Source organism: Anarhichas minor, unplaced genomic scaffold (assembly GCF_050575085.1).
Source record: "Anarhichas minor isolate MPS153535 unplaced genomic scaffold, ASM5057508v1 ptg000058l, whole genome shotgun sequence".
Taxonomy (NCBI): Eukaryota; Metazoa; Chordata; class Actinopteri; order Perciformes; family Anarhichadidae; genus Anarhichas; species Anarhichas minor.
Window position 1 is genome coordinate 14208974 of NW_027466504.1, and position 141106 is coordinate 14350079.

Below are 141106 nucleotides of genomic sequence, written 5' to 3' on the forward strand. Positions count from 1 at the left end.
TTTAATCCTAATTCTGTGCAAAAGCTAAATAGATGTGGCAGTAATCTCATTGTTATGCGCCAAAACATTATTATGAATCTACTTACTGCTCATTTGAAATTATACAATAATTTGTGTTTTATCCAACTGAGGATAAAATAAAGTAGAGCTGAAACAATTAGTCGATTGACAGAATATTAATCTATAGCTATTTAATAGTCTAATGAAGTAATTATTGTACTCGTAAAGTGTACTAGTGCCAGCTTCTCAAATGTGAGGAATTTCTGTTTCTAAGTATGTTTTCAGACTATTTTTGAGATCTCATAAAATAAATAATTAATGGATAAATTGCAACAATAATCGGTAGATTTATCATAATGATAATAATCTTCAGTTGAAGCCCAAAAGATATAGTCACAAATGGTGGTGCTAGTTAGAAAGATTACATACTGCAGAACCATCTTGCATTTAGCATTGTCCATTTTCTTCACCACTGTGTTCTTTCACAGAAAAGAAGTAAAAAACAGACCAAAAAGCCAACACCGGGCAGAGATGAAGAGCGCTTGTACTTGCTCTCACTGCCTGGCCGTGACAATGAGGTGAAGTACCTCTTTGCACATCAGTGCCACAAATAAAAACGTCACCTGTCCCCACCAACTACAAACCCCATGTGAGCGTGCTGCTTGTAATGACACCAACGCAACTTATTGTCAGGTTTACAAAGTGTGCAAGCTTCTGCACCGCACAGCAAAACAAAGCTAGACAGAGACACATTTGACCCACAGTAAAGTGGGCCTGTTAACCATTTTCTGTAACTTTCCATGAACAAAGTCAGCTGATTTTCTTTGTTTTTTCACAATTTACCCAGGTAAAGATTACAAACATGGCATTCTATTAAGATGATTTGAAAAACCACAATTTCTTTAAGCCATCCAACAGGAAAGCAATGATTTCTGAAGATTAAGAACAAGTATTCTCTTTTTGATGTTTAATGAATGAACTATAGCACCAAAGCAGTTGTTTTAGCTTGAGTGACACAAACGGGGAGAAACCATTTTGACAAGAAGAACATGAGGAAACCTCAGACTTTTCAGCTGTCAATCACAGCCAAACACCAAGGATCTATATCTAACTTTCAACACACAACAGCATTTAGAATGCTACGCGGTCCTGCAGCCAAGACTCGACAGCTCAATATCTGGCCTTAGTGCGGCTTGTCAATGCAACACCAAACTCAAGACAGAGAGAGATGGGGGGCTGGTGTGGGGAAGGCTTTTTTAATTATCTGTGGTTGGGTCGGACTGTGCATCATCATTAGAGAGACTAAATAGCAGTGGTCACTGACTCAGGTAGTGGTAAACGGCACAATTAACAAGCTGAGGAGGGAGAACTGTATTCAATTTGAAAGCCTTCTCTCCTAATCCATCTCCAGTGATCAGCAGTGCTGCTGAGCTACGCCCTTTTACATTCAATTACATTAATCAGGTTATTACCCAGCAAAAAGTCAACATTTTAATCAAGAACTGGCAAAGTAGGGCAGGACATTATATCTTGACAGGGCTAAGTGACAGTCAGAAGAGTGGAGTGATGATATTCTACTGAAGATCATCTTTTACTCATGGAAAATGGCACAGCATGGATAGGTTTGTAAGTTCCGGATGCAAATATGTTGTTATTAATCGGATTTTAGCATTAAGCAGAAAGTATCTGACGTCATGTTTACATCTGTACAAGTCTAAATTAATCCCATCTTTTAGTTGCCACTTTTTGAATGTGTATACAACGCATATGAAGAATTTGGAACTTCAAAAAAAAAAAATGTGTTAACGCCTCTCGCCTGCAAATCCTCTGGATATAATCGTTGCAGGGTGTTGTTAACACAGCAGGTGTGTAGGAAATGTAAAAACACAGCTGCAGGATTCACATCCCAATAACTATCTCGATCGTCTCAAAATCCTTTGACGTGCTCTTTGCGGAAACTGTGGAACCACACAAGCCATTATTCATGTACGGATGGAAACAATGTAGAGCAATCCACCGCGGTCAGGTAGGGGATTATTTCATTCACTGCAGAAAAAAAGCCAATTTATATGAATATGTGCTTACTTCACAACCAGTTCAGGTTGACCTTGCTGACTGATTGCTGACTGCACACACAAAGTGAATCTAATTTAGTAGAACCTCTGGCTAAGCAGTAGTTTCTCGGCCATTTTTCCCCTCTAACAGGGAAGAAATCAATTCTCGGGAATCTATGACATTCAGGAGATGCTTGTCTTGTTTTTATTTTACTTATTTCCACACTTCTTTTTTGCATTTTGGCTTGTTAAGAGTTGACGGCTGACCCGGGAATTGGGTTCTGATTAATGGAGAGAAATTCTTGTTGTCCGCCCCATAATGAGAGAAGACAGAGGTGAGAACAGCTCAATAGGAGAGATAACCACTCTTTGATCCAAAAAACAGTCATGCGGAACCTATACTTGCTGCATCGTCAGAACGTGTACTGTTAAAGCTGCACACTTTTAAATCTCTCCTCATAACTTTGAAAGGGACAAATATGCTTTGAAATCATTTGTTTTACAAAATTATGATGTAAAACTAAACCAATTTGAGTTGAAGTCTGTCCTTTGTTAATAATATCCTTTGCAAATGATAGCAAACTGTCTGCCCTTTGAGCGCATTGTTTCCAGATCACAGCCTGCAGACTTTTGCAATATAATAATTGACTTCTTGCACTCAGTTACACGCAAACAGTTGCCCAGCGATACAGCATCTTCACACATATTCAAAATATTAAACTGTCCAAGTGCCATTTTTGAATCCCCACTAACAAGACCCATCTCAACTTAAGATGTCTTGTTAAATTGAGACCTTGTTCCCCAGTGGACTTAAATGTAAAACATATCTCTACCCTTGACAAGCAATGTTAATCCATTTAGTGTAACGAACTAACATGTCCCTAATTAAAATATGCCTTTTAATGATACATACTGACATCCTGGAAAACACTGTCACGCTTCCCTCCTTTAATACAGGAATATGCTAATTGCGTCAGTAACACTGGTGTTCAAATCCCAAGGCTTCCGCCACATCCTGAGGGAGTTTGTGGGTTTTGAAACCTTTCCGTTAAAAAAAAGAAAGAAAACAGGGCCCCTTTAACTGATTCTTGAAGACTGTTTTGGCCAGCAGAAAATGTTAGGGAGCTTCATGGTCTGACACTGTTGAATTCCATTCATTTACAGACATTCAATTTATCATTTAGGAGCCTTACTCTACACCCCTTCAGTCCAGCACTTCACCTATAGGTGCTGCAGGGCAGATAGAGAGCATCAAGCTTCCACCTCATCCCATGGCAGCTCATTTAAAACAAATCAGGCTGATTGCTGAGTTGCTGCGCTCACAAGGCCCAGGTGATAAAGCAATTAAAGCCCTCTAATTCTTTGGTTCGGAAGGGTCCAGTAGGTAATTAATTATATATAATGAAATCCTTTTGTTACCTCTTGGTTTTCTCCACATTTGATTTTTTGTTTCCTGATGTGTGAGGCTGTTGGTGTGATGGGCAGTCAGGGACAGGTTCGTGTGGGGGGAGTCTGCAGCCCTCTGTGGTCGTCACCCTGGATGAGAGAGAGGCTTTAGTAAATAGGCTCTCTCTGGACAGATGAGGTCCATTAGGAGGTTAATTTAAAAATGAATAGAGGACATAGAGAGAAAAGGAGATGGAGACCGAGAAAGGGGCAGAGCACAGACCTCACAGGTCATGGTGAAAACAAAATATAGCATCTAATATTTTGTTCTCTGTTTAGCAGTCCTGCTAACCACGCTCCACGCCAAAGCTTCAGAGGAACCATTATCAGATTCTCACAAATGACCAAAATTAAAACAAGGAAGCCCGCTCCAGACCAAGCTGCGCAACTGAATCCTATCACTTCCCATCCATGAGGCTATTTCTTAAACATTGAGGCATTGTTCAGATGCATGGAGTGCAGCCCCTGCCTCCCAATTTCCATTTCTTTCCCCCCTGCAGAAAGGCTGAATCTGATCCGGACCCATTGGTGTGTGGATAATGAAGGGGTTACCAGGAGCTGGGAGAGGCCCAGTAATTCCCCGCACCGGGGGAGTGTGTTTTTGGGTGGGGTTTGGATGAGTACCCCTGCTCCGTGATGCATGCACTCATGTGAGCTTGTGACAGCCTTTACCCAAATCCAAGGCCAGACATAGACACTGCATGTATTATATAGAGATACAGTACAAAACCCGGCTTCAAACATTTTATTGCTACAGAATTGCTTTTTTTCCACACAAATGGAGCTTACGCTGTATACATTAGTGTTAGTATTACTTTTGATCTTCTGTACAAAATAGAAAGGATTCTACTAGAAAATGAGTGCACGGACTTCAGTTACAGAGCATGATGAATGTGTTTCTACTAATACCAATGTCGACATTAAATTCAAGTTAAAGAGATGTAAATAAAATCTCAATCCCCTATACGTCGTGCTGAGCTCATCAACTTCTCTTTTCAGTAGAGGTGGGAGTAACCCAGCTCCATCTAAGGTCACAAAAATTAGCATATCATCTTGGCAAAAAGGGTTAGCCAATGTGTGGGCGTCTCCCTAAGGGGGGTCACCTTAAACATCAGTGATAAGGCACTAAGAGACCCCAACGTACTCCAGGGTTAAGTATCTCCACTTCATTATGATAAAGGTGTGAACAACTACCCATCCTACCAACGCTGTCAATAGACATTGAGTCCTGGCTCTATCCAGCCTGACTCGCCCTCTCTCAGGGCCCGGCACGAGCCTCCATCCATCATCTGAATACTACGGGCCTGAATCATTGCCGATCATTATAGTAACAGTGAGAGCCCTGATGATTGGCTGCGATTGTTAGATCACAGGGATCCGAGGGGTGATCCATCACGCTGGGTGGCACGCTAACACCTCTGTGTGATGGGGTTCACCTCTGGGGTCAGGGCCAGGTCAGCCAGAAGAGAGCCCCTCCACAGAGAATAGCTCCAACATTCCCAGTTACTTACCAAAGGCTCCCGAAGTGCAAGGGGAAATCATCTGATTAGACTTAGTCTTGCATTAGCAATCGGTAACAATATATTGCTTTCTTTTTAAAAAGTTCACATATTAATATGAAGAGTAAAACCGTGAGACAAACTGCTCTCTCTGCTTCACAATGCAAGATGAGCCGCTGACCCCATCCAACTTGTTTCTCAAAACTGGTGCAACACAATATAGTAACCCGAGGCTACGTGTTGTCATCCAAATGAGATAAGTTTATTTTCTCTAGACCAGCATTTGTTCCATCAGCCTGCAGGGTCGCAGACCACACTAGGAAGCAGTGGGGAGTCCTTCTCACCACCTGCAGCTCTTGCGAGGTGGCCCGCTAGCAAGGAAAGGCTTTGGCCGCTGCCCAAATATCTGCCTGCACCTTCTGTGCAAACGCGCCAGCCTCAGGAAACCAGGAGGCAGCAATATTGTGGAACAAATGTCCCCTAATCTCAGCCTGCTGGTCCTGGGTCCTAGGTGGGGCCTCCTCCTTAGAGTTTGACCCAGGATAGTGGTCACACAGGACAGCGTTGCTGGTGAGTCAACAGCACCACACCTACAGAGATGTCACTCACAGCAGCATCAGAATCCAGCAGCTCCACCAGGATGGGAGCTTTTACAGTGACGAGCAACAGAAATGGGGTTCTAATAAATTCATATGAAATTGTTGACTAATGAATAATTAGAATAAGCAAATGACAAATTATTCAACAGCAGAAACGCATTGCACTTGTTAACGCGATATTAAATAGGAGATTTTAAGAGCAAAGGATTGTATTGTTCCATCAAAATGTATCTTTCAGGCAGTGTGTTGACATTAAAAAAATTAATCAGTTAAAAATCATATATTTTGTGTAGAAATGTAGAATTGCTGTCTTTTGCAAGAGAGGTATTTACAGATTTCTATCTCTGACTTGTGACAGCTCTCCAAAGTCATCTACTGTGAACCCAAAGATCCATTCTTGCTTTTGCATAAATACATTTACTTTGCATATGGAGATGACGTTCACTGCCGTGGGAACACTGACTATTCTTTGAAATTTAGTGCAATTAAAAACAGATCAAATTGCACAAGTTGATTCACATTTTCCCATTGGTATTCACAGAAGATACATATATAGCCTTCAGTGGAGGCTTTTCAGATGCCTTCCTTATTATCCTATTAGGTTTATGGCATTGCTAGAACTTTCTCTTTTAGATGTTTTGTTGTTCTTTTGTGTTTTAAGAAAATATAGCTTTTTTTTAAAGAGAGCAATGTGTGATCATATTAAAATTCACAACATAAATGCAGCACAAACATTGTGCTCTGAGCTAAATCTGGCAACATTTTTAGAACGTCTTTTTATGAGAAATGATAAATGATGCCCCAAATGTGCAGTGAGGCTGAGTGGTCCTCATATGTTTCTGAAAGAAAGAAACATATGCAACATTGTTACCATAAGAGTTTGAGTTGTACACAAAGGCTATTCACTCTTAAATATTGTTTTTGTTACCTCCGTTTTTGGAGCCAATTCATTTTTAACAATCTTGATCCCTTATTTAAGGATTAATAGATAGTTACTTTATCACTCACTACATCTTTTATACTTTAGTTTAAAGTAATTGAATATACTTGATACAGTTGAAAACAAACATAAAGTGTGATGGCTTTGAAGATGAATGATCCTATAGTATTATACATTTTCAAACAGAATTCATCACTGAGGGAATTTCCTGCATACAAAGCAAATTCCAGTCCCTTCAGTCAGTGAACAAGACCTGTGTCTTCTGTAGCCTGGCACACAAGAAGTTGCCCTGTGGAGTGTATTATTGGAAAATAATATTTGAAATTATTCTCCTGATCACTGGTTTATCTCTTGGAATTCTTCCAATTTCAGTGAAAAGTTCTGCAATTTGAGCAAAACAAACAGAAACGCAGTCATGTACAGTGACTGAGATTTATTTTTACTGTTCCAAAAAGCTGACTTTCCATTTTTCATAATCAGTTCTAATAGATAACAATTAAACCTTAGAGTGCATGAAAGGAAAAGAGTTTTCTGCTTTTAGATTCAGTATTGTTCAGTGTTCATATTTTGGTTCAGTTGCTCAGGGAGGAGAATATAAAGAGGCCAGAAAAATATCAAAGATCATCCACTCTTAACTGATACTGTACACAGTATATATGCTGTGTGTGTGTGTGTGTGTGTGTGTGTGTGTGTGTGTGTGTGTGTGTGTGTGTGTGTGTGTGTATATATATATATATATATATATATGAGTGTGTGTGTTAACTTCAAATGAGCAGTCGATTGGGGGTGGATAGTGTATCTATGGCAACGGTCTGGTCCCCAGCTGTCACGGTGAAGAAGAAGATGGGTGCCATGAGTGAGGAGACCACTTAACCTCAGCTGCTCCTCAGCTTAGGGGAGTCAAGATGCTGCTGAAACCCTTACAGAACCTCACTTAATATGTAGACAATAACCCCCCCTCGCCAGACAAAAGATGACTTCAAACTAGCCCGTGGAGAAAAAAAAAGAGAGAGAGAGAGTGAGCTTTACAGCAGCTCCTCTTCCTAGAAGTGGAGTTCACTTTCAGAAGCTCCAATACAGCAGATGGAGAGTTTAGGGGTACGGGAGGGGGGGAAATTGGCAAAAGCTAATTAGATCTGGTTTAACTGGAGAATCGCTTTAATCGTTAACTGTTAGCTTCTGATAGAGGATGCCATTTTGCAGCAGATTTTTAACTCTGCTGTAACCATCTGCTGGAATTACATCAAACTACACAGAGTGAATACAAAACAAACCGGTGGAAATTAGCAAGCGTGAGTATGTTATCTGTGGAGGTTTCTTTTGAAAAAATGATGTAGGCTATAGTTGCAACAAAGAAATTCTTGGTCAAGCACTTTGTTAAGTTCAGGAAAAATCTTGGTCTTCGTTAAATTCTGAAAAGTCAAAAACAACACAGGATATGTTTATTTATTTATTTTTATTGATCCATTGTACGTTTGTTGCCTGAACCTAACATCACTTTTAAGGTACCCCTGTCTCCAGTATCAGAGTCCTGAGCTTCATACACCCACCATCCACCTCAACCACTTCATTAGCTTATTGTACAACACAGTGCCACTCCCATCACTCGAGAACAGTAAACATCTTCCAAATTAGTAGAATATAAACTGAATTTCTAGATGACTTCATTGGTTTTTTTGGTCACTTTTGTCATGGCCACGAGGACACTTGGAACTTCTCTGTACTTTGGTTTCTGTTATGTTTTGTACTGAACATTATCAGTAAATACAATATCATAGCACCACCAAGGACACCAGAGGGCTGCTCACTAAAAGTCATACACTTACAAAGACACATCATATAGAACAATACGTATTCTGGGCATGCTATAATAGCAAAATGGGAAAAAAAACAGCATATAGTTGTAAAGATGTCATGGAAATAAAATCCCTTCTATGGTCTAATTTGAGTTATAAAACCACTTTACCTTTTACATTTCTTCAATAGGGACTTAGTAAATGTAGTACCACGTTGCAAAAAACCTACTGGGTCATAATGTTTAGGGCTGCAACAAACAATTATTTTCCTAATTGATTAATCTGATGACTGCTTCTTGATTAATCGATTAGTTTTTTAAATGTCAGAAATGAGTGAATCACAATTCCCTAACACCCAAATGACTTGTTTTGTCCAACGAACGCAAACTATATTTAGTAGACAATGATATAACTCTGATTCAAGCAGCAGATGCTTTTTGTGTCTTTTTAACTAATAATGTTAGAATCGGTTGTTTCTGGTATTTGTTGTATTGGTGCATATGTGTGTTTCAGAAACTTAAAAACAGATTGCACCAGTTTTAGCTCAAAACCTTAAAATCCCCCAAAATTAAGCAAACAAATAGCAATACTGGTTCACAGCAACGAGGAAACTTGAAACTCCTCTGTACTTTAGTGTGGAGGGTTGAACCATAACTTATTCCCTTGTTCTCGTACCGACACTGTGGAGCTTTTGCGCAACAATGTACCAGTGTAAGTCAAATGTAGGACCATGAACATAAGATCTCCCTTTATCACACCTGCTGTGCTGAAAAGTGAATAATTTGGGGTTCGTCAGCTGACAAGGTTGGACTGACGGCCTTGAGGTTGGAGGGAGGGAGGTGGGTGATGGAGAGGAGGAGGGAGGGGTGGGTCTGACAGGGTGTCGTCGCGGCTGTGACACGTATTGCCGGTGACAGAGGTTAGGGGGTCAGACAGGAAGGTCTGTTGTTATGAAGGGGAAGCGGGCTGCATTGTTTAGCCCTCACTCCCTCCCTTACTGCGCAGCGATGGTCTAATCAGGCTTTGTCGCCGCTGCCCGACATAGACAGCACAAGCTCACTCTGTGTTTTCTCCTTTATCTAGCATTGTCTCTTTGTCTTTTTCTGTCTCCATTTCTGTCTCTCCTCCCCCCATCTTTCTCCTGCAAGGAATCTCATATTCGTTCTGTCTCCCCTTTTCATGTTTTGCCTTCTTTTTCTCTCTCTCCATATCTTTCTAAGTCTTTCCCTCTGGCATACCTCCTTCTGGCTCTCTGTATGTGCATGCATTTGTGTCTGTGTGTGCGTGTGCGTGTGTGTGGGGGGGGGGGGGCTTCGCCTCAGGCCATCCCAGGGGACACTTCACAGGCTTTAGAGGCCAAATGAAGTGTAAGTCTATTAAAAGGCAGAGCCAATGTGCAGATTCCCAGCACGGCATGTCGTTCTGGTGCAGTTAATTTCCACTTGATCAACAGTAGATGTGTTGTAGAAGTGAGCACAGGGAGACTGACAGGTCAGCATCAAAACATCTACCGTCTTCTTAACATCCTTAGGTGAACCTTTAAGGCCTTTTTATGCTTATAAACTACAGCTCTTACTGAGGTTTGAGTTGCAAACATTATGTTACTGATCACGTGTAGAGGTCTGATCTAATTCAAAACACTGTCACAAGTCTACACATAAATTCAGAGAATGACGGATCGGTACTGCATCTCTCTGCAGTTCATTTGCAATGGAGATTCTGTTGATAACCATTCAATGGAAACAGGACAAAACATGCATGTTTGTAGGCTACACATAGCCTGCTTTTAGGGTATACGTGCCTCAAAATCCCATGGAAGGACAGAGAGATTAAATAGGCCTGTTTATTCATATGAAGATGACAAATGTAGGAAGCTGGAGGAAAACGAAAGGCTCGGAGGACACACTATTCATTATAAGAGCGCCTGTGGGTCATCATGTTTTTATCTAAATCAGGTCCCAGCCCATTTTCCGAACCACACCACCAGGCGAGACGTCTGCGTAACCTACTTCAGGTGTTCAGGTAGTGTTCTGAATGCACGTGCCCATTTGTCTGCACTCATAAAGAACATACACATTTAAGCATAACATACACAGCAAGGATGGCCAACAAAATATGCTGATGATCCCTGAAAATAAAACATTATAGAAATTGCACTGTTTTAATTAGATATGAATTATAACCAGCAACTGCTGTGAGCAGGTCCAAGCAGTGTGTGTATTGAGAGCAAAGTGACACGAGAGCAGCGTAACCAGAGTCTGTCAAGGATAATTACAGGTGATTGTGAATGTAGCTTGCACTGCTAGAAAAATTTAATTTGCTATTGATTTGATACTTAAATGGTGTACGTCCATTCCTATCATTATAACATGGAAGCAGGGCTGCCAATACACAAAGACCACTGACTCCTCTCAGGGTGACTCTCAGGCTGTGAGGGAGTTTTTATATACTCAGCAGCACCAAATGAATTCCCAGAATGTCACTTTGCTGAGTCACATATGCAGATCCTTTCTTCAAATACAATATGATATGATATGTAGCACAACGTTATGTCCACAACTTGGGAAAATTGTTCCGCAAAAAAAAAAAATTTTAAAAGAAATTCTGCATACTGAGAAATCAGAGCAAAACAATCAAATCATGCAAACCAATACAACGCATCTTAAACTGTCTCTGTGGTAGTTCCCGCTACAGTAGGCGTCTTCAGGACCACCTTCAGGCATGATGACTCACACACAGACTCACCAGGTGAAAGTAATACCAGTGTCGCTGTCGCGGCTCAAAATTACACTGTACAACCATAGACTTGTATTCAGATCCCTGCTTCAATTAATACTTGGCAAAAGGATTTCTTGTTAATATTTGATTAATACTCAAGCACATTCGCCATGTATGTTGAACTGTGAAGAGACTACAATCTGAATTAGGATTTGATCTCTTTCATAGTCATGGAACTTCCAATGTTATCACTTAGTACATTTACATATATACATGCACATTGATATCCCGATTTTGACTCTAATTTGCAAGATTTGTTGAACCGTGCAGTGGTGATGAGTTGGATGTGGAAGTTTACTGACATGACTGAAAACGTCTATTAATTGTTAGAAAGTCTGTGTGTCGGTAGGTTTTGATAGAGGTGGGTGGACACAAAAACAGACACCTGCCACTATAGTCTGCGTCAGCCTGCTCTATCTGTGTGCGGTGGCTGAGAGGGAGTGGTCAGTAGTCCAGCTCTGACCTCTCTGGGCCTATTTCTCTGACAGACATTTGTCACTCTGCTGAGGGCTGAGTGCCGTAATAGATTATTGACCACCTCAGCAGTCCCATCACTTCACACAGCTCAGATCCCCAATACAGCCACCTTTATCGCCACACAGGAGCCAGAAGGAAAGACACAGAGCAACAGTATGAGGAACACTTTAATGAGAAATGAAAAGATAATACTTTAAACTGAAGCACCAGTGTCTTTGGGAATCACAATATCACTTAACATTACAATCTCACAACATACAGTTGAATTAGCGGGCTTTTCAGAATTGATGTGAACCTATGAAATGCTAAAAACAGGATGAGCAAACAAGAAAGTCAAAGCCTGTTCCTTTAAATGAGAAAGGGACACTGGTCTGTCTCTGATGAATTAAAGGGAAAGTAGGTATTTCCTCCATATTGTGTTTTTTGTATTTTGGCACATTCTGGGGTCCTTAATTGTATGATAATTCATCTCGGAGCACTAATTTACCCCCTGCCAGTCGCTTTAAATGTTGGACCATTTTGTGAACCAGCACTCAGAATTAGAAATGAGCTGATGGCTCAAAGAAGTGTGTCTTCCAGCTAAGGAGCATATTTATACCCATATTCTTAAGTGGTTTCTTTTCTTCGACATTAGGGCTTTGGGCATATTAGTGCACATATGTGGTATTTTCTCAAAGAAAGACATTTAAATGTTTGATGTTTCATGATTCGTCTCTCTTCCCAAAAAAGTTGAACAACAATCGTTTAATGGAAAGTAATGCCTTGGCTTTTCACAGTAAGCTGTGAACTAATCAGTTGTGATATTTATAACAAAAAGCAAAAATAGCAGGAAACATTATGCAGCAAATTAGGTTTTTTTCTTTACTGAAACGCACACATAATAATTCAAATCCAGTGCCGTTTGATGCTTTTGATGTGGCATGTTAGGTCTGCAATATGTCCCTCTCCAGCAATTCATATAATAACTACCTGCTGTTCGGATTCTTGGGCCCTGTCTGTCATGCGATTGGGGGACATTTAGGCTTATTTAGCCATTGCTTATTTAGCCACGGGAGGCCTATTAATTTCAGCAGGGCCTGTCCTCTCCAGGGGCGATAGCTACCCGCAGCACGCGCGTCCCATTGTTTAGATCCATTTACATCTGTGGTCAATGAATAATGACAGCTCCAACACAGCAAAACACATACTTGCACACAAATGCACGGGGACAGAAACAGGCCCAAGCTGAACACAGAGTTCCCAAATGCAGGGTTAAGAAAAAAGGAAAATAAATGTTCCAGGGTTGCTTCGCTTTATCTGTAGAGAATTATGATTAAAAAGCTGCATAATGCCAAGCGGAGCTGCAACTCCTCTTTGTGATTCTCCACCCTGTTAGAGATTCTGCTAGTGAGTGCGTCTGTTATTTTGGCACCCTCCCAACCGTATTTGACCCATTAAATTAGCCACATTGGTTGATATGGTGCCATGCTAATGTTGAGGGTTTCTCTCCATCGGGTGCACAGACTCCTGGCACCCGGTATTTCACTCTGGCTGTGCAGAAGAGGCTGTGCCACTGCTACCACACATCATAGAATATTAACCCTTTTCTGTTCCCTGGCAAATACACCAGATGGCACAGCACAATAACAGCTGTCAATTTCAAGGCAGCGCCTCTTCGGTGGATTTTTTCCCCCTTGCTCTTTGGTACGCTGGGAGGATTTTTTAAGACATAATAAGCGAACTGATGTGCTGTTTCAGATGGTAATGAATCAAATGTTACAGTGGAGCAAGAAACGTGTTTCCTCCCTGGGAAACCAAAGAGGTGTTACAGAGTGAGCGCAACAGCCAGCTGCAGCAGCACACAAACACACAACCAGTGTGTGGAGCTGTGGAAGAGATCTTGCACGTTGAAATGTGCGGCACCGGGTTGAGGTTTCCCCTCCTTCCACCCGAGCAATCGTAGCAGTCATGAGATGAGGTCCCTGGTGCCCCCTCAGCTGCCACTCTAGTTAAATTAAAACTGAGGCCTCCAAATACATTCCTCATTGTAGGCCTAAAGCGCAGGAAAGTTGTATTTGGCTCAAGTGGCGGCTGGGGAATTGTCCCCCTAACCCAGTCCCATTCGCCTTATTTACATGATAAAAGCTGGAGTCAGGAAGAGCCACAGGCCCCGGGGCTGTGCTTCTTTCTTTTTTTCATTTATTCATTTCTTTACCAACATCACTTCTCCTTCACCAGAGGCGAGTGACGAAATCATAGTAGCAATTTAAATTTTGTTTAACACACTCCCTGGAAAACAGGACAGGGAATTGCCTCTGTGCCTGTCACATGTCTCCAACGACACTTTGCCTTCCTGAAAGAGCAGGGGAAGTGCTGCGATTCCCCAATAGCAGGACTTAAACAGTCATATTTTGAATGGCGCCATTTCTCTAGTGCTCTTTCTCAAGAGGACTCAACCTGCTGCAAGATTACAAGAGTATGAAACGAGTAATATGGATTTTTACCGTAGTCTCCTTTTCAGTTCAATCAAGTGACTTTCTTCAGCTGGAGTTATGAAAGGCAGACACAAACTGTATAACTGTCACAGAGGTCATCTATCCCTCTCATAGTGTGCTTTGTAACTCAATTTCCCACCTGGCTTGAGCTGAGGGCGGCAGACAGAAGTCAATTCCAATAGCGACTCCCCAAAGTGCATGTCCAATGGAGAACTCTGCAGTTTAACCTGAACGGACTTCATCAATTGTAGAGTTGAGGTAAATCAATTTCGATTGACCTAAGTCCCAGCGCTCTTTCAAGTGACACTGCATTGTCTATACGTGCTGGCTGTCCGCACCTGACTCCGCTAAACATATCTGACTTAATGACATCACCCTGGAGCGTATAACTACCGTGCTTGCCAGCTATCCTCGCTCTCATCTTCTTCGCTTCGTCTTTTATGCCACAGGTTTCTGGCCCCGAGGCTAAGAGGAGAGAAGTGCAGTCAGCAGGAGGTAAAATCCATACACATCTCCTGAGATCTCATCACACTCATCAGTGTAAGAACTCATATAATCCTGCTAATGTCTGCGTGCCTGTCAATAGCAGCTCTCGCTGAGACAAAAGTGTCCTAATTAGAAAACGAAAGTGCAAACACACTTTATGTGTCTGTGTGTGTGGGACGGAGGGAGAGACAAAGAGATGATGAAAAGCTAGTTAGGTGAAGACAACACTGGAACACACACACATCATTGAATTTGTATGAGTGGATCGTCTATTTGTAATTTTCATAATTAGCAGTATACCTTTCACATCTACAAACGCCCTCTTCATATCCCCCCTGCCATTTCTCTCAAATGGTATCCTCCTCCTTAAAGATTAATTGAAGCTGGGATAAAACAAAATGGTTCCCAGGGGGTGGCCCACTGTTTGTTATTCATGTGGGTCTGGAAACAGCAACAGTAAATCCTCTAAGTTGTTGTTAAGCTGGGGATATTACCATATGTGTGCCATTTCCATAGACTGACAGCTCCCTCTGGATCAACTGGGGACTATTGATCTTGCAGCACTCCATTTCAAGTTAATTGTGCTTGAAATGAGGTCCACACTCCCAGGCATACCTTTGTTTGAAAGGTGGATATTCGTTTTTATTTGGCAGGATGTTGATATCAAAGACAGAGGATATATTCTATATTTAGTTTATGTTTATCCTGCAGAAGCAGTTTCTCTTGCGGTGATTGGTCAAACAGTCAAACACTTATAATAGGATCAAGAACGCTAGCGTTCAATTTCAGTCGTGTTTTTCTCGGTTGTGATTGGACAGAAATAACGTCGCTCCCACACTGATACAGTAGGCAACAGAAAGGGGAGAACATTGTTTTCATTATGTGGTAGAAAAAGAAGGTCCAAATTCTCTTCTTGTGTGACAGAGAGGGAGCTAAAGTGAAAGTTATATTTTCTTATTGACTTTAGTCAAGGAGAAGAGAGGATGAGAGGCTAGATCTCTTATGTGCTGAGATGTGCTCACACTGTTTAAAGCAGAGAAAGCAGACTTTCCCACCAACTAGCCAATGCACAAACAAACACTTGAGCCTGCATTTCATCTGCTCATTTGCGGCGATTATTCAAAGAAAAAGCTTTATAAGCTACTTATGCAGGAGTTCTTCGGATTTTTCTTCTCGTAGCCTTGTTTAGCTTTAAATCCTAATCTGAGAGAAATTGTCTGCCCTGCAGAGTTGAACCAAACACAGAGAAAGGTGAACTTTGCTGCTGGAAAACAGAAAGAACACTGAAGGTTTCACAGCTTTGTGGCTACTGTACGTAGAGTATAATCCATGTCATGATCCCTGTGCGAATCGGATTAGCATATGTGACACATGTGTTTTTACAGCTACCTTTGACAGCCCGACAGGAACAGAGTGTGAGAGGTAGACTTGGAATGAAGCAAAGTACAACCTCATTAAGACAAAAGAGAAAACGGTGAGGTAAGCTCTGTTATGGCCCAAATACTGCCACTCTCACTGATTAAACCTCTCAGTCTCAAATGCTTCATAATCCTGCCTGGAACTCATGAAGGTGGATTCTTTAAAAGGTGGAAAAAAAGGGGATACAAAAAAAACTGAAGACCATCTTGGAATATTCCCATTGCTTGTTCCTCCGAGGCGATGAGCACTTTGCAAATTCCATCTTCCTCAGTAATCACACCCGTACCAGTCTGATGTCCCTGACTGTTGCTGGAACCATATCTGTTTGCAATATCAGACCACAACAAATAAAAGGTGTGTAATGGAGGACATTAGAGGGGCCAGTGCATAGAGGCAGGATTTAATTTGCATGGCAGATTAGCCTTCTAGTCCCACTGGTGGGGCCACAGCCTCGGGGGCAAAGGCGCCCCTTTTTTCCTTTCTTCCATCTCTTTTATTCCTTTATTAATAGGATCTAGTCTCTTCAAATCCATTAAGTCAATTGAGCAGGCCCATATATAATCTGATTTCAAATCTAGCATGAAAATGCTTAACCAGTGGCTTAACCAGCGGCTCCATGCTGGTTTTCCTCTTCAGGGTCCTGGGAGGAAGGAAGGAGATTGAGGATAGAGTGAAGATAATCAAATCACTGAGAAGATGTAAGAAAAAAGGAGATTGTACTCCAAAGAAGCAGCATCAGTCGTTTGAGCAAATGTCCAAAAACAACATTTGTTTACTCTAGACTGAGGATAGAGGAATTATGACTCTTGTTCATTAGGAGCAAAGGAGGAAATATTAACATTACCCTGACCTCAACACGGATGAGGTCAGGGTAGACGGATCGGTCAACAACACTTTGAACTGTTCACTTCCTGTTTCCTTCCAATAGTCAGCGTCGCTTCCTGTTTCCTTCCAATAGTCAGCGTTGCTTTCTTTTACCCATTATGACTCTTGTTCCCCAATCTTAACCAAGTGGTTGTTTTTGTACCTAAACCTAACCAAACCCATAGCCATAGCCTGTGTAAGACCAAAGGACAATTGTATGAAATGTGCTGCAGTTATTTGTAACTGTTCTGGAAGGCACAGACAAATTATACCATCTTGCTGATATGTATGTAAGATCAGAAATGGTGTCCCTCTGACGGGCAGCTACAAGCGCTGCATTTTGCTGTTTGATTTAAGGACTTGAAATTGACAAATCTTAACGAATCATCGACAAAGTTGATGGGGTCATTTTTAGCCATCCAATGAACGGTAAAATGTACTGCATGTGCATTTACAAAAGAGCAAAAAAATCCCTGAGTGTTGTGAACAAAATACTTGTTACATCTTCTGGGCTACCTATTTCCAAATCCCAGTGGGAGAGAGAGAGAGAGAGAGAGCGAGAGAGAGAGAGAGAGAGAGAGAGAGAGAGAGCACGGCTGGAGGCTTTTTGGTCTCTGCCCTCTGCGCACTGGCCTGACTGGGGCCAAGTTTCGCCTCAGTGCCCCGGCGAGCCTCAGCTTTACACAGGCACACAAACAAAGACACACACACACGCACACGCACACACGCACGCACGCACACACACACACACACACACACACACAGCTGGGGATACCAGTTATTAGACAGCAAGAGGAGAGAATACACACTTTCACAAAATCATGCATTCATAAATACATTTACAAATCCTGAACTCTTCTCTCTACAACACATAACTGAGTAACACGGCAGCGAGCAGCTTGGCAGCTTGAAATGCTGCACAAAAGGCACACCGATTACAAATACAGGGCGGTTGTAATGAGCTTCAAGGGCTTTCTGTGTCAAAATAGTATTGAATATATATGAAAATAATTAGATTCCCAAAACACCATGTCTGAGAATTAAACATTAGAAATATCTAATCTAAAATGATTTTGTCATCATTTATCCGAGCTGCCTGATGTGAAATCATCATCTGCAGGCGTGTCTTCTGTATTGACTTTGAAACTTCTCCTAAGGTCTGCCAAATGCAGGATACCCCTCACAATAGGTGCATTATGAATCCTGTGATGTCAACCTTGAATTACATCTGTGCACCCCCCCCCCCCCCCACACACACACACTCCCTACCTCAATCCACGTCTTATTAACATAGGAGGCAACGGCAGCAGCAACAATCTTTTGCTAACAGTTCATGCATTACGACTCAGGGGAGGGTTAGCACCATGCATCCCTGCATCTCAAACACACACACACACACACACACACATGTTCCCCAGTGTGATTCAGTGGGGAAAAAAAATAACACAACACTGCTGATCAGAGCTGCTCAGCCCGCCTGCTCTGCACTCGGGGCCCCTGACAGAAGCGGTGATGTTTGAGATGCAGGGAGCCCTGAGTTTGTCCATCACTGATTAGTAAAAACTCCAGCTCTTCTTGGCCCAGCTGCAGCTGATATGCGCATCTGTAGATCTTGACACACGCTCCGAACAAGCTTATTTTTTAACAATAAGCCAAAGTGGACACACACATAAAGACACATCTAAACAAAGACACACAAACACACATGCGTGAGGTGCGTGCATACACTGACAAATGCTCTGCAGTGCGCAAGAGCTGTTATTTAATTTGTAAAACACTGCTCAGCTAAGCTGGAGCAAAACAGGCAATTAGAGACTCTTCTTCCCGAGCACTTGACTGTATTCCTTTAACCTTTATACAATGATTCCTGTCAAAGGATTTGTCACCTTCGCAGTGGGGCCTTCACACACAGCTTTTCAAAACACACAATAGGGGAAAAGGAGGGGAAAAAACTTAAAATCCTCCTGTGAGGATTTGGGAACTTATATAACTCCCAATTATCAAAACTTCTTGCAGCCTTTGCAGGCCTCCCCTCTGTTTGTAAGACTCACAAAATATCTACAGTGCCACTGAAGAGTGTATAATGCCTGTGTGCCCACATGACTGGCGAAAACACTCCTGCTCTTTCTGCCCCGCTGAGTCCTGCTGCATAATGGGGGTCTTGAAGGCTCTGGGCTCAGAGCAGGCCTGCCTAACAAAGCCTTGGTGGCTTGCAGCAGACAGGAGAGTGTGTTTGCGAGCCAGTTGCCAAAAACTAATTTTCAGGAGGTTTTCTGTGGGATGCAGTGGCAGCAGCATGACAGTGTGAGGTTTAGATATCTTGGTGAGCGGGGAGGGCTGGGGGTGAGATATGTAGGTCTTTTGTGAGGGTCCAGAGAGTTGGTTCAAAAAAGAGGAAGTTCACAAATTGGTAGTTTAGAATAAATTTCCAAAGTTAGTTTTGGCTTTTTTTTTTTTTGCCTTCTTTACTTTTTTGTTTGTTTCATTGCAGTTTGTAAATTTCCAGCACTTCATCGAGCATTTTTTGGAATTAATTTCAGATTAACCGAACGAAGGAATCCACTTTCACCAGTCAGCCAGCTAGTCCCGTATTTATTTCACTCACTCTGTATCCATCTCTCATGAGTATTTTTTATCCTCTATCCCCTCACCATTCACTTTCCTTTTTGCTCCACAGTAATGTACCTGTTTACCTATTGGGTGGTCTTGAGCTGGGCTAAACTAAAGCCCCAGTCCCTGCAATCCAAGTGTAGAGTAGCTGCTAATCCGATTTCAGGAAACAGCCAAGCTCCCACTACGCTCCAACCCCACCCACCACCACCACCAAACACTGCTGCCCCCCCCGCTTCCCCCTTCTCCTGAGAGAGGAAAGGAAATAACGGAAACATGAGTGACAGTGTAGGAGTTGGAGGGAAGAATATTTAAACTTTGGTTTGGTTATTGGAGTATTTCTCAGCGGGACTACATAACCAGGGCTCATATATATGTATCTGTCCCTTTAATAAGGTGCGACACTGGGGACATATTACCTGCTCACTGACTGGTCTCTCCTCTGAGTCCACTCTGCCCTCTCTGGTACGTTGCAGGGCCAAACATAAAGCAGTGTTTCATGGTGCTGGGGCTTATCTGGGCTCTGAAAGTATGTGAGACATGCCAGGAAACAAAGGAGCGTCTCTGTGCCAACTGCAGGGTGAGCATATCCCTTTCACAGGCCACACATCTCCCTGACTTTACTTATTTGACAGGCTCATGGTGGTTTTCAGTGGACAAGGTCTGCACCTGGAAAGCGGCTAACCAGCATGGCACATGGACCATATAAATATAATATCAAACATATTTCAGTACACTTAAATGGCCATTTAGAGGTTAAAACTAAAACGTTAACAAACAACAATAAACTCTACAGCTCTGGTTAAAATGTGGAGATTTTTCAGATTTTTAGGTATCTCTTAAAAGGTTATTCACTCACAACTTCCCTTTTGTTGTAGTTACTTCTGTACTTGAAAGGACAGCATGTGATAAACATTCTTAAATGCTGATCTGGGGATGCCTCCTCTTAGTCGATAAGTCGAGTAATTGGTCAGTTTGGACTTAGTCGACTGAGATTTCTTTAGTCGTTAGCCCTTTTTTAATGCTTTTCTTTTAATGCTGAGTGACTTATTTCCAAGAAACTTGTGAGCACATCTCTGGTAAACACAAGATTTAATGTGGTGATTGAAACTAAGAATTTCTTAGAAAGTCAAATTAACAATCCAATAATAGAAACACTCCAAACAAGTGTAAAGATATTTGCAGTAAGTACATGTACATTTTCTAAAGAATATGTACTATTAAAATAAAATATCAAGAAGCATTGTGCAAAGCATCTTATTTTCTGAGACTAGTAAAGAATATGTTTTGCAGAAAAAACATATTCTACAAAACAGAAACTATAAATGAAGAGGAGAAAAAAAAACAAGTGAAATGTAATGGAGTAAAAGAAAAGACACATACACACTGGTAATACTCAGTAAAAAATACTCTGTACAAGAAATTATACATACTTTTTTTACTTTCCACTGCTGCCCAAAGTGTATAGAATGCAAGATGATTGGATATGCTTCCAATCGCATGGCCCATACATACAGCTGTAAGGAGAGAAGTGGGCCAAAGTGACAGTATATGTTGAGGCTGGAGTCAGACTCTGCTTACCCTGAGGAAAGCATGGCCTCAACTGGCCAAACGTGAGCAGTACAACACACAGCACATCCCAGCTACCCCTCTGTTTGAACAGACACTAACAAGGCAGTATAAAACCTGGCAAACTATAAAACAACCAGCAGTACTTTTGATGCGTTTATTTTTTTTTTTTAAACTCATTTTGAAGCAATGAAAAAAAGGGATATCAGTGTGGCAGACACGTTGAACTGTGAAGGTGCATAAAGGTGGACAAGACAATGTCATACCACTGACATGAATACATCTGCTGCAGTATATTTGACATGACGAAACCCCACAACGCACATTTATACACCCTCACACAGACACGGTGGTGTTCGGACAGCATTGTGTGTGACATGAGGGGATTGGTGTCACTGTGTCACAGCTGATCCCTGGTGTACTGTCAGACAGCAGAGACCCTCAGGGCCCTCTTTTACAGCTGAGAATACAACGGTCCATACGGCATCTGTCGTACTCACTGAAACACAAGCGAGTGTGCGTGTCTTTGTTGTACATGCATGCCTCTGTGGCCACATTTGTGTGTGCATTTCTGACATCTTGTTGCAATGCCCAATTTCATTAAAATGCTTTTCCCATTCCCTCATCTGATCTCCAACACCCACCCTGCACACCTTTTCTTTCCTGCTCATCCTAACCTGCCAGCCAACCTGCCATTGTGGCTCCCTGATTAGCCCCAATCTCCAGAGTTCTTCCTGTGTTTATTTGTCCCATCTTTAACAACAGGTCACTCTGGTGGCAGCCACTGGTGACCTTGTTCCAGCACTCCTGACACAGTAGAATTGCTCCATAAACGATAGGTAAAGACGGAGTGTCTGGGGGTTAAAAGCCTCCACTTTCACAAACAAAGGTAAGTTAACAGTGACTTGGTTGTGATTGTAGTAGGGCTTCTGTTCCTTCTGGGACAACTGTGTTCTCAGCTCTTTTTAGGGGAGAGTGAGTCTTTATTGCCTGATTCAGAGAGTTACCCACTGCTGTAAAATCAATAATTTGCTCTCTCTATATAGGCTAGAGTGAGAATTAAACACCACAGAAGTAAAAGAGAACAAATTTGTTTTGTTCTTCGTTTGTTTTTGTTTAGTACGGCATCTGTATTTTGTGCGTTCTTGCAAAACTTTGATAAATGGACTTGTACTTTTCTAGTCTTCTGACCATTTAAATCGCTTTTTTACACTACATGTCATTCACCCATTCACACCCATATCAGATTTTCACCACACAATTGGGCTTTAAGAATTCCCGACACAATATTATCTCGATATCTATAGAAAATTGGAGAAAAAATAAAAAATATATACATATATATATATATATATATATATATATATAATTCAGTCAAATTCTTTGTTTGTTGTGCGTTTTGTCACATTTTTGGCCAAATAATTAAACTCAAAATACAAGTGTAGGGAGGTGGGGAGAGAGTCTGAAACCATAAAATAATTTTAAAGGTGCTGGATTACTAATACAATATTATCATACATGTATTATTAACATGATATAAATATTTAATTTCTAAATATCATGGTTATTGCCAATACCAGTATATCGCGACACCCCTATTTGGGACATTCATGCCTTTCATGTTCATGTTCCCCTCAGGACAAACGCTGATGATCCCTCAACTTTTCATGCAGCGCCATCATTAGGTCTATATTTGTACTGCAAAACTTATTTCATGACATTCAGCATTAGCTGTACTTTCTGTTTAGCGTTAATTAGCAAGTTTTAGCATCCTAACACTCCAAATTAAGATGGTTAACATTATACCTGCAAAACCACCAACATGTTAGCAGTGTCATTGTGAACATTTACCATGATGTTAGCATTTAACTTAAAGCACTTTGCCTAAGTAGAGCCTCACGGAGCTGCTTGGTCATCATGTAACTTCAGTACTTGACTTTTCCAAAATTTGAAGGGTGCTAAGATAGGACACAATAAATGGTGAATGTTGTGTGGTTCTTTTTTTTTTTTTTTTTAAATCAGAAACATATTTTTAAAGCCTTCAAACTCAATAAACATTAAACAATGACCAAAAAGGCTAACCACTCATTTGTTTCACCACTTTGTCTTCATCAGAGCGACTGAGTAAAGTGCTGATGTAACACTTCTATAGTTGCTGTGAGGAGAAGCCTCTTGAGAAGGCACCAAGGAGCTCGGTCCACTCCCTGGGTAGACACAGACAGAATGCTCCAGATTAACTGGTTTTCTTAATGTCTCCTCTCTGGCGAAGTTTCTTTCAGAGGGCTGAGAGGCAAACAGGCCCCGGTGAAAGACTCACTCTCCATTAGTGGAGGTAAATGGCTCTTCTGTGAGCAACCGGCTAAAGCAGGGCGGGATAAAGAGCCTCTCCACACACTTCTTCAGCCAGATTAGAGAGGTGACTCTTGTCTCGAGGATGTTAATGTTTATACGCGCACAGGGGAGCACTCTACCGTAGGAACCTCAGCAGTGTCACTACTACGTCTGCCACCAGGAATTCACAAGGCTCTGGTGGTCAGCAATGAAACAGCTCATATTAATGCATTTCATTCTACATTCAATCATCTTGCACAAAGCCGTTTTCTTTATAGTTTGAGCTACACCGTAAGCTTAAAATGTTATTATAACCACTGCTTTAGTATTAATGTAATATGTATTATAAGGTGATACATACGTTGATACAGTTTTGCGTGAGTTGCTAAACTATTACAAAACATTTCCCCCTTCCCAGTTTTTCAACTCTAGCTCTTCCTTACTTTTTGAGAAGGGAAAAAAGCTGCACCTAATCGTAGGCTCATTGCTTCCTTGCCAGCTACCGGTCCCTGATTGCATTTCAGCCGAGAAGTAAATACTACATGCTCAGTTACCAGGTGAAATCAAGCAGGCACATGTGTCGGCGGCCTCAGTAGACACTCGCTGGACCCTGCCTCTGTCTACCTGTGACAGAGTTTCAAGCCAAGTCAGCTGCTGCTGATCCACGTTGCTGAGTAGGTGTGTGTGTGTGTGTGTGTGTGTGTGTGTGTGTGTGTGTGTGTGTGTGTGTGTGTGTGTGTGTGTGTGTGTCAGAGAGAGAGAGATGGAAAAAAACTAGACATTAGGTAGTACGAAATGAGTTGACTTTTTAAGAAATAAACATTGAGTATGGATGTAAAGTAATGAATATGTAAGATTTCTTAAAGCAATACCGATAACTTCAGATTTTTACTGACACTCAGCAGAATCCATCGGGCCTGTTTGTTATGAAGAGTGTAGAAAGCAAGAGAGCAGCAGAGGCATGTTTGCCAGAGGAGGGGTGAGAATACAATAGCCCTCCTTCCAAGGGTCTGTAACCATAGACTCTAATAAAGTCGCTGCCTGCAAATAAAGAGCCACCGCGCAGCTCGCCTTACAACAACAAGGACGGCATTATACAACTCGACTCTTTGTTTTGAAGTACACCACCACCAAATGTTAGAGAGCAACAAACACAGCACAAGTACAACATGGATGACCCCGGTTTACCCTATGTTATTCTTATTTGTAGAACAGCTATTGATGCTATTGTCTAGCGTTGGATACGTGTTTTCGAGTGACTCATGCACTAAAAGCTGGTTCACTGACTAAGACTTTTTACACCCACGTGCTGTCAGATCTGAATCAGAGAGATGATGTCATTGTATTCACAGACAGATTGGATAGTGTAATTTAAAGGTAAGTTAACTTAAATACAATGTTTACAATGTGTACATTTTTAATATTTAACATTTTTAAAAGAAGTAAAAGATGAGTCTGACAGATTGAATGATTGTTTTATCTCTTTTGCAACGACCTGTCAGGGCATTGTAAAGAAACGGGTCGCTATATGCCACAAGGCTGAACTGAGTAGCATTAAATGTTGAATTTCATGAAACTTGTTGGTCATTGACACTGTAGCAAATATAACTTAATTATCAAATATTAAGTACTAATGCAAACACACTTGTTTGAGGGAAAACACAAAAAAATGTAACAATGATATTGACTGGACTTTCCTCTAAATGATGACTTTCCCTACTAAACACTCGTCTGTATTGTGTCAATAGTTGCATCCAGCCAAAGAAGTAGCCTCTCTTTGCAGATTTCAGGCCTCCCCGTTGCTTAAGGTTGTGACCCCTCCTTTTATTTTTCCCGGGGCTGTTGGGTTAATGAAGTAACAACAAACCGGGCCTGCGGCTAATTTGGAGTGGCACTTCCTGGCCCCTCCTGTCTCCACGCAGACGTATTTCATTTTCTCTTATCTCTGCCTCGGTCATGTGGCTTTCCGCATGGACGCCCATGTCTCCCCCAGTTGCACGACTAATGGAAACTTCGTTAATGTCATTAATCTGCAGACCAGGACATGAACCAAACACGTTTAACCTTTCTGGGCAGGCCTCTGCCACCGAAGCTGTAGTGACTGTACTTGTACTTGTAGCTCAGTGTGACGTGTAACAATATGAGATTCTCTTGTCCGCATCAATTGAAGCCACTGTAAAGCTGTGTGGGACTAACATGGGACTAAAATACAACAGTAAGATTTATTTTTAAAAACAGAATAATGTTTTTTAATTTGTCAGCTGTTACCAACGTTTCACCAGGAGAAATGATTGATAACTAATGCGTTCTGATTTCCTGCATCTCTCAGTTTTCACTAAATATCTATCTTTTCTAATCAGCCTCACTTGACTGAACGGGTGTTCATAGATGACAGCACTCTCACTTCCACCATGCACATTTAAACAATGGTAACGTCAAAAGACTACTTAATGACTAATCAGGTGGCTGTGATTCATGCCTCATTCAAAGCCCCGTATTCACACATTCCACCAGCTCCATGAATGGACACTCTCAGCCCCACATGTCATATACTTTCATTCATAAAGAAGAAAACAACGAGAGGGGGAGAGAGGTCGGAAAAAAAATAGGACTCTCTCTTGTAGGATGGGTAACCCAGGGGACATTTTCTTTTGTGTGGCGCTCAGCTTATGGGGCCAAATGCCAGCAGGCTTACCTCCACACTGTCTGTCTGTGTGTGTCCCCCTTTCCTTTGCACACAGTAATTAGGAGGATCTTAATGGAGAGGGGGTTTATTAGTGTCTGAGGAAGGCTTTAAACGTCACTTTAATTAAGGGGGATTCGGCAGACAGCTTGTGTGGCGATGTCACCCATTTTATAAAATCCTTGTTTGGGCACAACAGAAAAATAGAAGTGGGTCTTTAAAAGGAAGGGAAAAAGGCTTTCCACAGGAAGGCCGTCTAGACCTGCGGTCAGAGACAGAATAGATAGTCTGACCCGGGCTGAGCATTAAGATGACGGTCATTATCTGCCAAGAAATTCCAAATGTGTGCATGCGGGGAGAAAACTAACCCCCCTTCAAGAAAAAAATAATCAGCCAAACAAACCGCCTGTCCCTCTGAAACTGTTAAAAGATAACCTCACTGCTAAAATTTGGGGTGTGGGGGGGGGGGGGGGGGGGGGGGATTAATTTATGCATATCCTATGGCCATTCATGCAGGATATAAAATCCTAGATTATTTCCTGCTTGGTTAACCCGCATCCGGCCAGTCCCTCTCACAAAGCCATTCTAATGTTGCCATTAGTTATGCTCCTCTGGTGGCCAAAAGATTGATCCCAGAGACTTGGAATCCATTAAATGTGTACATGAATGGCAGAGGGAGATAACACGTTTCCCACAGATAGTGCGAGGGACCGATCAGTGCTGAAACACGATTGAAAATGGCTGATTAATGATACCATATTTGTAAATAACCTCAACATTAAATTCAGCATTAAATTCTTCAATAGGCTTTTATTTACCTTTTTCTTTTTATTATAGTATTCACTCTTTTCAGAACAGCAATATTAGCCACTGATGAATTTAATTTGTTTCTATTTCTCTAGTTGTTTACCAAAAAACGGACGTGTCAGATGTGTTGTAAATTCTTAAGGAATTTAATAAGGATTTATCAGATGTTAGTTGATGAGGAAAAAAGAGAGAAAATTAGGGGAAAGCTTCTCAGTCCAAAAAAAAAAAAAAGGAAACGAGACACACAAGACAAAATGTACTCACTCATAAACGCTGGTGTTGTCACAAACATCATGGGGCTATAAAAGGCAAGTCTTCCATAATAACTGCAGCTGCTTGGAGCCTGCAGAGGGGATCCGATAATGGGCCTGAGGGGAAACGACAACGTGCTCAGGGACCAGGGATTGTCTGGAAGACAGATAAGAAGACACAGGAACAGGTTATCAGCTAGTTTATGAGGTGTCACTCCGCTCAAACACTCACCTGCTCTGCAGGAGAATCACAAACGGGCGTCCTGTTAAATCATGCAGGGATCTCGCTGTTATGGATCATATACATGTAAATATCTTTTACACCTTTTAAACCAGGTCGCATACACAATGTTTAGATTATTTTATACAGAATTAGCTCAATTTTTTTCAAATTAATGAAAAACTATTTTAAATAAAAAACATATTTCATTTATTTAGTTACATTTTTTTATGAAGAAAAACAGAATATGGTACCTACAATAAGACACATCATTGACATTACTCTAAGATATAACATCAGGATTCACACTGTAAACCCATGTGGCATTCTGGTTTCAGCCAGCGTGTAAACTAAGAAAAAGCCTCATGTCTAACATGGAAGAAAATTGATGCTGTGCTTGGAAACTCGTGAAAACATATCAGAGCAGGCTCTTGGGGCTCACAGGAAACACAGTATGTCCACACAGAACTGTTTTCTAACAATGATATAAGAAGACGTTGTCAAAGTTACATGTCTAGATGTTTTACTTGTTACTGCCAGATAGATTCAGCTCTGGCTGGATTAGCAAGCTGTCACAATGCAATTACACAAATTCCTTAATTAGCGCCAATCATTCAACAAAGCAGTGATTTTTCTGCTGTCTAAGGCCTCGAAAACACGGAAAAACATACAAACGTGGAAATACAATCTGTTATTAAAACTGTGCTTGTCTGAAATGTATCTTAATAATGATATACAAAGTAATGCATTATTTAGAATGAATTTGTTTTATGCTTCAAGTGGATAATACTGTTGAGCAGCGAGAGGGAATTAGCTGAAAGAGCATCTTGACCGACTGAGACAAATGGCAGCCGACCTGGGTGTACATAGAGGTGATGTGCCTTGTGGCACTACTGGACAGGTACTCTGAAAACACTTCCTGTGTAGGCGGAGAACAGTGGCGTCACCTCACCCTGGGCCTTTCTGAAAGAAAGTCATAACACAAAGCTTTTGCTGGCAATAAATTTCAATAGCCAAGACAGCAACCTTTTATACTTATCACTTATCACTTTCTATAAATGCTATTGTACTCGTTTACTTTGTTTTAAATTAAACCAACTCCTTCATTCACTTGTAAAAAACAGACAGAATAAAGGAGTGCAGTTTTAGTGCAAAGAGGAATTGCATTTTTCCACAATGAAATCACTCTGAACTAAAAGAAACAATGACAATTTCTCTTTTCCAGTGGCTTCTTCCATACATGATAACAATCACCACATCATGAATAATTAAGGAGTAGTTTTAGTTATCGTCTTTAAGCAGCTTGCCATTGTACACTAATGTACAGGAAATGTATGCTTACTGAAATGTTTAATTGCGAAACATTTCTCAACACTTTCTCATATCACTCGCAGCGTTTTGTTGTTTAGTTTTACATGAAATAACATAGTTTCATGACATGCCTCAATGTGCCGACCACGAAGCCACTAAAGAGAGAGGAATCTTCCTTTCCTTGACAAAAGAAACAAAAAAAAAAAACAGTGCAACTGTAGACTGCTCAACTGCTTGGGTACATTCTCCAGATTTTTTTTATCATTATGCTTTCACCCACATAAATGATCAAAACAAATGACAATCTCTGCGAAAAGAAGAGACGGAGCCCACAAAAGGGAGTCTGACAGCCATTTCCACAACAGATGTTTTTACAGAGGGGTGTCTTCTCTCCGCTGAGCAGTCTCACACATGAGAGACCCCCAAAAGCTTCAGAGAAATGTCCAGAAAACCAACATGTAAATTTGTAACTGCCATGTCTCCGACTAGCAGGCCCGCGCCAATTCTATTTCTTTAGCATTGAAACAAAGGAAAAAACGAGAGATCGTTATAGAGGCATGCCCAGATATACATATCAGTGTGGATGATTTAAAAAGGCGGAGGAATAGAATTAGAACTCCAATACCACAAAAAGACAACAGACAACATCGTTATGTGTTATCATGAAAAGATAAGTCCCTATTGATCCAGGTTGTGGGCAAAGGCTGCACTATTGACAGGAAGACAGAATATGTCGGAGGGGCAATATTTCATACATTTGGCCTGTTCACTCCATCACCGTGAGAGGGTGTTTTTCTGGGCTGTATATAATAGCACGTGTGCTCTTTATTTCCTTCAGATCAATGGTAATGCGAGGGCGGCCACACAAGATGGATGCCACGGGCAGGTTAACCTATCGACTGCTGAACAGAGACACGCAGACCAAGACAAGGGAGACCAACCTATTTCCTGAGATGAACCTAAGCTAGCTGTGTTTTGAGTCACCCTACTTATTGCCCCCCATCTGTTGTGCCTTATTATGCCTTACAAAACCTTTTCTTTTTACTGCAAACCTGCAATTAAAATAGCCAACATCTTACATTGTTTACTTTTATAGATGTATCTAAATATCCATCCACTGTATATGCTTCTATTTTTTTCTGCATTAAATATATTGTTCAATTTGATTCGAGACAAATCGATGCAGGCTTCATGGTCTACACGTCCTGCCTAACCCTGCCCTCTTGAAAGTTGAAGTGGAGGGGAGAAGTGGTAACGTGCTGCCTGGTGACAACTTCCTGGAGACAGTACGGGAGGCAGACGGGAGGGCAGGCTAGCCTACACAGGTGGCCCGGATCTGGATCAGGTCAGCCGCGCCCCTGGACCACCAGCCAGCTAATCTCATGCCCATGCACCAAGTCCCTTCAAATCACTAACCTGCAGCTCTTTATGAATAAAAAAAAGTATACGGGTAAAATTTAATTAACAACGTGCCAACTTTGATTTCACAAATGTTGCTAATACTGTATTAACTGTACTGTACTAATCGAGACAATAACGCTTTGAATCACACAACCTTTAAGCACAAGCGGAGAGGTGAAATGATTAATAAGTCTTTAATTTGATTTGAAGATGGGTTATGATTGTAAAGGAGGCCTTATATTGTAAAAGTTTTAATTAATTAAACTGTACTGTGCTTCAATTCACTCTGTAAATGCACCTTTTGTAATGCTTTAGAAAGATATGTTAAGTGTTTAAAATTTGTAATAAATTCTCTCTTTAAATAATGTGCGGGTCCCATCTCAGGTGATTCAACTGAAATGATCAGATACGTCTGTGCCTTTCTATTGTGGATGCAAAGCTACACATTCACTAAGAAAATACAATAAAATCTAAATATGAAGTCACTCTGGCTGAACTGCAAATCGAACGTTAATAGAATAATACTGTTCAGACAGACAGCTCCGAGCATTATTGTCTAAAGTTGGGTAAAGGGTAATTAATTTGGCAGTAAATCATTCAGTGTTTGGGTGACTCTGATGAGAATTGTGATCTTTTTTTTGCGCTCAGACATCCCCCAAGCCAACCCCCAGTCCCCATTGTCTGTGTGAAAATGGAAATCTGTGCCACCAGTACAATATCCACATTATGTGCCCTGCCTCGACATTGTTGCATGACATGCTTGATTGTACCCTGGCATACAGGAACGGAAATGTGTAAACATACCATTAGCACATTTTAAGGCTTGTCCTCCACTATACTTATCAATGTGTAATGTATGAGTTTATAAGTTTTTTAATGATTTCTTCCATTCTTGAATCAAATACATCTTAGACATTTGTAGAACAGTCTTCTGTTCTTATGCCGGAAACAAGAAGAAATGCATTCATTTTCAAATGAGTTTGCCTTCGTATATGTGCTTTGGACAAACGAAAGCTGTCTATTTCAAACTAACATGAAATACATTTTATAAGAATATATTTTATTATCTGTTTTACTGTCAAACAGAAGCACAAAACAATCACAGGGAAGTTCTGTCACACCGTTTTAACTCAACTATTCTAGGCATTGTTTGAGCCTCCCTGAAAGGTAATTTGTATTATCTACATTGCTTGAGGCTATAGGTGCAATATGTGCACCTATATTGAAGGTATATGATATATATTAATTTGACTTATGTGTCTGTTTATATGTTATACAATGATTGTACAGCTGAATGCCTGGGCGTCTCTCAGAATGTTAGTTTCAGGTAATACAGTTTGACGAGTTGTGACCAAGACAAACCGCCCGAAAGAATACTTTCACCGTTATCATTAAGTGGTTCTATCTTTTAAGTGAGGCTAAATTCACCGGAGAATTGTTTGTCCTAAATTCATCTTCGAGAATTAAAATCAGAAATGTTCTCTTTTGCAATGTGTTGCTATGCACTCATTTAAAATTGTATTGGATAAGTGCATCACTGGCGGAGGATGCTGCGGTACAGTCAGTCAGTAAATGCATGCGTGTCTCTCTCTCTCTCTCTCTCTCACTCACTCACACAAACGCATGGACTGCTCAACCACTGCATGCACAAAGATCTGGAGTCCTTGCTAAAAAAAAAAAAGACATTGAGAAATCATGGAAAATCACCAAACATTAACGACTGTTGCCATCTTATTTGTTGTTCCCTGAAAAACCACAAAAACATCAAATAATGCCAGCTGATTAAATTCATGCTCAAGAATGTGTGTTGGTGAACTCCACTCACAACCTCTGTGTTTTAAGGTTAAGGTGCGTTACAGATTAAAAGGGGCTGTTTTGAAAATTTCAGTCAGTCTCTCATCCCCAAGAGATGCTATGAACTATTGTGGATCTGATAGTCGCAGTAAATCTCTTTAGTTTTGTTTCTACTGGAAGGAGTCCAGAGTGAACAGTGGTTGAGGTCCTGCTGTCACTAATGACTCAATGCTGCCACCTTGTGTTTGGGAAACATTTTACTTTAAAAAGAAGAAGAAGGAAAAAAAGAACCCTGTTTCAGCTTTAGTAGGTTTGTCAGAATTAGTTAAATATTTACCACTGAACTCTGCATTGGTGGAGATGAAAAACATGAATATACAGGAAGCAGGGTGGCTTTTGGATCACTCATTATTGATTGGGGCTAAATGTGACAGTGCGGTTAAGAATTGGCTTTGTATGTATAAGTGTGAGCAAACGTTCCCTGAAGCTTGGCTCTGTATAGGATTATAATACAAGTGTGAACATAATATTACAGTATATCGATGCTTCTGAGTATGTGTTATGTGGTTTGCAGGTTTCTCTCAGTGTAAGAGAAAACCGAGATGCTCTCCTTTGCTGCAGATTTAACGCGCTCTCCTCTGATACCTCAGCCCCACCTGTCTAGCCATGAGCTCAGAGTTGAAACAGAGTTCAGCCAAGTCGAGGATTGTTCTTGCTTGTTTTATCAGCGGCGTGTACCATATTTCCCCCCAATGAAATACTACAGCCGGCGAGAGAGGCTGCCAATGGAGAAGGGAAACAATTGAACGGGCATTAATGATTCAAAGGTACATATCTGCTATAATACCAACACAGGCGGTAGGCAACCGAGAGCAGGATCTGATGACTTCATTGATGCTGCCTCAGATAACACCTCGTTCATCAACTATGGATGGATCTGGCAAAAGATATCAGATAATGTCCAAGTGAGAGTAGAATGTTTACTGACCGGTGTTCAGACAGTGAGTCGGGAAGGTGGGTCACAGAAAGTTTCACATCAAACATGTTAGCTGTAAAAGCCTAGGTTTAATATTTGATGACAGCTGGAACGCATGAAATAGATTGTAATGTTTTGCAAAAGGGTTTTATAACCTTGAACAGCTGTTGGACTCCACACATTAGAGCCATTAGTAGCGTATGTGGTTCTGATGCAGCTTTCATTGAGCAGCAGTCAAATTTATTGTGGAATCACATATTAATGCAGAGGTCCCTTCTTGTTTGTTTGAGCCTGTTGTATTTCACGGTGTTTGTTTCATTAAAACATAAGGAATAGGTTAAAAGTTGACTGACATATTTTTGTTGCCTTCAAACTAGGGCTGAGCTATATATCAATATTATCAGAATTGACGAGATATTGTCTTTTTGATTTTGGATATCATAATATCATAATATGGCACAAGTGTTTTAAAGGCTGCTTTACAGTTAAGTGACGTAATTTTCTGAACTTACCAGATTGCTCCAGCTTGTTTATTATTTGCCTCTCTACCCACTTAGTTATATTATATCCACATTACTAATGATTTATCAAATATGCTTTGAGTAAATATTTTGTAAAAGCACCAATAGTCAACCCTGTAATATTGCCGCAATACCGGGAAGTATTTGGTCTAAAATATTGTGATATTTGGTTTCTCTCTATCGCCAAGCCTTGTTTAAAATGTATAGCTTCTAAACAATGTTGTGACATATGAAACACTGTTGACCAAACAGCTTTTATCATGTAGACAAGTGTTAGCTATATAATAAGCATTATTTTTAATAATTTTAGTAAGTTTGTTGAGGATAAAACTGAAAAAGGGCGACGAGAAAGAGGTTTTAAGCCCATGTCTATAGTCTTTAGAGTTTACAGATGTTTTTCCAGGTAACTTAGAGCAGCAAGTATATTCAATTAATCTGTTAACTATTTTCTAGATCAATAAATTAGTTGTTTGGTGTATAAATTATAAGAAACACCCATCACTGCTTCAAAGAGCCAACGGTGACGTCATTTAATTGATTGTCTTGCCCAAAACCCAAAAATATTCAATTTGAAACTATAGAAAACAGAAAATCCTCACATTGGAGGGGCAGGAAGAAGCAAAGTTGGGGCATTTTTGCTTGAAAATGGCTCAAATTATTAATTAATATCAAAACATTTGTTGATCAACAACTATACAAAAAAGTCCCTCAGTATATGTTTCAGTTAATTCCTGTAGTCATGCAGGTATTTTTGCAAGACAGTGTATTGAATGAAATGGTCTGCAGGACATTTATTCTGTCGATAGATTAGTCATTATTAGCAAATTAATCGACTAATTGTTTCAGCTCTAAAAAAAAAAAAAAGCTTCAGTGTCTAATCTCAGCTGCACTGGTGCAGGCTTTAATGCATTCAACTCCATGTTAAACATCTAAAGAAGTGCACCACACGCAGCTACAGTCACTCACAACACATTCTGCGTTCAGCCACGCTGCACACAACCAGAGGAAATGACGTGCCAATGTTTTGAATCGTGCGGGCTAACAAGTAGCACGGATACCTCCGCACTGACCAGCATCCCCCTAACACATCTGGGGAAACCACAGCGCTCCATGTCCCCATAACACCTGTCACAGTAAGTTTGACTCCATTAAAAGTCGCTCTAACGCACAAACCGTAGCTTGGTTCGGCATTAAGCGTCAGCGACCAGGGGGTTAGGAGCTATCAGACACCCGCGCTTAGTGCTAACAACCTCCCGCGACAGCAGAAGATGCGGCAGCGAGCAGCGAGCTTGCACAACCGAAGCTTTTCGTAACAAATACTTTTGTAACATGCCCGTGTAGTACCTGGTGAGGTAGGCTACCGCGTTTGGTACACGGTGGAGAGCTGTTTGGCCGTTTAAGGTGTGTAGTAACTGCTGCACGCTACATCTGGCCTCGCAAACCCAGCACTCAGACTCTTGTTATTCCCTCTGCTGCACAGCAGGAGAACGCGATGGACCTCCACAAAATCATCCACAGTGCCCTGCAGGAATTTATCCAGGCTTACATCCCTGATGCTGACCTCAGGTGAATAACCCGCCGCCATGTTTGCATCCTTACGTAAAAGTTCTCTCCGTTTTTGAAGGTAGCCCTCTTTTTCCTTTTTGTACCTCTCGATGCAGCACCCTGGACGAGGTTCTCCTGTCCTACATCACCGGAGTCCTGGAGGACCTGGGCTCCCAGCAGAGTGTCGAGGAGAACTTTGACGTGGAGGTCTGTGCAGAGATGTTGGAAGCTTACATACCTGGCTTTGCCGAAATTGACAGGTAAACAGACAGACACACGTTTTTTTGTTTTTGTTTTCATCTGTTCTGATTGTTATTTAATGTTATCACACCAACAAAAACTATTTCATTTTGCAGCGTCAAGGTCTGTGAAATGATGTTCAATCTGGCTTCAAAACTGGCCATCGCTCGGACCTCAGGTAGTGCTTTTAAACATATTATTATTTCTAATGCATGCAGCAGCCTACTGTGGCAGTCTTACCCTTTCCAAACGGTGCCTTCATTGTCTTGTTACTAAATTAGTTGCCAAAACAAGCTTTATTGGGCAGTGCCACTCATTTTAGATGTAGATCATCAGCTTAACATTTACACTACAGTGTGCTGATTTGTTTCCTTTTGAACTGATGAAGAGAGCGTTGAGCCCAAGGCAAGGACAGAAGACAATTCACTGAAACTCGCCCCCCTGCCCAGTGAACCACCACCGGGAGAAGAAGCACAGTGCCTTAAAACACAGACAGAGGGCGCCACCGCCAAGGTAATCATTCCAGCATACAGCAGCGCATCATCTTCCCTTTCTTGAAGCATTTGAATTACTATAATTTAACGTATCCTCATTGTGTGTCCTACTGCTGATACCCGTAGTTTAAATTCATCAAAATGTGAGCTAATATAAGTGTGTTTATGTCCAGCCACCAGTGTCTGAGCGGGAGTCCCGGGAGCAGCACCTGCTGGAGATGTTTCCCAAGTGCGGTCTGTCGCAGGCTCGCAGCGCCCTGTCGATCGCCAAAGGAGACATGGAGGAGGCCGTGCGCCTTATCATAGAGGGTGACGTCCAACTCAGCCCCACTCCTCATCACGTGAGTCTCTGCTACACAAACTCACACCGCCACTGTGCGTGTCACCTGGTGTAGTCTGACTTGATGGTGTCCTGTTGCCTCAGGTAAACCACGGGAAGAGTGTTTCCCCACGAGCAGACCAAAAACTTAAAGAGAGCATCCTCGAGAAGTGAGTAGGATTGCTATTATCCTGTGTAGAGCAGAGCTGGCCTCACTTCTTAGTTTCCATGTTTATGACTGTGTTTCATCTCCACAGGTACATGCTGGTGGACAGGGAGGAGGATAAGAAAACACACCGGCCTGTCACCCCCAAAGATGTCAGTTATACTCCCTATTCACTATCTAACCATATCATACAGTATATATATATATATATATATATATATATATATATATATATATATATACACATTTTATATGTTTAATGCAATACAACTTGCATTCTGGTGTGATTTATTTTTTACAGCCTCCAAAGAAGCTGGTTCGGTACCACAGTAACCAGGTGGTAACCACAAAAGGAGAGCGGTATCAGCTGGTGAAGAAAGACGAAGCAGAGGACATGAAGAAGACGTATGTCAACGTCAAGCCTGCGCGAAAGTATAGGTTCCATTGATGACGTGCACAACGGTGTAAGAGCAACTACTGACAATATTGTTTACACTTCTTTTTATTTATTTAGTTAATTTGGCCTAAATTTGTTAGATTTCTTTCCAAGTAAAGGAACATATTTATTAGTGTGTGAGTGGCTTATTTTTAAATATTGTTACCATTATACGCCTTGGTTAAAACATTCAATAAGTGTTTCAGTTGCTTGAGGAGCTTTTGACATTGTGTGATATGTTGGTGAGGTTGTTGTGACGGCCTAACCTAATCTACTTTTTGCCATGTCAGCAGGTTTGATGTTGCACTAACATCAGGGGCTGTTTTACGTCTTCGTTTTCTTTTTTTTAATTTATATTTCTTTTAACTTCCAGTAGACGATATATATATATATATATATATATTCATAATCATGACGCGATGACGTAGAGATGAATCTGTGGTCTTTCTGTCAATAAGTTCTTGTGGTGCTGTAGAGATTCTTCTGGACATTTTACAAGTCTCGACTACTTTTTTTTAACGTACATACCAATTTATTTTTACATCATACCGATATGCAGTGCTGTGAAGATGTGTGGTCAAGCCTTGTGATTTGGACAATTTGTTGTGCTGTAAAATGGTTTTCAAATGGAAAACATAACTTTTAATAATGAAGGAGATTCTATGCTTTCGAGGCATATTAGCACAACCTTGAGCTGTCCTCATAGCAAGTAAATATGCTGCAGTTAAATCCACAAGATCATCTCCCATCACACCCTTTAGTGCAAATAAAGGAAATGTAAGTGATAATATGCAACGTTACTAAAATGTTATCCAAAAGTGAGATTTGTTTGCCTGTGGCTACAACCCGAGAGATCTTTTTGTCGAAGCAATTTTAAAACCAACCATCAATGAATTCATTGGTAATACGTTTTCCAGCACAACAAATTCACTTCTCAAGAGTACCTACCATTGCAGCACTCGTTCTTTTGGCATAATAACGTGGATGACCGTGGTTGCTCCCTAAATGTTTAGCGAAAATGCTGCGGGAGGACCTGCTTTTGAAGTTCACTCCAACAGCATTCTCTTTATTTTTGATATAGATGTTTAGATTTGCAAAGTTTCCCATCATGTGTTTATCGTGTGCTTTCAGGGTCTGTTTGTACAAATGTGTTCCCTAAGAGGTCCTCTATCACGACTCCTTTCATCTCATTGGTGTTGTGAATTGTGCTTCGCTGGTGATTGTTGGTTGTGGAATTTTTTTTTTAATGATTGGATTCTTATTTGTTGTATTTTATGATAAATGTGTTGGTCAGGTTGTTGTTTTTCAACAAATATATATTGTTGTTTGTGTTCCCCCTTTTGCATCTATTTTTTGGAACTAAAAGCAAATGTTTTTGATTGGTGGTAATCTAGTTTTTAGAGTGTATGTGTAACACAATCAACTGTTGAAAAGATGTTACCGATTATCAGCAGCAATGTTGTCTGTAATCACTAGATGAAGCCGTTTAGTTTGAACCCTGCGCTTTGAGAAACAGCTGACGCACAATTTGTAGTAAATAAATACTAATTTTTGTAGATCACTCGCATTGTATTCTCTGATTTGTTCACTCGCGTTCCTAAAGATACTAGTTCAAAAGCACCCAATATTTGATTCAGTGACTTGATTATAAAGAAATCATCACAGAAGTCAGTACTGTAGAACTTTGCAAACAGACTTTAATCAGAGCATAAAGGAGAGCACATACTCTATGTTCAAACAGGCATCCATCGATAAAAACATGCCTCTATTCCTATGAACCCTTGTCAATCCCACCTTTAAAGCTCTTTAAGGCCAGAGTGAAAACAAACATTTTGACCATAAAAAAAAATCAAGTCATTGCAACATTTAGTGCCATGCTAAGCGAGGCACACACGTGCAGTAAACAGGGTTAACAATAGAAGAGGTCTTACATCAGGTAAGCTCTTTACAGAGGAAGTATCTCTGTCCCATCATGGTGCAACTTGAATAGAAATAGATATGCACGATATCAAAGTTAAACCGTAATCATAAGACCTGTATATTCCCAGGTGAATTAAGTGCTTGGATATTCCTATGACACTCACCGATGCATCCAATGACGCATGCAAACAAACCCACCCACTGGTTTGTATGATGGCTTGGCACGCATACAGCACAACATGTGAAATGATCCTCCCCTTTAGTTTAATGTACATTTTTACAACCCTTCTGAAGAGCACGGTAAACTTGCACAGAGACAGACAACTTTTAAGTCGCTCTCAGTTTTTAGGTCTTCAAAATATGGCTGCATGTTAAGTGAAAGTAACTGCATTTCTGAGGATTTTTAATCAAAAGAGCGAGTACAGGTTTCCATCTGGAATTAGACTTTTGTGTACACATTTCATCGCCCCTTCATCTCAGATCGGCTGCATTTAATACAGCGTATTGAATAGTTGTATTTCATGTACAACATTGTACAACTTGACCACTAGATGGTACATTGTGTTGCGATAGCTGGTACATAAGCTACATCCCAGCAGATGGCCCTGCTACTTCAGTCCCTTGATTTAACATAAATCGATCATTGAAGCTGTTAACTTTAACCCCTTTTAAAGTTATTTCTCTTTTCATTTTCAAACAAATCAAACGAGCAAGAGCATACATAAACACAAAGCAGCATCACTCAGTTAAAACTATTTAGCTGCAAGAGGTCACATTTTCCTTCAGCTGGCTATATGAGCACCCGCACATACTTTTGATCATATTTAATTGCAGTATTTAATTGACTGTACTTCTGTGATTAATACCATGCCTAGACTTTCCTCTTTGCAACAGAAAAACTCTTGCTGATCACCCCCTGAAACCATGTAGGTAGGCGTGGAGATGACGCAGATTACGCGGATAAATATATTAAAGACACTTAAAAGACCGGTCGTCTTTAAAGGTATGCACCACGTCAGTTTTAAAGCTGTCGTTGTGATAAAGATGGAGAATACAATATGATCACTCCACACTTAGTAATCAACCCACAGCTGCGTTATTACACGTGTATAAGACATGTTCTGTATTTAACTGATGTGTGTATAATACCCCTTACCTCATCCATTAGTGGTCAAAATGTTATAGTTATTCCAAAAGGTACCGATCTCAGACAACTTCTGCCGGGTGAGCAAATGCACCCAAATACACATTAGCTTGAATTATGTCGAGAGAACACTAATTCACATAAATACATCTGGACTAAAGCCAAATCGGGCCGTATTCTCAAAGACAAAAGATTTAAAAAAAACACTTCTTCAAGCAGGGCGGATTCCCGTGAGTTAGTCAGATGTTTCTTCTCTGATCGATGTATTTGCAATGACCCTGGCACTTTGGAGACGACTGAAGCAGAATGGTTTCAATATGGCCGCTCATTGCCGTGCAGTGACGCGTAGCTCCGACATCAGAACGTGCGTTACGCACGCAGAGCAGTCTCACTTTCACACGGCAAACCCGTTTCAGAAGCAGTCAAACAAACAAGAGTTTTAAGATCGGGGCTCTAACTGAGATCCTGCTCGTATCGCCCCTTGATCATGGTTTTCAGTAAAGGTCCAACCTACAGAAACACAAAAGGACTCTTGGTTAGGATTAAGCTACTTCATAGTGTCAGACATATTGTTTCACTCATTGTCCCAGTCTGCATTTATCTTTCCTTTGTGCTAAATCAGGTACGCCATAAATATTCACAGTAATTGGGTTGCTGGGGGGGGGGTCAGCATGCCCCGGGGATTCCGTGGAACAGGTGACCTAAATCTGATTTAATGTTCTAGAAAGCGGCAGAGTGACATTCACGTGTGACTTACGCAACTGATGATAGGAAAAAGTTTGTATTTGTGAAGAGGATATAAAAGTAAGTGTTTTTTTTTACCTCATGTGGGTCTCCAAGTGCTTCTCCCAGCATTTTCTCAATATTTCTCATGATGGCCACCTTCTGATGAGCTTTCAGCGGGTACTCGATCTTTCTGGGTGTGGAGGCGCCCTGATCGAATGAGTCGAAAAAAAAGGTTAGTGAACATGAAGAAACATGTAGGGGCAAAGACAACACAGATGTTCAAATAACGGCTGTGAAGACTCAAATGTGCATACTTTGTACCAGAAGTTTACAGTGATCGTCACTCCACCGTTTAACAGTGATTCAATGTGATGCCACCTGAGGAAAGAAGAAAAATACATCAATAGCTAAACTCTTCATCAAACTCTGGCTGTAATACAGAATTTCTCTAGAAATGCCAAACAGAAGTGCTTCTTACCAATACATGGGGATGTAGAGCACATCTCCTGGGCCCACAACAGCCTCATAACCAGCAATATTTTTAAAATCGGGAAACTTCTCATAATCAGGGTTATCAAAATCAACCTATAGAATGAAAAATATGGATTCATTACAAAACATTAACATACTGAACCATGTGCATCCAACTGTATTAGATGTACAAGACATGAATTGCTTCCTACTATTCTGACATTTGTTTTAAAATAAGTTAATTCAGAATAATGTGCCAGTTTTTCCAGTGTTTATGCATGTCCATATTTCAAGTAATCTTAACACATTCATCTTTATAATAACTGTATTTAAAGTTACTACAAGGAACTTTCATTTTGTGTTGATTTTGGCGGTCCCTGTGGACAGAAATGGTAGTGTTTCAAAGTACCAGACGGTCTCGTTTACTTTGTACGTCACGAAGAGGCGTCAGTATTCTATCGTTTCATAACCAGTTAAAAGTTCCTCACAGTCATTTTAAATGCGTAGACATAATTGTATGATGTCCGTCTCCCTTTGAGAGCGTTGGTGTGAACTATCTCTACCACTATAGATGAAGATAACAGAGCTAAATCACAATGGACTTCTACCCATCTGTGGCTTACTTGGCTCTGTCTGTCGCAGGGGTGGTGCACAGGATATGGATAGAGACACTCAAACTGGTCTGGAGGAAAGAGGATGCATCTCTTATGGCCTTTAATCTGTGCAAAGAAGTTCTGCTGCTCGTCGTAATGTGCTGGTGTCACATTGCCTGTGGCGACAGAACATTAACAGGAAATGTGAAGTGTGACAAACACCAAGGACAACATCATACAGCAGAAACTGTGAATCCCTTTTCACAGTGGACGACTCCTGTGAGAGCCCTCACCCTCCATGCCTATCAGCAGCAGGTTGGACGTCAGTTGTCCCCAGTTTCTCTTGGCTTGCTGCTTGTTGATCCAGTTCCAGTTGAAACCGAGGAAGTCAACAACAATCTTCTTCCCTACTGTGTCGTTCAGGGTCTGCTGCAGATAAACCCTTGAAATGCACGAGAAAAGAGACGTGCAACATGTATGAGCCACCTTGTTTTACCCAAAGCAGCTCTTTTTTATTTATTTTTATACGTCTTCACTTGGTTATAGGTTTACAGTGTACTTCTAGTTCAGGGGACTACAACTCCTTTAGCCCACGAAGAACAATATGATATTGAAGGAAGTGGACAGCAAAATCCATAGAGAGCCCCTGTGAGCGTCAGTGAGTCAAACAGTGACTTCACTTTATTAAGTGATCCGTGTGTGTGTGTGTGTGTGTGTGTGTGTGTGTGTGTGTGTGTGTGTGTGTGTGTGTGTGTCAGGTCCCAGTAATACGCTTCTCCCCAGATTCTCCTGTGTTAGTGCTTAGTCCTTTGCTCCTCCTTCCTGTGCACAATAACATTTCACGAGAGAAAACTCCCTTCGCTGTGTAACACACCTGCAGACTGATTAAGTTTCCAAGAGAGGACTTTGTTTAGATCATGCATCAGCCCAGACAGGGTTGACATAAACATAACTTACATCATATTCCTGTTCCAACTTAAAATAACCTTAGAAATACGTCTTACCTCTCCTCTCCACCCATTTCCTCCGTTATATGCATTTTATCCACAAATTCAGAGAATTTCATTTCCATCCGTTGAGACTTGGGGACAAAGTTCTCAAAATTAGCCATTTTTTTCTCATCATAGTAGAGGAATTTGTGCTTTTCTGCCGTGTAAACAGAGAAGTCCCCGTTCCCAATGTTCTCCCGGAGGTATGCAATGTCCCATTTAAGAGCTGGATACACAAGGTTTGTGTCCGTCAACACCACCGGTTCCTGAAAACAGACGGAGAACATTTCAATGCAGTCACATCACAAAAACTGATATTTATTTAATTCAATAGAACGAGCCTGTGCACTTGCAAGAACAAGCAAATCTCCATAGATCAATGCGTTATTAGATAATCACTGCAAGACTGCTAAAAGGGTTATGCTACTGGTTGTCCATATACTACATTTAAAGTGACTGTTCCTAATGATCTACTATCATGATTATAGGATGTAAGGATTTTGTTTCTTAATCTACAGTAGCTGCATAAAACTGCAATTAATAGTTTAATTTTATCACATATCAGACTATCGTTAATGTAGTACATAAAACAGGTGAACTCGTTTTTCATTTGTTCTTTAACATTTTATTAAGACTTTTTTTTTTTAAAGTAAAAAAAACACGTTACGCATTACTGTACATCATCTTGTTTGCGTCAGTGATTTTCAACACAACATCTCGAAAATACTGGTGTTTATATTTGGTGTTAACCTTTGCTGCAAAAAAAGGGAACATAAATCCAGACACACGCCCGCGCAGCAATTCGATAGAGCGGTTTATGGCTTTGGACACACGGAGCTCCGAGGACTACGTGACTAACTGAACGTAGACCGCTGGGCGCGCTCCCGTTGCCTCCCTCTCTCGCGCTCTCTCTATCTGCACCCCCATGCTCTGCATCAGCTCTCGGTTTCACTTTCGCCAGGGAGCGCGAGTCTGCGGTCCCGAACAGCTAAACAATGTGTTGGTTGTCTTTAATAATAAAAGTGTATCTTAGCATCATTACTCAGACGTGCAGGTTTTCAGGAACATGACTTATGTGACCCCAGGGTTGACTGTTTTAACAGGGATGTTTATATATAGTTTATATCTTATAATGAGCCAGCATGGACGAGACATTTATATTTAGCTTTTGAAATCACTTGGAATGAATATTCCTTTCCTTAACATGTCATGCTATGTTAACATATCATTTTGCACATCTGGATGAGACACACTCAAATGAACTCCTGGATGTTTCCAATTTCTCAAGAACCACTAACATCAGAAAGCATCACTCGTGGGATTTCCTCATCACGACAAACACAAACTATGATTTTGTCTCATTAATGAAAATGAAAAATGAAGAAAATAGATAATAGTTTATCAGTAGCTACAAAATGTACAAGGCGAATGTGAGCTTTAAGTAACAACAGTCCACTTCTAGATATTCATCAGAACCTTTTAGGGTGGAGTGAATTGCCACCCTAAAAGAAGTCATAAAGAAGTCATGCACTTCTATACGTGAGTCATGTGCACGATGACATGCCCCTTCAGGAGATTCCTGTAAAGGCTATTGTCTATGTTGAACAGGTAAACCTTATGGGAAACGTTCCAGCTGGCATTGACACTGAACAAAAAACAATGATCTATTGTAGGCCTGCTCGACGGCTTTAAGGAAGTGAATAAAGCTTGTTCCCCGCTTTAGACAAATACCACTCAGAAATGTAATTATGTCGTCCATACAAAAGGTTAGTGCTGAATCATGCTTTACACATAAACCTAAACAGCTGTTTCACCAAAGAGGTGAGAATCAAAGGGTTGAAAAAAACTGCTGCTGACTGCTCTCTATAGCATGATGTGTTTCTGAGTCAGCCACAATGATGTCCGCAGGTGTTTTCAACCAGATGTCCAATGCAAACAACCTTAACGTGGCATCGCTGGTTGAATTACCCTTGGACTTGAATTCCAATGGGTTTTGTAGTTTTATTATGCTTTCATTCCCCAAACTATAAAAAGCTCACTGATAGCGAGCAAAGGTTCACACATTTACAAACCATTTACCATTGGGTGGCTTATTTTAATGTGCAGATGACCAAATGTGAAAAGTGCCTTTCTCTTGTCACTTACTTTGGGGCATCATTTACTGTCACTAATATTTGCTTGAAAGATGATTTCATCAATGTGTCAAATCTCTACAATTACTTTCTAATCCTTTTAGATCACATCGTCCTATTATGCACCTATTAAAAAAAAATAAAGCAACAAAAATAATCTAATAAATACATAATTTTCTTCGTACTTTTTATATAAAAATCCAACCACCATTATTTCTTGTAAAACTAACTATGACGTGTGCTTGCGTAAACTAGTACCAAGTAATTTCAGCCAATAATATCACGACATCCACCCATCAATCAATCAATCAATCTGCAACAAGGGAAGTGTGTGGAGCCGCAGTCTGGAGCTCCGTATGGCGCTACATTGCATTACTACATTACATTGCACTACATTACTACATTGCATTACTACATTACTACATTGCATTACTACATTACATTGCACTACATTACATTGCACTACATTACTACATTGCATTACTACATTGCATTACTACATTACATTGCACTACATTACTACATTGCATTACTGCATTACATTGCACTACATTACTACATTGCATTACTGATGTAAAACAGGGTTAGTGGTGCAGGTCTACCTTTGTACGTTCTTATAAAGGTGTTTACACGTTCAGCATCTAATGAAGTGGGTTTACCTCGTTGTTGATGAGCATCTCTGCTCTGGGATCCGTATGAGACAGCCTGGGAATGGGCTGTGTTGGGAACGAATATTTCCGCAGCTGAGACTCATCCCAGTCCCAGTCCTGGACGCCAGTGAAACCGGTGCCGCCTTCGCTCGCCGCCGGATCAGCCTCCGCAACGGTCGCCGCCGCCATGGTTCGCCTCCGTCCTCCTCACAAGGAAATAACCCGCTTTTCTTCCGGGACCTTGCCCTGCTGGGCTACAGAGTCAGCAACGGGACGTTTACGCGAGCTTTCCCATTCACGGTTATTAAATAAATTGAGGAAACATGAGCCGTCCTGCAGCGGCAAGCGGCAGCGGCAGCTCCTCTCTCCGGATCTGCTCCGTCGTGTTTACACACTCCGGTTTCTGAGACAGAAAACAAAGGAGACCAGCTCAGACAGTAGAGGAAACACCTCGCCCGTGTCAATGCCCCGGATATCGGACAGAGACACCTAGTGTGCCGGGGGACTAAGTGCGCGCCCTGTAATAAGTTGCTCTTACCACGAGAGAGAGCTGTTGTACTTTGTTTTTTTGCAGGTTTTTGTTTTTTCCAGAAAATTGATCGCCAGAAAGTCAGTTGATTTATCATAAGTGACAGAAGTAAAGTCATGGTAATCACTATTTTAATCGGAAATTGTTTTTTTAGTACATTTCCTTAAATTAAAAAAGGTACATTTCTTGAGAATTGAACATACTTTATATATTTATTATACTTTTTTGTCCCACTGCATTTATCCAACAAAATAGACATTGCAGATACATTTTTATTACAAAACATACAATTAACTTAGTAATAACAACAATAATAATACTAATAATTATTAGACAAATAATAACAATCAATACTAAATATTATACATTATATAATATAAACATTAAATACAAACTCTGAAAGTGGCCACTCTACATAATACATTACATTACACTCTGAGTGAGCATGATCTATGTTTCATGCAGGGGTTGAAATTGTAAATTCACTCAGTTGTAGTACTTTGGGCTACTTGCAGTATTATTTCCATCTCATGCTACTTTTTACTTCTACTCCATTACATTCATTTCACAGCTATAGTGACAAGTCCTTTACAAAGCATCGTCTTGCATTAAACAACCCTGAAGCTGCTAAAATCAGTTCCATCTGGACCAACTACAATATTGAAGTACAACAATAACACTGTAAGGGGTCATTCTGCATTATAAGTACTTTACTTTTGACACTAAGTACACTCTGCTGGTAATACTTGCATATTTTAAACAACTTGAATCTGAATCTGAACAGTATGAAGCAATAATGCACAGTAATGTAGCTGGAGAATTACAACATTTATTCATCAGACAGGTTGAGAAGCTGACCTTGCTCTCACCCTTTCTCTCTCTCTCTCTCTCTCTCTCTTTCTATGAGAAGATATGGAAATGAAAGACTGAGCAAACACTTTTGAAATCCTGATCCAATATTTAACTTTTGTCATCATTGCCTCAGCATTGCTGTATTGATCCCTCTTCATGAGATAACACAGTGCACACAGTACATTGCTCACTGGACCGATCGGCTGATGGAGTCTCACTCTGTCATACTGGTATTGAACTAGATGGAGAAAGATCTTATCAATCACTTTGATCATTGCTACTCTGTGGCTTTAACCTTGTCTGACAGCTTTTTAGAGCCACATAAAGGCAGAATTTGAGCTCAAATGCATCTCCTGAAGTGTCTGTAAAGCCTGATACATCTTGTATGTTTTCTCTTGATTCAGGCTTTATCAGCAGGTTTCCACGGCAGGGACTAGTTTGAGGCTCCCTGGTGGGTTCCCATGCTCTGTGTTTCCTGTGCAGATCAGTGAGCTGAGCTGAGCTGATCCCCCGATGCTCCCCTCTCCCCATTCTTTGCAGATAGAACCAGGAGATTGACCACCCTGGTGAGCCTCAAGAAGCTTGTATCTCAATCCTGCTGATAGCAACAAACATGCACCACGGCCGCTTTCTCCCCAGCAGATGGACTGCTGTCAAAACAAAGACCCTCTTGAGGAGATACTGTTACAATGAAACAGTTTCCTGATGAGTGGAAGCGTCTGATGTTTCGTGAGTTTATGGCTAATGTAATCGTAGCCAACAAACCACCACAAATACATACACAGGTAAAGTTATTTCGCTGATTTTGTTTTGTTTTAAGAGCTTTTCGGTGGAGGCCCCACTCATCTGTACTCATTTGGCTTTCTCTCACATTCATATTGACCCTCGCCCCTCTAGGTGTTGTAGGTCCAGAACCCTTAAGCCATAAATCCTATTAGCCAAGGATTCTCTGAAGCATTATAAGTCATTTTCCCATCTTCCAGTGATTGCATTATCACTTACCTGAGAGAAATCTGACCCTAAATTATTTCTATATATGTGGTTTGTTTAAACAAAAACACATTCCACCTCTACCTCTCTCTTCTGCCAGTACTAAAAAAAACATGTACACATTTCTATCAATAATTGTTGTTGTTCCTACAGAAGTTTAAATTGATCATTGAAGCTCTGTGAGAAAGCATCTGCTTAAAACCCCACTCTTCCTCTGTGGTGTCCGCTCTCCCTCCGTCACCTTACGGCAAATTGGACATGGCAGGGCCGGCCCAAGAGACGGAAGTTCAGACCCCCGCGGTCGGAGGTCGTGTCACTCTCTGGGAAATTATGTGTCATGATCAACATTGTTGTGCTGTTTCACACGCCATTATAATGTGTGTGTGTGTGTGTGTGTGTCTCATTCAGTTCATCCCCCTTCCGTTTTCACATTTGTGTGGTTGTTCATTCGAGGGAATACAATTGACAGAGAGAATGCTGATGATAAAGCCGCGTGTTTGTGTGTCTGTAATTCAGTTTTTTTGCCTCAACTGTGGCCTCTGGTTCTTCATGTGATTCTCATAGTCTATTTATAGCAGTCCATTACGAACACACCCCTGGTTAAAGACTAGTAGAGAAGTATAGTACAGCAGGTTGAAGGGAATGTGGCAATTTTGTGCAATATATGCATTAATTTGCTTTGTCTCTTTAAAGCTGAGATCTTTTGCTTCTTTCAGTTGAACCACCTGACGTTAGGTCTCCAGTTTAAGCATAGTATTATCTTTATATACTGCCAACTAGAGCAATTTCCTCTCTTTAATCTCCGCTGCTGATGCACAACAGATCTTGTCTGAATACGTGCCACAGGTGTGTCAAACTGCTGTTCTTTAAAACAGCTAAACACGTTTTTCTGTCTGTCTCTCCCACACGTGAACGGATTGCTGCGTCAACAGGCTTTCCATCGTGAGATGTATTTTTTCATCTGTGCACAAGTCGTCAGTTTTCTGCTGATAGTGAGCCAGTGCATGACAGCGTGACTCACATGCTTAACCAAAGAAAAAGTCCACATAAGAATCAATTCATTCTGCACGCAGAGTTTAAAGTGGCTTTGTTCAATTGAATCCAAAATGCATGTCTTATTTCTAACTTCGCGTTACCTTTAAAATCCTGTGAACGAACATTTTGATGTGCCCCTGTTGTACTTACTCCCTGTCACAGCGCATTGCAGAACTTCCACAGAGCCGCAGGGCAAAAAGCTTGGTATGCTGGTTCTTTTGTTGGTGAGAGGGTTTTGCTGCATGCCAGGCAGAGCAATCCACCCAGCCACAGGGGTCATCAGAGGAGGGAGGAGTTTTGATTATGATCATTATTTGGTAAATAAGATGTCAACAAGGTGTTTCCTTGACACTTTATTGAGTAAAAGGAGGAAGGTGCAGAAATGAACTCCCCCTTCTCAATGGGAACTCTAATCTCCTCTTTCATGTCCCATCTCGTCTGAAGGGTTTCGGCTTCGGCTGCCATGTGCTAGTTTGCCTGGGCCTGGCACTTCTTACTTGCAGGTGGGGTGAGTATCCTGGCAAGCATGTGTTTATAAAACCCACTTGTTTGGGCACAATACTTGAACTAACTTCTTTTGAGAGAACAGTGTGAATCAGTGCAAAGCCTTTTCCCAAAGTTCTTTAGAAGGCGACAGCCCATTGAGAGTAGAGAAGGAGGGATTACCTTCCTCGACAGTGGTGCATTTCCGAGAGAGCTGATTAGCTCTGCATTCATTGTTAAATCGAGCAAAGGAAGGCCCTAGAGGAGTGAAAGGATCCAAATAGGTGGGCCCAGAAATAAAACAGCCGCAGGAAGCCCTGCACAGGCAACCCAAAGTTTTCCCAACATTTCTTTCCCCCTCTCCTAAGGAGGTGCGGCGTGAAAAAGGAGATTAGCATACAAAATTAGAGGCGGGATGATTTTTTTAAGGGCAACTTGCCTCATGCCCTCCACCCCCAAGGCCCTACTCTGTCTGGACAAAGTTAATTAAACTAGTATTAAACAGTAAAGAAACTTCCAAGCGCTTGGGAGTTAGGGGGCTCTTTGAGGATTACCATGATGAGGGAAAGAACGGGGAGGTATTTGTTGAGGCGCAATTGAGAAAGGCGTGATGGAACGAAGAGTATACGCTGGAAAGTTTTCTATTCTTGCTGGTTTGCCCCAGAGTATGCTGACCCCGATGTGAACAATGTGAAAGGAAGGTTGTGTTTACTGCAAACCATCAGGTATCACTGCCACAAGTAAAGAAGGATGAGCGGAATGAAGATTGAAGGATTTATTATTTTGTCATCACAATTTAATAGAAAACAAACCACAGAGGCAACTAACATCAAGAAAGAACTGGGAAATGTCGTGCAATAAATTAACAATGTACAGTACAAAGTGCTTCAATTTATATACAATTAAATACATACAGGAGGGCAGCAAACGTCAGGGCCAGCAAGATGATGGGAGAGGAGACTTTCCCCCCAAAAATGTAAAAAAATATTTCTAAATGAATTCAAAGCTTGGCAGTGATAGTTGAAAAAGATGACTGGTAGGTCTTTTCATGGGAATACAACCTGAAGGGTTGTTAAAAGTTGTGATTCTAGAAGCTAATTTTGCCAGCTCCCAACGGTCAGATCATCCGTCACTCAAAAGTGAATAACTAATTCCTAACAATTTCCGAAGGTTTATGTGTACGTATGACAATAAATAAATCATCTTGTGGAGAATTTTGAAGTCAGAGAATTACTCCTCAAATGCCCAGTGGAAAAAAAAACTTATAAAAAAATATATCTTAAATACATTTATACCAAAAACTCTACAAAGTTGTAAACTTCTCTATCATGTGGCTTTGTGCACATCTCACTGTCTTTAACTCTTAATACAAATTTGACAATGAAGATGGTCTGAACTTGTAGTTTTGCTAAGCTTTTGTCCAAAACACACACACTTTCTGAACATGCACAGAGAGTTTGAGTGTTGACAGGAGCTGCAGTGGTATACGAATATGATGACAGCATGATGAAGATGCTCAGTGCTTCTTCCTCAGTCTGAGGTTCTTCCTTCGGCTACCGGCACTCTCATTCCTTCCCCTCTGACCTCCTTTCTTTACACAAAAGTACTTGGTCACTGTCTTTCTGCACTGCTCACACTTAACCGTGCAGCACCAGTGGAATTTACAATTACAGCTCGACACTATCTCAGCTTTGCGTTCCTCCACGGCCAGCCCGCACTCCCCGCATAGCCTCTTGCAGCTTCGTTTCTCCCATTTGCTCAAGTTCTTGCCCTTCTTGAGGCACTCTCTGCCCTCTGTGCCCGGCAAACCCAGTGTGCGGTTTTCCAGGCAGTAATCGGGGGAGTCTTCGAGGTGGACCAGCTCCTTACGAGAGATGGAGCTAAAGTTCTCGGCGACGGCCCCCCGGCTGGCCGCGCTGTTCCCCGCTCCTCGGAGGAGATCCACCTTCAGAGCCCTGTGGTACTTCTCCTTCAAGTAGTTCCCCACTTCCCTGAATTCTGGCAGCTGCAGCCAGCAGGTCTGAGTGGTGCAGCTTCCTGACACCCCGTGGCACTTGCATGTCTTCTGCATGGTCCCCTTCACGGCCTGGAGACGCCAGAAAAACATTGTTGAAATGTATTTATAGTTTACTGTGTTAAAGAATGTCAGCTTCATATGAAAAACAGTGTCAAAACATGTGTGTGTGTGTGTGTGTGTGTGTGTGTGTGTGTGTGTGTGTGTGTGTGTGTGTGTGTGTGTGTGTGTGTGTGTGTGTCTGTGTCTGTGTCTGTGTGTGTAAAAGACAGGATGTCCATTGTCTTTTGATTGATGTGTTGTCAAATTAACTGATTGAATTGATTGAATTGAAGTTTTCCATTTCAGTAAAAAGAGGGATGAATACATTGAAAGGAAGAAATGATAGCTTCAAGGTCCATGGCTGAGTTCCTTAGTCGTCCTCAGTGTTTCCTGACTTTACCCGACACAAAACAGCTGTCGGTTGAAAAGGGGACGTTTTCTTTTCGTGAGGAGGGGATGAACTTTCTGTTGAGGTAAGGCTGAATCAAAGTTTCACATCGAGTACTATTGTCCCCCCAGAAGAAATAGGAGTATTTATTTAGCATGTTCATTATCAACATGTTTTCCAGTGTGAGAAGACCCAATGGAGAGTCCCATTGAGCGGAGAAATGAAAAAAAGGAGTTTTTTCTCTCTTTCTATCCCCATTTTTTTCTGTTACAATGATGCTCCAGGTGCCATGGGGATCCTAGGGCCCAACAGGGGGGAGCAAAGGCACCGTAAACAAAGAGCACTTCAGCTGCACGCCTGTGGTCCCCTCAGACTCCCTCGGGGCCAAACAAAGACCAACATAAATGTGGGATCCTTATTGCAAGAATAAAACTAAACACTTATTTTAAAAAGCAGCATAATACAGAATGCTGTGCAATGTCTGGCTCCCCAGGATCTCTAATTAAGCTTGCACCAGTGATCCTGAGATTCTCGAGTTGAGGTATTGTCATAAGGGGCATTCAGCACTAGTAAATAGGCCCTTCTGGTACACCGAACACACTGTTATTATTGGGGACGAGTGGCACCTCACTTATAGCGACGTGAAAGGGATGCTTGGGTGGCACACTCAGTGTAATTCTGAGCAAGGGAAAATTATTCAAAAGGTGCTTTACACTGTGCAATCAGTTGGAGGGCCAGGAGACATTCCCAAAATATCAAGCGAGCCGCCACCCAGTTTAAAATACTGTAAGGTTCAAATCAAGGCATTAACATCACATACTTGTGCTACATCTTATATCAAGGGCTCAGAGTGAATTATGGAGCAGCCACCGTACCTTGCGCCCAGCCTCGTTGTTGTGGAGATTCATGGCTGCTCGTGAATCCTGTCCAGTCTCCAGCGCATCAACAAACTGTTTGGAGATGGCCTCGCCAAAGCCAACGTTGTCACTGCAGCCTCCCCAGAGCCAACCATGACCGCCTGGGAGAACGAAGAAGAATTAGGTTCAAATCATCTGCGCCATTTGATTCAAAAGTGAGTATTTCTGTGCACGTTTTTGTATTTCACTGACCTCGTTGTCCGTTCCTGCTGTCATCACAGCCACAGTTGTCAAAGTCTCCGAGACTGCAGTTTCTGGTTAAAGTGTACATGACTCCAGCAGAGCTGATGGCATGAATGAACGCAGTCTCCCGATTTGCTGTCAACAGAAAGACTCATTACTTATCGAATCCGCACAGATCTATTTATCCTATCCGAAGTAAGTTTATTTACCTGCATTTTATGTTGCATATTTATTTTATTTATTTTATAAAACAGCTTCAAAGAACTTTGACTTAATTAGTCAATTTCCCATCTTCTGCTCAGGCCCAAAAAACCAGGCCAAATGGTATCTGCATTTTTAAACTTTCCCTGCATGAAGTTAATTTTGTATTGCCAAACACATTTCACTCTTTGTCTTGTGAATCTTAGTGTATTGCTTTCATAAGCTGCAAATAGAGGCAGTGATTTGGGAGGATGTTGGGAAATGGATTAGTGTGTTTGTTTTGCCTCCAGCGACCGTGCCACCACTGTAACTATCCCAAAGCGTGATGAATGCTTCCACTAAGGACACATCTCTATTTCACAAAGGGGGGGAAACAAACCTCCCCTCTAACACAGAAACTTGAAACACAAGCACGCAGTTGCAAAACGCATTCGAAACATCTTTGAAATTCCGTTAGCTAACGTTTCCCCGTTTAGAGGTGGACACCGCCTCAGCCGAGCTGCAGTGTAGCGGCGTTGGAGCTGGTGTCTGGGGGCTGTGGACTTACCGCTGCGCAGGCTGCTGTGTGTGGACAGCTGCAGAGCTCTCTCGGGGCAGTTCCAGCGGTCCCATGCAAACTGGTATTTGCACTCCTCTATGCCACTCTGAGCTCCTGCTGCCACACTGCTGGAGTAGATCAGGTATGCCTGCAGCACCAGAGACATTGGATATATTAAACCCACAAGGTAATGCAGGAGCACCCCTCATCCTTCAACAGTGACAACATGATAACTAAGAAGTTGAGATGTTTCTGAAGCATCTGGCATGATTTGATACCCAGATATATTCATTAGATGATATATTAGCATCGTCTTCGGGGGAATAATTACCTGATCCAACCAAATTAGTAGAAAGTAAATCATTTTGAATAAATTGCAGAAGCCAGAGCCCAGAAGATAGAGATCAGACATAGGCCACTTGAAGACAGTCAGTGGCCACGGATCCAACAAATCATGAGACCCCTTCTGGTACTTCTGAACACACTCAGGGTTCATAAAATCAAATGTTATGTGTGGAAGAAAACTAGGAATGGTGATGTGAACCATGTCTCAACCGCTTTAACATTTGTATCTCCCTACTGGAGGGTCAAATGGTTTACTCTTCAATGTGCCTTGCCACTTTCCAAGAATTGAATTTCTGAAGGATTTCAAAGTGTATAACACATCAACAGGTCCTTCATGTAGATTGAGCTCATTGTCTCATGACAAAAACAATGTGAACTGATTAAAACATGATTCTTCTTGTTAAACTCTATCAGCCGCAGTGAATATGCAGAACTGTTGAGCTCTCGTAAACCAGTACGCTCTGTCCTTGGCTTTCGCCCGCCTCTCTGTGGCTTGTTCACACTGTGTGAGCGATAATATAACTAATATGTCTCAAGTGGCCTTTGGGGAGATGGAGTACCACCTCTTTCACAGGGGTCTGGTTCGCTAATGATGACCACCCACTACAGCAATGCCTGCCCTCGCCTCTTAAAAAATTCAACCCGCAGATACGCAGAGCCTCTGAATAAGGTCAAGTGTACGGAGGGGGGGGGAAACACAAAGGACCAAGAATATCACCGATATATCATTGGTGCCATTGTTGCATACACATACAGGTACAAGAACTTGTCCATACACTTGAGTTCAGACATCACAAGGACAACACAGAAACCATGTTTTCTCTCCGTCTCTCTTTTGGGGAAAGGACAGGGAGAAAAGATCAAAAGAAAGTTGGCTTACCTTGGGTCCAGTCATCAAGAAATTATTCACTGACCTGGAAAAGGAGACAGCTTATTCACTCAGGGAAGCTCAGTGTCCTTCACAAATTCCTCTGCTAACATCTCTCATTAGTGCGCTTTGTAACATGTTAAACCGTGACACCAGTGGCCATCCGAACCTAGTGACTAACTGCACTGCTAAGTTTATTTTAGAAATATATATATATATATATATAAAATTAAAAATGAATGGCAATAATTGTTTTATTAATAACTGATTATTTACAATTTTGGGGTTGCCATGTTCTGAAAACCTCCCTGACTGGTGTTCATCCTTTATAATTGAAAAGTAATTCTGTTCCAAATGTTAGTAGTCCAATTTTAAATGCTCATGGGTTTCTCACTTTCTAAAAAGCCACCAACTCTGTCCATATAAAAAAATGTTTAAAGTCATTAATAAATTACTTTAACTCATCATGTCCAGAGTTTAAAGTGTTGATAAGTTAATAAATGGATTTTGGTCTTCAGCCCTTTTCTAGAAATAAGCATTCAGATGGTAGATTGGAGCTTCACAACCTGGCAACCAAAAAGTTGTTCTAACTGACTTACAACTGAAATAAAGAATTAGTAAATTACTTATTCACCACTAATAAAGCCATTAGTTACAACTTATAAATCCTTTATAAAAGATGCCTTATTGAAAAGTGGTGTTGGTGGAATGCATAAAAACAGACCCAGCAAGTCCATAATTTACGTTTCCTTATTTCCAATTGCAAAATTGTTGAATTAAGTGATATTATTGGTCAGATTGTGCCTTTTTAATAAAACTATATGAGAGAAAAAAAATACATGAGGGCTTACAAACAACACAGAAAAAAATGAATACTTGTTTTGCATATATTTCAACCCTTGCCACTGCTGTGAAATGAACAGTTTGAGAGATGGACATCATCAGGACACCAAATTAATCTGCATAATTAAAAACATATTTATAATATTTCATGATCATTTAAACTCACCAGCAGCAGTATGGCCTCATGTGAGCCAGGAGAACGAAAATGTAATAGAAAACCTCCAAATGCATGAACATCCTGACAGGTGAGGGGGATGACGGTGACTCTGAGCCCGTCCAAAGCCTGCAGACAGTCTAACGATGGAGAGGAAACTGAGCTACCAGCACATGCAACTTCACCAGGGCTTCCAAGATTCAAGGAGGGGGCTCTGAAATGGAGCTGCTCTCGTCCCAACAAGAGATTATCTGCTTAATTAAAGATTTTCCCCCGTCTTACTCTCTTGGCCAATCAGAAGTATTGCACCAAGGAGAGACTGAAATGATCAAAAGGGCACCCTGGGCCTTCAGGGCCAGGCAACGGTAGGTTCCCTGCCTCTATTCAAGAGCAAAGGAAGATCTCTTTAATCCTATAGGAAAAGTGTAACACTGATCCCTTGAATTTTTGGCCGGAGAAAAACAGTTTATTTAGGAAATCTAACGTGCAGTTGATTGTCGGGGATTAGTGGAAAATAGTCCTCTGGATGACGAATTGTTAGTTTGATAGTTTACAAATACTGTTCGTTCTCGAGGAAGTAATTCGTGGTTTATTAACAAAGGTGTGATTGAATCAATGTTTATCACCTTGAAACAGACTATTAATCACATGGAGCCCGATACTACAGCCTCAAATGTGTCACCAGACCATTTCATTTAAAATGGGGTCAAACCGGCTCATTATATTTACAAAATCGGCGACATATAAAAAGTTATTTCCACAAAAGGACTGCAGGTGGCTGTTTCTTAGAATAATCACCGGGGGTATCATTTCTCTTTTCCCCCGATCTGCGCAGTTACAGAGGCCGACTTTAATTGGATGAGACGATAGGTCTATTTTGGTTATTATTTCGGACATGTGCAAATAAGAAAATGAACAATTTCCTATTTCATACAATGTGTGCTTTTGTGAAGAGTGTTTTGTGGTGCAATTCACTTGAATGAGACATAACATTTGCATCGCATGTTTGTCATTTTCACGTTTTCCTGCCAATATTTCAATCATGATTTTATGAGAATTTAACAAAGAGATTATCTCCGATGATGACCCCTCCAACAGAAAATAAAAGGTGCATTGGGGCAGGCTGAAGGCCTAGCCATTGATCAGATATGGGGCATTTGCATCACTAATCCAGACGGTCCCTACCTAACACTGCATGGAGGGTTATTCCCCAATAACCCCGTCTGACCCTTAGGACCCTTTCCTTTGGCACAGGCAGCCCTTTAGCAAACTTCTTGTGTGCAAATTAGGAGGGGAGGGGAGGGGGGGGGGGGGACTTCTGAGGGATGTTTTTGGATTAAGATTTACAAAGGAATGACAAGTAAAGTTAGACAACAGCAGGATCCATCCTGTTGTTTTAGCATTTTTTTTATACAAGACAAATGACCCCTTGAAGCGTCACCAAAAGTGCGCAGTCATGCCTATATGTTATTATAACAAGTCGTTTCCCAAGAGCGAGGTGTCAGTAAACGTCCGCAATTGTCGTTCAACGTGAAAAATAGCGGCCCTTCTGTCTTTTGTACACATTTTGTCGCTTGAGCCCGCTGAAATGTGCGTCTTTTGGCGCCGATGTGAATAAAACATGTAGGCCTATATCAGTAAGACTATCTGCATCATCTCAAGTCTGAGACATCAGAAGGGCTGCCAGCAGCAGCAGCAGCAGCAGCAGCATTACACCGGACAACAAGTCCTCAATGTTGCACAAGTCTGCAAGAATTGAAACTGCGTGACTGTCCGCAGTGACGAGTCTGAGCTCAGACTGGCAATGTGATCGACACCGAGGTGATGCATGCCACGAAGAGGATGGCCTGACAGGCAGCAGCCAATGGACAACAGGCTGATGTCACTGTTGGGACATCACAGATCATCGGCGGTGGGACCACTTGCATGAACATTTGTACGGGACTCAGAGCGGCAGAGTGCAGCATGTTGTGCCAAAACAACCAATTGCAACAAGCAAATCGCATTTACTGCTTTTACACAGAGCAGACGTGTCGCTCGTTTCTTTGACTTGCCATGAAGCCATTCACCAGCAGAGGGAGCAAGTTCACAGCTCCTTCAAATGGTTGAAAGATGTGTTGATAACATACACTAAATCCTCTTTATTTAAAGAACCACAGGGAGGAAATGATCTTTTTGCTCACCCACAGGCTGTTTCAAGCTTTAAGTCTGCAAGACTGGACACGTGACGCTGGAAAACACTAAGCACCGTCTGTACCAATAGAAGTCTGTCCTCCAGGAACCCTTAAGGAATGTTCGAACAATATCTGCAGCTATTTTAAATATGTATGGTGGTGTTACAAGTGCAACAGCGTTACATGTGGGTGAGACGGGCGAGTAACGCATGAAAAGCAGAGGTAGATCCCCATCAGAATAGGCACGTAGACAGGAGACATGGCTGTCAATTAACAAGCGCAACATGTCCAAAAACAGGAGCGGCGAGATGAAGATAAAACCATTTAAGAGATGTTTTAACTCCTGTTGTGTACTCATGCGATCAGTATAGAAAAGCACATTGTGTAGACGGACACAGCTGTCTGTATCTCTATCCCAAGTATTCCAATCATGTCTAATACTACGTCAGTATGCACTAAGGGAATGCGTTTAGAATATCCAATGAAAACATCTTTTTACATAATTCAGTTGCACTTAAGCTTTTGGGACATTTAACATATAATATTGTATGTCAGTGTTTGTCAACATAAGTTTCAATTATGACAACCTTCGTTTTAGAACTTAGCACCAGTAGCTGTTATTATTGTGGTATCCACAAGCCACTGATAAAGAATGTAACAGAAATGTTATGATCATACATTTATTCAGTTTACGAATAAGGAATATTACAGACTTTCAACAAAAACAGCAAAACATATTTTGTCACAAGTAGAAAATTTGGTTTATTTACGGTACATACATTGGGCAAAAGTATTCTTTCAAAAAAAAAAAAAAAAAAGTGCCATTTTTAAGGCATTCAAACTTCAAGAAGTTAACACTGTGAAAAAAAAAAAAAAAAAAAAAAAAAAGTTGCTCTGTAAAAGAGGAAGTGTGACAAATATCACATTATCATTAATGATATAACAAGTTTGGATCTTGTTTTAAAGCAAAATAGTTGTATGGTTACACAAATGTTAATTCACAGTAACCCTTTCTTAAAGATTTGTTGAATGGTCCCCCTTTGTCATTATAAATAAGGGATTTTAATTTTTGAAGTGTTCCTTAAAAACAGACACAAAACAACTGTCATTAGACAGAAAAATGAAGCCCGAATTTATTTCCATAACTTGCACTTTTAATTTTTTCAATCAGGTGTGCAACTCGCATAAGGCAATTGGGCAAGAGTCCTGACACATGTTTCAATAATATATAGTCACACAGCACAAAAGGTAAATCCTTCATTAGCCTTGTCTGAGGGAGACCTCTTCTCTGAGTGTATTTCAATTGAATACAAAATAAATGTAAATATATATATCTCTTTTCAAGTTAAGACTGAGAAGTCTGGTTCCATGTTTCAGTCTGAGGTGGCTTCACTACTCAACCAGAGGAATACAAATTTACACCAGAGGTTCATCCTCATTAAGAACCCCTCTTGTACAGTTGAGGACAGTGGGTGTGAAAATATCCCAAAGTATAACACATCTGTACTCTAGTCACCCACTCAGGTAAGATAAATAAGGGCAGTTCAATTGAGTATTAACTGTCTTGGTGTTGGCCTTTAACACAGCAGCTTATGATTCAGTGAGACGACTATCTCACCAAAAATAAAGACAACCTTAGCTTATAACAGACAGACAAAAATAAAGATGAAACTCCACTCCTTGTGGAATGAGACAAAGCAGTACTGACTGAAGTTAGAGCGAAAGGCCCTCAGTATCGCCTGTAGAGAAACCTCACTGTTAAGAGCTTCAATAAAGCTTTCAAAGTGCCAAAGACTATTAATAAATAGCACATTAACAAATAAGATATACAGTAAATTATTCTGTAATCACTGCTTTTACACAATGCTCACACAGACTTATTCTGGTTGTCCTACTGCTGCCAATAGAGACTTTAATCCCAATTTTTATTCTCCTTGTGCCTGATATATATATAGATATATATAGATATAGATATATATAGATATATAGATATAGATCTATATAGATATAGATATAGATATATATAGATATATATATATATATATATATATATAAAATGGTGAAAAGCTGTGCTTGCACATGTAGCCAGGTAACTGGCTGTGACGAATAGTTGGTGAGGACACTTCAAAACTTAAAAAGAGACCCACACATTTAAGGAAAGTCTACAACTCTCAAAAGCCAATATTAGTCTCAGGAGGAGGTTTATCTTATATTCAGAAGCATGGTAATCACCCATAACCACCACTGAAATTCTGCTATACCCGCTGCTACGTTCTGTCTTGGTTCGACACATAGGTATCAGTTTCAGAGCTTGCGGCTAGCGTGACTCAGCCACTGTTGTTGCTGCTGTCACCCGTTCGCTGTCTGCGCGCAGTGATGACTTCCTTCGACACCCTCTTTGGGTCCTTGGCCAAACCCAGGAAGCACATGGTGTCTATGAAGGCAGTGGTGAGATTCAGCTTGCAGCCGAACTCACTCGTGGCGTAGTCGAAGGGGAATGTGTGGTGGTAGTTGTGGAAGCCTTCCCCTGGAAACCAAAATGAAAGACGTCAGTGTTTATGCTGAATGTCAACAAGTTAATTGCATGAATGAAGATGTGCATGAAACAGTTACATGGTGAATTTAAAACACATCACAGGACGGCAGCACAGCGACAAAGAGCTATTGATAATGTTATTTGATGCCAAGTGAATTAGGGACCTTTTTTGGAGATTTGAAAATCTTAACAAAAGCTGACTGATATGTAATGCAATTTACAAGCTACCAAAAACCAGGCTATCAGATTTGCTTAATTAGTCTTTTGTTATCATTGCAACCACAGTTTAGTTGCCATTGTAACAGCATGGGTGTGCCCGCAGCCCTTCGGAGATACGACGCCAAAGAATCTCACGGGGCACCGCAGCAGAAAACATCTCATCAACAAGCTTAAAAAGGATGAAGCCCACACAGGTAATACCAGAGTCTCTACTGCTACATTTAATGAGAATTACTACAGCTGTGCGCGTAGGAAAAGGCAAATAACATGGGAAAACTAATTCAAATGACACAATAGGTGAGCTGGACTTGATATTGTTTCCTCCATTGGCTCTCACAGTTTAAAATTTTGTTTCAATGCAATACAAAAACTAAAAAGCAATCTATATTTCAATCTTGACAGATAAAATGTGGCGGACGGTGATCAATCTGGAAAGACTGCGTGGACATACTGTACAATTGAAAGCACAGAAGCGTCTGCCAGAATTGCGCATTCTTGTGCAATCACTCGTTAGCTTGTGAGTTTGATGTTGTTCTGCAGCTAACAATGCTCGATGCTGTTTGCAGCATCACACCCCCACGGTGTCAGCCACCACAAATAAAGTCTCGACTTGTGGCACACAATGATACTGAAATAAGCCAGTGTCCAACTCTAAAAACAAACATGTAGATACACAGCTCAACACCTCTGAAGTTCAAAGCTTAAACTGGCGGAGAGACAAAATAAACATTGAACACCTGATTGGCAAACTGTCCCACTAAAGATGCCAGACTGAACCTGCTTTGAGGGAGCACACACTGGGGTTGACTTGACAAGCTTTCAACAAGGGATGCGACGATCATTCACATATCCCTCAGGTGCATAAAAGGGCACCAAGTTTGACATAATACTTATGTCGTCACAATACAGTGACACATTACTGTAGGACAACTAATACATATTAATAAAAAAAGGCTGTTTCCTTACCTATAGCACTGAACGCAACCAGTCGGTTTTCCCTCGGGTTGATGGTCTTGTCGTAAGGCCTGTTGCCCCAGATGTGTGCAGCGCTGTTGACCAGCCAGGTGGCATTGAGCATCACGGCGTATCTTAAGAGTCCAGGGACGAAGTATGCCACAGCCAAGGATTCCCCCCAGAAGTACCAGGGCACAAACATTGGCACGAAGAAGCAAAGGAGCACCACAGAGAGCTTGTAGTGGCTGAAAGAAAAAAAGAAAAAAACTGAATCTCACGGATCCATTCCCACTCGATCTGAGACTAAATGAAATAAAACTGATTTAGAATGATGTAAATTGACATTGAATCATTTTTTTTGGTCTCATAGCTGATTGTGGAAATGTATACATTATATAATTCCACAATACACTTCAGTTAGAATGAATATTGCATCTCATGTGTGTATTTTACACAATTTGATTGTTAGAACAACATACATATCTGTACCCACGCCAGGCTAAAGGGTCCCATAAAAAAGGACACAAATTGAATCCTACATCGTTATGAGGGAAATTATGAACGCGTCATAATTATATAATACATAAAATAATTAACCCCCTTTGCGTGAGAGCAGAAGTGAAAATCTGGGACTGTGTCCAGAAAAGTAGATCTGTTGACCCCACAGGGCCACGCTGTGATTTGATCCCCGGTCCAAAATGCATCCACTATCAGTAGATGATGGCTATCAGGCGTTATCACGTCAGTATAACCCAGACTACAACATCCTGTACAGTTTGGGACGAAGGGGAAATTATTTTGACTAACCCTGCAAATACATTTAGATGAGACATTCATATATCATACTTTGGGTAGCAAAGGTGTGAAGGCCGAGGTGATGGATAGTGTTGCGTCAGCTTTTTCACATTTCTTATTATTGAATCTCGTATATGATACACCCCCCCCAGTGGTTTTATTTCCATAACATCAATGTAGGCGCAACAACGAGATATTTGTGTCCACATGAAAAGTGCTGGCAGTTCAGCAAATTGTCCGATAGATAATGTAGGTCATATTCATTTTTGCAGATGAGTTCAAGAATGTCCGGTCATCATTGTATTGCCCCCCCCCCAAAGAAAATGTGTATTTCGCTTGTGAGAAATACTTGGACAGGAGACCACAAAAGTGAAATTTTGATAACATGTGGACTCTCACTGTTGAGTCTGCATCTTTGAGCTCCCTTCAGAGACACACTTGACAAGAGACTTGAAAAGAAAAAAACTCTGGGTAATGTTTGCTCACCGTCTCTGAAACATAACCACTTTATCTGCCTTCAGGTCGGACAGCTCCAGTTTTTTGCCCTTTTCAATGACGTCGGGATGTTTGCGAACCATCAGCCAACCAATGTGTGCGAAGAAGAACCCCCGTGTGGCATTGTGGGGGTCTGCGTCCGTCTCCGAGTACTTGTGGTGGACACGGTGGTCCCTCGCCCACTCATATATATCATTCTGCTCACACACACACAGAGATATGCATGAGACTTTCAGATAATCAGAGATAACAAAACAATAAATGCATAGCACTATATGATACACATAGTGATACTGAAATCACCCTACCATTGCCACATTATATTTTTGCTGATGTGATTCAAATTAGGCATTGAGGCAGGTTCAAGATCTCCTTCCGCCGTGTTTTATGACATGTAGAAATGCTCTGCTTTCAATAATACTTAGTGTTTATATGTTGTTGTTTTTCTCCAATTGCCTGACTGAAAATTGTCAAAAGGATATCTACTCCTTTTCCCTCATTAGAGGGCGTCAAGTTTTCACAATCAACATCACACTTGTTGCACATTGGATCAAGAATGGCTTGTTGTGGTGTCACAGAATGTGTTAAACTCAGCAGATGAAGGGGAAACAGCCTTTAGTGTCAAACATCGTTCTGCACAGTGAAGCTCAAACATCACAGTCAAGGGGCAATAAGCAAAAACACCTTTTTTGAGCTAGGGGCGAGTTAAAGATGAAGCAGCAGCTTCCAAGGAATACACTTGGCGATAATGTGCTGCTGCAACAGCTAAATCCCCCTCCCCTAGGGGGATCAAAAAAGGTGTGTCTTATATTTACATTAGTTCCTGTTTTACCTGAAAGGCCATGGAGTTGGCGAGAGCGAGGAAGACTCGCAGAGGAAAAGAGGCCTTGTAGGTTCTGTGGCTCCATAATCTGTGTGCACCGGCAGTCACACCGAGAGCACTGATGAAGTAGCACACTGCAGCTGGAGGAAAGAAAAGACATCTTAGGGGAAACTGTCACCACTACACTGAGATTAAGTTCACACCCGTGAGAGCAGAAGTCACTGGGACACCATGTTCTTTCCATTACACCCGGGCCTCTTTGTTCAGAGGAAAGTCCTCAATGTGGGGAGATGGGAGCGCACAGGTCGGCCCTCACAGATTTGTTGTTCTAAAACTGCTGAATGTGTTTCTATGTGAAGCCCAGACAAGACTACCCAGGATTTGAGACCCGGGGGCTTCTGACTGCCAAAGAGCATTCTGTTGTGGTGCCACACAGCTCACAATGGGATGTCTATGGGAATGGTGATTGTGCATTGTCTTCCGCGGTGAAATAATATGCAGCTCAGCATTGCAAAGATAGGGGGGATATTATGCAGCGCGAGAGTGGAAACAAAGTTAAGACTGTTCAGGAATTCAAGTCATGCCTCAGTAGTCTACACATATGGGGTGCACACACTGTAAATATTCAGCTAACAGTTTGTCTATCATCAGTGAAATTCAAATACTTCTAATTTGGGACACGCAAAACATTCCAACGAGCCCAACTATTTTACAATCAGCCACAGGTTTGAGCTCTCAAAGAGGGTTTAACATGCATCTGGATTTGTAAAAATCACAAGGCCAGAGTGACTCATTCTACATGCAACATAGACATGACACCCCCCCCCCACACACACACCTCAGTCTGCATGTATTGTAGTTAGCAATGATAACACACCATCAGCACATTCTGTTTTCACCCTGTGGCCCACAGGGTGAAAACAGAAACAATGCTGCACCGCTCAGCCCGCTACAGTATAGTAAATACTTACTCCATGCGAGAGTTGCAACCGAAGCGGATGGAAGGAAAACCAGTCCGTAGAGAGCGGTGACATGAAGGAGGGACATCAGGATGATATTCCTCCAAACCAGCGTCGTCGGTGGTTTGGGACCCTCTTTCTCTTTATAGCTGTCGTCAAAAACATCCTCCACCGCCGATGTTTCTGCCACGGCTCCTCCGAACTGTTGCTTGCCATCGTGATGATTCCTGGTTTCCGTTTGAGTCATTTTTTTCTGTAACGGTAGTGCGCAGCAGGATTTAAAAAAAAAAACACAACAGGAGAGATGTTGCTCAGTTAAATGCGCACGGCGGGATGCAGAAACAGAGAGGAGAGGAAAGTATGGCGGCTGGCTGGGTCCACACAGCAGTGTGCGCGGTGAACGAGATATCGCACTAGTGGCGGAAAGTGTGGCACAATCTGGGGTGATGCGTCACTGCTGCGTTTTTTTGGATACGCCGTGTGCCACCTAAACGGCTCATCACTCATGTTTCACTATACAACCGTTACCACTTTCCAACGGTTGTGTGCCCCATCTCGTTAGTGCCGTATGTCTGATTATTGGTTATGTAATTGACAAAAAACTGCAGGCGTGAAAACAGGAAGCCACTCCTCTTTCACTGACCAGCGGTTTAGTAGCACTTCTTCACATGGAAGTGGTAACGTTATGTCACCATTTGTTGAACCGGAAGATGCCACTTTGCGCCCACATGTACCCTACCGTGTAGTCTAAAAACCCATGGTTGTTATGGTGATACCACCTGTGTGAGACTAACGCCACCATTCTACACTTCCGGTGTAGCGGCTAGACGTTATTAAGGCTCCGATTGCCAAGCTAGCGGGGCTAGCAGAGTGGTGGGCGTGGCGTGTTCGGCCGTTAACGTTCGCTGTATAACGCTTTTTTAAAAAGTTAAATGAATGAATAAATGAACATTCCTACATGGAAGTTAAAGATGACATAACGTCAAACCTGGTCACACGGCAGTGGTGTGATTAGAAGATACAAGTTACGACAGCATGTCGTAAATGTTATCTTGGTGGTGGAAACTTGTCCGCTCAAAACACGATAGCGACACCACTATTCAAATTAAACATTGACAATTTGCATGTGACACTCTGTCTTCTCTTCAGTAATGTCCGTTCAAATTTGTTTGACTTACATGTCTGCTTTAGTAGAGTCTACTCACCGTGTAGAGAAAGGCACCAAAGCTGCAGGAGCTCCGGTAAAGATGAAAGAAAAAAAAAAGGCGAGTAACTGGTGCGTTGATCTCCGGTTACTGAAGTCGTCACTGCTGTGCAGAGGTCGTTTTAAAGCAACTGGTCGACGAGGAAATTGATGCCACAGGCTGTGATTACACCCTATTGGCTGTTTGCTTCTGTTAACCACCCTTTTTTTTTTTCACCATCAGAATGTCTCAAATAGCTTTACTTGCATCATTGCCAAATCTATCAAATCAAACTCTTGATCTTAATATGGCTCTCTAATCGGATGAAACGTGACAAGATGTTGTAAACACAGGTCAACTCAATATTATGTCATACAGCAAATGACTGTCTGACATTTGCATTGTATGACTGTGCCCTGTAGTCCCATTGGTCTGTCACCATGTGCAGTGCAAAGGGGAATTTGTTTTGCAGGCTTCAGTTAACAATGTCTAGTCTGAGATGGTTGTGAAACTCTGATCAAATATATCCCAACTGTTGGTAGACACAATACAGTTTTCCAGTAGACTACATTGAAAAGATGCCCCTCAGATGTTGATATCAACTCACAAAAAAGGAATAGGCAGAACATCTGACTGACAATGTATAGATTTGTGAAACTAATGTGATTATTATATGCATCAGACTTTTTACTTCTCTCATGCATGTACTTTTGGTGAATAAACCACAAATGTATTGTGATTAAAATGTTTTTTTTCCTAAATGTCTTTTCTAATTTTGGTAAGGTTAGCCAGAACAGAGGCAGAACTGAGTACAATATGAGAATAGTGAGCACGTAGATGTAAACCCCCGCACCCTGTCAGGGTTGATAAAGGGTGATTTCCCAGTCTTTCTGCTAACCCTGCATCATCAAACCATTACTGAACTCAAGAGATAAAAGAGCTCCCTATCTAAAAGGCAAGGCCGGCTTGTCCCAAACTATGGCCTCACATAAACGGTGGTAACCTCTTTGGGAAAATATTGTCTGCTCATAATATACACTCATGATGTTACTGACCTTTAGTGAACTAGAATGAATGGGATGTCTCCTAAGAGGATGGCTCTGAAGAAGTTGTAATGGCACCATCTGCTGCACAAATACAGCTACTACGAAGGAAAGTACTACAACCTACAACAAGAGGTGGACACAATAACGTGGACATCTAACACAATATAATGTTAACTTTGTGAAGCTTATAATGTATACACACTGTGTAACAGATGCATTGACTCGACTCTAATGTCACCTTCCACCTGTCCATCTGCTGTAGTAAAGCACTATATTTTCTGATATTTTACACAGCAAAAGATTAATCAGAAGATTTATGAAAAAAAACAAAAAAACATTTGTTGCAGCCTTAAAAACAAAGTTTTAATCAAGCAAATAAGAGAAAACACCTGTGTGGGTGAACCATGGGTGTAAGATAATCCGTTATCATTTAGCATACATCATCATCGAGTTGCTGAAGGGTCGAAGCCCGCCTCTGAACAAAAAGCATCCGCTACCTCTCAAAAAGAAGCACCACTTCACAATGAGGAGTATGTGGGAACATATCCACAGGCACAGCCAGAGTCGGAGAAAACGCCTCTCCTGTGAGTTTCTTCTGGGGGTCAGGGGCGCAACAAAGCTCCCTGAAGTTCCTCATAGCCTCCCCATCCGGTTTACAGGACACATAGACCAGCCTGCGGATAGCAGGTTGGTTTCGCAGAGCTCGGACCACTCTGTAGTGCAGTCCAGCTCGAGCAGGGTTCACCACAGCTGCGACAAGGCCTCCACCTGCGGAGCTCAGCTGGGACATAACGCCAGGAAGCGCCACCTCCGCCTTCCCCCGGACAAAGTCACAGTTCAGTACATCGTTGAGAGCTGCGTTGTGTCGGGCATCTTCCACCGCCTGTTCCATGAGCTCTATACCAATGATTCTGTCCACTCTGGGAGATATGGTAATGCCGATGGCACCTGTCCCGCAGCACACATCCAGGAGAGTACCGCCAACTTTGGTTCTTCCTCCACCGTCCTCAGGGCTCGGGAAGCACAGGTGTCTCACTGTGCTGTACAGCCCCTCAGCAGCAGCCTGGTTCACCTGGAAAAAGGCATCGGCAGAAATGCGGAATTTGTAGCCCAGCACCTGTGAATGACAAAACAAAAACAATAAAAAAATACATAGACATACATGGATTTTGTGGTACCCGCTTAGTCTACTATCATCACAAATTCAGTACTTCTAGGGTAATTTACATGTTGATGTCATGTTGAACAAAGGCTGTGGAAATAGTTGTATGATAGTATATGAGTTGAGTAAATTATGTGACTAATAGACTAATAAACTAATGATCTGTACCAGAAGGCCTGCATTACAAACGGCGTATGGAGTCACGGCCATTTACCAGATGAGTAGGGTCTGTCTGGAAGATGCGATCACATTGCATTATGGGAAATGTAGGATACAGTGTTTCTGGAAATTGATCCATATTCATGAATAAGATTCAGGATATCCTGGTCTTCAGTGGTGGAATGTAAGTACATTTACCCAAGTACTGTACTGAACAATTTTGAGGTACTTTTGAGTATTTCCATTTAATGCTACTTTATACTTCTACTAATAGTCATAGGGACATATTGCACATTTTACTCCACTACTTTTATTTAAAACCTTTAGTTACGTTCTGGATTTAGATTGTTCATAAAAAAATGTAATCAACTAACGCATTATGATGTATTATTACAGGTTAAGCTACCTAGCATTACATAAAGTAATTAGACCCAACTGTTAAACATTAGTAGATTCATACTTATAATACAGTAATATAGTCTGAAATGGGCCATTCTATAAATAATTAATACTTTTACTTTTGGTACATTAAGTATATTCTGATGCTAATATCTTTTTACTTTTATTTAACTGCAAAAATGAAGGATTTTTACTTGTAACGGATCGTTTCTACACTGTGGAATTGCTGATTTAACTTCCTCCACCGCTGCTAGTCTGTGCTGCATATATTCACCACACATTCTGGAAGTAGGTTATGTAAAGTCCCTCTCTGTAATTTTGCCCTGATGGTGTATATATTACCTCCTCGTATATGTGTGGCTGACCGTGCAGGAGCTGGTAGGGGGATTCCTCATGACTGCAGCGAGTCATGCTGCTCTCCTGGAAAAACAGTGAGTCCAACTGACAGACTGATCCAGGCCCCAGCGTGAAGTATTCCACCAAGTCTGCCTGGTGGAGTGCCACGTCCTCTCGGGTGAGCGTCTGTGGATGAAAGTACACTATAGCCATGGTGTGGCCCTCTGCGTTGGTCCTCACCGTGACCTCTCTCCAGTGACCCCCAGTGTGGAACAGCAGGCAGGGCTCCAGGGACGAGAGGCGGATGAAGTCCTGATAACACCGGGCTACCAGTTTGTGCTTCTCCGGCATGTTGAGCAGGTGGTCCCCGTTGACGCAGACAATGTTTCCCTTCCTGCCTGTGCCCACGTAAAAACCGACTGTCTTTGCATTCCCATCCACCCCTCTGTTAACAGAAAACGTGGACTTGTTGCGGTAGCCATCCCTAACCGGCGATGGCAGAACAGGCAAGACAGGGAAGCTGAGTTTACTTCTGACAGCTGATGATTGGGATTGGAAGTCACCTGTAAGATGCCCGGAGAGCTGAGAGAGTATCCTTTCCTGGTGCTTTTGCTTGAGCTCAAGTTGCTCATCGTAACTCAGCCTCCACAGAGGAGTGACCACATCAGCCAGCTTTTCCTCCCAGGACAGATGATCAGTACAGGGAGATTTCGTCGGACTTTTTCTCAATTGTTTCTTTGATGGTGGTTTCCTCTGGCCATCTGAGACAGTGTTATTAGTAGAAAACAACAGATAGGTTTGCCTCACTGTGACGTTATACAGAATATTACGTTTGGCAGATATAACTGACCTGCTGTGTGAAGCTGCCAAAGCCATTTCGACTTTCAATGAAGTAGCTATAATGGCTGAGGGTTCTGCAAGTGGCAGCTAGTGTCGCAAAGACGACTAGAGCAGCTTTATGTATGTATATATATATATATATAAAGTGAACACCGCTTATTTAAGTATCAAAGTTTTAAAACCTATCTTCAGTCGAGTGTACCAAGGGCATGCTGTCGGTTACCATTCAACCGTTGAGACGTATTATTTTAGAGCCGGAGAGCTTCTCTACGTCATCTCCGTGCGTCCTGGGGCAAGTAAACATTTCCGCTGTGTCGCGATGGACTCAAACAAGGACGAAGCGGAGCGGTGCATTAAAATAGCACTAATTTCGGTCAAGAACAACCAGCCGGACAAAGCAAGGAAGTTTCTGGAGAAAGCGCAGCGCCTGTTTCCGACAGATAAGGCAAAAAGTACGTCGAATAATCGTCTGTGTCGGTAGAGATTTTATATCGGTTGGTGGGCCGTCGCTGTACAACCAAATCAGCTAACGTTAGCATAACCATTTTAGCGTTACACCAGCTGCTTCAAGCCGACACTGGTATTTGTAGTTTTTTCAGCACCCCCACCCGCGAATTCTGCAACGTATTTGGTTACTTGATGTCTTAAATTGGTGCTTATTCGCAGGTCGCATTGACATCCTTGTTAGCCGTTACAGTGCTAGCCGTTAGCTCGCTAAGCTAATGCATGATGTGATTATGATCAAGACTGAGGCGCTATCCTTGAATAATCTGACTCCACCTTCTTTCCAGATTTATTGGAGTTGTTAGCGCAAAATGGAAAGCCTCCAGATGAGAATGGCGGTCCTGTGAACGGAGACGGACCCACGATGAGACACCGCAGCCACGGAGAGGAGCCCAATGTGTCCGGACAGGGGGCCACGGACTCGGGGAAACCATACACCGCAGATCAGCTGGATGCTGTCAGAAAGTCAGTGAATCTGTTCTTTTGTTTATACAGATGTAGAATGTACAGATTGAATAACGTCTCATGTGTTTTGTTCATACAATGAAAAGTGTTTGTTTGTGTCATTACCATGACGTTACCATGATGAGATATTTAATGTCAGGAGATGTTTTTATATGTTGCGTTTCTTCACAATGAAGAAGTTTCCATTTCTTTCTTCTCAATCTGCTAACTGTCTCTGGTTGTTTTTTTGTTTTTACTGCAGGATTAAGAGCTGTAAAGATTATTACCAAACTCTCGGGGTTGAAAAGACGGCCTCTGAGGAGGACCTTAAAAAAGCTTACAGAAAGCTGGCTCTAAAATTTCACCCAGATAAAAATCACGCACCTGGAGCCACGGAGGCATTTAAAGGTAAATTAAAAAGTACCCTCCGGTGCTGTTCTATAGAGGACATGCAAATGTAACTTTTATGTAAATGTAACACGTTTTTGTGCGTCTTTCAGCTATTGGTAATGCCTATGCTGTGCTGAGTAACACTGACAAACGAAAGCAGTATGACCAGTATGGAGAGGAGAAATCAAACCCAACCAGGCAGAGAAACCATCGTGATTTTGAAGCAGACATCTCACCCGAGGACCTCTTCAACATGTTCTTTGGTGGAGGCTTCCCATCAAGTAAGTAGAGCGCAGATGAATTTAGGCTTAGTCGGGATGTTGTTCTTTCGTGCTATGGAGGCCCGAGAGTATTTTAGTTTTCATGTTTGAAGAACACGCCTCGGCAACCCATTGGAGAGCAAGCCAGGCTTCTTGATTATGATCCCAGTGCGAAGCCAGGCTAAACACAACTTTATTGTGCTATTATCTTGTCGTTAATATGCTACTCTATGGGTTTTCTTCAATTCTTTTTCAGGTAACGTACATGTTTACAGAAATGGAAGAATGCACTTTGCACACCATAATAGGCCAGAAAGACGAGAGCAGCAGAGAGAGGTAAGTCCTGTTTATAATACCGTAATAACACGTGATACCAGCTGATGTACTGTGTGCTCTGCAAGGAAACACTAATCAAATGTTTGTTTTTTCTGTCTCTGGACAGGGAGGTCTGGCTCTGTTTATCCAGCTGATGCCCATCTTAATCCTCATCATTGTTTCTGCTCTTAGCCAGATGATGGTCACCCAGCCTCCCTACAGCCTTAGCTACCGCCCGTAAGTGTTTCACCACTCGGAAAGCTTTCTGAGGCTGCGTTAAATGTTTCCTCTGCCTCACTCTGTTATTATGTCTTCCCTACACATCAGGTCAGCTGGACATATTCACAAAAGGCATACATCAAACCTGAAGGTGCTTTTCTATGTGGGAGATCGCTTCAATGAAGAATATTCGGGGAATAATAACCTGAAGAATATCGAGAGAAGTGTTGAAGAAGACTACATCTCCAACCTCAGAAACAACTGTTGGAAGGAGAAGCAGCAGAGTAAGTTTGCAGGAGAGCTGTACCCAACAATTATTATCATTATTGATTCATCTGCCAGGTATTTTCTCAATTAATCAGTTGAACTTTACAGTTCTGCAACTCTACAGTATGCCACCTTCATTTTAAGTTTGGTGTGTTCTTAGTTCATTGGTGAAATAAAATAACTATACATACAAAATGATTAACTTAACATATGTCATATTTTTGCTTTTTCTGAAACGGTGCTAAAACGCTTGTGAGTACGGAGATTGTTTTTCGTGAACGTTATTGGATGTAGCCTGAGACCTAGCGTGCTGACATGCTCTCTTGTACTTTCAGAGGAAGGCTTGCTGTACCGTGCTCGTTACTTTGGGGATTCTGAGTTGTACCAAAGGGCACAGAGGATGGGGACTCCCAGCTGTTCCAGACTATCTGAGATTCAGGTTTTATTGGATGGCTAGAAACCACTTGTGCACATAACGGTAAGTTGCCGCAACCATCACAGTGACATTACAGTATAACGGCAACTGTATACATAGACAAACTGAAAGCAGCTACCCAATGCAAGTATTGTAGTGTTTAAGACAGGGATCTTCAACGTTTTTCAGGCCAAGGACCCCCAAACTGATAGAGAGATGGAGCAGGGACCCCCGACTATATATATATATTGTATAAAATGGTGTTTTATATTAAACTGGGCCTAGTGCCATGTATAAACATACCTCTTTATTGTGCATTCAATACTAAGCTTTTCAAATAATACACAGGTTCATATATTCATGTTTTTATTTTAAACATGTGCAAGGTACAGTGAGTAGGGTGGCCGTGCCACTGCCATTTAGAAACATACCTTGTCAGCTGATACCAAAATCAACATTGTCTGTCAATTGCATGATAATCCTGCATACAAGCTATTCAAATTGATGTTTTCATTTTAAACGTGGAAATGAAAAATGAGTGATGGCCTATTAGTGCCACTGCCATGCATAAACATACCTGTTAGCTTTCATACAATACTGAACTATTAAAATAATGGACAGATTCATGTTTGGGAAAAAAAAATAAAAAATTGTCTAATCATCGAAATATTTCGCGGACCCCCTGCAGTACCTCCGCGGACCCCCTGTTGAAGACCTCTGGTTTAAGATGTTAACGCCCCTCCTTAGAAGGACTTGTATGAAACCAAGAATACAGTACATGAACTGCAAAAACTCCAGTATTTTGTTATCCCACTATTTACACACTCTTCATTATAGTTGATAGTTTTCCAAAAGCATATCAAATGTTTTTGGATTGACTCCAAACTTCCATGGCTGCTGTTGCCATTCATTTAAATTGAACTACTTGCCTCTTGTATGGAATCCATTACAGCATTTATTCCACTTTATTTTTGTTCGTTTACTTGTTGACGCGTGGTAATGCGGTTGTAAGCAGGGACTGATACCCGATACTTAAGAATCAGCTATGTCGTCTCAGATGTCCTGTTGGTGAACTTTACTGCACCAGCAGGAAGGGTTTTTAAAACAGGTTCTGCACACAGAAGAATTACCATGTGATAGCAGAACTTTGACCGATTTTTAAAAAGCCATCAATAAAGGCAACTTAATAGTCACTTTGATGGATTATCTATCTTGAGCAAGAGTCAAGTCTCTGCAGGTTGGTTTTAACACTGAAATGAACAAAGACCTAAAACGTGCAAAAATGTCAGTGTGCTCAACTTCTTCTTGCAGCTGTTTAACTGATACTGAGCATTGCACACAAGTGGTAGTGATAATGAATGGTCTGTGTCGATGTTTTTTGGTTGTCTTTGCATGTAAAGAAATCTAATCAGAGTTTTTTTTGTTTTTTTCCGCAGGTTTCGTCGGTACTTGAATCTAATTAGAAGAAATCGGTCGGAGCCCACTGAAATTGGAGCATATTTCTGCAGCAAACCAAGAGAATCAAAAATGCCTTACGTGCAGTGGGCAGCAGACCTTATCAGGGAACCTCTCTGCAACTTGGTGTAGATTGACTTCCTGTAGAACTGTGAGAAGCTTTGAGTTGACTGCTGACACTTTCTTACTCTCGTGTCTTCAGTGTGGTGAGAGTCCGCTGGGCGTCACGGTGGAAAGTAAGAGCATAGTTGTCTATTTGAACGGTAAACAAAGCTGCTAAGATTAGCTCTCTGTCCCAGTCTTTTTTGTTTTCCTTAAACATTTTGAGAAACCTCATGGCCTTCTCATAGACAAATGTCTGAGCCACTCACAAGGAAAGTGTGTAATTTTTATAGTTCTTAACCAATGTAAATATTAATTTTCCTTTTAACAGTGCAGGGTTTATTGGCGTTAATATCATTTACTATAATGTTATTTTGTGGATTTGCTTGTAGCCTGTTGGATCATAAGTATTGAAAATTGTTGCACAAATAAAAGTAAACCATATTTATTAAATTAACATGCTAAAATTGTATAAAAGTTTCTTTGAATTAAATTTGTCCAGTGGTTAACTAGTGCATATTTTCTCTTTTAAACAAGACTAAGAGTCTACAGCCATGCTAGCGGTCGAGCGAGGCTGTACTTGTTCACAGCGTTGCTTTAAGCTAAATGTGGCGTTAGCATTTAAACATGCTCATAATGACAATGCTAACTTGCTGCTGCAGGTGTGATGGTTTTCATGTTCACTATTAAAGTCCAGTGTGTGATAATTCTAACATTTGCTAAGATAACTAAACACAAAGTACAGCTGAAGGTATTCGTTGAGAAACCAAAGTGTTCGACACATTTGTACCTGATAATGGCAAAAGATGACGAGTCATTACAATTCTTTTGTGGGGGACATGAACATCAGAACCAGATTTGATGGCACATCAACCAATAATTGTTGAGACATTTCACTGTCCTGACAATGGCCCTACATGAAATGTTAATCACCAAAGATCGTTAGGGTTCATCCTCTGGGAACCATGAGTATCTTTTAGTGCAGTCCATATAATTGTTGTTGAGAGGTGGACCAACAGATTGATGTTGCCATCCCTAATGCCACACCGCTGGTTACACACTCACACACACGCACTCATTTTGATTTATGACAAGTCATTTTTTTCATAAAAAAATAATTTATTTGTTTATGTTCTTTAGGTTGAATATACCAAACACACGTTTCAGGTCATATTTGACTATCAAATACACAAGTTGTTCCTTTAAGGGTGTGACTTTACATTAATAGAAAGACACTGACCCATGTTCAGACATGAATCTTTACTGATTTAAGCTTTAACCCACCAGCCTCCTTCTACAGTCGGCCTACATGTGAATTCACTTCAGCTAATCAGGCACAGGAGTGCTTGGTCAGCAGCACTCCTCAATCAGCAGCGCCCCTGAACAATACAGTTTCCTCTTGATGGCCCTAAAGCTCGTACTGAACCTCAGAGTTTCTTGGTGCCTTGCAGATGTCTCTGGTGACTTTCTACCCTTGAAGAGCTTCTGAACCTTTGACCACAGTCCACTGGACTCGGGCCTCAGCACCAGGGTCACGTGGAAGGTTGGTACCAGGGTGGCATCCACTGCTATTTGGTCCACAGTACATGGGGCGCCCTGGCCCCCCCTGTCAACACACAGGTCAATGAGCGCTCCCCTGAGGCCGCATGGCTCGCTGACAGCCAGGTGCAGCAGCTGTTGGCTGATATTGTGCAGTAGGTAGTCAGGTAAGATGAGTTTGGAGCAGCCCAGGATGTTTGAGGCGTCATTGAGACTTTGTGTCATTGTTGTTACGACCTCAGTAGCCAGGGCTTCCTCCAGAGGATAACAGAAGAAACTGCTGTTTGATTCTGACAGGGACATGTCTGCCACAGATCCTAAAACAAAAGAATACAGGTTAAAGTCTTGTCTGGTTTTGCAGGACTCACTAAAAGGAGGCCTCTGCCTCCTTTAACGCTTTTGTTCTTTGTCAGTTCATGCTCCCTCCTCTAACAAGTTCAAGTCAACTGAAATCAAACTATATTACATCTTTGAGTGAACACAATGGAGCCTCCTCGTACAAAAGCCTGCAACACTCACTGTTTTCACTTCTGCTCAACTGAAGGTCAGCTGTGATCCTCTGATTGATCCCCTTCAGCTCCTTCAGCCTCTGCAGCAGACTGCCCCAAGACAGTCGCTTTGGCCCCCTGTCCTCCACTGGAGGAGGAGGAACGCTGCCGTCCAGGGAGTGATTGCAAGAAAAAGACATCTTTACAAACAAACGAGAAAAAAAAGGATCCAATTGTAAAAAAAAAATTTTAAAAAAAGAAGTGCTATGGTGTCCTCCAACGGTGGGTCCCCCCCCAGAGCCAGACCAACTCGAAAATACACTGCAACAATGGAACAAAGCGCTATATACACAAGCCAGGATGCCCCTCCCACCGTATTTATCAACCAATGAGGTTTCAGCTCACGTATTCTGCTCTCCATCCAGCCTGGTAACATTTTTTGGTCCCTTGGGTGAGGCAAAGGCTAAGCCATCTGACCCTGCAGGCATCCGACCCCCAACCAAACTTGTATTTATAACTTTATGTTTTTCTACAATAGTTTGACTTAAATGTAAGATTAAACGTCCAACCCGACAGACCAATCAGCACCCTTCGTCGAAATGCAATGAAATGATATTACGACACACCCTCTCAGTTTTGGGACAAAAGATATGATGAAAGAGCTGTGGAAAGATACAGTTCTGTCCATGGCAGCTTAAACTGTCACGTATGTCTCGTGTTCTCTGTAGCTGCTCGGGGACGTGAGTGCTGACCTTTTATTTTTAAATCAATGAGTAGGAGTCACTTTATGAGTCTCTCAAAGAGAAGCAGACTCAATATAGTCCCTTTAGGTTGCAGACCAGTGAAGTTAGGGCTACAATATACTATTGTAATACTTATGTATTTCGGGTAACTTTTAGGGTAACTTTTAAAACCCTAAAAGTCAGAAGGATTTATTTACGGGAAGGGTACCTCCTCGTAAAAAAAAAAAAATTAAGATCTACATTTTCGTGGAAAAGGTTATAGTAGGTCTATATATTATTGAACATAGAATCAATACTTTTGTTAAATGTGTGCTTCAGTTTATTTTATGTGGGAGAATATTTTTCAGGATTTCCAAAAAATGTTAGAGAAACTGAGAGGCTACCCAATCCTACATTTTCAGGATCAACTCCTCTGACTCCAGACTTTGAACACATAGACCTAAACACATGCAAACACACACGTACACACACACACACACACACACACGTGGACCCTCCCTCACCCCTTTAAAACAATCCTCTTGTCTTGCTGAGGATCGACATTATCATCATCAGTTGGTCAACGAGTTTACAGTATGTGTTTTTCCAAAAAAATCAATAGTTGATACGGTCTCTTGTGGTCTTCTAAAGCTGAATTATTGCTTTGTGTTTCAGGTCTGATAGAGATGAGAGCATACGGCCTACTGTATGGACTTTAATGGGGTTCTGCAGGGCAAACGCAGGTGGTATAAAAATAAACGACTTACATCCGCACACTATGGCTCAGCCCCAGTACCAATGAACACAAACTGGCTATACATTGGAGGATATATGACATCTAGAGTATTTGTAGATGGAGTCAGGATTTTATTGTGTTAGTATTTTTACTCTGAAGCTACATCGGGTGGAAACCATAGGTGGAAAAAGCAGGACTGCGTTTAGTCCTGTTGGGTCTGTCCTCCTTGATGTAATACACTGCACATCCAGATGGGGGCGCATTTGCACCACCTGTAAAACAGACAACGAAGAAGCTTTAATCAAAACGTGTGTGTGCATGACTGCATGTAAAATGTTTGTGCCTGAGTGCACATACTGTTATGAGTGAATGTGCCTGAACACACGATCTCTGACATGCATCCGTCTACACGCATGTGCACTTTGATAGTCACAACTGTGTTTATTCTGCTTCTTGACTGTGTCACTGTATATGAATGGAAAAATGTGTCTTTTAACTATGCTTAAGCTTCTGCGCCTACACTATTTTGGGGCAAAACATTATTTGCATGATGTCATGGGGAAAAAAGTCAAATGGACAAGAGGAAATAGAGCTTGACAGGCATTGTGTTTTACAGTTCAAATAGGCCTGAGAGGGCTGTTAGGCGAGCCAGCCTCGGGCTATGTAATTCATATATAATAAATCAGCTACCAAATGGATTCTCAAGAATGGATTTTTTTTGGGAACAATTTGCTTTATCTGAGGTGCTCTGTAGTGCATCACAAAGAAAACCCTTTGCTTCCTATATTAAGAACTATTTGTTCCAGTAGTTGGTGTGAAAGGAACGGGAGCCACTTAAATGGAGAATGCAATATATTTACACCTGATTTAGCTCAGATACAGCCCTCTCCTCCAGACTCTTAAATATGCTCTTCATTGTTAATTAATTCAGGAGGGGGTAAAAGGGTCCCTGGATTGTGTAGCTATAGCAACAACATGCTGTTTGTGAGCAAGGTCCAAGCTGTTGTGTGATAATCTTGGTTGCCTTGTGTTTTTATCATCGCTCATGACATGAAAAGTGGGGCGGTTATCGGCCACGCTGGCAATATGAATCTAACGAAAGAAGAAATAAAGTATTATTACATCTCCATGATAAATATCCCAGCATGTAGCATCTAATTCCTGTGTCACCTGAGCCCTGTGTTCATCTGGAAATCCTCCAGCTCTGAGTGCAGGACTCACTGCGTCACCTGAACTTGGAGCTTGTACAGCGTTCCATTTAGGTTTTGATTTATTGCCGGAGGAAGCAGAAACAGACCTGCACTCTCGAGGGAGATAAGAGAAACTGTGACGTTTGGCGAGTTTTGCTGAGATGCACACTCCACAAAGCAGTAAGGATTTACACACCAACTTCAAAATAGCCAACACTTTTTAGGATATTAGCTTAATGGAGAGTTAGGAATTCATTTTTGGTTGACCATGAATTAGAAATAATAAGTGTGAGGTTTTTGTTTATGAGCTAAGATTAAACCAACTGAAAAAGCCCTTTGACACAAAATGTAAGCTGCCTTCCTAATCACATTCTATTTCGTTTTACTTTTATTACATACTGCAGCTGCCTTTACAAAGTATGTACTGTTGCATGCAGTATGCATTCAATTGGGACATATTAGTCATAACATTGAATTTTGACCCTCTTGCTCATATATCCGCCGTGCAGAGAATTGTGGGTCAAAATTGCCAGAAAATCCTGCTGGCTTGCATACTGCAAAATACGACCAGATGTAGTAGGACATTGTGGTATTTGTGGCGTACTGCATATGACATACGTATTGGGACGTACTTACTAAGTATTGTGCAGACTACATAGTATGGTAGTATTGGTATTGGAACGCACAGGTAGCCTTACCGCACCTCCTCTTGCCCCTCCCCTTTTCTCCTCTATTTTTGATGACGTATCACTTCCTAGCTTTGGATCAATACGCTTGCACATTGACAGGGAACCACACTCCCACTTCACTGATTAGTGGAAAACAATAAAAGTGTGCAAGCTACATGCTGACAAAGATCATGTAGAATAACGGCAATTTAATTTTGCCATTTTGAAGGAAACTTAGAATTTATACTTTTTTTGAGAGCATTTTTAAAATAATGTTTCAGAGAAGGTTAGCAGGAGTGCAGTTATATAAATATTGAATAAAACAATAAGCCCTTCATAAGCCATATTGACATGCTATTGCCGGGTAAACACAGGTGTAACTAATCACATTAATTATGGCTCTGTTCCATTTAGGTGGACCAGGCCCTGGTATTGTGCATGCTGGCTCACTGGAATCACTCAACTGGAGCAAAAACATTTTTAGCAATTACATCTGTGTTTACCCTGCTATGACATGTCAAAATGGCTGCTGTGAAAAGGGCCCCTATGATGGAATCAAGCAAAACAAGCTGACAATTAAACAATAGTGATGCATTGTTCACCTTTCTGACATATCAAGTTGTTTTGTCTTGTGATTTTCATTTCAGATTAACTTTCCTCTACTTGTACTGTATAAAACGTTTAAATCGGGCCTTTTCCTTTTTCGTTGTCATCGGCAGGACGTGAACACTGAATGCAAATGTATTTAAGGTATTCCCTTCTCTTCTCTGACTGCCGATTTGACATAAAACACCCAAAGGAACTGGATTATTTGCAGTTTCCAGTTTGTGTTATCATGCCTCGTCATTGATTGAATGTCACACAGAAGCTGCATTGATAGGTGCAGGAGTGAGAAAGCCGATGCATATATGATGAAACACATGACATCAGACAGAGAAAAGGATCCTGATCATTATTTATAAGTACTCTTACCGTGACTTGTCCCTGAGTGAAGCTATCTCTCATTTTAGAACCATGTGCATTATTTAGCAATGCTGCCAATGTTTTGCTTTTTGTGTTTGGTTTGGAATTAAACAAGACTTGTAGGGCTGTTGTGACTGCTCTTTGATCCTTCAAGTATTCTGGATATCATTCATATGTTTATCATATTTTACGAGACCAATGTTAATTGTGCATTATGGTTTCTATTATTTTACGTTAAAGGAATAGTTTGACATTTAGGATTTTTTTCGCAGAGAGTTAGATGAGAAGATTAATCCCACTTTTTGTAAGATAAATACGAAGTTAGCGTGAGTAGCCAGTTGGCTTAGTTTAGCACAAAGAAACAAAAAAAACAGCTAGCCTGGTTCTGTGCAACATAATCCACCTATCAGCACCTGAAAAGATGAACCCTTGTTAATATGACAGCAGCTATTTCTCCTTAGGGTTCCTAAACATGAAACACAAAAGCAACAACTTTATAATCTCAGCAGCGTCTATAGTCCACCATTGATTTAGACTCAATGAGTGGCCCGTGGCTACCAAGCATTATCTTATTTCTAAGCATGCAAGGCGCCTGTTCTTGATGACAGTAGTCACCATCTTTTCTCATTGAGCATCATCTGATCTTTACATTTCTTGCCAACACAATTAGATTCCCTGTCTTTGCTTCACAAAGCATCAGACCTGGAGGCCACCACACTCGCATGACTGACAGGAACGTATTTTCCCTCGCTTTTATAAAGGGATTACCTGAAACCCCCTATGGCTCGGTGACTCTAGGATTACCCAGCCCTTTTTTCTTTAACTTGCTCCAATGAATGAGATGCACATTGTCTGCCATGTTCTGTCTGCCCTCCTCTCTCTGGATGCCTGCTCTGTGACTGTCACATCACATCTGTCTGTGGCCTCGACCGGGCCTGTGCCTGACTCCCAGTGCAGCCACATCAAGGTTTTCCCCCTAGTATGTGCCTTAAAGCACGCGTAATGTTAATCACCAAGGCCATTTTGCTTAATTGAACTCATTGCTTTTAGTTTGATTAATGTCACTGAGGATGAAGCAGGCTGATTGCAGCAGCTGCAGAGCGACATGTTAAAATGCATCAGTATGAACGTCACTATGATATTTTTACCAATCTGAGTGCATAGCTGTGTTGTAGAAAATGAGCGTCACACTTGCGGAATGTATCGCATACCATGTGCATGGATTAAAACACAGATTTTATCACGTCACAATCTCTGCATTGTGTTCAACTTCAACAACTTCCTACTTTGCTCGTAAATTTGATTGCTTTCAGCTGAGTGATTAGATGACGCCCTGTTTCCTGCACGCACGCTTTTATTAAGAGGGCCTCAACGACACTCTCTCCAGGATGAAATAAAGATGGCATCAGTTAATCCAGCATTTCAATTACAAGCTGTGATTTACTGTGTCTCTGGGGACCGACTGAGACTGTAGCAGGGAGAGATACAGCAGGCAGGGCAGATACAGTCAGATACTGTAGCGTGGCACTACACAAAGAGCCCTGCTTCTCGGTATTGTATATCAGAAAGCACTGCCACTATCTGTGGGCAATCTGAACACAGCAGAACAGAGCTCAACAGCAAACTAATCGACTAACCTCTTTGTGTCGTCTCTTTGTCAATCCAAGTAACAAGAGGCAGAGCGGCAGCACAGACTTCACCAGTTTTATGAGGTCTTGCTCTACAATTCAGATATGTGTCGCTGTTATAGTGGCAGCTAGAGCAAACGTTTGTCAAGTTATTCCCTCTTCATGCAGGGGTGGACATACTGCAATAAAATGTAGCCTAGTGCAATTAATCAATTTAGTTTATTCCAGACCACCAGTTCACAGTAAAATCACACGTCAATACAATAGTCCTGCTAATTAATTTGTGAGTCATTAAAGGTTCAATTTCTGTTACGATGTGTGCTAGAGATTTTGATTTAGCTCATTAATAACATTGCATTTAGGTGTTCCACTTCCAAGGCCCTGGTATTACGGCACAAGCTCCTTGTCACGGCTTACTGGGACAAAGGCCTCGTTAATGTTATTAGTTGCACCTGTGCTTTTCCTGCTATGACGTTTGCTGGGGAAAGGATTATTTCAGAGGCCATTCATAAAACAAGGATTTTTAACTGGTCTGACCTCATGAAAAGAGTCAGGGACTGTGAATTATACACATCCAAACATAAAGCTCTTCAGATAAAGTTACAATAAATAAATCAATAGGTTTTACATATTACGTCTGGTATTCATGGACAACTTTAAAATTAAAACATAAACGCAGTTCTTTGTTGAATCTGCATGTATTGATTAACATAAAAGTATTTAATTGCTGTGGATGAAATCTGAACGGCAGTGTCGACACGTCCGTCTCCATGACGACTGAGCGAATTCCATCCACTGATGAAGACCAAGTGTTGTGGTTGAAAGGCCTGGAATAAGCTCGTAAGGGACCGTTAATTATTTAGTAAAATATTGTAATTAAAAATAAATGTTACAGATACACAACACAAAACAGCATAATGGAATATATTGCTTTTTTTAAATTCAGACTAGATTGGTTGATTATCAGAAAATTAATATAATCAACATCATGGTTTATTATTTTAGTCAATCTTTTCTTTGTCTTATATGATATGGGTTTGTTTATGCCCATAATTCAGACTGCCCCACATACCAAACGAACTGTCCCACCTGAGCAACCATGAGTGGGGGTGCAGGGCGTCATGTGACTTTTGATGGTGCAGCGTGTAAACACCAACCCCCACAATAAAATTCAAATAGATCTGTAACATATTCATATACCAAATACCATCACATGACACCAGGACCTACCCTGAATACTCTCTCTCTCTCTCTCTCTCTCTCTCTCTCTCTCTCTCTCTCTCTCTCTCTCTCTCTCTCTCTCATCAGCAGAAGGAGCATCCTATAGGCTAATCAGTTGGTAGTTTCAATCCAGCCTCAGCATCCTCCCCCTCCCAGAAGAGGAAAGCCGACAGCCGGTGTGCGCGAGGTGTTTTTGTCCGCTACCATGGTGGAAATTACGGATATCGCGTGCCTTCTCGTCCCGCTGGTGATGCTCGTGGGGTCTACATTCCAGACCGACGTGAAGAGCGTCAAAGAGGCGGAAAAACCGGGGAATTTCATGGAAGACGAGCAATGGCTATCCACCATTTCACAGTACGGCCGCAAGATCAAGCACTGGAATCGGTTCAGAGATGTAAGTCCGCCGTGTTGATTGTGAGATGCGCGGTAATGCGGTATAAGATGCGCTGATGGGGAATGTGCACGGCCGTTCAGAAACAGTAATAATAGTTATCACACACTTTCTTAGCCTGCATAATACACACAAACTTGGTTCTGTTGTTGGAACATAGCCCACACAGTAGAAACACATTATACACACTTTAGAGCAAATGTTTAAAAATAAGAAAATATTCAGTTATAACCACTGAAAGGTCTTTATTTGGATGCGATTTTAGGGCAATAAAATGGGATTGTGTTTTAAGTGTAGCTTACACATTTTGCCTGATTTTGTCCTTGTTTTTAAAGAATTTCGCAAAATGCATATTATATGTGAATCGGGTACTTTGGGATAATGGTTGTCCCGATGCCAGACTGGATGTTTCACTTATCTGACTCTTCAAAATTCAGGATATCTAAAGTGATAATTAATATAGCTTTACCAGGATTGCTAGGTCAAAAATAAAACCACAGTTATTACTCTTCCCACTTTTAGTATACCCGGTTAATATTAAGCAATTCATGTTTCAGTCCCACTTGCACAGCAGGAGTATATACCTATTCCATCATACTGCCCTTAATATGGGTTACCTCAGATGTGTTTCCAGACGTGTCCCGGGAGATTTCACGAACAAGAGAATTAAGCAATTAAAGCAGAGAGGCGGGAATTGATCGATGTGCACATTCACCTACTGAACAGACTGAACTGGGTTGCACGGATTGATTAAAGCCTGCAGGCTATGGACGGTGATATATCGCTGTGTCTGTGAATGTATGGACATAATTTTGCCTGCAGGCTCTGTGAAATGATTACTAATGACCCCAACAGGATTTGGACAATAGTGCATTTGGATTATGTTCCTTATAACTCCTGTTAATTGGGTTTTAATAGATCCAGGGTGGTAACTATCACGTGATGGGTATCATTATTGGATTTGAAATGTGAGCAGCTGGCTTCGGCCCCATGCATGCATGAGAACAATGGCAGATCTTCTCAGGAGGAGAAGCCTTTACACGTAATAACCATCGCAGAGAGGCTTCAGTGTCATTCTTGATCCGCATTCATACACCTCCTCGTGGACGTCCCTGAAGAAAAGGTGAATGCGTGTGAAGACTGGCAGCCGCCCCTCCTGGGATCGGATTACTTTGACTGTTATTACTTAAGGTGAATGTCCTCGGGAACTGTACTAAGGGAAGTAATGAAATTGTGGGCATGGAAAGATTAAGTCAGAATTATTGTGGGATTATAACTCACTGGATGCTGCTCTATATTTACACAGCTTTGATCCAAAATGTTTGAGCGCCAACTTCACTCCGAATTCAGCACATTGTGATTGGCTGTGCAAAACAGAATCCCACCAAGAGTGAATAAAAACACAAACGCACGCAGCACATGTGGAGCATCGGAAGATATAAGCGGTTCTTCTTAACTTTGCTTCAGGGGTTGCCATCTATATAAAGATGTCACTTGCTCTGATTTCCCTTTTTTTCCCCTCTTGATTTAACATCAAAGCTGCTGGGTAACACAAACAGTTCCAGTTGCACACTGGCTCTTTCATGTTCATTATTCCCAGAGGTGATTGTCTTAATGTGCGCGTGTGCATGGGCAACGAATACGCTGCATATACATGTGTGATCCATTCTACACTCCTGCAAGTGCTTACGCGTGATTTTGTCAGGGCTGTTGCATCTGTGCTCGTTAAAGGGCAGGAGTTGTGGTGTCTCTGGTGATGATGATGATGACAGGGGAAACATCAGAGAAGCGAACCACTGACACTCCCGGGGGGGAATCGCCAATAGAAACCACTTTGATTTCAGCTTGCTGCCGTAGCAACAGCGGTCTCCGTGTTATGGTGTTGATATGGAGCGTGCATCACTGAGGGTTTGATGACTCTATCCCCCTCATCAGTCCTGCTTCAGGGTGGAATCACATATCCTTCAAACTGCAAACTTCTTCAACTGAAACACGATTTGGGCGAGTATTTCCTTGATGATTCAGAATGAAAAATAAATAAATCGGAACCAGAAAATGAGCAGTTCAGTCTTTGTAAATGATATGGTTTATGTATAAAGGACTGCCAATGACACAGTTATAGGTTTTGAGATTACACAAATTGATGTTGACTTGCACAGTCCTCTGAGAGCTGAATGTTGAATATTAATCCGACACTGGAAAGCAATAATCAAAGCTGCACAACATGAAAGACGACCTCTTTCATTCTCTCTTTTGCATGTACACAAACACACACAGATGCAAATCAAACCATCACACACATAAACACACACAATGCATATAGGCTACAGAACACACACTGTAAATATTTCATATGTATTCTCTAATGAAATGTAAAAGCAGAATCTGGATAAGAGGCTCTTTCTCTTCCAATAAAAATAGCTCTCACACTTCAATTCAATCTATTTCACAGGAAGACAAGGCGATTAGATTTAATAGTTACAGTCAACACATGATAGAATGGGATACCTTCAATCCTTTAATCTGACAGGTGCACTCAACATTTCATTTCACTAATGCACCAAATCCAGTGAAAAAAAAGAAAACAGGGGAACGGGGAAGGCAGTCATGGAAACTGAGTGCAGAGCTATAACCCGAACACTTGGTGTTATTTGTTCAATTCTTATAAGACATGAAGCACTGTTGGTTGAAATTAAAACAGATATAACATACATTTCCTTATTCCCTCTATTATTCTAAACAACCAGAAAGTTATTACTAATAATGAACCACTGGACAGCTCGAGAATGGATGAATGAAGGATGGAGACAGTTTCTAGAAACAAATTGCAGATATAGAATAATAAAAATCCACCTTTCATCATGTACTCACTTTTATTTTAAGCTTCATTTTTAAGACCAGATACTTAATACAATTTGTTCAGGACACATGAATTCAGAGCCTCAATTATAGGGACAATTAGATGTCAACTGATCATCTCACCAGTCGAGTCTATTTTCAGTGTGAAATTAAATGGGGAGAGTAATGCATTTTATGCATTGCGGATCCAATTTGGTATGTCTACCAAAGGCAAAATCAACAGTAAATTCAATTTTTTTACTCAACTTTCCTTGTAATTGCGATTCTGTCCATAAAATTACCAAGCTGTGAAATTGTTCCGGTATGTTTTATTCCTGTTGATTCAAGATAAACTCAGATATATGACTGAAAATGGATGATGATTAGGACTGCAAAATCACCTAGTAGGAAGCTGTTTAATATCAGCATCCCTCCCGCATGCAGGCACAGAGCTCAGTGTTTATGATGTGATTTTTGGTTAGCACTGTCTGTGCCTGGTAAATCCTTATCTTATAAACACATGCCTCTCCACTCAGGCAGCTCTGGACCACTCAGTACCAATCCTTCCTGCACCTGTTAAAATATTCACTTCGAGAAACTCAAAAACATCACATCCCTGTGCAGTAAATATACAGAATGGGGAAAGCATTTTGCGGAAGGTTCTGGCAATCTGGCAAGAACATTTGACGAGAGGTTCACCACAGCTATACTCCCCTGCCTGATTTTAGCCTTAAAGTGGCACCAATCCAGCACCATTTTAACACTCTGTGATTGTGGGGCACTCATCAGTGCTCCTTTTTTATCATTTCACTATAGCATATAAAACATCATTGTGGATAATGGCATTTGCAACAGTGGAGCCAAATACTCCATTAAAGACCAGAAGAACAGTAAATTATCATCACCCGCCCTGCGCTCAGACTGGCTTTCCTATCGTGCAGCCGCTCTACTACATCACGCTCTCCGATGTTAGGAAAGACTGCCACTGAAGCATTGAAGCTATGATGATAAGAGCTTATCAGGAATCCATTAGTCTATCTAGTCATACTTTGTTCTGGCATGAGTCGTTTCTTATCGTACTCCAGATTCTTTATGGGGCTGCAATCGTCCGGAGCTGTGTTGGCGTAGCAGATGGATCAGTTTTGTGAGAGTTTGTCCGGACTACTGGTGTGCTGTGTGGCCTATAGGTGGTCTGTGATTGAGTAGAAGAAGAAAAAAAGAAACAGCTTGTCATCATGCCATGCTTGCAAGGCCACAGCTGCTCCTCACTGCAGTACAATAGCCACAGGTGCCGCAGAGAGACAGGGAGGGGATTTTCTAAGTAGTGAAGAAAGCTGATAAATATCAAATTTCTTAGCAGATGCAATTGTTTATGAAACTAAACACAGGTGTTACTAATAGCTGTAGGGAAAAAAAGACACTTTTGTACAACATTCTTCCCTACAAAGGCTAGAAAAGCCTGCTCTTCCGCATTTCAAATGTATGACTTGTCGGAGTGACCTGCTTCTGTGTTGGCTACATCTAGGAGTCGGTATGCCAAATAGATTGTTTGCTGCAGAGAACCCCCAACAACCAGGAATCTGCCTGTAATGAGCTCTTCGTGGGATACTGCCAATGAACTCCTGTAGTTAGAAAACCTTTATGTGCAGTAAATAGCCCAGTCATCTGCAGTAAAAGCCCCAAAATTGTTTTAATGGTGCGTCAGTGTGATGTTAGTGTGTATAAATTCAGATACAAAACTGGACAGTTTGTAACTCGAGTTGTAGGCTGTGATTCAGGATTAACTCTCATTTGTGTACTTAAATGATTACGAGACTGTGTGGGGCTTGTTGGGATTCTGTAAGGCCGGTTCAATAAATCACAGTTGTTTTTCTTTTAAAAGTGACAATAACTCTAATGGCAGTAGCTGTCCATACAGTAAATGTCACCCAAGTGTTGATTACCTTTGGGCTTGAGCCAGACTGAGTCACAGCCAGTGCAAGATCAGCTCCCATAGGAACAGTATAGCTGAGAATTTAGAAAAGGTTAGAAGTGGTTCAAAATATAGTAGCGCGAAACTGGAGGTTTTAGCACCTGAGAGCTATTGAGTGGGCTTGTTGAGAAAGTGTACGCTGTAATCAAACTCAGAAAAAACGCACACAAACCCACAGTGTTTGGAGGGGAGATGCTTGTTTTGAAACGAGCTGGTCATCACAGAACTAACTTGAGACAAAACATGCTTTGAGGGCTACAATAAGAGCGATACTCAATGTAAAATATCAATTTCTTACCTTTCTAAGAGCAAGGAAGGGATTACATCAACCGCTAACATGTCAGGCTAACCAGTTTATAGTAACCTAACTTGTTATCATTGCAACATGTTCATATTCAAAATTATTTGTAGCTTTCAAATTATACAATAAAATACAGTCGTAATGTGAATCTATTTTAGCTGCATTAGATATGAGTAAGCTCACTGTACTTGTTAGGCACCAGAAATGACAGCCAGTCTGTCTCTTCCACTTGATGAGCCAGGTTTCAGTCCTATGTTGCTGCTGATCTGGTTGAGACTCTCTTATTGTATTACATTGTTTTCGACTCCCCTGTCTCTAATCATTGGCTGATTCTTATCCTTCTTGTTGCTCCCACCAAGGCCACTTCATTGATTTTCCATTGTTGCATGTCTGTTTTTCAGTTGAGCATGGGGTTTTCACTGAAGTGTGAAGTTCTGCCTGTGTGTAACAGATTCTCCTGTGAGTTGCAGACTGTTTTTTTTTAATTCTCTGCAGGGCACTGAATTCACAAGGGCTGATTTTATTTATAGATAGTGAGTACAGGGTTGGCATGAGTGCACAGAGACACAAAGTAAGATTTTTTTTTTTTTAAGCTGTAACTGTAGGTGTGTCTGTTGTGTGGGCATGACTTGTGCATGATGCAAAGCTCTAAGGACGACGCAATAAAGTTTAAGATTTACATCAGAATTTCTGTGAAATTCGCTGAATCCAGTCAATTTGTTCTCCTCTGCCTTTGAATATGTATTTGGTGAAAGGGAAAAAGCAATTCACAGTTTCCATAATTGAGCGCAATTTTCAGCCAGCTTTTGTATTTGACCTTTTATCCGTCCTTTGGTGTCACAGCATTTCTGACGTCACTCATTTCTACTTGAGGCTGAAGAGTGTAAGAGTGCATGTGAAGAGCCTTTCTTAAATGAGGCAGGGAATTATTATGGAATAAAGATAATTATCTGTACTTTAGTGCAGACGTGAATGAATACCTTTTGCCCAACACCTTCAGAATGAAAGAGATTACTCCTATATATATATAACAATGAGGAGAAGTGGAATGCAGACAACAGGCTATGTCAATGCATCTGTCATAGAGTGTCTATCTGTAAACTGAAGCATAACAAAGGGACGCTCTAGGTTGTAATTGCATTTTTTGTGCAACCAGGTGCATCTAATGTCTCGCACACATAATCCACATATGGAAGTGCTTGGTTTAAATTTTTATTTTATTACACAAATCTGAGCACAATCGGAATTTTGGTCAGACTTAAACCTTCTTGTCCTAAGGTCCTGTGCGGTGTTTTTAATTTGTGGCTTAACATAGTATTTGAAAACTCTGGGATTATTAGAAAAAGGAACGCTCTGTAATGATGAAGTCAAGCTTGCTGTCACTAAACCTTCAGTGGGAGATCTCTGTGCCAAATGAGTGCAGGTTTACGTGGGAATGCAGTTTACAATTGCAGTCCCCAGAGTGGAAATACACCAGAGGCTCCGCAGATACAACATATCACAAAAACAGAGGATAAATCAATACAGAAATCAATCAGGATATCAGTGTAATGGAAACACATATCAAATATTCATCAGATTTGCTTGTATCAAAGTCTATGTTTAACCCAGGGTGTAGAGAGTCTAACTGCTCCTTAAATCCATTGATTCAAGCCAGGGTAATAATCGACCATTTTCATGTTCAACTACCTTTAAAAGGGTGACATTATAAAAACAAAGACATTTAAAAATAATAATGCTTGGAGAATTATGTGCATGTAGCCATGGATGTAAAGTTAGTTCCTAATAAAGACGAATGAAAAATAATTCACTAAGACAATTGTACTCAGAGTGTTGAAATTAAGATTGAAAAATAGGCATGAACAAGTAGGGTGTAATGTATTGAATAAGTAGTTAAAATAAACAATTCTAAACAATATAGAAAGTAAAAGAAACACATATTGTTTGTTTGATTGGTTACCGTAGGTGTCAGACAGTGCCAAGAGCAAAAAATAATCAAGGGAGAGGAGCAAGGGTTTTGGTCACGAGGGAAGAAAAAAATCGATGTTGGAGCAATGAAAAAAAGAGGAAAGATAGCAGCAATAGGTTAGGACACCAACACGCAATTTTCTCTATTTAAACTCTGTTAATTAGGCAGACTGTCTGTATGTGTGTGTGCACAAGCATGAATTCTGTGAGCAACTGAAATCGCGTAGCAGTTAGCCGCTAAGCTAGCAGGAGTACCAATGCTAACTGTTCAACTGTAGGCAGCTAATTACGTGTATTGATACGGCTAGCAGCAGTTTCTCCAAGTTAGCTTCTGTGAATAGTGGATAAGCGAACGAGTGGAATGTGACTGTAAGCCAATTCAGTTTTATTAAGTCATTTGCTAATTTCAATAGAGGTCAAATTCATCAATATTCTTTCAAAGGTTATTGTCTGTTATTTGTGATATTTGTGTTTTTATTTCTTTTAAGTGAAAGGGTTAATATTATTTGAACATTTCAAAAAAGCAGTTCGTAAACTGTTACTCGCTTTGATTCCAAACACTTGTCTGGGGTAGCCCATCATTCCAGTCTAAAGGTAGTTACAATGGCGGCATATACAGTATTTTACTTTCCCAGTCCTCCCGGCTCTCTTACATAAGGCTCGCTCTTGACTCCGTCCTGCCGGGGAAGCAGACCAGATTCTCAATGTCTGATGCTCTGCATCAGCTCAGAGCCCTGTGTGCATGCAGAAAACAGCATTCTTGCTTATTGTGCCCTGCAGCCCATGCGTGCATGCAGATAAGAGGAGAATACATATGTGAGTATTTTTGTGGGGTTTTTTGTTTCATCTCGGGCTTGTCTCGTGCTGTGTGTAGCATCGCTGCTGAAGACAACCTCGGGGCAATGTCATTTTTTCATTTGATTTGGGGTTATGTTTTTTACTACAACGGTCCAAAAGAGTTTATTTCAGTAGTGTGTTTCCACAAGATGTGTGTAAAACATCAGTGCATTTGTCATGTAAAGAAAATAGATGTTTGTGGCTTTTTTGTTTTGATAGCTGAATCCACTGCAAGTTCTTTTTTCACTATTTAAGATCGGGATAATTAGGAAGCTTTGCGGCTTGCTGATCAGCCTGTCGATGCTTTCCATCTCTGTGAGAGATCCTCATGGTACATGGTCAGCCTCTCCACCCGCATCTCTCGGTGACCCTCCTCTTTGAGGGGGTGCGTGCATTTACCGAAGGACCATTCGCTGTCGACAGAGTTGACTGGGAAGAGGATGGAGAAGAGGATTCCATCAGCAGAAGTGGTGGGCTTGCAGCCTGGTCCTCGATGATTTCTGGAGGGAGATTACAGTAAGGAGGACCTTCAGTGTAGAGTGGCACTCAGTCTCACTCTGCATAACTGGTGACTGTCTGAATAAACCCTCGCCAGCCTGCACGCGCCCTTCAGTAGATGAACGCCGATGAATGTTCGTTGCTGGCCTGTATTCGCCTATTACTGTAGGTAGATATTAACGCTAATTGTGAGAAAAGGTCTTGTATAAACCTTTATCCGGCAGACGGATCTCCACATGACAGTGCCTTTGTTACCGATGAGGCAGTGATGCACTCCGCTGTCACTGTCAACACGAACAAACCCCTCAGGATAACCACAGTAAAAGCAGAATGCATCTGACAGTTCACATTTACCTGGAAACACCTGTCAGTCACACACACACACACACACACACAAACACACACAATCTATCAGATAGAAACACACATTCATTCCAACGGGTTTCCTGTTTGTTCTTCTTTTTTAATCCACCCAACAAACACGATATCTGTCGCTTTTTGAAGAGATCTTTTTGTGTTTGTTGTGACACTCTGCAGTTCCACTTGAGATGAACCCAGTTTTTACAGTGGACGATGCTCATCGGGTCATGATCCTCATCCTACAGATATGAGGGATTGTGATCTGTTATTGTGGAGCTACAGGCAGCAGGGTGACCAGTCTGCCATGCGCGATGTGGAGTGTAAGCTTCCCCGCTCTTAGAGAGGAGATCTTTCTGATGTTATTAACAGGTCGATCACAGAGCTCCTGAATACAGCTGACTGTTGAGCTCTCGGCTTGCATCCGCTAATCACGTAGACCTGTGTGGAAAGCGGCAGTGGTTTCTGCTTTGTGAGTCATATTTTCGAGTGATATAACTTCTCTGCCACGTGCCAAACTTGTCACCAGGCTCTGCGACTCATGCTCACTTTCACTGCGCACTCAGGAGAATTTATTTCCCCTGAATATATATTCTGCAGCCTCTCTTTTATGAAATCATTGATTTCCAGTCCTGTCAGAACAGCAGGACACGTCCCTCATCGGTCCTGGCAGAAACACAAATACAGAAAGGCTGCTAAATAATGCAGAAGCTGAAGCATCAATAAAGGAGACAGGAGAGGCGTCAGATTAATGGCAAGGACGTAAACCCTTTGAGGTCTTACTGATAATGCGTGACTCCATCAGGCCCGACAAGGTTAAACAACATAACCGGCAATCATTCATAACACTTTACTGGAGTGTTGAGTTAAAATCCAGACACCAGACAGTTTACTGGAAAGGGATTTTTCTGTCACTGAGCAGGGGAAATGAACTGGCCGCTGCAGCGAGTAGAGGACGAGCAGAGCAACAGCAGCGCAGTTTGGTCGGTTTAAAGACTCGAGTGGAGTCCTTGCTAGTGATGAAAATATTTACCTCTGCGAAATGAAACTGTGCGGGTCAAAGAAGAAGGTCTAAGCTCTCATGAGGGCTGCTTATTTCATGTGTTGTGTCAGGATGTATCGGCTCCCTGGGAGCTGTTTGGCACACGCTTCCAGTACAGTAAATGTTTACGGTGATGAGTAACTCATCTCCAAGGAAGAGGGGGGTGGCTGATTGTAAATATCGTGAAATGACTCATGTTTAGTATTTCAGATGCAGCAGTATGCTCCAAAAAGCTTCACATCTGTACATGTCTCCTGTGGGATGTTTAAAGGAAATACTATCATAAATGTGTCTCATTTAGTGCTCATACACTGTTATGAATGTAGAGTTAATTGAAATAAGTTTCAAGTTTCCGCAAGAGAAAATCAGTCAAAATCCCTTAATAAGTCTTACTATGACTTACAAGAACATGCACATTTCTGACAAAGCACAAATTCAATTCTACAGATTTACAGAACAACCTTCACATGAAAAAGATTGTTTGAAAAATAAAACAGCTTGGAAGCCCGTTTAGCTGCTATACAACTATACTCAATGAGAAGAACGTCTCAGTACAAAGCCCAACGGCGAAGAAAAGCCAATTTCAACTTGAAGAATCCGGGATGATCTTCCTTCTGCGGGTTAAATTCGGGGATCACGGGGCAAGTTATTCGTTTCTTCTCCAGGATCCAAAAACAGAGAAGTTGGGTATATTACTCAGGGTTTATTTTTTCTTGAAGGCATCGACGTTGTTTCACCTCATTTCACAAACGTGAGTCGCATGGACGACACAGGGTGAAGGTATGCGCCGATGTACATAGTCTTGGTGACGTCATGGCTGTGTCACAGGGACTCTCTGGGGTTCCCGTGGGGCTCGTCCAATGAGGCACCAGTGTTGTGGCTTAAACCAGATCTTACACTTAGGAGGGATTTTAACGCCTGATGGGGGTTTGGCAAATCCCTAATATGTTTTTTACTTGCTATTCTTACTGATTTTAATTGGGCAGGATTTGGAAAAGGTGATGTCATGTATTTCTGTGCACCAATAAGAGTTCTGGGTCGCTGTCAATCAAATCTAATAAAGTGTTTGATCAATAATATCTTGATAAGGATGTCTTTCCAGCTTTGATGTTGTTGCCTATTTAGTTCTGCATTAAAATGAACATAAATTGTCTTTTTTTTTAACCTTTCAGTGTCATTGAATGCAGTTTAATACGCTGTATCTAAAATTACACTTTTCTTCTTAACTAATATTTGCTCTTTTCTCTCTTTTTGCTGTCATTTCACCAGGAGGTAGAGGTCAGTTTTGTCCAGCTTTCCTACACTGCTTCTCCAGCTGCCTTTGTTAATGTGTCTTATTCATTCATGACTCATTTCCTTGTCTTTTTGTGTGTCTTTATCTCTGATTCTCAATCCAAATTTCAAATCTCCTTTAACTTTCCCATTTTTATTAGAATGAATCATGTTCTTATTAAGTGTGTGTGTGTGTGTGTGTGTGTGTGTGTGTGTGTGTGTGTGTATGTGTGTGTGTGTCTCACACATATAGGCATCGTGTGCAGATTTGTTGGGCTCATTTCCATACAGATGTACAACTACAGTCATACCCATCTGTTTCTGGTGTGACTCGGCTTATTATCAGGCAGCAAGACTAATGTACACATACTCAGTGTGCCATGATACAATAATGTAAACTACTTCACGTCTCCTCTATGAAGATGATGGAGTGTTGATATGCTATCAACAACACTGCACTCAGGCCTTCATTCTATGCATCTGATAATAAATAATTGTTTTCTTCATGTTTCCTTAGGATGATTATGTCCGTACCTGGGATGAAAGTCAAGATTCTAATGACAGTAAGTCTCCCAACATCGCATCTCTTTCTCAATGTGTGGTCAGTGAAGTCCTTGAATGCCTTTTAACATTAACATTTTGATGGAAAACTTCTGTTAAAGCATCATGTAAATCCACAGCTGTGTAGTTGCCTCTTCATGAAGATCAAGATAAAGAGGTTTTTGTTGTCATCGTAGTGATACAACGAAATTCCGTTTGAACTCACACGCTCTCCTGTCGGGCAGTTTTCAGACTCTCTGTTTGAGCTCGCCATTATTAAATTCTGTTAAATCGTGGCTGCTTGACAGCTGACTCCAAGCCCGGGTGGTTTCTGCAGTAAAGATGCTTTCACCTCACTTGGCAGGAATGTATTTCTTCTGTGGGAGCAAAACACGTTAAACAGACATTTAAGAAAGCTTCAAACCATAGCAACACTCTCAAAACCTAACATCTCTGCATATTGCTTTGTTTGCAAACTACGATCCACAAACGATGCTTTTGTTATGACCAGTGTGGCTCGCCCCAAAATCGAATTTGATTGGACACATATTTGTAAATGCCCGAGTGCAGGATGAGTCTTAAATACTTAAAACCATTTTATTTGACAAATCTTTTTCTGCGCTCAAAGTGTCTATGAAATGCAGTGAAAAGCAGTGAAAGCAAAGCCACATGATTTATTAAAACCGAATGTCATTGACCTGTGCCGCGGCATGGAGACAGAATCTGTGGCCTGTGTTTGAACTGTCGTGCTTCTCGGACTGTCAGCGGTTCATCGAGTTAGACGGCGCCGTGTATGCTCTGTGTTTGTATTCTGGGGTCGGCCACTCGCTGTCCACACTCCTAGTTGTTCCTCAGCGAAAAAAAGGTTGAAAGATGTTAGCGCTCTGTTTTATCTGCTTGAGTGGATCCGATATGCGTCTCCCACAGGAGATGCTAAACATTGGCTCGACTCCAACCCATCAGCACTTTGTTCTGCTCCCTCCTTTTTTTCCTCTTTCTCTGCTGCAGTCAAGCAAGTGAGTAGAGGCTGACCGTCAGAGGTCTCCTCCTCCACTCCCGCTGAGACTCTTAATTGAGCCTCTGCAAGATGAAACCATGACAGAGTCGTGTCCTCAACCATTGTCGCTTGATTTGCAGCTTAAATGAAGTCGGCTGAATGGCAGAGTCCATTAGCGCAATTTCCAAGGGCTCAATGAAGGACTAATTATGATTTCCAATGAAAGGCCAGAGAGGGAAGTAAAAGCATAAGAAGAGAGTGACAGAGGTGTGAGCTAATATGCCTTGATGTCGTGTAAAGTGGCTGACATCAACATTATTCCGGCCAACTCTAAAGTCATTGTGGTGACGGGGAAATTGTGGACTGGGGAGATGAAGCAAGTTGACAAGTGTAGGAGAGTGTGATAGGGTGAAAATGAAAAAGCTGTTTGTTCACCAGAAAGTAGATAAAAAGGAGGTAATTTCCTCCAAAATAACATCCACAAAAACCTGATCAACTGAACCTGTAATGAGCTGTGTAATGCTGTTATGTCACTTATGTGTAATATGTTGATCTGAGGGGCTTCATTTATATTTTTGAATTCAAGTCTGTCAAGAGCAACAACATCCTGAACATTGTATTTTTATTTAATGACCCCCCCCTCCGACCAGTTTTGGGATCGGTCGATGATTTCTGGAAAATTCCGTCGGCTGTCTTGCAGTCCACTTTCAATTATAGTGTGCTTGTTTTAAAAGCACTGGAGTAGTATTGTACATGTTGTGGCTGAAAGTCTTGACTTCTGTAAAAAAACGCATTATTTTATTTATTTATTTATTGAACGGGACAGTGCACATTAATAAAAACATTTCTGCAAATGTGCCAGAGTTAGCCAAAAGGCTATTTTTCATCTGTAGTCCCAATTGGATACCATTACCATTGGATGATCGAATGTGACAGTGAGAATGACTGTAATTCTGGGTTTTGCAGAATCCTCCTCTGGCATGACAATAGAGTTGAAATAATACCCCAACTTTTGTCAACCTAGCCGACATATAGATCACCTTCACAAGTGGCATCGCTGTAATGTAGGTGTTCAACTGTGTGTGCTCAGCTTCTGTGACACTTTAGCAAAGCTTTATATGCTTGCCTTAGGTAGTCAGATGAATAGTACTTTTGATTTCACACAGTATAGAGCCCTTCATCTATCCTTTCTCTCGTTTTGACATGAGTGTACTATCTGGCCTAACGAAGCGAAGGAGCAAAAAGAGGAGATTTGTCCCTCTGAGACATCACTAAATCAGCGTGATGTCTTCACTCCAGAGCTCCGATGAGCCTGCAGGCCTCATTTCTTAGCCAGGCAGCCCAGACTGCTACGCTGCCGAGAAGAGAGAGAGAGAGAGAGAGAGAGAGAGACGGGGCTTTTGAAGTGTCAACACTCCTAACACACAGACAGCCAACGCCAACAGCAGACTGAGGTGAACATTTGCATGCAGGCACCATAGTGGATGATTCCACTTCAGCCAGCGGGGTGCAGAGTGAGGGAGACGTCAGGGTAATTTGCTGTCGATTTCTACAATCAATTCATCAATCCAGCAACTGATTGAATAACCTCGCTGTTAAGACGGTAAACACTAAAGGGGAGCGGTTGTAATTTGGACTTGTCAGAACAAACAAGTGTGTATGCACACACCCATGCAAACAAACACTCAAGTGTTTGTGTACAGCACTCACAGAAGACCTGTGTTTTTTTTATATGCATGAGTTTAGGAGTTCAACAAGCTTATCTCAGCCAGAGAGGTCTGGTGAAAGGTGTATAGACACTTTCTTGAAAATCTATGGATTTAGATCAATGGCAGACACAAAGGACAAAGAACATGCTGAGTCCACACTCACAAGGTCTAGGGTTTGATTCCTCTTGAAGCTATTGATAGATACTGTTGCTTGGAGCTCACACACACACACACACACACACTTCTGCAACACTCAACCTCCAAGCCGCTACAATCCTCCAGGGTCTACTGTTGCCCTTCTCACCTTCACACAAATGTGCCCAGTGTCACCCCTTCCCGCTCTCCCTCCTCACCACCTGGGGCTGCTACCATCAAATCCAAAGCCCTGCATGTTTCTCCAACTCCAGAGGGGAGTCAGGCCCCCTGATGTATTTACAGGGTACCTATGAGGTATATTAAAATGAGTCCTTAATAATATTCATTATACTGAACATACTACTCACAGCGAGAGTGCATTGCTGAACTTACTGATTAATCTGCTGCATGTATTTGTGACCAGAAGGCGCTACGTGTGACCATGGAGTGGGATGGGGACTCTTAATGTGACAAATACAAATAATCTTTTTCATTTTATCTAGTAACAATACACACACAAAGCTGTTTTGTATTCATTATGAATAACATAAAATGCTTTGTTAAATTCAAATAAATAATTTGTTTTCTAGGCTTTAAATCAATACTGATATTCAATTATATCCTTAATACCTTTGCCAGTATGGCTGAGAAATTGGCATTAAATTTCAATGCAAGTGGTATTGAAAAGGTCTTAAAGAGTCATAAAGTAAACTTGGAGAACCCTGGAGGTACCCTGATTTAAAACTAATCTTTTTGGATCCTCACATCATCTTCTTGCTACTGAATGTCTTCTATTCAGCATCCTCTAATTACGCTCCAAAATAAATCCTTTTTAGTTATACTATTTTTCATGTTCATTTTTTCAGGAGAATTAAAACTGCACTTATTCATATTTTCATGTTTAGAAAATCTATGCCAGCCTTCTAAATTTGAAAAATGTACACGTATCTTATTTGTTTAATCTTTACCAAAACTGAATTGTAAGAGCGAAAATCTGACAATCGCCCGCTGGCTCAAGCTTCACATTTAGTGGCATTGACTTGACAAGAAAGTGAATTTCCCAGCATCCATATGGAGCCATTCCTTTAACAATTAATCAAATGGCTGTATAATTGATGTAGCCGTGAACCCACAGAGACCCTGCACTTCCTCTCAGCTCTAGCTCTACTGAGCATTTTAGTGTCTTTAGCATTGTTTTGGTTTTAAGGCTTGCAATTTTCCTAGGAGTTGGAGGAGCGGAGCTAAAAGGAGAGTGAATATTGGACTTAGATTCATGATGTGGACAGAAACATGACTCAAAATAAATGCTTACATTCGTCCGTGTCTGCTATAATAAATAAGTAACTTGCGCTATCAGCGGTGAGGATGTCGTTTTTTTACAGCTTGTTGCACCGCTCAAAAAAAGTAGCCAAAAATCAATTGATGCAGGTTTATGTTTAGACCTTTATTCTCCTGCTGTCTCTGTGGGAATTCAAGCCTATTTTTTGCATTAACTGGACTAAAAGACATGCCAGAGACATGTCTGGCTTCACTGCTACTTAGAAGATAGCACTAATGATGTTAAAGACTGAGTGTGTAAATAGGCGATAAGAGGGTTGATGATGAGGATGTGGCCTGAGCTCTGCTTCTGTTATCCTCAATCTGCAGGGATAAACCTTGTGCAAATCTGGACTGTATTAGACTGAAGCACAGGGAGCCTAATTAGGAGAGCTTTGCTGCTGCAGGCATTAGTTTAATACCAAAGGAGAGACCTTCGAAAAGTAAAAATGGAAGTAGGTGCGTCTGGGGTTGAGTAGAGAGAGAGGGTGGATGTGACGAGGAAAAATGATAAACACGCAGGTAGAACATGAATGAAGACGTCTGATTTGAAGAGACAAAAGGAATGAGAACCAAAGGACGATTGATAGACATGAATGCACAACGGGGGGTTTTCAGAAACGGAGAGGGAGCGAGTTCTCAGAAACACCAGATTGAGCTGCAAATCACAGTCAACCCAGAAATGATTCCCGGACCACGGAGAGCCTGTTGCTATGGAAACGTCATCATCGCAGGCACCGCTTTAATCCGTGGAAGCCTGTTAAGTTAACATGAGGCTCAGGCAGCCACCTTATGCTTCTGTACTCACAACACTACGCCGTGCCAGCATTGTAGCCGCTCGCTACCAACACGCTTTATTTACAAATGTTGTACTATTAAAAGGCAGGATTATCTGCTCTCTGCGTGCTGCTTCTATCAGTCTTAAATTCATTTTTGCTTATTGGTTAAATTGTCGTTGGATAGATTGCAAAATACGTTGTTTTGTGTTAATGCCGCCTTACGCTGTATCCCCATTAGTACCTTAATCTGCTTGTCCTCTTTTGTGTCAGGATGTGTCGTAAAGGGTTTGATTGGCTGCTGCACCCTGATTCTGCTGATGCACTGGTGTGAATTGGGGGGGGGGGGGGGGGGGGGGGGGGGCATAAGGCTCCACTGTTGACAGTCTAAATGGATGAGGAGTGCATTTGGGCATTAATGCCTCCGAGCCTCACTGTTTCTCAGTTAGAGCAGTCAGTCGGTTATACAACCAGCTCAGCCATGACAGGGGGGTGTATTGTTTTGGATTTGCTTCTCAAATCAGATATCTGTCGGTTTGCTTCAATAATCCTGTGATGTTGGCAGCGCTAATGTATTCAGCCACCGGAGAGGACAAGTGAGATGATCCAAAGCATGTCTGCGAAATGATAATAGTGCCATAAAACCGGATACAGTAAGAGCAGGGGATGAACTCGAGCACATCGACCGAACCTGCAATAGCAGTCCGTGAATAATCTGTGTTCCGGTGTTCTGTACTGATGGATGGTGTAGGTGAATAAAGGGCGGGGGATGTGAAGAGAATAGAGTGTGACATCTAGGTCGGGCACCAGGGTGCCTGCTAGGAACAGACATCTGTGACATGTGAGTGTGTGTTGGGTGCTGACACGCAGTCCAGCATTATCTGCTAGAGTGTGATGGATGGATGGATGGATGGATAGGGCAGAGTGAGCTAGCCATGCAGGCTTGAACCTACATTGCAAGAAGTTAGTCTTAGTCTTAGCAGGTCACCTATTAAGCGTAATAATACAATTGTATTCAAATAAGTAAATGAGAAGAATAAATCTGCCAGTGACTTTTATTGAAATGCTGTGCAAATAGAGGCGAGAGATTTGGGATTTAAAGCTGGGAATGAAGAGATAATGGGCAGAGAAATATAGACAAAAAGAGTAAGAGTGAAGCAGTGATGTATACCTTATTATAAATCTAATTTTGTATTTTCTTCCCAGATGTAGACACCACCAAGGACCCCTGTCAAAAGGTTAAGTGCAGCCGACACAAGGTGTGTATCGCTCAGGGCTACCAGAAAGCCGTGTGCGTCAACCGCAGGAAGCTTGAACATAGGTGAGTTTGTAGCCCCTGGGCAAGTACTCCCAAATCACACACAAAAATCGTCCCTGTTGATGCACACTAACGTGGGATCAACACTAGCAAGTGCACAGTGACTTGTGCCGGTTTGGGATGTGATCGTAATAAAGCTTGTTTGTGCACCGGTGCAGTGCGACTGCCTGCTGTTAAATGATACGTTAATACGTTCAGACAACACGGGGGAGGGCAGCTTTTCCTTCCTGTTCAGGCTGGTGCTGCTGTGTCTGTTCTCTGGATTAGCACAGCAGTTGCTGTTTCAGCTGAAGTGTTGGTGTGTCCTCTGTCCCGCAGACTGAAGCAGCCTGCTCTCCGGTCTCCTGAAGGGAACTGTCAGCCCTGTCCCATCTCCTCCTCTGGGCCCGTGTGTGGATCAGACGGACGCAACTATGCCTCAAAGGTACACAGAAACAAATGCATACCCATGGGGCTGGGAAATAACTCAATATTATCGGTTTATTGACCTTCCGTGGTATAGTTGTTTGATTTTACAAAATTCTGCGGTCCAATTTATTGATTCCAAATTAAAATCTTTAATGTAGATTTTAGCGCTTTTAATACTGGAAATGCAGCAGAAAGTGCTCAACAATAAAGAAAGATGGACATAGAATGAACATAAAAAACCTTAGTGGAGGCAATTTGAGAATTATTAAATGTAAAACTAACGGAATTAGTCATTATGGGTTTTATTTTGAGCATTTTCATTTTTGTTGAATACTGCGACATACATTCAGTTGTCAGTTTATTGGGAGCACCAATGCAGTCTAATACAACAGCTCTGCAATAAATTCTACCTTTATGAAGGCTATAACGTTCAGTTTTTGTTGAAACTGTTGTAGAGGGGTGTTTATTCAACTTTATGGTCATTTTGGAAGCTATTATTTGTGGCGCTGTAGAATTATGTTGAATCATTATGAGAGGTGTTCTATTATGACTTACACATTTGTATCAGTGAGGGAAGAGTAAACAATGGAAATATCTGTCAGTATAACGCAACACAATTCAACAGCACCACAAACCACAGCTTCCAAAATGACCATAAAGTTAAATCAAGACTGCTGATGAATCCACCGCACACTAACCTGCCCAGCACCAAACAGACAGACCGAGTTAGCAACTAGCTGGGGAACATAAAGAAGCATTTAGCAGCTAAAGAGACAGATAATTCCCTCAGGAGTTGTTGGAGAGTAAAGCAGAGCAAAAAGGAGAGTGGATGTCGGACCCACATTTGCCAGCTGGCCAGAAGCACAACTCTGAAAGAATGTCTTCATTGTCTTCTGGATATAAAAGTGTTTGTGCTAACACGTTCGCCATAAACTTTATGAGATGTCGATTCTGTGTTTACAGCTTGTTTCTGTTGCAACCAGTTGGCTAACGAACATGCAGTCTAAGCATACAGAAAAAAAAAAAGAAAAATCTTAATTGGTGTGAACTTGTGCATTTCTTCCGAAAAAGAAAAGACGGTAGAAATAATCACTGTGTGAAGCTGGAGGATGCATTGGCAGTGGAACTGTACAGCATCCCCCTCAACAAAGAAGTGGAAATATTGTACGTGTGGCTTCAGCATCACATAGTTCTGTATGCTTTATAATAACATATGTTGTGATATAGAATTGCTAAAATAGTCTTGACACCTATTACTAGTCAACAGACACAGACATTCATACAGTACATATGTGCACCGGTCAGGCATTGGTACATATATTCACAGCGTTGGCTCTTTGTTTCATCCGCATGCTAAAACAATGTGCTAAGCATTGTGGGGTAAATAGTGACATACAACTTGCACATTCAGAGCAGAGTAGTGCGAGGAGACTCTCAGGGGGGAAACTGAGACACAGACCCATGATATATAGCCTCAGAAGGACCAATTGGTGGCTGGTGGTGACAGAAACCCATGTGTTTATTGATTTATGCTTCGTCTTCTGGATCACTATTCCTGACCTTGTGTGCAAGCAGAGGTTGGACAGCACATTCAGGAGCGAATCTCAGATTTGAATTAAGGCGTACAGTCAGTCACCTCATGAATATTTGATCTATCTTGCGGCAATAACTCATTTTACTTCACCTTTGTGTCCCCTTGTTCTCGATGACGCCTTGTGTTGCAGTGCAAGCTGGAGCAGCAGGCATGTCTTACAGGGAAGGATCTTACCCTGAAGTGTTCAGGTCTGTGTCCTTGTGCGACTGCTGCCCCTGCATCCATGGAGAGTAGACATGGTAAGACTAAATACATACAGAAGCTATGACAAAAAATATATATTTGACATGAATTGATTACAATACAAGGCTTCACATCTCTTTTATTCTGTATGTCTCACTCTCTCTCTCACACACACACAACAATCATCCTAAATACATGAATAGGTGCAACATATATCATGTTATTCATCTCCCTCTGGCCTCCACAGAGAGCTGTACCGGACAGGATCTGGCTGATCTCGGGGAGCGTCTGAGGGACTGGTTCCAGCTACTGCAGAGCAATGCCAAGCAGAACAACAACAGCAAGACTGGGGCCAGAACCACTGCAGCCAGCACCACGCCGGGTTAGAGCTACTATTTCATAAATCCAGACTTCATTAAGAGGGAGTTACAATACTACAGTCACAGGCTGCATTCTATTAAAAAAAACGTCAATAAACAAGTTTAAGTCTTGTTTTAATTGGACAAGCAAAAAGAAGTACATAGGAAACATTTTTTTAAATCAGCTTCACGGTTCAGCTGGTGCTGCCTCCACCTTCATGTTTGCTGCAGCTCTCCCTGGATAAATCTTGCACCCAATTGCTGGATATCCAACATCTTTGAAAACAGTTTCAGGGCTGGAAACCCCTAACACTTTTGGGTGGATGGATCAAGATAACATTTCATCACATGCTGTGCTTCAAAAGCAAAAGGAATGGAGCCTCGGGACCTGTTCGGCCACAAGTTACTGCCCGATAAGCACCAAGTCTTAACCGGGCTGTAAAGTGAGAAGAAGGAAATTCTTGTAAAATGTTGATAATGATGCAGTTTTTGTAGATGGAACCCTTTTTTTGTTTTGTTGTTGAAATCGGGAACATAATTAAGAAAATGATTTGCATTGGAAACAGGAGATAATTCTGAGCACACTGGCGTGGTTTCATTTTCCATCTGTGCAGCTGTCTCTTGATCAAAATGAATGTTTGTTTGTCTGTCTTTGTGTTTGCAGTGCTGGACAGGAGCCTGGTTGCCAGCTGTAAGGACTCCATAGGCTGGATGTTTTCCAAGCTGGACACAAATGGCGACCTGTACCTGGACCAGGCCGAGCTGGCTGCCATCAACCTGGACAAGTACGAGGTCTGCATCCGGCCCTTCTTCAACTCCTGTGACTCCTACAGGGACGGCAAGGTCTCCACCGCCGAGTGGTGCCTCTGCTTCTGGAGAGAGAGTGAGTATTCTGGGGAGGAGGTGTGTGTGAGAGTGTGTGTGTGTGTGTGTGTGTGTGTGTCACTCTCCACAGACATACACACAGTCACGCGCCTCCGTGCTGACATATTCCCCTTGCATTCAAACTTCAAGGCGCTCAACTGCCCCTCAGGTAGCCAACTGTGTGTTATGTGCTGGTCCGTCACTATTTGTCTTCCTTCTCCTCCTCTCGTTCCCCTGAGGGGTGAAACGGTCACCACAAGGAGCTAAAAACATTCCTGCTGCTTGCTGACAGCCTGGTTCTCCCACAGCTCTCAGAGACTGAGCCTGTGAGCCAACCAGCAGAGCAGTCCCACGCTAATACACTTCTTTGATTGAGAAGCACACACACTGGAATTGGAAAATATTGCTGAGACCCAGAAGATACTTCAATTTTGACTGTTGATTGTTTTTGGCAGAATTTAGGTATAGTTGTTATCTCTGTTCTGTGTCTAAATGTGGCTAAAAGTGTGTTTTGTTCTCTTGTAAAAAAAATAACATTTTCTGTCCTGTTTAAGAGCCACCTTGCCTGGCTGACCTGGAGAGGATCCAAGTATTAGACGGCGGCAAGAGAAAGTTTGGTACGTATCTCGCTTCTCGTGAGAGCATTTAAGCCCAATTGGATCTGTCTTTCTTGGTGGAGGGATTTCATCCAGCAGATGACAAGCAGGAGGCGGGGATTAGTCGCTGATCAGTCTGGTGGATTAGAACTTGATGCTGACAGACGGCAAAGGAAAGCAGCCACCAGTGTGTCTTACATGTATGTGTGAGCGGGTGAATATGTGAACGTGCGCGTGTGCACGCATGTGCGCACTGCAGATTTTGGCTGGCTGACTGGGCTCTGAGTCAGGACTCTCCAAGGACACGGAGCATGGCTGCCAGCCCGACGCTAGGACAGTTCTGTTTTGCCCCGTCTCGTTTGTGTTTTCTTTTCTTTCTTTCTTTTTTTTTTTTACATTATTCTCTGAAATGTTTAACGTCATGACAGATCCCTCCGTCTCTGAAGAGTGTGACAGTTTACTCTCCTTTAGGCAAACAGCCCACAAGATGGTGATCCATGCACCTACAGTATGTTGTGCTTGGCTTTCTGCACTGTGTGGACACAGGCGGTGTTTCATATTCACGTAATGGTTCAGAAATTGAAAACTTGCCAATCTGGTGTGCCTCCCTTATGCCATGATGATTAGCTAGCCACCCCCCACATCCACACCACCCCAATATGCTGACTTAATACTTGCTCCCTGTCTTGCTCCGTGAGCATATTTGTATTCATGGAATATGGAATTGGCTGCCACATACGCTGCATGCATTACATTCTCACCTGGCCTCGGCGCCGTGTGTGATGAGGCACCATGCAGGATGGGTTGTGTGTTGAGGTCGCTTTGCCGTATCCCGACTCTTATTTGTTTGTGTTCTTGCGTGTGAACGCCAGGTCGATTCATCCCAAGCTGTGATGAGGACGGCTATTACAGGAAGCAGCAGTGTGAGAGGGGAGAGTGCTGGTGTGTTGACCAAAACGGAGGAGAAGTAGCCAGATCTAGGATGCGTGGCAAGCCAGACTGCGGTAAGTCCCCTAGGTTTCAGCTGTCAATATATATATATATAACAATAGAATTTGAAATTGAAAGCTATATGTGGCAGGGAAAAAAAACTCAACATGTCCGCTGCGGATTGGCCCACTTCTCTACCGCACCCCCAACATGCCTTCTGCACAAGGCTTTCTTTATGTTAAAGGACTGAGGCCCACTGCAACATAACTCACTGCAGGGACCAGTGCCACATTCATGTGTCCGGAGTCATTTGCATTCTAAAGCGCCGCTTTGTCGCTGTGAGAAAAGTCTTTCAAGATAAATGAGGGCTGGTTGGACTGAACCTGCGCTTGATAAGAATGGCTCCTCTGGCAAGGTTTAGAAATAGCTATTAAAGTCCAGACAAAGTCAAGCCCCCTTCTTTTTTTTTTTTTTACCATTGCAGTCAATGTTTTTAAATTGATTTCAGCATTTCTCATTGATTGAAAGAACTTAATCAAAGTTGAGAGGAAGACATGCTGAACAGAATTTATTGCAATATAAAAGATTGCCAAAGTGGATTATTAAATCCCCATGCACATCCCCCCCCCCCCCCCTGCCCTGCATGTTTTCTGCCCGTCTCTCTACAGATGATGAAATGGCATATTCAGGTGATATTGGCAGTGGTGTTGGATGGGAAGACGAGGAGGAGAAAGAGGCTGAGGAGACTGCAGAGGAGGCTGAAGAGGAAGAGGGAGAGGTGGGGGAGGTGGATGATGGGGGCTATATCTGGTAAACATGTAGTCCAAGCTCTCTACGAGAGCATCTTGATGGTCCTGAACACACACACACACACACACACACACACACAGATCCTGCAAAGAGATGGACTGGGTGAAGCTCTCACACTCAGAACAACACTTGCTTATGAAAAAGCGAAGGGAGAGGGTTGCACGGGTTGGGAGAGGGAATATGCATATGTTATGGCCGTATTTAATGTTACAGGATGTACTTTAAACAGGCAAGGGAAGGGGACATATCACTATTAATTATAGGTCTAGAGAATTTTGTCCCTCATACTTGTGAATCTTTGTTCTCTTCTGTTGTAAGTCCTTTGAACTATCTTTGAGCAGTTTTAGCTGATGCATAGTGGAGACTCTAAGCAGTTGCAGGTGCTTGTCATGTGCTTGCATTGAAAAATGTAGAAAGACTGAGTGCATTTCAATAGTCCAAATTGGCCTCTTTCATCTTTTCTTTCTGCAGATTAACAACATTTAGATAACCAGTTTTGAGTTCAGGCAGGAAACAGGCGATAAAGAGAGGAAGCCACGTTAGAATACTGAAAAGCACCCTTTGGCTTTACCGTTTACATGTCATTTGCTTCGGCTCATATGTGACAGTCGTCATTCATGACTTAATGAAAAAAAAAAAGGTTTCTCACGCATCACTCTTTCGCTTGTATATAATGTGTGTATCAGAAGACAGATTGTCACCTATTAGTCCTGTTATCAACGCCTTGACAAACTAGCAGAATATACTGCTTAGTTGACAAGTGTACATCGTATCATAATGTGGATCAATTATTGTGTTTAATAAAAAAAATTGAAATAAAATAAACTTGTTTATGTGGCCCAGCCGGCCACCGTACATGTAAGTCTGTGCATTTGTTCTTTCTTCATTTCTTGTCAAATTTTAGCACCAGCAATGGTGTTGTGCAGCATGTTTACTGGACCCTTCTCACAGCAAACCTTTTGACTACTTATAGCAAGAAAACCACAGCTGGAACTAATAACGTCAATGTGTGTGTGTTTATATATATAAATAGAGATAGATATAGCGGTTTTCAGCAGGCAGACCATTTTTAGCAGACCAAATGTGTATTTTTTATTTTTTTTTATCTGTGGTTTCCTCATTTAAACAAGTCTTAAAACACTGACTCTTAAAATATCGCTATTATTACAAGTACAATCTGCCAGTTAGGTGATCAACTTAACCATTTTCAAACAAGTTAAATAACATTCTTGAAAGATTAATGAATATTAATAACAAACATAATAGATAATGATACAGCCCATCTTAGCAACTACCATTTCAAAGACATAAATCTATGTGTGAGCACATTTTATTGTCAGCTCACTTCTGCTCTTGCCTTACCTCCCTCTGCAGTGGAGTGTAGCTTATATCTACGGGAAACCAGCAGAAATGAAATACAGTCTGCATATCAGCACAATACCTTTAGAAAAACCCTCCTCTGCCCCCTCGGGACATTGCTCAAGCCTCTCCACTGTGAACAGTGAAATAGAAACCTTACAGTTAAGATTCAGTGTATGCATATTCTTGGAAGCTCGGGCCAAGAGAACTCGTCTTCGTATTGTAAAAACTGACAGTTACCAATCCTCTGAAATGTAATTTCTCAGTTTCACATTTCGGTGATAATGGAAATCCGGTAATGTCCCAGTGGGTGAAGCCGTAAATGTGTTAGCTGTGAGTGGGCATGCCTGCCAACAGATGTCTGAATACCTGATACTGACAGCACGTCTGTGGCTACCCAAAGGGACCAATCATTTTCAGCAACCCATCAGCAAGTAATGCTGATTATTCCTCCCGTTTGGCGAAAAACAAGCCATATGTAACAGAACCAGATTTAAATTAAAACACATTCAAAGTGTAATGTCTTTTCTTCATATTGCAACTGTTAAATGACTAAGGCTTAAATGGTTTAGGTGAAACCTGATGCACTTTTTCTCCCGTTGTTTTATCTGGTGTTCTGTGAATTTACATAAGAAATAATATGGGTATTAAATCCTGCTTTATTCAGCCCTTTCGCTCTAAATTTCTCTGGTACCCAGAGTACACCGAAATATCACAAGAATAAACTATTTTATTGATAGAATTACATTACAGTATAATAAAACTATCTCAGCAGGTATTAAAGTCAATTTAACATCAATATTTCACAGTTTACTGCATAATTCTGGGTGAGAGTATGAACATTATAAATGAATGATTTTAATTGCATTTACTCCTTCAGACTTGACTTTGTAACAAAGTGAGGAATGAAACAGCAACGATTTAAAATATTACACATAATATCAACTTGATTATTTAATACGAGTATACATATAATCCATATTGATTCAACCATCTAATCCTCTTCTCTAGCATATCTCAAGCTGCGGGGGTCCTCGGTTATAGTTGGCTTTGTGCACTCTGTAGCCGCCACACTGTGCCGACTTCTTTTTCTGTGCTATCCAACACCCTGAACACATTAACATCCTTTGTCTGGTGAAAACTCTGCAACAATCTCTGGAAGACGCTCACTGGGATGCTAAAGTTGAGGTGCGGGTAGGTCACTTTGGCAGCAAAGTCCCTTGTGTTGCTGGACACGATACCTGCAAAACAGAAAATAATCCTTATAGTCTTAAAAATGCATATACAGCACTGCAGACAGAGCGATCTGATGTGTATAGCTGCCTTCTCTCTACATAGGGGTGCATTGTTACAGTATAGTTTTCTATGGTCATCATGTGCCCCCCACTGATCAAAAGGAGTACAGGATTTTGTAGTTGCAGGGTTTCTTACCCAGCAGCTCTCCTGAGCGTGTCCGCACCACAGCACCCCCGCTGGTCCCAGCTTGTACTGCACAAGTGGTCTGAAGCATCACAGGCTGGTCCTTCCAGCTGATGGTTTTGGAGAGGACACCAGAGGTCAGGGACGGACCACATCTCCGGCCCAAGCCACCATATCCCACCACAACTACAGATTCCCCTGCAGGCAGGCAAACCAAGCTGAACATCAGTCTTATAACCGTTTATTTGGGCTAAAGAGACCAATCTCTTCTGGCACCGACTGTAAATCCAGATGTTACTCCCAAAAAACAACTATTTTGACTAAACAAGACTGAAGTCAAACCTGGACTGTAACTCTGAGCCATGCAAGGGACCACAGCCTCTGTGACGGAGTCCCTCAGCTGCACCAAAGCCAAATCATAGGGTGAGGAGGCTTTGGTGGCAAACAGCACATCACCCACGACATCATGGACTCTGTGAAACAGAAGTGGCCAAAACAAACAGCAAACATTAGGCTACATATTCTGCATTGTTCGTACCAAATCAGAAACATTACAGCCTGTTGAACAGCGAAAAGGAATTTCACGTTCTGATGTTGATAAAGTTAAAATAAAATAAACTTTCTGATGTGACAGAGCCATCGTTAGGGTTATTAGTTCCAACTGTGGCTTTCCTGCTATAGTCAAAGTGTCTAGATTTGAGAAGGTTAACAGGTTTTAGTTCGTCGTTTGGGCTACCTGACAGCCCACATTTAAAGGGGTTAACATGTGCTGTCACCTGTCCCTGTGATGGAACTTCAGGTTGACTGTCGACTTCCCGTTGACGACGTGGCGGCAGGTCACAACCAGCCGAGGGGCGACGACCACCCCTGAGCCCCAGAACAGTCCGCTGTCCACGAGGCACACAGTGGGGCATTTCACAGCTCTGGTCTCGTGGGCCGCGGCGGACACGAGGAGGCCCGCCTCACCCGGATGGAGCCAAACACCTCGGAGTGGATCTTGACCTCTCGTGCAGCGGATGATGTTCCTGAAGATCGAGTGGACCGAGCAGACCAGCGTGAGGCCTATCCACTCGTTCTCCTTCCACCCAAACGGAGACACGATCAGTCCGAGGAGACGCACGTCGTCCGGGCGTTTCACCGCGAACAACCCTCCGCCCTCTGTACCGGGCAAGCAGCGGGCGTCTGTGAGGATGACGGCGTTGTCCTCCCCGGACAGGTTGCTGACGATGCCCCTGCTGAGGCTGCTGCCGAAGAGGTCCAAGCAGAGGGAGCCGAAAGGTGAGCCGCACGCAACAACCGGGCAGCCTTTACGGAGAGACGAGCCGCTCTGCCAGGGTATGGTCCCCGCATTCGGGCCGCTGTCTGCCGCCACGCTTAGCTTGAGCACCGCGAACCAGCTGAGGGACTGCGCGTCTGCGATCAGCTCCTCGTCCTCCTCGTCCATGTAGAAACGCCACTTGTCCGCCTCTTGGAAAACTGTCTGGAAAGCCCGTTTAAACTCCAGACAGTTCACCAGCATCAGCAGCTCGGCCGCGACCTCCCGGTGAGGTGTTGTTTTGCTCCGGGAGGGTGAGGACAAGCTGACGCGGATTTTAAGTTTTTCACTGAAACTGCGCGGTGACAGGAACCCGTGGTCCGAGGAGAGGGACTCTTTGTCGGTGGTAAAACGGGAAAACGGGACGCCCGTGCATAGCACTGTACCAGACTGACGGTGGACGATAACTCCGCTGCAGCTCACCGGTTTCTTTGCTGAAAAAGCCTCAAACACCTGGACGACACAGCAACACTTCTCCACCTCCTGTACCTCCATGATGCATGTGAACTTTAACCACGCTACTGCATAAGTGACTAGAAGACTCGTTGAAAGGCTGCACAGAGTCCAGTGGTTACACAAGACTCCATACTGTAGTGGTTTAGCAAACTGACTCCGAGTTTAAACTTTAACTCTTCTATCGCTAATAGTATCCACAGTAGTGTTTTCATAGCGTGGATTCTGTCGTCTAGCTTCCTGTTTGAGTCTCATTGGTCCACGAGAAAAGAACTAACACCCACAGAGTAATGTGATTGGTCCGAATGTTGATGATAAAGCTCTGAGCCAATGGGAAATAAGGAGGCGGGAACATAGTTTATTGTGCTACATTGTAACCTACCTTTTAGTTATTTGAATGTTTTGGGGATCATTTGAAAAAATGAATGTTTGAAAGTATCCTAAATTACCTTTTAATTAACTAATATCTAAAACCTGGCGTTTTAATGGCAAAAAATGAAATAATTGCAGCCTGTTTATAGTTTTTTTTTTTTTTTTTTTTTCTAAGAAAGCAGAGAACCGCATAAATTGAACAGACTACTATATTTACCAAAATTACGGACTACTTTTGGGTCAGCTGTACATGTTAAATTATACTGCAAACACTGTACAATATAGGTTTCCTTTTATAGGAATTTTAGTTTAGCTGGGTTAGATGTTTAATTATTTCTTAGCAGTAGATTTTAAGCATTTTTTACATTTGTAATAACAGTATCTTAAAACTAGTTCGACCATAATAATGATATTATGGTGTAGTAATACATTTGACAAAATGGATACAAATTTGCAAGACAAGAAAGATTCATAGGATTGTCAAAAATATTTATTAGGCTCAAACTTCACATGTTAAATAACAATATGACCTGCCTTTTGTAACGGATACATTACGTCAGAGCTCAAGGCTTGATGTAATATAAGGCAGGCCACATTTTTATTGCAAAATATAAATAAGAGCTTATATACAAAATTATGTATAATATTGCACTAAGAGGTAATTTCATGCATATCTTTTGCATGCCCTATTTGTATGCACCACCCAAGTACTCTCATAATATCACTGCATGTTTTGAGCAGCCACTAGTCACAAAGTACTCGAGTTGTTTCACAGCAATAAACTATCATGAAAACCGGTAGTTTGGCATCCACCACATCACCTGGCTGTGCTTATGCAGTTTACATATACTGCAATTATTAGACACTGTTCTGTGCTATCAAATAAAGCTCAACACAGCAAAATGTCAGTTAATGCACTTGTGGTCACATAATTGGCCTCCAGTTGTAAACCCTTAAACAATTAGAAAAAACATGAAATCAGTAGAACTGTCCGTATCCTTGGAGGTAGCAGGCTCCTGTCTTAACACTTTTCTTAATAACAAATATGGCACCAAATCTCTGCAGCACTTTCCAGAAAACCTATCTCCTTGGATGAAAAATCTCACGGTTCTTCAAGATTCCCATTAGTTTGAAATAAGTAGGGTAAACATAAAGATATAATTATAATATTCACTCTCAATCACAGTAACCTCAAACTCAAAATGTTAACCAAATTGACCTTCACTGTAAATCTACACCAGCAGCTAAAAATAAACCCGGGTCAGAAACTGGTTCACAGCGACGACATGTTCTATATGGCAGACAGAATTCTCTACCGGCTTTGAGTAAAGGTAGAACCCACACCATGGAGATTATTCTCCACACTCAATCTGAACAATACAGACGGATGATTCATTACTTACTCTTTGACTCGCCGTGGTATGATTGATATAGATTTCTTTGAACTCATGAAGAATACAAAGTATATTAACACAAAACACTCGTAACACATTTCCTACTGGCACAGTTCAAGCCCTAAATATGGTGTAGGTAACAAAATATCTCCATGGCAGGTGGTTTTTTTTTTTTTAGTGGAACATGTCTTTCTGTGTGCAGGTAGCATGGTGAATGGGGTTTGTTAAAAGAGCATGAATCAGTCAATGTACTGGGATAGCCAGCGGAAACCGTCTCCATATCCTTGTCTCTTCAGCACACTACACATGTAAACCTCCATTGGCCTCAAATTCAGCTCCTTCAGTGACACTTTGCCCTGAAAAGAAACAAAAGGACACATTTCAACCTATTTTACCATGGACAGAGAACATGTACGATATCCTAAACCTGATAACCCGAAAAATAACACTTTTCTTCTGTGCTGAAAGAGAGGTATGATCTGGCATTGCAAGATTTGTGAAACACACTGTTATTATTCAGTGAAAATGTCCTTGAACGACCAGGCAGCATGGACACAAACGTGCTATTTAATGAAGTCATATCAGAGAAAGGAGTAACTATAGGAAACATGCTGTTTTAGTGTTTCTACTGCTTTCCCACATAATCTCTCATGTGTGGATTACCTTTCCAGTTGTCTGTCCATGAAGGCCAAAGATTCCTCTGAGCCCATCCTCACTGATGGCCTCGGGGCGGTCTATCTTATTCCCCAGGATGAGAACCGGGACGTTTGAGATGGTTTCATCCGTCAACAGGGCCTGCGGACAGAAAGGGTTCAAATATACACCAAAGAGAACTGCGTTGAGCGTCATATACAGGTGAAACCAATATAATTAACTTACATCCAGTTCAACTTTAGCCTCTGCTAGTCGCTCATGGTCTGCAGAATCCACCATGTAGACTACACCGTTTATGGCCGGGAGGTAGTTCTTCCAGATCCTTCGTGCTGTGAGAGCGACACAATGTCAGCATGTACGTGCACACAGCTGCCAGGGCATCAAACTGCATCTTTCTTATTCCTACCTTGTACATGACCTCCCAGGTCAAACGTTGTAAAAGTCATCCCAGCTATGGTCAGCTCCTCGGATGCTGAGGACAGAGGGGAAGCACTGGCTTTAGACAAGCGATGGAACAAAACTGACAGCAGAACTGGCGGCATGTCAAATCGCTGAATGTACTTGGATGCAGCGTTGGCACGTGTTGTCCCAGCCGGTCGTCTCTGAGCATGTGCAGGAGTGTAGTTTTTCCAGCATTGTCTAGTCCGAGGAACACTAGCTTGCCACTCTTCTTGTACAACCCTGAGGATACAACGAAAACAAACCATATTCATTTAAAATAAGATCACTGTAAGCTGGAGGAGGACAGGGAGGCCCTACATGGGAATTCTACTACATCTATGTTTGTACACATTGACCTCTACTGACAAAGGGACAGACAGTTATTTAAAAATGACAAACATATAATGTTTCTGACAACGTTGGGAAGTTTGCTCTCTGGACAGACCTCATCCATGCTTACATTCAGTGTGGTTCATGAGCTACAGCCATTTTAGTTTGGGTCTGTCAATTTATTTTACATGACGACAAAGTTCTGGTGCTTAAGGCTAGAATATAGTATTAGTATATGTGCAGTACTTTACCTAATAGTTGCAAGACACTGCTGAAGCTCTTGTAGATCCAGTTAAAAATAAAAGACATTTCTCTGGACTGCCTGCAATACAGATCATACTGAAATTATTCATTATAGCACATCAATGAAGAACACAGCCCAGGACAGTGATTAGTTCAAATGGCTGTCGGACCTTAACGGAGCCTCCTCTCCCCTCATAAGCACACATGAGAAGATGAAAACAAGTCACAGCACATCAAGACAGAATGAGCTAGAAAATAAGTATAGCATTTAATGTAGTGTTGCAAAATGACAGAATCTAGCACTGAAGCTCATTGTTAATCATTATTCCCGACTCTGGATTACGCTGCTGGTATGTAAACTCTGTGTAATCACACAAGCTTTAAAGCATGAAAGGAAAGGAGGGCAAACTAAACCACAAACAGGCTTCAACTGATTTTTAGATAGTTTGTTTCTCAGAGCGGTCTCACTAAGTTACGCTGATCTTCCTTTGACTATTTTTATGACGGGTTGTGGCAAGGACACTTGATCTCGGCAGTCGCCCCCTGCTTCCCCCTCTCACTCACTCACTCACACACACACACACACACACACACACACACACACCTGTCACTCTATATGAGACTTGATGTGCTTGTTGCAATGAATAGTGAGGCCTTCAGTGACTAAGGCTTCGGCAAAATACCCAACTGTTGATTACTTATCATGCAGTGTTTCAGTATTGGGTCCTTTTGTAAACACCAAACTTCCATTTATAAAGTATGACATTTAAATCCAACGTCTATGGAATAAACACTGTAACACAACAGGCAGCGTGTACTTCAGGTAACCCTCTATAATGTCGGTATTCATGGAATCCCACCAGGTTTTCGTGCAAATCTCAAACCAGTATTCTAAAATAAATATACATGTATCACAACATAAAACAGGCCACACAAGTCATGACTGGACTCCTCGGAAATGTTAGTTTCAGCGATTTTACTGGCACAGTTGGGCTTATCACGTGAAGCTCGTAGTAGCGACATCAGCTGTCATACAGTAAACAATGATACATTTAGTAAACAACATACGCGCAAAGAGATGTGCAATGACTCGCTGAACTAAACCTTCATAATGTCAGGAAAGTGCTTCAACAAGCAGAACAATACACTTAAAACGCGGAGACTGAAACAACGTCAGCCTGACATATACATTGGGGGAATTACCTTTGTCTGTCGTATTTATGAACTGCCCGTCAGTTGGTTTTTGGTCCAACCTGTCCCGTCGACCGTCATGTAGCCTACGGGTTTGACAGATAGCCGGAAATACGTCACTAGGATGGCATGTAGAGCGCGCGGGAGGCGGGGCTCATGCCAGTAATGGTTTTCTTAAAAATGTACCATAAACGCGCACTCTATTTTTACTGCTGATTATTTTGGGAATGTTTAATACGTAATTGTAAACAATATTAACACATGCAATGTTCTAGACACAGGTAAACATGAAGTCCTCAAGCACAATGTAAAGTTATGTTAAATATGACCGTGTATTTTGAATGTGAGGTCCCAAAAATGTATTTCATTGTAAATGTTGAGTAACAAAATTCCCCGTGTGGACTACTAAAAAAACTCTGGAAGTAATTTTTCTATTATACCTATTTGTTATTCTTTATTGGTCCATATAAACTGTTAGAAAATAAGAAAAGGAAGAGCATATGCCTGATGGTATAGGTTTATCACAAATAAATTAAGACGGAGGAATTACCTATTATAACATACATCACAAAGATTAATGTAAAAAACATTAAGTATAGCCGTAAATAAATGCATCAAAAAAGAAAAGTAATGTAGGGTACTGAACACTAGGTGGCAGCCTTATAACAAAGAGAAGTTCAGTCCAAAGCAGTATTTTAAAGATAAAGCAAATTTCAACTTGATTTCCTTAAAGTTCTCTCACTAACAGCTCTGCTCATTAAACGTGAGGTCATGGCAGCAACAGAGAAACTAGTGCTCATCTCCTGATTCAGAATAGATTCTGTTGCAGACAAAGAAATCCCACTTTGACGATAATTTAACCAGAGAAGCTTTATTTAAGCAGTTCAGAGTCTCATACATGATGGCACAAGTATCTACAAGAGTAGTACAGCACATCTCCAAAGACATGTTAAATAAGGAAAATGAATTGGTCAAGACATGAGTACTTTTTTTTACTTTTTCTTTTTCTACAGTATCAAACATCTAACCATCTGCAGGGAAACAGCCAGCCCAGACCCAGACATCCCATTGGTTCCCATTGGTAAGACCATCTTCCAGTACGAGAGATGAGCCTTTCACTCTGCTCCAATCCAAACCGCTGCTGGTTTACTTCCTCTCATAGTAGAACCATTTCTCTACTGCAAATCAAAACGCCAATCTCACATCAGATTAATCATGTTCAGCAGAAATAATGTATTATTTACAGGAATATTTTCTTTGAAAAGCTACCTGATGAGGGGATGGGTTCTTCTTTTCCACAAGGACTCGTCTAAAAATAGAGTGAAACATCAGTTATGATGGAGGAATAAAGTATTGACATCTGTCGTCGTGTTGGAAAAAACAAAATCATACTTACTCCACCGACAACAGCTTTAGCCTCCTCCACTGAACAGTAGTACGGGCTGTCACTGGCCGACACACACGTGTTTTTGCTGTATTGCATGATAAGACACAGTCATTCATAGTTTAGAAGCTATACTTTAATACCCTTCAGTTAACATTTGTCCTAAAAAGCAGCTGTAATTTCAGCCGTGGTCAAAGTAGTAAGAACAGTGTTCACCAGCTCAGTTCACCAGCACTGCTCTTTTGGGAAATGAGGGCTTTCCAGAAGTTGTGAGTGCTCTTGATTACTTCAATGGCAAAGTCCTGAAACACAGAAAAAAACAGTTACGTGCTTAGAACAATCTGTTTGTAATTAAATTGAATTCTAGTTTAAGTGAAGTTAGCACACGTTTGACAGAGGCATGAACTGCAGTTCACTGAAAGTACGTTTAAGATTAATCCAAAACCATTTGTCAGTAGAAAGATAAAGTGGAATAAGGGCGTGTTAGGGTGGAGACCTTGTCTTTGAACTCGTCGTTGAACGCAAACTGGTTCTCCGGCTTCCCGTCTGGCACTTTGTACCTCCTGAACCAGTCCACCGTGGACTCCAGGTAACCAGGTTTCAGGCGCTGGACATCACTGATGTCTGAACGAGGACAATATAATGAGTTCAGTACGACTGATGGAGGACTGCTACGAAGAAAAAAAAGAGAAGAGGGTTCTTACTGTTCAGGTCGCCGGCCTCAGGGTCCTCCACATTGATTGCAATCACTTTCCAATCAGTCTCTCCCTCATCGATCATGGCCAGGACCCCGAGCACCTTCACTTTGATCACCTCCCCGCGGGAACACACCTAGAGAGGACGTTTGAGTTTGCAGTTCATTTTCTGTTGACCTCAGCAGCATTAGCCTTTTTCAATTAAATAAATGTACACAACAAACAATGAAATCGATAATCGCGGTGCCTTAGCGCCCTCATGAAAGGGGACAAACATCAGCTAGTGTCGTACCTTAGTGCCGATCTCACAGACGTCAATGGGGTCGTTGTCACCGCAGCAGCCGGTGTCTTTATCTTTGTGGGCGGGATCTTCCCATGTCTGAAGCGCCACACAACAAAGCATGCCAGCTGAATTTAAGAACAATTACACAACTTCTGCTGTTGTACATTTTAAACGCTGCAAGATTCATCTAATGCCGTCACAGTTTTTCAGGAGGACACGTTGGAATTGGAAAAACAAAAACACTAACCTGAGGAATGGCTCCGTAGTTCCATATGTAGCCCTTATGTGGGAAAACATTGGCAACATATCGCAACTTGCCCTTCTTCACATCTTGCTTTACTGGGTTCAAAGGGTCTTTTGTAGCAATCTGAAAATACAATTGTGTTGCTGTTACTTTTAAAAGAACTGATTAGTGCTAAAAAGACAAAAAAAAGGTATTATTTAATTTATGTTAAAGTGCATTTTGTGATGTCTTACTGCAACCGAAGAACTACACATTTGCATCTAGTTGCAATGCAATACATAGCATGACTAGAAATAAATGTACTAATGGTTAATCCCACTGTTTGAACTTTCAGATGACGGATTAACCTTTTAGTTAATGAAAACATGTTAAACCCTGTTGGATAAAATGTTAAAGACATTGTGATTAACTGACACTCATACCTCCATCTTTGCGTTTGTCCACCTTGGTACTTCGACAACCACGTGGAAGATGTTCTGTAAGAGCATGTTTGGTCAAAACTTTAACAGGATAATTGTTTCATAACAATAAGATAATACCTAATCTACTGCAATCACAAGAGGTATTGACACAGCACTGAGGAAATAAAGAGTAAAGGCCGTTGCCTCAGGAAATAGACTCCGACCTTTCTCCTTATTTAAACTACATATTCATGGCAGCACCACAGGTTACATGTTGAGCAGCGGGTTTATTTAAAGGGTACACAAAATACATGTATATATATATTTGTAAAGGGGACAGATGCTACCGTACCTGCTTCTCATCAGCGTATATTGGTATGTCATGGAAGGGTGAAACATACTTTCCCTCAGCATTCTCTGTGAAACAGATGAAACAAAGTATGAACACAGACAGAGGACGAGCTGCTCTTATCTGTCTCTTATCAACAACAAGTGTCCTACACCAGAACACATCGAGTCATATCATCGGGTGGAGTGGATTTGCCAACAGAGTACAGATAGGTTTTCATTACTGCTTACTTTCACTTCCAGCTGAAGGAGTTACGTGATGGGGGGAAAAAAACACAGATTACAGTTGATGTGTTTTTGTGTGTACAGCATGGCCTCTCCCAATTCATGGTGCAATGACACATCTAGGGTAGTGCCCCAAGGCCGTGTGTGTTTTGGCTGTGTGTGTTTAAAGTACTGCATTTTAAAGGCTTGACTTGGGCTTGTCTTTAAAAACTGTAAAAAATGATGTATATAATGTGTCTGTGCTACTAAAGTGAGCATTAACCGGTTAACAGCTCACATTTCTGTGTTATTCAAACCAATGTGGTTTATTAACGTCTTATAATCAGAGAGGGCGTTGCCTCACCAACTCAAAGCTTTTATGATTTTAATGCCCGATGACGTGTTCGAGCACCTCGTCAGATTTCCCAAAAATAGCAAACTTCCTTCTCCAAAGTCCACCCGGCAAGAATGGTCTGCGATCAGCTTTACGGTGACGTTATGTCATCTTGCTCGGGACACCGGTGTACCCTACGAAACTGGTTTGCGCCAATTAAAATGGCTCAAACCGAGTATTTAGGACTATGCGAACAAGTGGATGTTTGTGTCAGAACATGAGTACAAACTATCACTGATAGGATGAAACAAATCGGCAACATTAGTGAATAAGTGACACGTGGGAGGTCGCAGAGCTAGCCGGTGGGCTTTTGTGAATAGACCTCAAAGTAGCAAACGATGACAACAACTTTATCATTTCTACTCGGTTTCTACTTACTGAAGAATAAGCGGTAGTTCAGGGAGTTGAGGTTCCCCCTCTCTTCCACTGTGAAGCTCATGTTTGGGTGCAGGTCTGCTGGCTCTGGGATGGAGGATCGGCGGCGGAAGGCAACGTCCGCGTTAGGTAGTAGGGACAGTTGAAAGAGAGAGCACGGCGCATGCGCGCTTTGCTTGTGATGCCTTCAGAAGCTATCGGAATTATCAACATTTAGCAGATGGAATACACAAAAAAGGTGGATAAAAACATAATTTAAGACAAAACCTATGGATGAACAGCGATGCAAATGTTGTAATATGACACATGATGTCATCTGGTATTGTGGTTATAACCATACCATAGGAGTGACGTAGATACGCCGTATATGGCTCTGCGGCAGCGACTTGTCAACCACAGTAAGCCCCTTCTAAAGCATACTCCGCTTTGTGGTCTATTATACTCTAAATGAGACCATCATTTATTAAATGAAAACCAGGCTGTATTGTAGAAGACTTAAAACTAAGGGTAGAGACCATAAAATAATATTTACAATGTTTACAATAAATCAAGTGCCGTATTGGTCATTTTCTCATAGACTTACTCATAGAATTTTATGTTTTTTACAGTATCGTGTTAGAGCAAACGGTTTATTTGGGGAGATATTTTAAAAGAGTTGTTTTTGATTAAATATAACTTTAAGCTTTGTTTTGGTTGCTTTTTCTGATGGGAGCGTTCTTCACACATGATATGTTCAAGGACCGTCGGAAATTATGTAAATATGACGATCATTTTTTTTCAGATTCTGAGTATGATAAACGGTGTAGTTTTGGCGATTGTTTTAAGAAAACATGCTTTTCAATATTTCAATCTTTCGGGGTTCAGAGGGTTAAATATATCTAAACACTGAAGCTTTGAATAATTACAACATATATGTCCTGAGTCAATACATCTTGTCTGTTAGCTTTTAGTTATTTCATTATAACCAGCTGCTGAGGTTATGATCTCACATGACTTATGGCTTGTGCATCTGCATCAGAGACACTAATTATAGGGTGCAGAAAAGTCTAAGTGCATGTTGGGAGAATTAGTGAACTGACGAAAAACAAAAAGCAGAGCAGTCCTGGTAATCCATGTCTTTATATACAGATGTCAAAATTGTTTGCATATATAATACGGAACGTTCAAAGAAATGTGCCTAAAACCATCTTGATTAGTCTGGTCGAATTGAAGTTTAAAGTAGATTTGAAACAGTAGTAGTTTCAGTTTGGAAAAAAAAATCTCTAATAAATACATATTATAATTATTGATCATAATTGTTGTTGTAAAATGTTACTTTCCATCTTCTCAAAAGTGTGTGTGTGTGTGTGTGTGTGTGTGTGTGCGTGTGTGTGTGTGTGTGTGTGTGTGTGTGTGTGTGTGTGTGTGTGTGTGTGTGTGTTTTCAAATAGTTCAAAATTTGACGGCCTCTGACTGCGGAAACTTAATATTGTTCCACCTGTGGAAAGATTACGAGACGCACTTGAATGCAGCCTCGAACATGCATTGAAGTATGTTACTAAAATAAAAGTGTGTAAGTATAATCAGGACAACGTACCCATATATTAAAAGTAAAGAACTCATTGCAGAAAAAAATGGCTCCAGTAACCATTATGCATTAATATAAAAGCAGGATTTAACTATTGTATCAGTGATCATGTTTTAATTATTCTGTATACTGCAACTAACAACTATTTATATCATCGACCAATCTGCTAATTATTGTTTCCAATATTGGATTGATTGTTCGGTTTGATAAAATTATGGAAATAGTGAGATATAGCATCACAATTACCTGGAACCCAAAGTGACACCTTCACAATACTTGTTCTGTCTCACCAACAGTCCAACTTTTTCTCCAAACTTCAAAAAAAATTCATATGATACTGAAAAAAGCTAATACTCATATTTGAGGCTTGAACTATGAAATGTTTGGCATCTTTGCATTACAAACCATTATCAAAATAGCCAGTGCATTTTCTATCTATTTGTCTAATTGATTAATCAGCTAAGCTGTAGGCTATATACTGGTTGGTAGTTAGTAAGTAAGTAAGTATCTAGTAACTTAAGATTTCCAATAATTATATTGAAATAAAAATAGCCTGCACAATATTTCCCACAATAATGAAGATGAAAAGATGGAAAGTTGTCCTACAAGTACCTCAAATATGTTCTGAAAGCAGCCTAGGCTGCATGAGTTGAGTAAATGTACTTAGTTGTTCCACCACTGGTTATTATTAGCGTTAGGGAATTAAAATAAATAGTATGATTATAGGTGGATTTTTCAATGATTTATGCTCCTGGATGAGAAGAATATTCAGATGAGGTCAGTTATATTGTGAACGTTTTATGAATAATGGGGTTCAGGTATGGAGAAATCTGACAACCGTGTCACAGTTCCTACCAGCCTGCATGATTTCTAAACGAAAACACATGTTTTTAAATCAAGGAATACACAGTAGGCTGATGCTCCACGCCTCTGACGTCACATCCGCCCGCTGCTCGTCGCTCTTCCTGCCTTTGCTGAGGGAGCGGACGGTGCTGACGGCTGGGAGGACGACAGGAGAGACGAGAAAGCTTTCTAGGAAGACCAGAGAGTGGGAAACGGCCCCCGGGTTTCCAGCGTCCGTCGGGAAAAACAAACACCTGCAATACTTCTTGTAGCTGCTGGATTTGTCACCTCAACGGCGCTGAAAAATGTCGACCAGTCGTCAGCTTAGCGAGTGCAGGGCCATCCCGACCAGGACGGTGTTGATCAACGACACAACGCAGCTACCTCATGACTACTGTACCACCCCTGGAGGCACTTTATTCTCCACCACTCCCGGAGGTAAGATGATCATTACCGAGCTTCTATTCACAGAGGAAACGGAGGATGATGATCGTTGGTTTGCACTCTCACCAAACCTGTAAATGTTATGTCACCGTGGCCTGCTGGCTGCCTTGTCATCACGATCAAAACAAAAACAAAGCTAAGCCCCGCCCCCTGGGCTCTCTCGCGGCTGTCTGATTGGCCGGTTTGCAGCGCAGAGATTCTGGTAAATGCATCGTGCTGTTAAGGAGGAAATGTTGTGTTTGACACCCATGTGACAACCAACAGCTTAAAGCAAATCATTTATATGTCATTTATATGATTCATTGCAGTGTATAGAATATGTGTACACATGTTATGATCATGTCATATGTCAAGTCTGTGATTATGAAAATATTTGCCCATATATTTTCAATTTAAATACACATTTTCTTTGACACTATTAATATGAGTATTTTCTAAAGCAGTGGTTACTAAACTTGGCTCACAGAGCAATTGCAGGGGGGGGGGGAAGTGAAAAGTGTGAAGTGAAACCAGAGTTAAACAGCAGACATTTTGACCAGTCATACACAGGTGTTACTGATAAAAATAATTGCTATATTGCATCGCTGTAACTGAGCAATTGTTATTAGTTATTTTTCTTTTTGTCTGCTGTGAAAAAGGTCCGTGAATCTGGTTAATGTGGGAACGATAAATAAACAAGAGTGCTGTGATGCCAGCAAGGCATTATTCAGAAAGCAAATAACATGTACATTACATGATAGAGGGAGTTTTGACATTATTTATGACTTGCTTTTTATTGTCAAAGCCCTGCATCTGCCTCAGAATAGACTGGAACTGGCAGAGGTGTTTAACTAAAGACTAATTGTAAGAAATGTAGACATTTTTAGACAAGGTGGCTTCAATCCGGGCCCTCTGGATGAAGGCCAGCGTTTTGACGAGTAACTGGAACTTACATGTGTTTTGTTGCAGGAACCCGGATCATCTATGATCGTAAGTTCCTACTGGACCGGCGTAATTCTCCCATCGCCCGGACTCATCCAGCTCACCTGCCTGTCATCCCTGGGGTGACCAGCCAAAATGTCCTGAGAGAGAACAAGAAGAATGAAGCCAACAACCGCATCAACAACCATGATGGCAAGCCCACAACCGGTAAGAGTCACAGCATGGACCAACTTGTGTAACAGGGAGTGTTGTGTTGGCACAGCCACCAGTCTTCTTCTCAAACATGTGACCAGGCATCACGCAGTGCACCTTTTTAATAACCACCGTGATAATTAAACAACCCAGCCCTGTTCCAGACAGTCCTCAACACCGTGTTGTCTTCTGTTTTGCTTTCAAGGTGATGATGCTCAGTTTGAAATGGACATCTAACCGACTGGAACCGCACCAGCAAAAGCAAATGACCTGGCATCCCGTGTGCCAGTGGCTTGGCTTGTAGAAACCAATGTTGTGAGCCCTCATGGCAGCCATCTTCTTTAGCGCTCTGTCTCGCTGCTGACTGTAATGTGTGTAAACCATGGGGATTCAGTGTATCATACATACAAACCACACAATGAGGGAGCCGGCCTGAATATTCTTTGTCCAATTAGCAGATTGCAGTGCTCATCTTCCAGCTTTCTGTGAGTCGGGATCTTTAACAGAGCACACGATACAACTGAGAATATCCCACGTTAAATGGGAGAGGAAGCACTGGCCTTAGAATCAGTCAAAATCTTTGATATTCATCGCAGTCTTTGGTTTTGTTTTGAAGGCCCTTGTAAGCATGCTATTTAAGTGATTTTTTTTTGAATGTCTTTTTGCTTTTCTGAACTACTTGAAAAGCTCCACAATCTATTACCGGTTGTTTGGTCTGATAAGCTTCCTGTGATGGTGTGCAAAGGGATGCTGCTCTTGTTTTTATTTAGCAATTAGGTGAAGATGCCATTCCAATGCTTCAATTTCCATTACCGACACAAGCCTCTGCGAGTTTCCAAAAACTTTTTAAAAATGAATTTTAGGCAGTGACTTTGTCGTGAATTAACTTTCAGAACAGTAAAACAATGAAGCCATTCAATCATCACTAATGTGACCTTGCTAGTATTGTTTGTGCACATTCCTCCTGCTGAGAAAAGTCAATACACTTTGTCTCCAGCTTTGCAGAAGCTTTTTGTTCACAATTTGATCGTTCTAAGAAAGGAGGTTTTACTCTGCAACATCTGGCAGGTGTTTTTATTTTAATATCTAGACCAGATAAACATTTAGATTAACGTGGAAATGGTTGATATCACAATGGCAATTTTTGGGGTGAAAAGCTAGATTTTTGAAACACAAAATATCCAGATGTTTTATATGCATTTTATTTTTTTATTTAGTTTCTTAGTATTGGGGGTATTTGTTTGGGTGTCAGCACTGTGAAGCCTTTGAATGAAGTGTCAAAGAACCAGAAGACATTGTTTGCATCAGGCTTGATCATCTACAGCACATATCTGTCCCCAGTGTCCTCAACATTATTCCTTCCATGTGTCCTGTCTGTCCATGCCTTACTTTACATCAAATGCAGACACTACAATTAGGTTCCTAGTCATCAATTTGTACTTTCCAACAGATGTTTATTTTTTCACTGGAACATTGAACAGGTAACATTGTTCTTGGCAATTTGGCAAAACAAATGTGTTTTATGTTTTTTTTTAATCATAGTCATGTCTGTTAATTGTACCGTGTCCAAGTAGCAGTTCTTTACTTGGACAATACATCACCAGGAGTACAACGGCTGAAATGATGTCTATCAAAGGTTTTCTTTTTTTCTTTTTGGCTTTGTATTTAATTCTGACCATGTTTGGTGACAAATACATTTAGGGGTCGCTTGAACCCAATTTGCATTGAGTATTTTTGGCGGTAAAACTTTGTAGAACAACATCATAATTCAGATTGCAGATTTATTTCAAATCAGTTTGGTTTCGACAATGAGGGCTGAACATTGTGTGTTGAAGGAGATTTGAAACAAAACTTACTGTAACTTTCCGCTCTTATTTTAAGTATAACTTTATTTTAAATGAAACTCCAATGCCAGTGAACTCTGTTGCTGCAAGATCAATAAAGTTCCGTAACCAAAAAAATTAGATGTTGTGTTTTTAATGATCTGTTTGGTGTGGTTTTAGCTATTTCTAATGTGACAACAACACGGATAGAATCGTTTAACATGACTAAGTAAAGGCCAATATTCTTACAATGTTTCAATACGGAGCAGGAATCTCTTCTGTATATTTTTACCACGATATTTCTCAGTATGTTGCCTCAGTAACACTGACTCATGCTGTGCAACAGAGCGGAGCCTTCTTTCCACATCTGAAATGTCATCAAAAGTACTCCTTACCAAACTAAAAATAAAACCTCTTCACACACACTTCGATTCATTTTTCTATTCATGGAACTTTATTTGGACAACTAACTGTATAGGGAGCAGTGAACTACATGTGATGTTCTTTGATTAATTGCATGAATTTACGCCACTGCAGTACAAAATCAACTGTCTCGTAGGTTTCTGGGTGTCCGGGTAAATTAAAAAGCTGGCATGCATAGTCTGCTATGTGCAATGTACTCAACTCCATGGAAACATAAAGGTGACAGGGTACATGCACAATGTACAGAGGTGAGGGGTGAAGGTGGGGGTCCAACATCCAATTCTGGCCCTGGGCCCCTTTAACAGGTTCATCCAGACATGTGCACAATTATTATGTACATTTTCATAATTACAACGTGTTTGTTATTATCATTAGTTACCTTAACAATGAATAATGTGGTTATTGACATCTTGCTTTCCTCATCCTCTGAACTGAATGGCACTAACTAATATTCAGACGCACATTACTGACGTCCAGCGGACTAAAGAGGAACCGCAGGTGACGTTTTCCTACATGTCAGTTTATCCACAGTACTTTTACACTTTTACAATTTACACATCTAAACGGCCCAGCTTGTGTTTTTACCTCAATGTTCATGAATGCTATAGATCTGTCAGCATGAATGCAGAAATAAAAAGTATTGTTTTGTTGGCGGAGAAAAAACATCAGGCTTTGCCTAAATACGCGAACGCGAATAGGTTAATTCTTTGTAATGTATTATAAAGACTATATCATGTACTAGCTCTATATTAAGTTTGCTGAAAGAAAAACAATAAAACATTTTCACCGAGTTCTTAGACTATGTTTTTACGTCAGGCAAGGCAAGTAGGTGCCCACTCATTTCTGTGCAGGCATTAATCCGGTCGCCTGCTGGTCCTTCCTCCTTTTCTACGTCCCTGAGCGAGCCCGGCGTCAAGATGGTGAGTCTGGTGGTAGAATATAAAGTATAATCCGTTGATCATCGAGGCCATCCGTCCATCTGAACACATTCCATTCCCTATAAGTGATGGTTTAAGTGTGCGCTATAGTATAAGCTCGATATTGATGAGGTTTGACGCTAGCTGAGAGGAAATTCAGCGGCACCATCCAAATGCTAACCCAGTTGTTCGTCAGGACGCTATACACACACTGTATTTACCTCCTTTGGGATGGTTCATATACTTTCCTCTTTGTGTTTACATTAATTTGTATTCTCCATGAATTCTCGTTAAACTACACTGATGCTCAAAGGAGTATTTAGACGTGTATTGGTTGTCAATAAATGGACTTGAAGTCCTAGCTCCCAGCTAACAACGTTAGCATACACTACACTGGTAGCCATGGCCCTCATGTTGCATGAACAGGGAAATTAAACTGCGGTAGTATTGCTCAGCTTTATCAACTGGCACATGGTTGTTTTAGAGACGGGGCTGCATTGAGGCCGTGGAAACATACGTGTCCTGCTTAGCTAGCTATATTAGCTAGTTAGTCAACTGAGAAGCTAAAATATCATGTGACAGCATGTACTGATACCTGGTGAGGTACGCTGCAAATTAATGCTGGGCCTGTTTTTTAGTGTTGAGATCAGTGATTTCAGGCTGGAAATGAGTTGTTGAAATATTGTCCATTAGTGTGCATCATCTTCTGCTTTCTCCCTCCTTCAGAATGACACAGTGACAGTCAGGACCCGCAAGTTCATGACGAACCGGCTGCTTCAGAGAAAGCAAATGGTAAGTGTTTTGAAACACCTCTGCAGTGTTACTTGTGCTGATGCCACCATGAGATGAGTTTTTCTGTGATAACAGTCATGTATTCACTTCCTGTCTCTCTCTCTGCAGGTCGTCGATGTCCTGCATCCCGGCAAGGCCACGGTCCCCAAGACTGAAATCAGGGAGAAACTCGCCAAGATGTACAAGACCACCCCCGATGTCGTGTTCGTATTCGGCTTCAGGACTCAGTTCGGTGGCGGCAAGACAACAGGCTTTGCGATGGTGTACGACTCTCTAGACTACGCTAAGAAGAACGAGCCCAAACACAGACTGGCCAGAGTGAGTCTTGAACCATTGCGTCTGTGTGAACTCTTTGGTAGACGATGGTGTTTGACTGCAGAAGGCATCACCTTTTCAACTTTTCTTACACGTTCTTCAACAGCATGCAGCCGAATTGTCTTAACGTTCTGTATTGCAGAGGCTCTTCACTCCCCTCTGAGTGGTCAGCCCCTGAATATACATATATATAATATATAGGCTCCTGATGGTATGAAAAGTTATACCATAGAATGCAAGTTGCTTCTCCATAATTAACATCCCACATCGATGGTGGATAATGTGGGAACAGCCCAGTCATTTGGAGGCAGGTCATCTTTTGTATGCACAATTTGAGTTATTTTTTATTAATTAAAGGCCCAATGTAGACCCTAAATATTTTAAAGCACTTCATTCAGCTTTTCATGTCTCATGATTAGCTGTCATTAATCCATGTTATGATGCAGTACACATGCATTGTAACACATGGCTGCCACCAAGTAATGTGATCATTGTGAAGATATTTTTAACAAGTAGGTTATGATTTGCTGAAGTATGAAGTCAAATGAAACGCGTGTTCATTTGTGTTCCTCAGCACGGTCTCTATGAGAAAAAGAAGACCTCCAGGAAACAGCGCAAGGAACGCAAGAACAGAATGAAGAAAGTACGAGGCACCAAGAAGGCCAGTGTGGGCGCTGCTGGCAAAAAGGTATTGTGACCGTTTTTAGATACTTTCTACCAAATGAGCAGTCACTAAACATGCGTAAACATTGGCTTTGTTAACAGAATGGACTCGCAGTGTTCCTGTGATAGTATGCTACAAGGAAATATAATGTATTTATTGTCAAATAAGACATAATTCAATTCAGGGCGCTTGATTTATTTCTTGACTTTCATTGCAACCATTCCTGCTATTTTTTTGCTCACAACTTTTACTATTTTGAATTTTCTTTTCCATCTTTTCAATCATATCAAATGTTCTTTGGGAACTGTAGAAGGTAATAAATAGACCAACTGTAGTATGTAGATAATCCAGGAGTCTCCTACCTTTACACCCTCACCTACCCACCTGAGAGCCAAAGCCTTAGTGCTTTATCCCCTGGATGTACATGATGCATCAGATGTAAAGGATTTGACCCACTAGTGAATACTGTCCTGGCTCATCCTTCTCCTTATACCAATTTCTAGCTTGACCTGGAATCTAGTAGTGTTCTAGACCGTGTTTTGAGAAGCTAACGACTGTATTAGGAGATCCCACAGCCTAAAGAGGAAATAACTTAAAGCGTAGTGTCTGTGAAACCTCCAGGTGTAGTTTTGTTTCAATAGAACCCTAAATACTCTTGTTCCCTCTATAGCACAAGTCACTGTTCTAAAGTCACGTAGAATAGATCTCTGAATTACAACACAGCTGGACTGTAATAGCTACGGCACAAACTGGCTCTTTAAATATTGGCACCGTCCTGCCGCATCTACCATAGTTTCCATTGGCTTGGTTCTGACTGACCTGTTGAGTACAGCTGCGACAAATCCATTCAGAGATCTTTTCTATTCCATGTTTTTATTTTCAGCATGTTGACATTATTTTGTTCCGTCTTTTGCTCTCGATTTTGCATCCCGTGGATTTCTTTTGCAGAAGTGAAGTGTCAGTGTGCAGGTATAGAAGCTGAACAAGCATGGTGTGCCATTGTGTTGCACATCAAAAGCTGAAAGACCTGAGCTGTGCATGCATGATGCACCTTACCTTCCCCTCGACTTTTCCTTCAGTGCCCCCCCTCCCCTGTTTCAAACTCCCTGCTAATAGGCTTTTCCCTCTCCCCCGGTCCTTTGTACCACGATAATGGGCATATCCATTAGGCTTTGCACACTCTGCCTTACATTTACACAGAGACGAAGTGCTTTGATAATGCTTCACATCTCTAGTTAATAGAGGCAGAGCTTGAGTGTAGCATGTGGATCTTAGTTTTGTAGTGTGTTGAGTGGGTCAGTTGAGCTAAAAGCCTGCCAGTGTGTGAATCACCACAGAAATGTTTCCTGAAAATGTCTTACTCCAGTCATGATGTTTTACAAAGCTTCCAACTATGATGTTGGTCTTAAAACTGTTTGTTTTGCCCAAACATAGTTACCATTTGTTGTTGTAAGATTTAAATGTGCTCTGGTATTAATTCTGCTGTTCTCTCCCCACAGTGAGCCCGGACAACCAGGGAGGGTCTCCGTGCTCAAGATGTTCTTGTATATTGTCATCAAATAAACTTTGGAAAAAATTGGAAAAAAAATGTTTATCCGTGGGTTTATTCATTTGAACGTCCATTCATTTTGATATATTTTTGTGTTCAGCTTACATCTTTTAAGGCCCACGGCTGTAGAACAGGTCTGTAGGTTTGAGGGTCTCTGTAAATGTCTGAATTACTGTTTACAGCATTCAGTACTCACAGTCACTCAAGTTGTGTTTGTAGACTGCCATCCTCAAGTAACTTCCATCACTTTGACATCAGTGTACTTTTAGTGTTTGGTTTCATGTTTGACTTGAACAAACTAGAATGTTGACAGTGACATCCAGTGTCTGCAGGGACACTACTTCACAGCAGCCAAACAACTGTTTTCATTCTCAGCCATTCATTTATTTACCATTTTAACTGGGTTTGATAACATCAAATATAAATTACTTACTGGGCTTATAAAGTGCTTGTAATTATTATTATTTTTTTAACATAGTCTTCAGAATGTGCTGACCACTTTAAGGATATTTGTCTCTATTTTGTTAACGTAATTTTCTCTGATTTTTAAGGTTTGATTTTCTTATTGGTAGCTTTAGTCCCGTTATGACCGGTAAACTTTAATGTGAACATATTAGTGTTGCACTGGTGCTTTGCATTGGTTTAAGGATTTAGCTGTAGTAACCCAGATGTCCACATGAGGACTCTCTTCACTGATGAAAATGCATAACGAGTTGGATGCACTGAAGCAGTTACTAAAAGTATTTACCAGTTTGATCAAATATGAATCAGTAGTTCATCCTAGATGGCTGAAGCACAGATAAGCGAGTCTCTGCGTGGACGTTTACCATTTTCTGTTTATAAACACCGTTTGGAACAGAATAGATATCCCTCTTTGCTGCGTGACCTTTTCGGATTATTTGCATAGAAACACCCAGAGCGAGCGTGTAAAAGAAGTGATTAAAATGCCAGGGAATGGTCTGTCCTCGGGGGTAACCCCCCACCCCCACTGTCTCCTGCTATTTTATGGATATCAGCATTTCCTCACGTTGTGGATGCAGGAACTGCAACCAGGTCTGCCCTGAAGAAAGGTTTCAGACATGGGAGAAACATTTACTTCCCTTAAGAAGCTGCGGAAATACAAGTACATACATGAAATAACTTCTGACCTTCACTTTCTTGCAGGTAACACCCTCCTCAAGCATTATTATTTGGGACTGCACTTAAGCTATATTTAACAAACATACAATTGTCGTCATCCCTACAATTTGACATATTTCCATATCTCTACTGAGTCGTGAATGTAGGCCAGACACTTCACCACCAGAGTCCTCAGTGCCTCCATTACAAGGAAAAAAGGGAAAACCAGTGGCTTGGAGGCACTTCCATTGACACATTTTGAGTTGTGGGCCCTTCTTTCCCAGTAGAAGGGCCTATATATACCCAGCATTCCCTGTGGGCTTTGCTTCAATCGATGCCAGCCGGCAAAGATTAAACACGGACAGTTTATCAAGATCATTTCGACTCCCAACACAATAGAAACAGGAGTTACTGTATCAAGACCCCATTGATTGAGTGGACAGTGACCTGGCATGAAGGTGAATATATTAAAGGAAAATCCATTTTTCCTGGAGAGCACAAGGGCATCTAACATATTGGTGCCCAAGTAATTATGCTTTATTTTCTGCCTTGTACAGAGTCTTAAACCCTCCATGACCCAGATGATAGCAGTAGGCAGATTCATTTATCTCAGCTAAAGTGTGTGTTGGTGCCACTGTGGAGGATGAGAGTGTGTGTGGGTTGCATAGGTGTGGAGGAGGAATCCTGTGCAGGGGACCGACAAGGAAAAGACAGCGGAGTCTCCCACAGCTCCGCGGAGCTCTGCTGGTGTTCGGTTGTGGGAGGTTTGACATAAGTGGAGCTTTCAACCCAGGGTATGGTAGCAGATGGTGTTAGGAAATTAAGCTCCTCTCTCCACAGCCTCGTCGGTCCGTCCCAGGAGTCTCTGCCTCCCTGTCTTTGTCTCTTCTTCTTCTTCTTCTTCTTCTTCTTCTTCTTCTTCTTCTTCTTCTTCTTCTTCTTCTTCTTCTTCTTCTTCTTCTTCTTCTTCTTCTTCTTCTTCTTCTTCTTCTTCTTCTTCTTCTTCTTCTTCTTCTTCTTCTTCTTCTGTCCCTGCAGTGTGTTTTTATTCTTCTTGCTACTCTTTCTCTGATATCTACACCTCCTCCTTGTGTTGCTGTTGTTTGATGAGAGAAAATCTGTTTCTTTCCTGTGCTTTGATTAATACAGGAAAGGAGGATGACATCCTTTGGGAGCAGGCTCATGAAATAAGCAGGTTTTTGTTGAGAGAGTAACAGGAAGTAATAAACGGACACAATAAATGGGTTAGAGTTGTGCTGGGCGATAAGCTAAAGGGGTTGAGGATGGAGATGAGAGACAATTGGTCAGGCGATGATGTATGGTGTTGAGCTGCGGCGCAAATGTGATGCAGGCTGGTATGTTTGCTGGCACACTGCACGCTGGCTGCAGCCTCGGCGTCAGGAGGCCGTGCCGAGGGCGTCCCGGGACCCCCGTGCCAAATAAAACGAGATAAAAGGAATATATTCACCTCTGATTTCCTGTTCGGGCAGTAAGTAGTTCTGTAATGAGAATATTTCTCTGCCTGCTTGTACAACAAAAGTGTTTTTTGCTGTCGGGTTTATGATAGATGGTGAGCAACACCCTCGCAACAGGTGCAGTTTTAATGACCTGTCTCTCTCCATGCAGAGAGTCGAGTTGTGGCATTATAAGGAGAAAATGGACAGCATTCCCACATCCACGCAGATGTCAGTGGCTGCAATGGACGTCAAAGGTCTTGCTGTTCTCCATGTCAGAATATTGTGTTTACCAGCTCATTAATGTGCAACAACATGGTTCTAAACTGGATATTATACAGCGATTTAGCTTATGTTTCTCTCCTATTTGATGTTCTACCACTCGCAAGCTTATAATTGCCAAGCTGGCTAGTGTTTGTTTTCCAACCATCAGCTCAAAACTGTATGTTTTCAATGGCATTGTGAACATTTTTTGCAAGGGCCAACTTGGTGCTGTAAAGTGCGGCTGGGCATTCGAGGATGCTATGCATCTTAATGAGGTATGTCTCTCTTGTTGGCCTCAGCAGGGGAATCATCACAGCTCATTTTGCAGTCCTGCAGTGTCCTATCAGCTTTGGCAGCCTGCACTAAGTTCACTCCATCTGCCAGTTGCTAGGTGCTGATATATAAAATGATCTGCGCCTTGGTAGCCCCTGAGCAACAGGGAAGTGATTTGCTTTTGAGGACAAACTGTGTTTCGTGAATCCTAATTATCCTCTTTGCATCGCCAGACAAGACATGGTTTTGTCATTTATCCCTCTCTGGAAGCGGAGGAGGGAGGGAGGGGGGGGAGGAGGGAGGGGGGGGGGGGGGGGGGGGGGGGGGGGTTGGCAGAGACTGCAGCAAACTACATCTGCCCAAACAGACAGAATTCCCATGGATATGCTGTATATTTTCTGAAATGCAACAATGGCATTTTCCATCAATCCATTTTCACAGGTTCAGGGAGAGGTGAAAAAAAAAAACAAAAAAAAAACCTGCCGTCTAATTCTGGCACCATAAACCGGTTCGCACATGTGAAAAATCACTTCTCCGTTTCAATCATGTGAGGTGTATTGAAACTACTCTGTGGCCTTTTTTTTCAGACGGCGAACATGCTGTCTGAGGCTCTGAGGACATCAGACATGGTGTAAAAGCGTGTCAGCCCACCTGCCTCCGCACCATCAATGTCCTCAGGAATTCTGTTCATTTTTTTTTGTTGCCACGGGAAGGACTGTCGTATAGCATGAAGAAAGGGGAGAATAATGTGGATGGTTTTCAGAGGAGGAGAGAAATAGGGGGTTTGGCTGAAAGGGAGGTAAAGGAGAGAGGGAGAACCGTGAGGGTGCGGTAATGAGAAAGGGCAGCAGATGTGAGTGACAGTATGATGGAATGCTTTCTGTGATAGCCATGCTGTACTCTCCAGACTGGGAGGTGTGTGTGTGTGTGTGTGTGTGTGCACGTGCGTGTCCTTGGGTTTTAGAGAAAGGATATCAGCTTTGTGCAAAAATGTAGTTATGTGCACATCTCTTTTTCCAGGCGATTCATCATAGTCCATCAACTTGCAGATTAAATAGAATTATACCAAATGCTATATAATGCAGCACAACTGCCCCCCCCCCCCCCCCCCCCCCCCCCCCGGCTTGTAATAGCACACAGATATATTTGTCCCAACCCTGCTCTATCCTGGACATGATTTCTATATTTTATGGTAATCATTGGCTTCTTATTACCATTCTTTCCGAGATTAAGGTGAGAAGATTGACACCGCTCTCACCAACAACAAATAAATTAGCGTAGCTTAGCACAAACACTGGACTCAAGGGGAAGCAGCTAGTCTGGCTCTGTCGGCCTACCTGCACCTCTGACACACACCGATCAACACATTCTATCTCATTTCTTTAATGCCCGGACGAGAAACGGTCCAGCACGTAACCTCCGTCGTGTCGTTTTCAACACTTTGGATTTTGTGCTGATCGAACAAACGAGAGATATGATGATGATGATGAGCTTTAGATGCTGGTAGATGGATTGTGTTACCTCTTGACAGTGCCAGGCTAGCTTTTTTTTTTTTCTATGTCTTTACGGCTAACGTCTTTGCAGTAAACTAAGCTAACAGGTTTCTGGCTGTTTCCCTTATATTTATCAAAGTCACTAATTCAAATATTATATCTCCAAAAACTGGAGTGCAAATTGGGGTTTTACGGGAGTCTATGTGACTATTTCTTGGTTTCGCCTTTATGCTAAGCTACACTAATAGACTTGTGGCGCTGGCTGGAGCTTCATATCTAACAGATTCAAATCTATGTGAATCCACTAGTGATGAAAAGCAAAGAGAAATTACATCCCACAAACCCAAATGGTTTCTAACTTATCCTTTTATTAACCGCATATGTGGACACATTTATTAATTTAATTTATGAACAAAATGCTCCCTCAAGGACCAGCCTGGTCCAGTTTTCAATGAAAGAAATTTCTCTTGTGGGTGCACAGCAGTTTGATACAGTCTCTGTATATCATCGGAGAACCTGGCCAGATTGTAATGGACTTAGTTCCTTGTAAGGATGGGCCAAGGTTGTGTTTGGACTGCACACAGTACTTGGCTGTCCGTATGGCTGAGTTATTCTGCCATTTTTCAGCCCGTGCACATTCCACCACTCATTGGTATTCCTGTTAATATTACCCTCTTCAATCAGCAGCAGAGAAGCTCTGATTAATGGCAACAGTGAGAGCAATCTCCCAGTAATTCATTAAACAGGACTGGCATGAATAAAAAGGGAGATTTGCTCATATTGCCTCTCAGATCCCATAATATGTTCTGTCGCTGGAAAAAATCCATAATTCATGGGGTTGTTAGTGGCTCTCAACATATCTACGCATACAGTGCATGAAGCTATATGAAATGAATGAGGAATAAGTCAAATGTATCGTCTCATCAACTCATCATCATTATATCTGGTCATAGTTATAATAATTGATGTTTAAGTTACGGATTTACTCACCGGTCTTTTAACAAGTCCAGGTCATTAAAATGTAATACATCTTATTATCCCTCTTCATATTTCACTGATCATCTGGTCACCGGTACACTTTGTGGTCGATGGCCTTGACAAGTCGAGATAAGTGTTGATCTTTTTTTTTTTTTTTTTTAGAAACAACAAAAATCTTACAGCTCAAGACTAAATATTTATTTGTAGAGAAAGCGGCTGTAAATATCAGGCTTACCTTTTCAAGGTGAAACATTTTTCTAAAATGAAGCCATATTTTAATCCGTATTATCTTTGGTTTTTATGACATTTCGACATCAATAACTCGCTCTTCTTTAACCTCTGCTGCCAGCCCAGAGAGAATCACGACGATATACTTTTCCCACGGGGACTTTCTGATTGTCTGTGGTTCTAAATGGTGACAGGTCACTTTATTTTTCTGGTAGTTTGGATAGTGTTCCACTATTATACTGTTGCATTTCTGTATTTGCTGACTCAAAATAATGCGATATATGTTTCTATTTTATGCTTCTAAAATGGATTATTTGTTCAGTGTGATTGCTAAGCAGCTCCAATGCAGTTCCAGCCTTTTTATACAAGCTTATCAATATGATTTCAATTTACAATTTATTCACAATGAAATACATGTAAAAGACTTCCTATAAGCACCATAAGAAGCACTGCTAAACACCATAAGGAAAAAGCACTATAATCTTTCTAATGTGCATTTTAAGGATCATAAGTTCAAAATGTTTCTAAAACATTGTTCGCAAGCTGATTCTGAAGCCCAAAGAGACATCCCCGGCACCTGAACCATTGCACGAGACAAATCCCCGTCTCCAGAAGATCACCTCAGCGCTCCCATCCACCATATTATTATTATGGTGGATGGGAGCCATCCACCATATTATCACGGATTGATTTCTATCAAACATTACCCCCTGCAAATGTGCATGAGCATGGGCCATCAGGCGAGTGTCATTACTGCAGCTCATTTGCGAGGTAAGAGACGATCGGATGTGACAGGGGCGGAATTAGCTTTGTGTTGGCTCTCCGTCACTCTCGCCCAAAACTGCTGCTGGGTGGGGGAGCATGATTAAAAGGATATATAATTCCACCCCGCACATAAAAGACCCCGTGCCCCACTTTCCCTCCCACCTTTACTGTACAGCGCACAAAGGCCGTAGCCCTTTTGCTGCTCTCCTGTAGCACATGCTGCTGCGATGGAAGCCTCCCCTGTTTCTGCTGCCTTTCTTCTTCAAGGTGATTGCTGATCTGAGAGATAAAATGGATGAAAGCATCCAGGCGGAAAGCCAATCATATAGAGATTCCCTGTATTGCTTTTTCATTACAGTACACCTACATGAAACGGTTGTAGCAGCCGGTGTAACTGAGCCGAGGCCATGTTTCTTTACACTGGCTCTATAGTGGTATCTTTTGCACCGAGCAGCCGGCTGTCTCATTGAGCAGTGTTAAAAATCAATAGGCTCTGACCTTACCTCTGTCAAAGGCTGTGTTGGAGACCCCATCAGGACACAGTGTCCTCCACTGTCTAAGTACAAGCACTAGTCGACTACTAAAGCCATTAGTCAACGCTGTTGGTGGCAGTCGACTACTTGTGGACAATAAGGTTTTAGCTGATATAACAGCCGTATCTCAGCAGTTAATGTGGCAAACATTGATGCTAGAGTATTAACACATATTCCTATCTTCAGTTTTTTTTGCAATATTTCCACTGTTGCTAATTATTTCATTGCAAAGCTTCTGAATGCTGCTCAGAACAGCTGTTTCATGTGTTTAGCTACACTAGCAGCATGGCTCTAGGGATGGCAACATCAGCTCAGTCCACCACTTTGGCCCGGACTGAAATATCTCAATGCCATGAAATTTTGCACAGACATTCACGGTGTCCAGTTGATGCACTCCAACGACTTTGGTGATCCCCAGACTTTTCCTCTAGCGCCAACATGAGGTAAACATTTATGGTTTTGAGTGAAATCCCAACATGCCTCCATGGATTGCCATGTTTGGTACAGACATTAATGTTCCCCTCAGGATATAATTGTAATACGTTTGTGATCCCTTTTCACTCAGCACCATCGTTCAAAAGTTGAATTCATCCAATACTTTATGACCAAATACCTGAATACCCATCAGCCCCAGCTGTTCTTTGTGTTTCCTGCTTTTTAGAAAATGTCAGCATGCTAACGGGCTGAACTTAAAAGGTGAAAATAATCAATATTATACCTGCTGAACATCAGAATGTTAGCACTGTGTTTGTGAGCATGTTAGCATGCTGGCGTGAGCATTTAGCTGAAATCACAGCTGTGCTAACCTATACAGCCGCGCACAGAGCCGACAGAGCGTGGCTGTGGACTCTTAGTCTTGATTTAATATTTGCATCCACATGACTAGCGGATATTAGGAGTCCTGAAACCAGCTCAGCTTACATGAATTTACATTTTACCACATTAGCTTTAGTGAAATGGATGAACCTTAAAGTAAATACAACCCTACAATAAATGTATTTTCCCATTTTTCTGATTTGAATAGGTTGCCAGCCAATCGCCATCATTCCAGAGGGACCGTAAAACCAGGTGACATTGGGTCAGCCTCTAATCTCAAGGTTACACCTCAGAAAGAGTGATTTCTCCCCGTGTCAGTATTTCCAGTTGTGTTGATGGATTAGGCTTCGTGTTGAGAAGCCCATTAATAATTAAGAGGAACCCAGAATATAAGCTGCTCCCTGTTGTGCAGTCAACTGCACTGGTGCAAAATAGAGCTGAGGATTGAGGAGAAGGGGATGAATGGTGTGAAGTGCTTATGAAATATGGATATCAGGAAGAGAGCAGTTCAGGAAAGTTAACGGTGAAATGCTCAATCATCGGTTTATTGATGCAATGTAGGACTCAAAACAATCACCAACTCATCATTCCTCAGAAGCTGCATGCATTCCTAAATCAAAGATTGTGGATTTTGTGATTAAAAATCATCTTGCTTCAGTAGTAAGCCTGTGAGCATATGTACTAAAGGTCATGTGTAAATACAGTTGCCGTAGGCAGTAAAGGTTGTAATATATGACTACCACACACTGATATGCTCTCACTCTCTCTCCGTTGCATCACATTCATATAAGACTGCAGTAATTGCCTCCATAGAGCATCGTCTTATATATAAATACAAGGCTCATTACCATCCATTACAGGAGGAACGATTACTTTGAGCACTTTCCTGTGTTTGTCGGAGAAGTGGCATAAAACAGAACACCTAGGCAATCCCTAATGGCTGCAGAAACGTATGCATGATTTCATGCCTGCTGGCGAAGCTATTCTAAGAGCAACAGCTATGATTAGCGTCCCAGCGGTGATGTTTATTCCCAGTGAGGTTTCAACCCAGAATCTCAGACATCTGATGCAAAGACTTCACATAAAACGTGATCAAATAAAATGAAAAGAGATTGTGTTGCCACTGCGGAGTTTGTGTTTACTACCAGGGCAACATTATTCACTGAACAGTAATGTTGCTTCGGGCTTCTTGGGATATATCTGCCTTCTTAAGTATTTTAGTGCACTGAAGAAAAGCAGTGAGAGAAGAACAAGTCTGATCTTAAATGTGAACCCATGCCATCATGAATATTTACTTAATACTTCAAAAGACCAAAGCGCCAGGATACTCCTCGACTTTGGTTTTTATTAACTTGAAATGAGTGCATTATGAGCTACTTGAGTTGCTTTATGCCAAATGTTATATGCTCTGTTGAGCAAATGACTATGAGACTTTCACTGGCCTCCGTTGAAGACGAGACCACAATATTAAGATTTAACATCACTGCTGACATAGGTTGGAGGAAAAGGCTGTTTTGTATTCCCTCTAGCCCCGCTGAAGACCAGCATCATACAAAGTAGGGAGAGTAGCACGCTATCAATGGGCTGACTGGCTGACTGGCTCTGGCGTTCAGCTTCAAAGAACCGCCTGCAGGCATCGTTTCTAATATTGTCTCAGAGTCTGTGTTTTTCACAAAACTACTGATGCATGAGTGGCCTGGAAAAACAGAGAGGAAACATCAAAAGTGCTTTTGAAGTGTGGACCACAACTAAGCGTTTCCACCTGAAACCTCGATTGATATACGGCCATCATTTGACAGACAATCTTTTTGGGGATTATGTTTCTGTCCAGATAACATTTAGATTTATTGAACGGGCCAACGCATGCAGATGATGTGCCTCTCAGGGTGATTATGCACTTTCTCTACGCATGCTGAGGGAGCTGTACCAAGTGTAAGAGGGGGGGGGCAGAGCACCTCCTCTATCGCTGGGGTGAACAGCTGTGTTTGCCTATATGCATTGTTCATGTCTGGCATGTTAATCAGCAACCAAAACAACAGTATCAAAGTGGAGGAACTATGTCTAATTGTATCATCATGCAGCCCAAACACACAGCAGTGTGT

General features: G+C 41.6%; 13 protein-coding genes across 17 annotated transcripts; 5 read left to right on the plus strand and 8 right to left on the minus strand.

Annotated features, from left to right (window-relative positions):
- The first annotated feature begins 34301 nt into the window (after positions 1-34301).
- Positions 34302-38067, plus strand: cuedc2 (CUE domain containing 2). 4 transcript variants are annotated; one of them, XM_076076840.1, is made up of 9 exons: positions 34302-34439; positions 34787-34872; positions 34968-35111; positions 35208-35269; positions 35480-35604; positions 35759-35926; positions 36010-36074; positions 36162-36222; positions 36372-38067. In XM_076076840.1, exons 2-9 carry the CDS (start codon positions 34799-34801, stop codon positions 36516-36518), a joined length of 846 nt encoding a protein of 281 aa, XP_075932955.1. In that variant the 5' UTR covers positions 34302-34439; positions 34787-34798; the 3' UTR covers positions 36519-38067. The 4 variants fall into 4 exon arrangements, with proteins under 4 accessions (XP_075932955.1, XP_075932956.1, XP_075932957.1 ...); XM_076076841.1 differs by having other exon boundaries at positions 34790-34872; XM_076076842.1 differs by lacking the exon at positions 34302-34439 and adding an exon at positions 34487-34707.
- A 114-nt stretch (positions 38068-38181) lies between these two features.
- Positions 38182-45531, minus strand: hif1an (hypoxia inducible factor 1 subunit alpha inhibitor). 2 transcript variants are annotated; one of them, XR_012947533.1, is made up of 8 exons: positions 45141-45531; positions 42365-42615; positions 41654-41802; positions 41391-41536; positions 40775-40881; positions 40618-40674; positions 40393-40503; positions 38182-40080 (listed from the first exon to the last, which is right to left on the minus strand). XR_012947533.1 is itself a non-coding variant. In XM_076076838.1 (8 exons), the coding sequence occupies exons 1-8, from the start codon at positions 45318-45320 to the stop codon at positions 40024-40026; spliced, it is 1065 nt and encodes a 354-aa protein (XP_075932953.1). In that variant the 5' UTR covers positions 45321-45531; the 3' UTR covers positions 38182-40023. The 2 variants fall into 2 exon arrangements, 1 of the variants encoding a protein (XP_075932953.1); XM_076076838.1 differs by having other exon boundaries at positions 40611-40674.
- Positions 45532-50002: 4471 nt separating this feature from the next.
- On the minus strand, positions 50003-55825 carry wnt8b (wingless-type MMTV integration site family, member 8b). Its single transcript, XM_076076839.1, has 6 exons — positions 55526-55825; positions 54529-54562; positions 53313-53451; positions 52574-52699; positions 52340-52482; positions 50003-51106 (listed from the first exon to the last, which is right to left on the minus strand). Exons 1-6 carry the CDS (start codon positions 55594-55596, stop codon positions 50537-50539), a joined length of 1083 nt encoding a protein of 360 aa, XP_075932954.1. The 5' UTR covers positions 55597-55825; the 3' UTR covers positions 50003-50536.
- Positions 55826-58351: 2526 nt separating this feature from the next.
- On the minus strand, positions 58352-65846 carry scdb (stearoyl-CoA desaturase b). Its single transcript, XM_076076847.1, has 6 exons — positions 65674-65846; positions 64481-64721; positions 63519-63649; positions 62678-62883; positions 61409-61641; positions 58352-60214 (listed from the first exon to the last, which is right to left on the minus strand). Exons 2-6 carry the CDS (start codon positions 64713-64715, stop codon positions 60015-60017), a joined length of 1005 nt encoding a protein of 334 aa, XP_075932962.1. The 5' UTR covers positions 64716-64721; positions 65674-65846; the 3' UTR covers positions 58352-60014.
- A 964-nt stretch (positions 65847-66810) lies between these two features.
- trmt2b (tRNA methyltransferase 2B) lies at positions 66811-69947 on the minus strand. The gene is made up of 2 exons (XM_076076845.1): positions 68761-69947; positions 66811-67815 (listed from the first exon to the last, which is right to left on the minus strand). The coding sequence occupies exons 1-2, from the start codon at positions 69628-69630 to the stop codon at positions 67192-67194; spliced, it is 1494 nt and encodes a 497-aa protein (XP_075932960.1). The 5' UTR covers positions 69631-69947; the 3' UTR covers positions 66811-67191.
- dnajb12a (DnaJ heat shock protein family (Hsp40) member B12a) lies at positions 69884-74422 on the plus strand. The gene is made up of 9 exons (XM_076076846.1): positions 69884-70046; positions 70386-70563; positions 70805-70950; positions 71043-71213; positions 71449-71528; positions 71635-71744; positions 71835-72010; positions 72329-72471; positions 73845-74422. Exons 1-8 carry the CDS (start codon positions 69914-69916, stop codon positions 72448-72450), a joined length of 1116 nt encoding a protein of 371 aa, XP_075932961.1. The 5' UTR covers positions 69884-69913; the 3' UTR covers positions 72451-72471; positions 73845-74422.
- Positions 74423-75315: 893 nt separating this feature from the next.
- Positions 75316-77210, minus strand: LOC142932970 (DNA damage-inducible transcript 4 protein-like). Its single transcript, XM_076077088.1, has 2 exons — positions 76024-77210; positions 75316-75821 (listed from the first exon to the last, which is right to left on the minus strand). Exons 1-2 carry the CDS (start codon positions 76190-76192, stop codon positions 75316-75318), a joined length of 675 nt encoding a protein of 224 aa, XP_075933203.1. The 5' UTR covers positions 76193-77210.
- Positions 77211-83325: 6115 nt separating this feature from the next.
- spock2 (SPARC (osteonectin), cwcv and kazal like domains proteoglycan 2) lies at positions 83326-107136 on the plus strand. The gene is made up of 11 exons (XM_076077052.1): positions 83326-83514; positions 94594-94602; positions 95114-95159; positions 101277-101391; positions 101707-101812; positions 103521-103629; positions 103821-103955; positions 104597-104815; positions 105351-105413; positions 106265-106396; positions 106991-107136. The coding sequence occupies exons 1-11, from the start codon at positions 83326-83328 to the stop codon at positions 107134-107136; spliced, it is 1269 nt and encodes a 422-aa protein (XP_075933167.1).
- A 2067-nt stretch (positions 107137-109203) lies between these two features.
- On the minus strand, positions 109204-112386 carry tysnd1 (trypsin like peroxisomal matrix peptidase 1). Its single transcript, XM_076076897.1, has 4 exons — positions 110687-112386; positions 110253-110383; positions 109923-110108; positions 109204-109732 (listed from the first exon to the last, which is right to left on the minus strand). Exons 1-4 carry the CDS (start codon positions 111718-111720, stop codon positions 109530-109532), a joined length of 1554 nt encoding a protein of 517 aa, XP_075933012.1. The 5' UTR covers positions 111721-112386; the 3' UTR covers positions 109204-109529.
- Positions 112387-112522: 136 nt separating this feature from the next.
- Positions 112523-116402, minus strand: sar1ab (secretion associated, Ras related GTPase 1Ab). The gene is made up of 7 exons (XM_076076898.1): positions 116316-116402; positions 115121-115191; positions 114660-114779; positions 114505-114570; positions 114324-114427; positions 114108-114239; positions 112523-113800 (listed from the first exon to the last, which is right to left on the minus strand). The coding sequence occupies exons 2-7, from the start codon at positions 115176-115178 to the stop codon at positions 113684-113686; spliced, it is 597 nt and encodes a 198-aa protein (XP_075933013.1). The 5' UTR covers positions 115179-115191; positions 116316-116402; the 3' UTR covers positions 112523-113683.
- A 751-nt stretch (positions 116403-117153) lies between these two features.
- On the minus strand, positions 117154-123590 carry ppa1b (inorganic pyrophosphatase 1b). Its single transcript, XM_076076727.1, has 11 exons — positions 120635-123590; positions 119663-119727; positions 119332-119385; positions 118913-119032; positions 118675-118761; positions 118392-118518; positions 118184-118311; positions 117904-117989; positions 117700-117775; positions 117573-117612; positions 117154-117481 (listed from the first exon to the last, which is right to left on the minus strand). The coding sequence occupies exons 1-11, from the start codon at positions 120693-120695 to the stop codon at positions 117450-117452; spliced, it is 876 nt and encodes a 291-aa protein (XP_075932842.1). The 5' UTR covers positions 120696-123590; the 3' UTR covers positions 117154-117449.
- On the plus strand, positions 123152-126559 carry eif4ebp2 (eukaryotic translation initiation factor 4E binding protein 2). Its single transcript, XM_076076729.1, has 3 exons — positions 123152-123479; positions 124434-124613; positions 124804-126559. The coding sequence occupies exons 1-3, from the start codon at positions 123347-123349 to the stop codon at positions 124833-124835; spliced, it is 345 nt and encodes a 114-aa protein (XP_075932844.1). The 5' UTR covers positions 123152-123346; the 3' UTR covers positions 124836-126559.
- A 1115-nt stretch (positions 126560-127674) lies between these two features.
- rps24 (ribosomal protein S24) lies at positions 127675-131120 on the plus strand. The gene is made up of 5 exons (XM_076076728.1): positions 127675-127764; positions 128488-128553; positions 128662-128871; positions 129443-129556; positions 131032-131120. The coding sequence occupies exons 1-5, from the start codon at positions 127762-127764 to the stop codon at positions 131032-131034; spliced, it is 396 nt and encodes a 131-aa protein (XP_075932843.1). The 5' UTR covers positions 127675-127761; the 3' UTR covers positions 131035-131120.
- The last annotated feature ends 9986 nt before the right edge of the window (positions 131121-141106 follow it).

Excerpts from the sequence above, each read along its gene's own strand:
- cuedc2 (XM_076076840.1), top strand. The coding sequence starts at position 34,799 with ATGGACCTCCACAAAATCATCCACAGTGCCCTGCAGGAATTTATCCAG. Across the intron at positions 34,873-34,967 it reads ATCCCTGATGCTGACCTCAG|CACCCTGGACGAGGTTCTCC; the intron begins GTGAATAACCCG and ends CTCTCGATGCAG. Across the intron at positions 36,075-36,161 it reads AAAGAGAGCATCCTCGAGAA|GTACATGCTGGTGGACAGGG; the intron begins GTGAGTAGGATT and ends TCATCTCCACAG.
- hif1an (XM_076076838.1), bottom strand. The coding sequence starts at position 45,320 with ATGGCGGCGGCGACCGTTGCGGAGGCTGATCCGGCGGCGAGCGAAGGC. Across the intron at positions 40,675-40,774 it reads CTCTACATCCCCATGTATTG|GTGGCATCACATTGAATCAC; the intron begins GTAAGAAGCACT and ends TTCTTTCCTCAG. Across the intron at positions 40,504-40,610 it reads CTGTAAACTTCTGGTACAAA|GGCGCCTCCACACCCAGAAA; the intron begins GTATGCACATTT and ends TCATTCGATCAG.
- wnt8b (XM_076076839.1), bottom strand. The coding sequence starts at position 55,596 with ATGTTCATGCATTTGGAGGTTTTCTATTACATTTTCGTTCTCCTGGCT. Across the intron at positions 52,700-53,312 it reads ACACAGCAGCCTGCGCAGCG|CAAATCGGGAGACTGCGTTC; the intron begins GTAAGTCCACAG and ends TTCTGTTGACAG. Across the intron at positions 51,107-52,339 it reads ACAACGAGGCTGGGCGCAAG|GCCGTGAAGGGGACCATGCA; the intron begins GTACGGTGGCTG and ends TGGCGTCTCCAG.
- scdb (XM_076076847.1), bottom strand. The coding sequence starts at position 64,715 with ATGACTCAAACGGAAACCAGGAATCATCACGATGGCAAGCAACAGTTC. Across the intron at positions 62,884-63,518 it reads CCAACTCCATGGCCTTTCAG|AATGATATATATGAGTGGGC; the intron begins GTAAAACAGGAA and ends GTGTGTGAGCAG. Across the intron at positions 61,642-62,677 it reads GTGGTTATGTTTCAGAGACG|CCACTACAAGCTCTCTGTGG; the intron begins GTGAGCAAACAT and ends TTTTTCTTTCAG.
- trmt2b (XM_076076845.1), bottom strand. The coding sequence starts at position 69,630 with ATGGCTTTGGCAGCTTCACACAGCAGGTCAGTTATATCTGCCAAACGT. Across the intron at positions 67,816-68,760 it reads AGCCACACATATACGAGGAG|GTGCTGGGCTACAAATTCCG; the intron begins GTAATATATACA and ends TGTCATTCACAG.
- dnajb12a (XM_076076846.1), top strand. The coding sequence starts at position 69,914 with ATGGACTCAAACAAGGACGAAGCGGAGCGGTGCATTAAAATAGCACTA. Across the intron at positions 70,047-70,385 it reads TCCGACAGATAAGGCAAAAA|ATTTATTGGAGTTGTTAGCG; the intron begins GTACGTCGAATA and ends CCTTCTTTCCAG. Across the intron at positions 71,745-71,834 it reads TACAGCCTTAGCTACCGCCC|GTCAGCTGGACATATTCACA; the intron begins GTAAGTGTTTCA and ends CCTACACATCAG.
- LOC142932970 (XM_076077088.1), bottom strand. The coding sequence starts at position 76,192 with ATGTCTTTTTCTTGCAATCACTCCCTGGACGGCAGCGTTCCTCCTCCT. Across the intron at positions 75,822-76,023 it reads GTTGAGCAGAAGTGAAAACA|GATCTGTGGCAGACATGTCC; the intron begins GTGAGTGTTGCA and ends CTTTTGTTTTAG.
- spock2 (XM_076077052.1), top strand. The coding sequence starts at position 83,326 with ATGGTGGAAATTACGGATATCGCGTGCCTTCTCGTCCCGCTGGTGATG. Across the intron at positions 101,813-103,520 it reads GACGCAACTATGCCTCAAAG|TGCAAGCTGGAGCAGCAGGC; the intron begins GTACACAGAAAC and ends CTTGTGTTGCAG. Across the intron at positions 106,397-106,990 it reads GCGTGGCAAGCCAGACTGCG|ATGATGAAATGGCATATTCA; the intron begins GTAAGTCCCCTA and ends GTCTCTCTACAG.
- tysnd1 (XM_076076897.1), bottom strand. The coding sequence starts at position 111,720 with ATGGAGGTACAGGAGGTGGAGAAGTGTTGCTGTGTCGTCCAGGTGTTT. Across the intron at positions 110,109-110,252 it reads GGCTCAGAGTTACAGTCCAG|GGGAATCTGTAGTTGTGGTG; the intron begins GTTTGACTTCAG and ends GCCTGCCTGCAG. Across the intron at positions 109,733-109,922 it reads ACGCTCAGGAGAGCTGCTGG|GTATCGTGTCCAGCAACACA; the intron begins GTAAGAAACCCT and ends TCTGTTTTGCAG.
- sar1ab (XM_076076898.1), bottom strand. The coding sequence starts at position 115,178 with ATGTCTTTTATTTTTAACTGGATCTACAAGAGCTTCAGCAGTGTCTTG. Across the intron at positions 114,571-114,659 it reads CGTGCCAACGCTGCATCCAA|CATCCGAGGAGCTGACCATA; the intron begins GTACATTCAGCG and ends CTCTGTCCTCAG. Across the intron at positions 114,428-114,504 it reads CCTGGGAGGTCATGTACAAG|CACGAAGGATCTGGAAGAAC; the intron begins GTAGGAATAAGA and ends TCGCTCTCACAG.
- ppa1b (XM_076076727.1), bottom strand. The coding sequence starts at position 120,695 with ATGAGCTTCACAGTGGAAGAGAGGGGGAACCTCAACTCCCTGAACTAC. Across the intron at positions 118,762-118,912 it reads ACTACGGAGCCATTCCTCAG|ACATGGGAAGATCCCGCCCA; the intron begins GTTAGTGTTTTT and ends GTGGCGCTTCAG. Across the intron at positions 118,519-118,674 it reads TCTGTGAGATCGGCACTAAG|GTGTGTTCCCGCGGGGAGGT; the intron begins GTACGACACTAG and ends CGTCCTCTCTAG.
- eif4ebp2 (XM_076076729.1), top strand. The coding sequence starts at position 123,347 with ATGTCGACCAGTCGTCAGCTTAGCGAGTGCAGGGCCATCCCGACCAGG. Across the intron at positions 123,480-124,433 it reads ATTCTCCACCACTCCCGGAG|GAACCCGGATCATCTATGAT; the intron begins GTAAGATGATCA and ends GTTTTGTTGCAG. Across the intron at positions 124,614-124,803 it reads TGATGGCAAGCCCACAACCG|GTGATGATGCTCAGTTTGAA; the intron begins GTAAGAGTCACA and ends TTTGCTTTCAAG.
- rps24 (XM_076076728.1), top strand. Across the intron at positions 128,554-128,661 it reads TGCTTCAGAGAAAGCAAATG|GTCGTCGATGTCCTGCATCC; the intron begins GTAAGTGTTTTG and ends CTCTCTCTGCAG. Across the intron at positions 128,872-129,442 it reads CCAAACACAGACTGGCCAGA|CACGGTCTCTATGAGAAAAA; the intron begins GTGAGTCTTGAA and ends TGTGTTCCTCAG.